Source organism: Ovis canadensis, chromosome 20, assembly GCF_042477335.2.
Source record: "Ovis canadensis isolate MfBH-ARS-UI-01 breed Bighorn chromosome 20, ARS-UI_OviCan_v2, whole genome shotgun sequence".
Lineage (NCBI taxonomy): Eukaryota > Metazoa > Chordata > Mammalia > Artiodactyla > Bovidae > Ovis > Ovis canadensis.
In genome coordinates, this window is record NC_091264.1 from 31,907,883 (window position 1) to 32,043,229 (window position 135,347).

A 135,347-nucleotide genomic window follows, 5' to 3' on the forward strand; every position below is an offset into this window, starting at 1 on the left:
CAGATACTCATAAAACCTCCTCCACAAGCCCTCTCTCACAACACATGTATGCCTCTATACACTAAAGGGTCCTGAGGGGGCAATCATGGGGTAGGTCAGTTCCTTGTGTTGGGTCATCCCACCTTAGCCTGGGCTGAGTGCAGTCCTCTGAAGCAGAGAGGGGAGGCTGGCAGGCAGGGAGAGGCAGGGAACCCTCATTTATCCACTTGCCTCCACTCCACCTTTTCCTACCTCACCTGTTCCTTCTTTGCCTGCCCATCTATAGAATGGGATCAGGACTCACATCATCCTCTTCAGTCTGTAGAATCCACCATCACAGGACTCGGAGGGCCCACCTGAGGTCACCCTGCTTAGTTCCTTAAGGCTCCCTCCCTCCTGGTTCAATTGCTTCTTCAATCTTGCCCTCCACCTGTCTCCTCCACCTTTATTCCAGATTGCCCCATCCCTCCCCCTCCTGCCATTGCCCCCATTGCCCTCTGAATACCTGATGCCCCATTTGCCACTTGGCAGAAGGAAGGCAGAAGCCTATTTGATATCCCCACAGTCCTGACACTCTGAAGTTGCGTGGATTGGAGGAAACAGTCAGCTGAGTCATTTGGCAGAAAAAGAGTGGCAATGTTCCTCCCCCTGTAGATCCCTCATGGCACACCATGACCTGTTGAAGATGGTTTCCCCACCTTCACTACCCCACGCTGCCTGGATGGCCAGACACAGGAGCCCTGGGCAATGAGTCCATCCCAAGTGAACTGAGACTCATGGAGTTCCTGCCCCATCCATAGGTATCCTAGGCACTTTCCTCCTCTCCACATCCCCCACCATACCCAGCCTGAGGAACTTCCTTCCATCTGTGACTGTCCAGGGTCCCTGGGAGGGCAGAGCCATGTGCTTATGAAAAGTGTAGAGGGAAAGAAGAGAGGAAAAGATCCATTCCTGTACTGGGTTGGCAGAGATCTCAAAAAGCCATCTCTTTTGGCCCCTGTCTACACAGAGGCACCTCACCCACTGGCAGACACCAAAGCATATATAAGTACACATGGATACAGATGTACACAAAGACACATAGACACACACACACACAGAAAGACACACAAAGACATAAACACACTCACACAGAAGGTACACACACAGACACACACATGCGCACCAGTGACATTTCCCTGGGTAACACTGGCTGGCTTTCCCAGCCCTCGCACTCCTCCTGATATCCAGCTTCTACCTATCCAAAGGTGACAAGAGCTGTGTTCCTTCCTGAGCTGACACAGAAAGGTGTGGGCAGAGGCTCTCTTGTCCACTGCCATCCAGACCCCCTGCCGCCCAGCATTCTCCTGCCTTCTCTTAGACTGTTTCCACTTCCCCACTCTCCTCACTTCCCCCCAGTTTAGCTCCCTCTCTCCCTCTGAGTGGTCACAGGGCTCCTTACCTCTAAAATCCACATCTGAGTCCATCGCCTGATGTCCACCCCATTGCTCACATCCTTGCTTCTCACCCCCCGTGGCCGTGACCATGGTTTGGGCTCAGCTCTGAGAATGGTGGCAGCCTCCTCACTCAGCACCATCCTCAAGGGGCTGTTGGGTAGCACCTCATTTTCAGATGATCACCTCTCCCACGGTCGATTAGGGCACCCTGTCATTGTGGGGTGGGTCTTCCCTGGGTCACCCTTTGGTCAGCAAGTCTCCCCTTTCAACGAGCCTCAGATGCACAGTTTCCCGGGCACGGCGCGGCATGGAAAATGTGTGGGTGTGGGGACCACAGATCGGATCCCCAAGCTGGGCCTTCTTGGCTCCGGTCTCCCTGCTCAAGCACCCATCCCAGTCTTGTGTCCTCCTCAGTTAGCAAGTCTTCCCCACGTTTGTCAGCATCTGTCTCTGGAAAACGCTTTCCCCACAGCCTATTCACACATCATTTTCCTCTCCTTTCCCCATCACATGTGTCCCCATTGCTGGCTTTCACATCTCCAGTCTACAGTTTGCATCTCTTTCCTCTTCAACGGCATCTGTGGACTTCTACCTGGGTTTTTACACAATGCTTCCCCCAGTGACCCCTGGAGCATCTACCCAGTGGGCCAGGGAAGGATGCCAGCCAGGAGAACGGGTCGCCTCTTCCATATCTGCAAGTGGGTCCTGGGTCCTAGCCCGCCTCCCTCACAATTCCTCCCCACTCCCCAGGTAGATGGCCCCCTCAGGGCAGGCCCTGCGGACACCCCTCCCTCCGGCTGGCGAATGCAGTGCCTAGCGGCCGCTCTTAAGGACGAAACCAACATGAGTGGGGGAGGGGAGCAGGCCGACATCCTGCCGGCCAACTACGTGGTCAAGGATCGCTGGAAGGTGGTGAGTGAGTGACCCGGCGAGGCAGAGGGAGGGGAGCGGGGAGGATGGAAGGGGAGGGCTTGGAGTCCCGTTAAAACAGGTGCCTGCGGCGGCCCTACCCTAAGAGGGAGGTGCCACTGAGCTCCTTTGCACAAGGCTTGCAGGTCGTTCTTTTGCCTACACTTGTGGACCATCGCTTTCTCCCGGTGCCCCCTCTCCAACCCCGCCGTCTCTCACCCCTTTCCCCGCTAGGTCATGTTGGTTGGGCCCAGCCTGAAACAACTCTTGGTTGGATGTCGGAGCGGGAGCTGCAGAGCTCAGGGAGGGGAAGAGGGCGGGGGTGGGGGAGGGGGCTCTTTCTCTGTTGGACCTTGGAGAAGGGCAGTGAGTGAGCCCCTCCTCTTCCGCAGAGGATAGAAAAGCCTGGGTTCGGGGAAAGAGGCCCTGCAGGCGGCTCCCACCGCATCCGCACTCCATCTTCTCCATCCACCCTCCTCCCCTCACGGCTTCCTGCGGCAGGTGCAACATGCCGAGACTCCATCTCCCAGCGTGCCTTGCTCCTCCAGCCCAGGACTTCAGGCTGCTCGGCCTGCTGGGAATTGTAGTCCGAGCCTCCTCAGGGCTTTGGGCCTCGGATGGGAGGGAGACGCGTGAGGGTCGAGGCAAAGGCTGTGCAGTGTATGCTGAATGGGACCTACTGTAGAAATACTGATTTGTTGTTGTTGTTGGTAACGCGGGAATCTTAGTTCCCCAACGAGGGATCGAACTTTGCCCTTCGGCAGTGGAAGCACAATCCTGACCACGGGACAGAGGGTGGGCGCTCAACTCACCAGAGGTGCAGGGTTGAAAGGAGAGTGGGGCTGCCCGATTGCCCTGCAGGTTACCATGGCAACAACGCCCGTGGGCTGGTTTGCCGGTGGCCCAGGGAGAAGGGCGAAAGCTGCAACGAGTTGTCAGAGGAGTCCCTGGGACTCGGAGCAGGGGGTGAGAAGGGAGCTAGGGAAGCCAGAGCACAAGGGGATGGGCTGTCTGTGTCCCAGACGGGGCTTCTTGAGAGGGAAAGGGAGGGGACAGAAATCAGGAGAGGAGGATCCAGGGCAGGAATCAAAGGAATGAGGGTCTGACAAAGTGAGGCGTCTTCCTCCAAGACCCCAGCCCCAGAAGGTCCTGCTCAGGGTAGTTTCTGGCAGATTGGGGGCAGGAGGACTTTTGCACTGAAGAGGTGAGAAGAAGAGGGTGTTCACCAGCATAATGAGTTTGGGTTAGAACTTTCCTGTGCTTTTTGAGGGAGGGGGTGGGAGATGAGTGGGGAAAGAAGTGGTGGAGGTCGGGTCTGAGCACAGGGAGCAAGCCCTTACTCTTTGCCAAAGTGAACTCTCTTTCCCCTCACTCCGACCCTGGACCCTGGAGAAATAGAGAGGGTGGGGTGCCAGATGCACCCCCTCAGCCAGTCTCCATGAGGGCCAGGAGTGAGGCACAGCTCAGGAACCAAGAACAAGCTGCCCAGATGGTCTATGCCACAAGAAAAGGAGGGTCCATGACACTAGGTGGAGTATTTAAAAATGACAGCTTTCTTCTTGAGGGGTGCCTCTCAGAATCAGAATAAACAACTATAATAACAATAAAAACTTAGCATTTATTTTGAGCACGTACTGTGGCCAGGCAATGTGTAAAGTCTCTTACATGCCTGACCTCAACAACCTATGGGATAGATACCATTATTATTCCCATTTCACAGGCATGGAAACTGAGACACAAAGATGAGCTAACTTGCCAGGTTCCCATGACTGGCTGGTGAAACCAGGTCTATCTGATTGCTGGTGCAACAGTCACAGAGCTATGTCATTCATTTCCCAAGAATTAGCCTCTCCAAGAATCAAGATCACAGAGCCAAGGGATAATTGTGACCTATTATAGTCCCACTCATTTTACAGAAGGAGAAAAGCAGAAACTCATCCTGGGTCACCCAGAGCTGGCCCAAGAAACCAGGTTTCCTTTTTCCTAAGTGAATGCTGGTCCTATTGTGTCCTATTGTATCGAGGTCCTTCAGCAGTGGAGGGGCTCCTGAAAAAATGTGGGAGGGAAGGAACAGGGTCTAGTTGTGAGAATGTTCCTGTTACTGGGAGTGGGCAAAGCTGTTCTGTGACTTTTGTGGGGCTTGGGCAGTCAGTTTTGCCTCCACTGGCCTCTTCAAAAATAAAAAAGTACTAAAAATTGCAATTGTGTGATTGCACTGCTATAATAAGGAATAAATTAATATTATATAACAAAAATTTTATCTAAAAGTTTATTTATTCCCCTTCTGACTTTAAAAGAAATTAGAACATTTTCATGGCCTTCTAAAAGTATTATTAGGGAACTAGCCTCTGTGCCCGGTGTACTCTCCTGCCCCCAGAGGTTCTGTAATGGGTGGGTAGGGGTGAGTAGGGAACTAAGAGAGGAGAAACACTGTTTGGAAGTGGAGGTGGTAGAGAAATACCCTTTGGTGTCCTGGGAAACTCGGGAGTAGATGTCAGAAATGTCTTGGTTGCCCGGAGCCCTCCTTACCATCTCTAGCAAGCATTTTGGAACCTGGCAAATCTGGGCTTGAATCTCAGCACTCATACTGTTAATGCCAGTATGGTCAACAGCTCCTACAAAATTGCAGTTAAGAGCATGGGTTCTGCATTAGATTGCATGTGCTAAGTCGCTTCAGTCGTGTCTGACTCTTAGCGATCCTATGGACCGTAGCCCGACAGGCTCCTCTGTTCATGGGATTCTCCAGGCAAGAATACTGGAGTGGGTTGCCATGTCCTCCTCCATGGGACCTTCCCGACCCAGGGATCAAACCCGGGTCTCTTGCATTGGCAAGCGAGTTATTTACCATTGCCTGGATTTAAATGAAACCTGGCTTTGCTACTTACTAGCAGTGCGAACTGGGGCAAGGGACTTAACTCTCAGCGCCTTAGTTTTCCTTTTGTGCAAAATGACAGCTCCTGTGAGTTGTTGAGAGCCTCTGGGGATGAGCTGAGATGAAATCTGTGAGTCAGGAGCAGACAGAACAGAAGGATGGTGGTTGTACCCTCTCCCTTGCCCTTTTCTCCATATTGCCACAAAGAAAACCATAAAGGAATCTAGAAGATACTAGACTCTCCCCTGAGTTTAACGTTACCCAGAAGACCTGCCATGGGTTCGCTTGAGCCGGCCTCTGTTTCCTCCTGTTCAAAATTCTTCTAGAAGCCTGACCTTACCTTTTATCTCAAGCAGAGAGGGACCCTGGTGTCTCCCTGTTCTTCCTCAACCCTCTTTCTTGGGCACAAGAACCCAACCAGCCTTCCACTTGTCTTCTCAATCTTCCGGGCATCCTCCTCTCTCTTTCTAGAGTGTTTACCACTGTGACCCGCTGGGAACTCCCAGTCCTCAGCTCTGCCCTGCCCCCTTTCCTCCGCCGTTCCCATGTTTCAACCACCATTAAACATTTATTGGGCATGTGAGTGCTGAGTAAATGCTACAGGGGGAGGGTTCGGAGATGCGGGAGGCTCAGAGTCAGGAAGCCCAGCTGCAGCTGTTGTGTTACAAGCCAGTTACAAGCCAACAGGACAGGAGTAAGGGCTCAGAAAGAGAGCAGGCTATTCATGATGGATGGACTTCCTTGGGAGGTGAGAATGGAACTGTACAGCTTTCTTTCTTTTTTCCTAGTGAGGCATTTTGTTTGCCTGGATGTGTTACAACCCTAGAAAAAGAATCTCAGGATATTCCCTCCTGTGGTTTTTTGTCTTGCTTCCTCACATTTCATGATGCCAGCTGGGGTTATCAGTACAATGAGACCACACTGATGGAGCGGGAACAGGTTATTCTGCCATTTTTCTAGATCTTTGAGTTGCTCCTCAAATCTGGGGCTGGTCCCCCTACACTTGTCTAACCTACCTATGACGTTCACAACAATTTTGCCAGCTCTGTGAGCACTGATGATTTCAAGCTCACCACTGTAACCATGCTTCACCATCACAGTTGGAAACTGGATGATGACTCTAGAGCATAGCCTGATAAGAACCTGGCATCTGCTTCTCTTTTTGTCATTGTTGATGCTCTTGAGAGCACCAGCCAGAACCTTCATGCACATCATTTTGGTGGCAAGGAAAGATGGCAGAAACATGTGCATCTTTCTTAAACCAAACAAGTCCCCACTTAGAACTCAGCACCTTCTCCCCTGTTCCCCCATCTTTGCCAGCAGCATCCTCACTCTCCAAGAGCCCTGGGCCCCTGACTTGAAATGACTTTTAATCCTGCCCTCTAACTCAGCTTTGCTCATCTCCCCTGGCCAATTCTTCCTCTCTCACAGTTCTCCCCTGTCTTTTCTCACTCCCTGCCTGGGGATGCTGGAGGAGGGGGGCCCAGAGGGTCAGAGATCCACTGCAGTGCTCCCTGGGAACACAGATTTTCTCCAAACTTCCATCCCCACCATGTTCCCTGGGAGAGGAGACTCACCCTGGTTTTGGGCATCTGACCTCGGGCCTCAGGAGTGACGTGGGCAGAGAACACCCTTTGCTGAGTACCCGCCCCTCCAGACACTCTCCTCGAGATGCTCTCTGCCCCTGGTGTCATCTTTCAGGAGACTGCCAACCCCAGAAAGGGCTGGCCTCCCTGGGGGACCCACCTGAAACTGCGAGGTTCTGGAAATTAGTTTTGCTTCTGGATGGCGGCTGCTCAGTCTAGGTGGGGGATGGGGAGAACATGGAATTTATGTCCTTTAAATGGCTCACAACAGCCCATTATCTCTTCAGAACCCTGCCTGGGTTTGTCTCCATTCTCTGTGGAGTCTCAGGTCTCATAACTTTCCCCCCTGCCCATGTGACGTGTGGCCCTGTGTGTGTGTGTTGAGGGGAGGAGTTGCTGAGCTGTCTGTCTCTGGCACTAGGGGAGGAGGGGGGAGCGCTGGTGGGTGGGGGATCCTCTCCTCCAAGGACACTGAAAGATGTGAGCCAGCAGTGGGTTGGGTGGAGAGCTACTCAGCCTGATCCCCGTGCCCCTTCTTCCCCTCTCCCCTGTCTCTGTAGCTCAAAAAGATCGGGGGCGGGGGCTTTGGTGAGATCTACGAGGCCATGGACCTGCTGACCAGGGAGAATGTGGCTCTCAAGGTGGAGTCGGCCCAGCAACCCAAGCAGGTCCTCAAGATGGAGGTGGCCGTGCTCAAAAAGCTGCAAGGTGTGGGTCCAGGGCAGGTGGGGAGGGGAGGGGTGATGGAGCCCAGGGCTGGTAGGTGATGGGTGAGGGGCTATGGGACCCGAGTCCAAGAACCACGATGGGCTTAAGGTGCAGGGGGAGGTGGGAGAAGTGGCCAGGGCCCAGGGCTGGGGGACCAGGAATCAAGAGCTCCTCAGGAGCCCACCTTAGGGCTGGAAGTAGGGAAGACGGAGTGGGAGTTGGGAGACCCCTGTCTGTGCCCCTCAGGGAAAGACCACGTGTGCAGGTTCATTGGCTGTGGCCGGAACGAGAAGTTCAACTACGTGGTGATGCAGCTCCAGGTGAGCCCCCACGGCCCAGCCTCCCTCTCTCTCCCCCAAGAGATCTGGTGGGGACGCCTGGGGTAGGATGGAGACTGTGGACTCCGGAGGAGCGGGGAGTGGGCACGAGCCTTAGCGGGGTGGCGAGGCTGGACAGAGTGTCACGGTGGCGGTGGACTGCTGGATGGGAGCTGAGCAGGGCCCCACCCTCACCGCAGGGCCGGAACCTGGCTGACCTGCGCCGCAGTCAGCCGCGGGGCACCTTCACGCTGAGCACCACGCTGCGGCTGGGCAAGCAGATCCTGGAGTCCATCGAGGCCATCCACTCTGTGGGCTTCCTGCACCGCGACATCAAGCCGGTGAGGGTGCTCCCCTCCTCTGAAGCGCCCCCCACCTTCTCCCCTTTCCTGGGCCCCCTGTTTCTTCTCCAGAGCAGGGGTTGGGGCGGGGACAGCTTCTTCTGCCTGTCTCCTCATCCTGCTCTCCATCTCCAGCACCGCCTCCTCGTCCCCACTGCCTCCCAGGAGCACCTCTGCCCACCCTTGGCCATGCCCATGGCATCCCCTCTCTTCTGTCCTCTTCCCTTTTCTCACCCCTGACCTGAATAGTCCTTGAACCTGGAAAAGTGAAGGGGTTGGGGAAACATGGAGGGATTGAGGAAGAGGACCTAGGGGCTAGGGTTTGGGAAGAGATTCCAAGTAGCTAATTTTGTGACATCTTGGATCTTGGTGCTGGGGAAAAACCTCTCATTTAAAGTGGTGAGGGACTTGCCTGGTGGTCCAGTGGCTAAGACTCTCCACTCTCAGTTCAGGGGGCCCTGGTTTGATCCCTGGGCAGGGAACTAGATTCCACACGCTGCAACTAAGGCCCAAATAAATAAATAACAAATTAAAAAAAAAAAAAAGTGAAAACAGGCCCAGAAAGGTTGGTTGAATGGCCCGAAGTCACACAGCAAGGACAATGCTGGCCGCCTGGTGCCACCAAGCAGGACGGCTGCACTGGGCCACATGGTCCTGCCGGGAGTTCTGGGGGTTCCAAGCCAGGCGGCCTCGGCTGGGCCACCTCCTGCTGTGTGGTCTGGGAGAAGCCCCCAGCTGGCCCTCAGTTTCCCCCTCTCTAACATGGGGCTGGTCACGCCTGCCCCTCAGACGAGGGTCGGTGGCTTGCTGCTCACGGTGATGTTTCCCTCTCATGTGAGTGTGAGGAGGGGTGGAGGGGCCCTCACCAGAGCTGTTTCTGGTGTCTCCTGAGGTGGGCCAGGTGGGCTTGGAGCCCACAGGTGGCCTCACAGCTGCTGTCTTCCCCCAGTCAAACTTTGCCATGGGCAGGCTGCCCTCCACCTACCGAAAGTGCTACATGTTGGATTTCGGGCTGGCCCGGCAGTACACCAACACCACGGGGGACGTCCGGCCTGTGAGTACCGCCGCTCACCGGAATCCTGGCGTCCTCATCTCAGCCCCTGATCTGGGGACCCTTCACCAGCCTTTCCTGAAGCTGCCTAGACAGGCCTGGCCTCAGTGTCACTCAGCACTGAATCCACATGCAGCCCGTTCCCTCTCCCCCGTGCTTCCGCGCCCTGTGGTCTGTCTGCCCACTCCGGTCAAGGGCAGACGAGCAGGGGCATCAAGCAGGGACAGGAGGCAGGTTTAAGACTGGGCTTGTGGGTCAGGTTGCTCTTGACCCACGTGATCCGGAGCGGGGATGGGGTTGGGGCCGAGGGGGAGGCTGGCAGGGCTAGAGTAGGCTGAGGAGGCTTGGTAAGCAGGGTTGAGATGTGGCCATGGTCAGGGACAGCGGGTGACATTCCTGGTGGTGTCCTCCCCTCTGCAGCCTCGGAATGTGGCCGGGTTTCGGGGGACTGTTCGCTATGCCTCGGTCAATGCCCACAAGAACCGGGTGAGTGGCTGGGCCGGGACTAGGGAAGGTAAGACGGTACAGGCACAGGTCAGGGGTGGGGTGTGCAGCTGTTGGGGTGGAGAGGAGCCCGAGGCAGGGGCTGGACACTGTCCCTCCAGAGACCCTGGAGGAGGGCTCCCCTGGTGTCTCCCCTTGACATCACCTTCTTCCTTACTTGGGGGATCCCCTCCTCTCTGTCCCCACCACGAATCTCTGGAGGATGAGAAAACTCACACAGAACTTTTGACTGAGGGATCCTGTGTGTTGGTGGGTCAGGAGTGGAGCCATGGTTTCAGGGAGACCCTAGCTCTGCCCACAGGCACCCTGACTGGGGTCCCTCAGTGAAGGGTCAGCCCCCACTCTCAGAGAAGAACCTGAGAGCTGTGGGTGACCCCGCTCCGCACCCCCACCCCCAGGAGATGGGCCGCCACGATGACCTGTGGTCCCTTTTCTACATGCTGGTGGAGTTTGCAGTGGGTCAGCTGCCTTGGAGGAAGATCAAGGACAAGGTAAGGCCAGTACAGCTGGGCCTGGGGGTGGCGAGGACAGGGAGGGCAGCTGGGGCTCCATCTGCCGGTGCCCTCCTGCCTCCAGGAGCAGGTAGGGATGATCAAGGAGAAGTATGAGCACCGGATGCTGCTGAAGCACATGCCCTCCGAGTTCCACCTCTTCCTGGACCACATCGCCAGCCTCGACTACTTCACGAAGCCTGATTACCAGGTGGGAGCCTGCCGCCTGCTCCTGCACCCCCTTCTCTGTGGGTGGCCGTCTCCAGCACCATCTATCCTGCTGAGGCCCCACGCCCCTGCCGGCTACGTCCCGAGCACCTCCCCTGCTCTTCCAACTGCAGGAAAGAAACTGTTCTCTGCTCTTATAAACAGCAGTCACAGTTCCGATTTATCAAGAGCTCACCCTGCTCTCAGCACTTTTCCTCACTTAATTCATTTAAGCTTTAAAACAAGCCTTTGGCGACATTGCGTGTTCTTCATGTTATTATTCCAGCACTTAATCATTAATGAAACCAAGTGCTTTCGAGGACTTTACATCGAAACTCTGTAGGAGACCAAGTGGGATGATTGTCCCCATTTCACAGATGAGGAAACTGAGGCCTGGTTGCCTGGTGAGGAGCAGGGCAGGGCTCAGGCACACTTGCCTCCAAGTCCAGGGCTCTTTCCAAGGTGCCCTCACCACACTCCTATGGGACCTGCTGACCCTGATCAAAGAATGGGGGGAACAGTGTTCTGCCAGGACCTGCCATCTGCCAGGCATGGCCACACCCCTCAGGAGCACGGATAGTGTCAGGACCATAGTGGGCCCACAGTAAAGGGTCCCGCTAGCAGAGAGAACTGTCTGGAGAAAGAGCTAAGTCAGAGCGGGAACGTCTGGGGGACTGCCACCTCCTCAACCCAGAGACCCGGTTGTTGGCAGAGATCCCTTACTCGGGTAGTCGGGAGACCATGCCCCTTAGTCCTAACTGAGCCTCATGGGGTCCCCCAGACCACAGCTTCCAGCACACCCTGTGCTGAGCCCTGTGGCTGGCTGCTAGAAATGTAGAGGCGGCAGGTAGGCCTGTGAACAGTTCAGACTGAGGCTGTGTGGGCGAGGGAATCAGGGAAGGCTTCAGATGGGAGAGAGCGGTGGGCTGGGCACTGCAGGCAGACAAAGCTTTCTGTGCAGAGGTATGACCCCAGGTGGTGGGTTTGGGAAACTGCTGCTGCTGCTGTGTCCGCGGAGCCAGTGGCGATGGCAGAGGAGGCTGGGGACAGGAATGAGCGGGACACATCTCCAAGGGCTCGTGTCCAGCCAGGGGGGAGCTGAAGTCCAGACGATAATTTGCATGCTGATTTGCATATCGTGTGCATGTTTTCATTTAAAATCAATGTGCCCTTCTCCTTCCAATGCCCCCTCTTGGCCCCTCCCTGTCCTGGAAGGCCTCTGTCTTCCCCTCTGCAACCCCAGCACCTGCCCCCCACCTCCTGGCTAGCCCCCGGGGTCACCGCTCTGTCCTCCCGCCACCCCCGCCCCCTGCAGTTGATCATGTCAGTGTTTGAGAACAGCATGAAGGAGCGGGGCATTGCCGAGAACGAGGCCTTTGACTGGGAGAAGGCGGGCAATGACGCCCTCCTGTCCACGAGCACCTCCACCCCGCCCCAGCAGAACACCCGGCAGACGGCAGCCATGTTTGGGTGAGTCTCAGGAGGGGCGATGGCCCTGTGGGGGGGCAAATGACCCCTGCCCCTAGGTGTCACCTGGGAAGCCAGCCCTCTCCTCCTCTTCCTACCGGGACACCACCTGGCTGTCTCTCCTGTTCTCGGTGCTCAGAAGCAGGGCTCTTGAATCCCAGGAAGTCCCACCACGTCTCCACCTTCAATCTGGGCCTGCAATGGACATCCTTATTTGGAGTTCTTGACCTTTCTGGGGAGCAGGGATCCCTGAGTGAAGTTCCCCTGGGGTCCACAGTTTGGTGATCACACATGGCCAGGTCTTGAGCTCCAGCTCTGAGCCCCTGTAGGGCTCAGAAAAGAAATTTAATAGCCCCTGACCTCAAAATGCTCTCAGTTGAGTTGAGGATGTTTGTAATCAATGAGTCGGCGAACTCAGATCCAAGTGAAAAGCACAGAGACTGAGTGGCCCAGGGAGGGGCCAGAGTGAGAAGGTCTCCCCCTGCCCCACCATCCCAGGAGTGAGCCAGGGGACCTGCTGGGGAGACTCGACAGGACTTGCCGGCACACGTGGTGCCAGTTTTGTGACGACGTTGCTCGAGGAACTCCAAAGTGATTCTTTCTTTGGACCCATTTCCTAATCTCTAGGGCTTCCCAGGTGGTGCTAGTGGTAAAGAAACTCGCCTGCCCGCGGGTTTTATCCCTGGGTCGGGAAGATCCCCTGGAGAAGGAAATGGCTCCCCACTCCTGTATTCTTGCCTGGAGAATCCCATGGACAGAGGAGCCTGGCGGGCTACAGTCCGTGGGGTCGTATGGAGTCAGACATGACTGACACAACTTAGCAGGCATGTACGCCTAGTCTCGAGGAATCAGGCCAGCAAACTGCAGTAGGGAGCTGGCAGGGCCACAAAGCAGCGAATCTCCTAAATAAACAGGTGGTGCTGTAGCCCGCCTCCAAGCCTCTGCCCACCAGAGCCACCTGAGGGTACCATGGTCCCAGCGGGTGTACGAACCAGAGATGGAGATGGGCCTATGGACGCCCCCAACCTGCCGGACCTCTCCTGTGCCCCCGCCCAAGGGTGGTGGGTGGTCTCCAGGGCTAGAGGAGAGGGCAGCCCCCCACCAGCCTTGCCCACGGCCCCCTCCTGGCCTCCACAGGGTGGTCAACGTGACGCCAGTGCCCGGTGACCTGCTCCGGGAGAACACCGAGGACGTGTTACAGGGCGAGCACCTGAGTGACCAGGAGAATGCACCCCCGATCCTGCCTGGTCGGCCCCCTGAGGGACTGGGTCCCAGCCCCCACCTTGTCCCCCACCCTGGGGGTCCCGAGGCTGAAGTCTGGGAGGAGACGGATGTCAACCGGAACAAACTCCGGATCAACATTGGAAAAGTAACTGCAGCCAGGGAGGGCGACATGGGTGGCCTTCTCCCCCTGCCCCCTTGCTCCCCACCCGTGGCTCCCTCTCCCCAGCCACCTGCCTGCTCGCCCTGCCTCCTTGGCCTGGCGCCCTCCCAGAATCACTGGCACCCAGTGCTTGGACCTCCCACTCCCTCCTTCGCCCCGAAAAAACCACGGCCCCACAGCCGCCCCATCAGCTCATGGGACTCCCCTGTCCTGCAGACCCCCGCTGTGGTGGAGGAGGAGCAGAGCCGTGGTGTGGGGGTCCCCAGCTCCCCGGTGCGGGCTCCCCCAGACTCACCGACAACCCCAGTCCGTTCTCTGCGCTACCGGAGGGTCAACAGCCCCGAGTCCGAGAGGCTGTCCACGGCCGATGGGCGGGTGGAGCTGCATGACAGGAGGTGAGTCTGGAGCCAGGGGTGTGGTCCGGGGCCCCTGGCACCCCCCATCAGCTTCCCACAGCTGGTCTGGAGGAAGGGTAATTTCCAGGCAGAGGTGGGGGACCCTGGAAGGGTTATGAGATTTACTCTTGGGATTGGGGACTTGGTTAGCAGTGACCAGCCCTGGAGAGGGGGTGGGGGTGTAGAGGGCCCAGCTTAGGCCACGAAGGGGTGTGGGGTCGGGGACAGGCATAGGAGGAGGAGAAGGCTGAGATGGTAGGTGGGCGTGCTTCCAGAACGTTTTTCCCTAGGGACTAATTACAGAGGAGCAGCTGGGGAAGCTTCCTCCAGCTCCAGGGGAGGGGCCTGGAGTAGATTCAGCGGGTGTTGGGGGTGTTTGAGGAGGAGACAGACCAAGCTTTGGGGATCAGGGCTTGGGAGTCTGAATGTCAGGGAGGGAGGAGGGACCTGGTTGATGTGAGGGAGTGTTGAGAGCCAAGGTGAGCCTTTAGGATGTGGGATGAGAGTGGCTGGTGGAGCTTGGTGGCCCAGGGACCAGGGGTGGATCCTCATCTGGTGGGTAAGACCACCTCGGGTGGAGAGACGACCCCACCTCCCTTGGTTTAGGGTGGGGCTTTACAGGGAGGCAGGGGCCTTCTCTACACCAGGAAAGGAGTCGCTGCCCGAGGCCCAGAATCCAGAGCCCCAAACTGGATTCTGCCTCAAACTGCACTCCACCTCCAGGACGGGCACAGCGCCCCTCTGGGGTGCTCGAGACAGGACAGCCGTGTGCCAGTCCCTCTGGTGACCCCAGGACAGGGGGACGCAGGCCCTGTCCAGAGGGAGCCGTCAGCTCTCACACACACACTCATATCCACAGACACTCACACTCTCACAGGTTGAATCCCCGGATAGAAGACCGCATTTTCCTCCCAGTCGCCCTGAGGGTTCAGGAAACAGGGAGGAGTGAGGAAGGGCAGTTTGGAAGGGAGTTGAGTGGAGGAGGGAGGTGGGAGATGCCCTGAGCAAAGACAGTCCTGGAGAGCACCTTGGTCTGACCCGGAGTGAACCCTTGTTTCAGGAGAGGAGAGGGTCAAGGGGAGATTTTCTGGAAGGGAAGGGCCAGGATCTCAAGCAGGGCAGAGGGTTGGGGGGCTCTGGGGCACGAGGGAGCAGGAGAGTGTATGAAGCAGATGGGATCAGGGTGTGCCCCGCCCTGCTTGCTTCAACCACCCCCAACCCCATCTTCAGCCTCTCTCTCCTTCATGTCCATCAAAACAAGCCATGCTCTTAAGTGACGTCAGCCACTTAAATGGGAGTATGAATGTAAGACCCGGTGACCTTCCTTTGTTTTTTTTTTAAGTTTATGAACAAATCGATAAAAATGCTGTGCAGATTAGTGTTGGCAGGACTCACATAGGCCAGGGTGGAAGGATGCTGAGAAAGGCCGACAGGAGGCTTTGATCTGTACCACTCCCCTCACAGGCTCGATGCTGGGAGGAGGATGGCAGTCAGCCCCCTGCCCACAGCCTGAGTGTGAGTGAGTTCTCTGCCGTTCTCAGCAGGGCACCCTGGAATGTGAGGGAGGACAGTTCTTCCTTGTGTAGCATTCCTGAGGAATATCCTCACCTTGGGGCCAGTAAACCCCAGTTGAGAACCTCAGCAAGCCACCTGAGATTCACAGCACAGGTTAAGATAACAACGAAAGAGATGTCCCCAGGTAGAATCAGTGTCCCAGAGGCAAAAGCCAGAGGGGACCCAGCCCCTGACTGGCAGAACTCATCACCTCCTGGGGCGGCAGACTCATAAACACACACGTGCTGTGACGTGAGGGGACACAGGCAGCCCTGGAAGGGCAAACTAGTCCCCCGCCAGGGCAAACTAGCCCCCCATCAATGCAGGAGGGAACAGCTCCCTATAGGAGGTGACACCAAGCTGGGGTGGACAGCCCAAGGTGGAAGGGCAGGCCGTGTGGGGAGAGTCGCATTTATAAAGGCACAGAGGTGTGAAAAATTTAGGAAAGAGCAGATGACTTTGAGATGGGTCTGGCTAGGGGAAATGGGAAACAGGGCCTCTGCCTGGCTGCCAGGGGCCTTGAATGCCAGACTAAGGCGTGCGGACTTTGTCCTGGGCTGGTGGCGGGGGGGGGGGGGGGGGGGGGGGGGGGGGCGGTCAAGGGAGTGTTTATTGGAGGTGGTGCAACCAGCCAGGTAGGCCTGAAGGGTGATGGTAGAAGAGGCCAGAAAACCATCAGCACACTCGAGGGCCAGGTGGATGTGTTTGTCTTGGGCACATCGGGCGCAAGCCTGGGTGGGGTGGAAGCCCTTGCTGGGCAAGCATCAAGTTATCTTTAGGAAGATCCAAATTTCTGGGAGGGCTCTGGAGGACAGTGTTCCTTGAGCCCAAGAATTTTACTTACTGCGTGTTTAGATTCCTGGAACATAGTAAGCATTCAAAAATGTGTGTTGAATGAATGCATGAGCTCTTTGCAAGGACTGAGGTTGGAGGGTGGCAACCCAGGAGGTGGCTGAGCCTGGCCCGGGGTGGGAGAAGGGCAGAGTCAGGAGGTCCCAGTCATAGGGCTCCACCTTGGGGTCCTTGGGGATCCAGAGAGGCCAGGCACTGAGCCCCACGTTGGGTGGCTTTGCAGGTCACGGATGGATCTGCCTGGCTCACCCTCGCGCCAAGCCTGCTCCTCGCAGCCGGCCCAGATGCTGTCAGTGGACACAGGCCACGCCGACCGGCAGGCCAGCGGCCGCATGGACGTGTCAGCCTCTGTGGAACAGGAGGCCCTGAGCAACGCCTTCCGCTCGGTGCCACTGGCCGAGGAGGAGGACTTCGACAGCAAGGAGTGGGTCATCATCGACAAGGAGACGGAGCTGAAGGACTTCCCCCCGGGGGCTGAGCCTAGCACGTCGGGCACCACGGACGAGGAGCCCGAGGAGCTGCGGCCGCTGCCCGAGGAGGCCGAGGAGCGGCGGCGGCCAGTGCCAGAGCCCGCAGTCCGGCCCCGGGGACGTGGCATGCACACACTGGCTGAGGAGGACCTGCGGCTGACACCCGCCCAGCCCCCGCTACCCCAGCTGAGCCAGGCTGATGGCCGGTCAGAGACATCACAGCCCCCCACACCTGGCAGCCCTTCCCACTCACCGCTGCACTCCGGACCCCGCCCCCGACGGAGAGAGTCGGATCCCACGGGCCCGCAGAGACAGGTAAGGCTGGGCTCGCACCCCACTCCCCACCCCTGATGCCCGCAGTCCTGGCGTGCAGCTGAGAATGCTCCCGTATGCTCCCTGGGGGCTGCCGGCTAGCACCCACTGTTTGCAGCCGTGATGAAGGGAGACAGGTTTAAGGGTCTGCAAGCATGACTGTGGGGGGCAGGGTTCTAAGTGGAGTGTCGCCTTCGGGGCAGCGTCAGCCAAGTGACAAAACAGGAGAAAGACCTCCCAGAGCATGGGGACAGGGTGTGCAAAGGCCCACAGGTGGCAGTCAGACACTGATCGGCTTGTTGCAGCAGACGAGGCTGCAAGCTGGGTCCCGGGGCCCCGTCTGGGAGGGCCTTGGCCTTGGGGCTGGATTCTGAAGGCTTGGTGAGCCGCTGAGGACAGAGGAGCCTGGCGGGCTGCAGTTCATGGGGTTGCAGAGTCGAACACCGTGGAAGCAACGTAGCACGGCATGGCATGGCAGGCTTTTAAGCAGGGGTGCGACAGGATGACACTGATACTTTTGAAGGGTCCCTCTGGCTGCTGTGTGGAAAATGGATCGAAGGGGCACAAACCTATCAGTAGGAAGGCCACAGGGCAGGCGCAAGGCCACAGGGCAGGTGCAAGGCCACAGGGCAGGCGCAAGGCCACAGGGCAGGCGCCAGCAGGAGAGCGCCTTGGTGGCGTGGAGCAGGGTGGGGACTCTGGATGTGGGGCAGAGTGGATGGAGCCTGGGGGTGTTGGGGAGAGGACCAAGGGAGTTGCTGCTGACACCGGCGTTCTGGGTGGGCAGTGGTACTGTCACTGAGTGGTTTCAAAAGGAGCATCAACTCAGATTTGGACACAATGACCTCATGGTACCTGGGGGATGTCCACTGTGGAGGAACTGGGGTCCAGGAAAGAGATCTCAGTGAGAGATATGGGTCTGGGGATCTCGTAGTCCGCAGGAGTGGGTGGCGTCACTCAAGAGGACTATGTGGAGTGGGGAGAGCCCAGGGTGGAGGCAGAGCTGGAAAACATTCACACCTTGAAAAAGAGTGAGATGAAGGGGCGAGGACACCTGGGGAGAGGGCTCCTGGAGTCGCGAAGGAGCTTGCTGAAGTGGGGCGAGGGCAGCTGGGGGTGTGCTGTGGTCAGAGCGGGCTCTGTGCTGAGGGTGAGCTCTGAGAGCCAGGATGTCGGACAGTGATGGGGAGGGAAGGAGCCAGGGCAGGAAGGACCCTAAACTGGGCACAGGGGCCGGCATGTTGGGAGCCCTGGGAGGACCTGGTCAGGTTGCCCTGGTGCCTTCTCGTGTGGGAGGCCTAAGGGACAGGACAGGATGGGCAGAGAGGGACCTAGTGGTGGCTGCATCATAAATGCTGGGGTGAGGGGCCACAGCACGTCTCATGGTATTCTAGTTATTATTATTTTTTTGCAAATACGGGGTGTCCGAACAGGCAGAAGGTCCCTGGCCTGCTCGGGTTTCTCTGTGTGGTGCAGAGACTGACCTCTGACCCAGGAAGTGGCTCCACCACTCACCCTGGGTGCTGACTGGGGTCCATGTCCCCTCAGAGGACTGGGGAGAGCCAAGGAAGTGATGCTGGAGGGCTCACGGCCCACGTGTGTTCCCCTCGACTGTCCCGTGTGGGGGCCTGCACGTGGAAGGCTCTGGGAGATGCCAGGTGCAGGGCCGGTTCCACTGAGTGCTCAGATCAGGAGGCCTGGGCAGGAGACCCCAGTGCCCTGCAGGAGGTGGTTCCAGACAGGATTGTCTTCAGGCCCCATCCCAGTGTGTAGAAGAGACAGTCTCTAACCTGAGATCCTGAGACTGTATGTCCTGGCCTTGTCGTGGGCACTGGAAAACTGGAGGCTCAAAAAATGAGGACCATGAGCCCCCACCCTGAGAGGTCCTAGCCAGCCTGAGTTGGAGGCTCAGCCAGGGCAGGGCTTGGGCAGCATGGCTATGTTGCTGACCCGGGCTCTGTTCCCATCAGAACCAGAACCAGGAGGTGGAGCAGGACCCGCCTGGGCTCCCTTGATCCTCTCTCATTCATTCATCGCCTCATCATTCCACACCTACTGCGCCTCTGTGTCAGAGACCAGAGGCATCAGAGATCAGGCACACAACAGGCTGGGCCCTCGGGAGGTGCAGAGTCTAGGAAGGGGGACAGATGGCGGTGGTGTGTGTGGGGTGGAGAGAAAGCCCAGAATTAAAGTCAGGAGGCTGAGTTTAGGACCTGGGCCCTTCCAGTCTCTTCCTGGTGACTGTAGGCCAGTGGGGTCTCAGAGTTGTGCAGCTGAGCCATCTGGGAGGTTTTTCTCACCTTCAGTTGCCCCCCTAGTCCTAGGAGTCAGCCTCACTTTGGGGAATTCCAGCCAAGGGGGTGAGATTTGGGGGAGCAGACACAGGCATGCTGTACGGTCAGTCTTGGGCTCAGGTCCTGCTGGTGGCAAGGATGGGCACTGCCCGTCTCAGCGAGCAATGGGGTCATGTGGGTCTGGATGGGGTGTTAGGTTGTGCGGGCCTTGGTTTCCCCACAATGCACAGAAGCGAGCTTGGGCAGAGTTCTACAGCTGCTATGTGCTTTTCTGGGTGTGTGGGTGTGTCCGTGTATCCGCGCACACACATGTGGGTGCACTTTCAGAGTGTCTGTAGAGCATGAGGTGTGCGGAGAACCCCGGACGTCTACAGTGTCCCAGCTGGCGGGGTAGTCGCCACAGTGATGGTTCTAATGAGAATAAACAGCAGCGCTGCTCCTGAGCTTCTGTATTCTTCCCACGTAGCCCTCACAGTGACACAGTGCAGAGGCCACCCCTGTTTACAGGGTGAGGAAACTGAGGCTCAGAGGAGCTAAATGTGTAGCCCAGGGTCACCAGCTGCTAAGGGGTAGAAGTGGGATTTGAATCCAGGCAGCTGGCTCCAGGGCTGTGCTCAGAGCCACAGTCTGAGGGCTGTGTGTTTAAGAGGATCAAGGACTTCCCTGGCGGTGGTTAGATGTGTTCACTGCCAAGGATGCAAGTTCGATCCCTGGTCAGGGAACTAAGATCCCACAAGCCATGCAGTGCAGATCAAAAAAAAAAAAAAAAAACCAACAAGGCTGAATCTGGGACTTCCCAGGTGGTCTAGTGGTTAAGACTCTGTGCTCCCACTTCAGGGGGCGCAGGTTCTGTCTCTGGTTGGGGAACTAAGAACCCACAAGCCACGTGACAAAAAAAGAGAGAGAGGAACAAACAGTCCAGAGACAGCAGATGGTTGGTACAGGGTCAAAAAGAGCCTTTGTGGTGTGTGGGTGTGTTTTGTGTTGCGTGTGCACACGTGTGTGCCTGCTGGCTGCGCCATGGCAGCAGGTGTGCCTGTGGGCATGTCGGTGTGTGTGGTGGTATCTCTGTGTGTGTCTGGGTGTGAGCACGTGGGGCAGGACATGTTTTGTCCGGCATTTCAGTGCAGGAGGGTGAAGCCTAGCCCTTCCTTCGCCAAGGGCAGGGGAAGAGGGAGGAGTGGACTGGCATTTTTTTTCCTTCTTTTGGTCTGGAAAGAGTCTTGAGCCTGGGTGAGGTCTCCACACCTGACTGCACATGGAATCACAGTTTGTGGAACTCCCTGCCGCATCCTGTAACATAACTAGATTAAGTGGCTCAGGGCAGGCAGGAAGTCCCTGTAGGGACCCCACCCTACAACCTTTGTGCAAGGAAGCCCCTCCGAGTCCCAGCTCTGTCTGCTCGGGGTCTGATGTATGAACTTCCTCCTAAAAGCAATCCTTAAAGACAGGAACACTTGCACGTCTGTCACCTACCCGCGAGGGGAGTAAAGACAAGGATAACGTGGAATCAGGCAGTCTTCGAGCATCTGTCGTTCTTTGGCATGCGGACCATGACACTTGAATTTTTTTTTTCTTACACACACCTTGATTTCTCCTCTCTGGAATTCACCGTGCAAATCAGAAGTGGCTGGGAAAGCTAGGCCAGAGGGGAGGGCAGTGGACAGAGTGTGGGATCTAGGGGAGGGATGTTTACCCTTCCTCACCAGTTGTCTCTGGCTGATAACCCAGCAGGTCAACATTTCCTGAGGACATGGACATTTGTTTGGCAGCCCCTAGAGCATTTCCCTGCCACGTGTGCAAGGGGCTGGGGGACAAAGATGAATCAGGCTCACAGGCAAGGGGGTAGGGTGAGGATGCAAAGGTGGAGACGGTGTTTACACTCAAGGGGCCACAGAGACATAACGGTGGACTCTTGTCTGCTTGGAATGGAGCCAGCCTGCCAGGAAGCTGGGGTGGCTTCACAGGTGTGACACTTCAGCTGGGCGCGGAGGATGGGGAGGTGGCCACAAGTGGTGCCTGGCCTGAAAGGGCCTTTGGCAGCTGACCAAACTCTGCCTGAGGTGCTGAACTGGAGCCCCCCACATGTGCTTTGAGAAGGGTGTGAGCAGTGGTGGGTGCCGCTGGCCCTCGGTATCACCACGTGGGCCGTGGACACCTAACCCTCTGTGCAGACAGGACTAGCTCAGAAGGATCCTAGACTTGGCCGTGAAGAAGCAGGAGGGGAAACCATGGCAAGTGTAGTGAGCATAAGGCGAGCCTACAGCAGATTCTCTCCCCCCTTTCCATGCCAGGCCCCTGGACCCCCCACTCAGTGGCCAGAGGGGCGCCCTCCTCCTCAGCCCTTTAGCCGCTGGCCCAGCAAGTCCTCACTGCGCCACCTAAAGCTCTGTAAACTGGCCTCAGTCCCAGGAAGAGCTTGGGGTCAGGATGGGCAAGGTTGGATGACAGCAAGTCGTCGTTTCTGTCCCCACATGCCTGGGACACGGAGCCCATTTTCTCTGTTCCCTCTGAGGGCATGAGAGCATGAGGGCATGGGTGGCCAGGTGAGGCGGCCAAGCCCTGCCACGTCTCTCAGCTTTAGACAGGGAAAAGCTGCCTGGGAGAAATGACTTCAACTGGCTCCTCCACCCCCCAGTCCTCTAAACTCTTTCTTCATTCTTGAGAGTGATAAACAGCTCACATGGCACAGCATTTACACCATGGCCCGCACTACTGTAAGGGCTTTGCATATTATAACACCTAATCCTCATAAGAAGAGTCTTAGGAAACCGTAGTTACCCCCATTGTACAGATGAGAAAGCTGAGGCATGAAGTAAAGTAACTTGCTTGAGGTCACCCAGGTATTAAGTGGGGGAGTTGGAATTCAAAGGTGTAGTCGGACTTAAGAGTCCTTCCCTTCTGCCACCTTGTCACTGAGACTCTGAGCATGGGGGCAGGGTTGTCATCACAGAGGGCACTTAGCTGGTGTTCTCTCGACCTCATGAAGGGCACAGAGTCCAGCTGGGGAGACAGATGGTGCACAGATGCCAATACAGTTTAGAGCGGTCTTTCTAGGGGGAGGGGGCAGGATTTCCCCAGCCCAGAGGGAACTCCAAGAGCTAAGCCAGGAAGGCTTCCTGAAGAAGGTGAGTGAGCAAGGTCTCTGGCAGGAGACCATGGTGTGAGGAGGCGGCGGGGAAGGGCGTTGGAGGCCGAGCCTAGGGGGTGAGGCAGAGCGGGAGGGTCCGCCCCTGCCCACCTGCCCGAGACCCAGCGCCGCAGGGGCTGTCAGCGGTGGGTGGCCCCCGAGACGGAGCTGTCGATCGAGTCTGTGCCTGACACCTCTTTCCCCTCCACTCTTTTGGTCTCTTTCAGTTGGAGGAGGACAGACTCTCGGGGCACTCCCTCCCGCGGTACAGCCCCCTGCGACGACTGGCGTCCTCCGTGTTCTCCTCCTCCACGCTGGAGACCGAGCATTACCCTCACCCTGGCGGCGGCGGCTCCTCCGGTTCCCTCATTCAGCGCAGCCGCTCGGCGGAGAGCAGCCCCGTGCGGGCGCCCCACCGGCGCCACGCGCCCCTGGCCGCCGGCAACCACAGACTCGTGCCCTCGGTGCTCCGCATCTCGCGGTCACAGCTGCAGCAGGTGTGGGCCCGTTTCACCCACAAGACCTAGGCTGGGCCCCCCCCCTCCTGGAGGGGGCAGGTGGGGGGGGGTGGGGAGCAGGCAGAGACCGTGGTTCCTTCCCAGGAGGCAATAATCACACACTCACACACCCCGACCCTCCCTGTCATGCAATACAGCCCCTATAACGTTGGCCCAAGGTACTGTAACCCCCCACCCCTCGCCCCTTCCATCGACTCCCTCTGCTTGGTGCCAGCCAAATGGTGCAGGGAGGGGTGGGGCTGTTGGTGCAGTTTCTGGGACAGGACAGGGGCCCTGGGCTGGAGCCACCAGTGGGTCCAGAGTCCAGTGGAAACCAAGGTGTCAGGGAGAGGCGTGCTGGGTCAGAGTCAGTCTGGGAGGGCGCGTGTTCTGTTTAATCTGTGATCTCTTGGCATGGCTGGGCATGGTCCACCCTTGGGGAGGGGGTGCCAGGAGATGGCCCCTTTTGGTGTGCTGTGTCTCTGTCTCCCTGGGCAGGGCAAAGTGTGTGGCCCTGTGTATGAGATAGGGGCCTGGCCAGCCAGCTTTGGGGTTTGGTGGGAAAGTGCCTCTATACTCAGTGACGTGGGAGGAAGTGGCCCTGTGACCCAGTGAGCCCTTCCCAGGCCACAGTCACGGAGGACAGTGCCCTGCCTTCCTGCATCTCAACCCAGGAGTCCTGGAGCTCAGCCCACTGTAGGCTGCTCCTCCCCCAGGGCATATGTTGCCTGGCCCAGCTCCTTAGGAGCTGGGGAGGGACGCACAGGGAGGGGTCTGGGTTCTGCCCCTCAAAGCGAGCTGGGGCCTCGGGTGATGGACCCTGCCTAGTAGCAGTGGCAGAGAGGGTGGTTGTTAAGGATGAGGTGAGACCCGTGAGCTCAGGACAAGTTCCAGACAGCAGCAGTCCCACCACTGCCCCTCTTAGAGGGTGACCCCTTCCAGTGGGTGCTCAGCCAAGCTTTTTGGTCCCCAGGGGTGCTGGTGAAGACAGAACACCTGGTAGGCTGATCAGAGGGGGATTGGGAGACGGGAGGGGGATCAGGATGCCAGATTGCTCTTTCTGCCTGTTTCTCAGCACCCGACCTGTCACTGCAGGGACCCCAAGGTCCTCTGTCTTCATTCCTGCTCATGTCATCCAGTACCTCTGTTCCCCTGGGGAATGAGGCAGTGGTGAAGATAGCTCCAGGAAGGGCAGGGCCAGTACAGGAAGGGGAGAGGAGGAGGCCTGAAGGCCCGCAAAGTGTTTATTGCAGCAAGGTTGTCTGTGTGTGTGTGCTTGTATGCTGGTACACTTACGAGCATGAGTGTGGTTTTGTATGGGAATGTCTGCATGTGGCAGGGTTGCCATGGATAGATGCTCAGGCTGTGCCCTGCACAATTCTATGGAGTGCCAGTTACATAGCCCCTGATGTGAATGGCACCCACTGAAGTTGCCCAGTGCTGCAGTTCTGTGTGGATGGGTGTGTATGAGTGTGAGTGTGTGTGTCTCTTAGGGGTCAGAAAGATGATTGTGTAATGCTTGGTAGTTTCCTATGTACCTACTATCATCCCAGCTCCTCTTTCTCCCTCCTTCTTCACTTGATGTCTGCTTCCCTCCCAACTTATCTCCCTTCATCTCCTGTCTCTGGTTCCAACTAGGGGTGCCACAGTCAGTGAACAGTGCCCTGAGCCAAACTGTTCTCATAGGTGGTTCACCCATGTGAGCCAAGCCCAACCCACCTCACTCCTTTCTCCAAAAGTATAGCTTAAGGGTAGCTGGGCCACGAGCACCCTCCCCGTTTGGGAATGGAAGCCAAAGTGGGACCCACCTCCATCCTGACTGCTCATTTTTGAACCTCCCCAGGTCCAAGACTCTGTTGCCCTCTGGGCTGTTTTGGGTGGCTCTGCACCCTGTGATGGCAGAAGGCAGAGGAGGGGTCAGGGTAGACCCTGGAAGAAAAGAGAGAAAAATCAAAGCACAAAGTTGGGAGGTGGGATGGCCAGTAGCCCCACTCCCCGCCTTCTGGCACTGCCCACCTCCCTCCCCTCTCTCCTCTGGGCGGGCAGGCGGGTGGCAAGTGGCAGGGGCTGAAATGAAAGGGAGTCTGTCCACCAGCCACTCCACAATCAGCAGCAGTGGGGGCAGGGCCCCCGCTGTCTGGGATGAGATGAAACCAAGCCCTCTGTTATCCGGCATTTCCTTTCAGAGGGTTCTACTACCTGACCCTGAGCACAGCTCCCACACCATGACCAGAGCCCTGCGGTACTCTAAGATCCCAAAGTGCCTTGTGACCTATCAAAGATGACGGCACTAGCTTCAGCCTCGATTTAGCATCAGACACGTATTGGGGCTTCCCTGGTGGCTCAGCTGGTAAAGAATCTGCCTGCAATGCAGGAGGCCTGGGTTCCATCCCTGGGTTGGGAAGATCCCCTGGCGAAGGGAAAGGCTACCCACTCCAGTATTCTGGCTTGGAGAATTCCATGGACAGTCCATGGGATCACAAAGAGTCGGACACAGCTGAGCAACTTTCACTTTCACTTCTTCAGTGTTTCCAAAGGTTTTGGAGGTGGGGAATCCTGTTTAGCATTCCCAAAGTAGCTGAGTTTTTCAAACACACACATCCCAGAAATGACTATTGTGGGAAAGAGTGTGTCCTTTAAAGATCACGACTCAAAAACATTTTGTCCTTTGCAGGACATCTTTTTATATGCCCTCCGTAGTGGAGGAGAAACTGTCTTATAAGCCATAAAGCTCTGAGCTAACCAGAAGTGGTCTTAAGACCAGGAAGTGGTCTTGGTATTATTACCTTTTGAGGGTAGCTCTGACTTTTAGAACATCTAAGGCTATTTGAAGCCACGTGTGCTGAAGCAAGTTCATGTGAAGCGCAGCAGATCCCTGTGTGGTTTGGAGTCCAGCTGCCTGTCTCTGGGTCCTGGGCTGGGTAGGGAAGTTGTGAGCCCAGAGTGTTGTCAAGCTTTTTTCTTTTAGGGTTTCCTAAGGAAGATGCCAGAGTGTTTCAAGAAAAGATACCCTGCCTGGGGCAAACGCATAGCCTCCCCAAGGTCAGCTTTGAAAAGGAGCAGCACTCTTTATTGCATTGGAAGAGGCTATTTTTGTACTTAAAAGTCACACCCTGCATGTAGTGGTGGCTTCCAAATATTAATTAATCTATTTTATTTAACAGTTACTGGCACACAGAGCTTATCATGTGCCAGGCAGTGATCTAAGCACTTTATAAAAATAACTCATTTAATCCTCATAATAGCCTAGGAAGTAGATCCCAGTATTATCTGCATTAAATGGATTAATCAGAATATATAATTTACAAAAGCATATTAAAAACCCCCGCCAATGCCGAATAACTGAGGACTTGTTTGATAGGAGTTTTAAAGTGTTTCAGTCTGTGTATTGGTCTGTTTATTATTTACTGTCCTTACTGGTTGGCCCTTCCTTGCTCTATTGAGGAAGAAGGAAGTTATCTATGAATCAGACTCTCCTTCCTTCTCCATCCCACCTGGGCATGGGATGGAGTTGGGGGTGGATGGGTGGTCACTCCAGAGTTCTGGGGTTGGTTGAAATGGCTGGACTCTGTCTCTCCAGAGACCCCCAACCTCTCAGTCCCATATGGCCCCAAGCATGCCCATAGCAGCTCTGGGGATTAGGTGGGTGGAGTAAGAGTTCCAGTGAGAAAGCAGGTGCTCAAAACCATGTCCTCAGTGGTATCGGTTGGGGTCCCTGGGGTCAGGCTCACAGGCAGGGCAGATACTGGCACCCATACCACTGACCGTGGAGATTTGAGATGCGTGTCACCAACTCATCTCAACTCATGTCAATAGGAGCCAAGCAGTGTCAGGGAGCGGGCACTTGTGGGGACTGTGGTAAACAAAGGGACCCCCACCATTCTCAGCTCAACCAACTGTTGCCAGTATCTTCCACCTTTAATGTGAAATCTTGCTATTTTTAAATATTGGCATCTAATTTTTTTAAAAAACAACTTTTTAAAGAAAAATCACTGTGTGAGCGAAACAAAATTGGTTTACAAGCAGAGACCCTGAACTCAGTTTGTAACCTCTCTGAGCAAACTCTCTGAGCCTGAGGATCCCCCTACTCCCATCTATCCAAAGCTGTAAGCACTCAAATGGGGACAGTGTTCTTCCCCAGGAACACAAACTGGGTGGGCTTCTTAAGAACAGGCAGCTCATGACCAGTGGGGATGTGTGGTGTGTGCTGTGTGTACATGTCAGTGAACTCATGGTGTGTATGCCTAAGTGTGTGTGTGGGCCAATGGGTTTGTTCATGTTAAGTGGGGTCCTCCTCAAAGGACCAGCATTTTTTCTCTGTAAGACAGGATCCTAGGTCAGTGAAAAATGCACTAGTATTCTCAGTAATGAATAGACACCCCCACCCACTTAAGGCAGCTTGGGTCACAGCAATAACCAGTCAACACTCACCACAACCTCTAGCATCCCAATCCCAGCCATCTCCTTTGCAATTCCAGCTGTGGAGAAAAAAGGAATGGCCCTGCCCAGCATAAGGAGGAATGGTGGAATCTCTGAGCCATGCTGGTACATTAACCCTTGCTCTCCCAGCCAGGAGGGGCAGGTCCCTTCAACCCCAGGAAAACCTGTGTTCCTCTTTGTAGGGAGTGCCAGGACCCTCCTTTGCTATTTCTCCTCTGCCCTGTTTAGGTCCCCTTTTCTGGGGAGGGGTGGTGCTGTCTGCCCAGGCAGTGGTTGGGAGGCCTGGGCCACTGGGTGAGCAGAGGAGCCGTGGCAGTGTGTCTATACTGGGTGATCAGAGGGGAGGACCCTGCGTAGGGAGGCTCTGGGGGTCACTAGCTATGGAAGCATAGAGAACGCGATATCCCCTGCTGTCGTCAGGTTGGTTTGGTACCTGAGGATGGAGGCATAGACCTCTAAGGAAAGCCTGAACACCACCCCACCCCACCCCCAAATTCCACTGGATTCCACCCCATAGGGCAGGAATCAGCCCACCCCCATGGGCAGTCCTTGGTGACAAGGAGCGTGGCAGATCACTCTCCTTAAGTTGGGGGGCACGTCCCCAAAGTTTGCATTATTCCTATTAGGGACAGAGGTGCCCCCAGGACTGGTGGGGTCAGCCTCTGAAAATTTTAAAGCATCCTTCTCCCTAAGGGAGAGGCTCCTAGACTGAGGACCACAACCCTCAAACATCCCCAATGGTTTCCCACACCACCCAGTGGGCTTCCCAGTTTAGGGAGCCCCTGGGCCTGAACTGCGACCCCAGCCCTCAAGTGAAGAGTTGAGAAGCCGTGGGGAGGAGGGGCAGTGAAGCCCAAAGGACTATGGAAACCTTCCGAGACCTCTGCTTCCACCTGGTTCCGCCGTGCGTCCCACCACCTACCCTCCCTTTTACCCGCATAGGCTGTGGGGGTGCGGGGTCTGGGGTTCACCTTGCCACGACTAACAGGCTCTCTCTCTCTGCTACACACACACACAGACACACAGACACAGACACACACACAGACACACACACAGACACACACACACACGTAGCTGCGCGCACACTTCATGCACTCTTCAGACAACAGACTAGCGGCCCGGCCCAGGAGAGCACGAGGATCGTGTTTCCGGGCCCCTCTGGCAGGTTTATCACTATATTGGGACCCTCATCCCCTACATTCCCTTCTGTCCCCGCCCCCGCGGCCGTTGCACCACGAATGTACGTTCCAGTCTTTTTAACTAGCTGCTACGCGGCGTGACCAGGCGACCGCCCGGCCTCCGAGCCCCCCAGCTCGAGCCACGCCGGTCACGTCGCCAGAGTACTCCTCCCGGGCGCCCCCGGGCGTCAGCCTCTGCTCCCCGCCCCGCCGAGCTGCCTGCTGCTAAAGTCCTCCCCGGGTTCTCGCCCCCCAGCCGCCCGCCGCCTCCCTCCCCGCCCCGCGCTAAGGTTGATTTGGCTCCCCTCTGCCGGCTCTGGGCCGCCGGGTCCCCGGCCCGGGGTGGGGCGGGGCGGGTGTGAAGGCTCGCCCCTCCGTGCTCCAGGGCAGGGTGCTGACTAGGGCTGGGAGAGGGAGCTGGCCAATTCCTGGGCTTCAAGAGCCCGGGTCGCCCACACCGGATTCCTGTTACCTCACCGCCTACAGGGCTGCGCCCTCCTGTCCCTGCCCCAAATAAATTGGCCTTGCAATTGGATGCCAAAGAGCCCAGAGTTGAGGGGGAGCCAAGCTTTGAGCCTAGGTCTCTCAGAGCCACCCAACACCCCCCTTTTGGCCCCAGCCCCAGCTTCTGTGTCTCCTGCCCCACCCAACTTACACCACAGAGGGCCCTGGGGGTCCCCAAACACGCCCCCACTTCCAGCTCTTCTCTGTCCCCATCCCCGCAAATAAAACTCAGGGACCAACATCTGCTTCCTTTGCACTTGCTCCGTCGACTCCTTCCCCACCCCCACCCCCAGCCACTTTGAGGGGCTTCGGTGGAAGAGGAGAGAGGTTCTGGGCCCTTGTGGCTATCAGTATTGAATGAGGAGAGGGCTGGCCCCTGCCCCGCTGGGAGGTTTGACTGGTGGGATGGGGGAAGCTCGGCCCGAGGGCCCAGCGCAGCCTTTTCCCTCCAGGGGCCCCCTTCCAGCGTTGGGAGGCAGGGATGGGAAGGGGGTTGGCGAGAGGTTCCTCCTGGAGGTCCCGAATCCAGCCTGTTTATTCCTGGGCCTCCCCATCCCATCATAACTCCCGCCCCCCATTTTGTACTGCAATAATACTGTATTATAAGCTTGCACTATTTCCCGACCCTGGCCAGCCATAAGCATGCACGAAAAACTTCAAAACCACACACACGCGAAGATGGGACGCCTTTTTTTTTTCTTTCTCTCTCCGGGGTGTGTCCTCAGTGTACAGAGTGGCGTCAGGGCCCCCACCCCCACCCCAGGGCCCAGGTAGAAGCGCATGCACTGAGCCCCTGCCCCTAGACTGCGAGTACTGTACAAATCCAACACTTGAAACCGGAACCCACACGAGCGGCGCCGCCGGCGTTGGGGGGAGGGGGTAGGACACGGACTCTGCACCCCGCGCACTCGGCCACACAGGGCGGGGGTGGGGGGCGCCCCGCCGTCAGGCGTCGCTGTGCAAGGGATCTTGTGCCTTTTAAAGTCCCTGTATGTTGATGCAGACAATCCGGAGAGCTTGTGTACTACCAAATTCTGATTAAAGACGCCTTCCAGGAACCTGCGCCTCGCCTGCTTTCTTTCCTCCTCCTCGTTTCTAACCCACCCACCCACGCACCCCCCAGTTCTGGGGTCGCAGGACTGCGCAGAGGCCAGGGGCTAGTCTTTTGCTGACTCGGAGTGGTGGATGGGGTGTGGCAAATTTCAGATCAATGGATCCAGCCCCACTCCTACCTTAGCCAGCAGCTAAGACAGGCCAAAGTAGGGAGAGGGAGGGAACCCTAGAAAGTTTCAACCTAGTTGGACTTGAGCAACACTTACTGCTGCGGCTGGCTAGCGGTCTCCTTTCATCCCGAGGAGGGCTTTGGGGGTGGACTCTGGTCTCTGGCCTGACTGGAAATGGCCAGCTTGCTGGAGGGGGGATGGGGAGATGAAAGGTAGTAATCAGTTCTCAGTGGATCAGACAATTATGGCCAAGTGCATGGTGGGGGTGGGAAGCCAGAATAGCAGAGAACCCTGTGAGGAGACCTCAGGGAGCCTTCCCCTGCTCCCTGTCCCCTGCCCTGATGGGGGATCTGAAGGAGCCCCGGCATGGGGGAGAATGGTCTGTTGCCGGGAATCAGTAAGAGACTGGATTGTGCAGAACCCAGGGAACTCAGGGGTAGAATGCCTGTTGAGGGAGAACTAGGTCAAGGAGAGGGTGGGACCAGAGAAGAGGGTGGCAGAGACTGTAGAGATTGCAGAGAGAGGGGGTTAAAGGGGAGGGGGCTCACCGTCTCACTGTCCCCCTGTCCCCCACCCCACCCCCACAGGCCTGCAGCCATAGCGCCCAAAGAGGAAGATACTAATATGTTTCCCCTTGGGGCCTAAAGCAAGTGTGGGGGCGAGAAAGGGCAAGCTACAGCTGCAGTTTTCACCCCCCAGGGCATTGAGAGGTCCTTGCCCTGGGGCAGCTGGGGTCAGGCACTGAGATCTGGGGTCAAGTGTATGAGGATCTGTAGAGACTTAGGGTAGCAGCTGTCTTCCCAGGTCATCTTACCCCTTTCACCCAGATGACTGCCATGGGCCAGGGTGCCGGATGTGGGTGGCACCCCTGGATGGAGGGTGAAGAGCAGAGGGAGGGCTCTTGGCCTGGCAGATGTGGTTTGAGTGTAGAGACCAGACAGATGGGGCAAAGACTGGGAAAGGCAGAGTCCAGCAGAGAAGGTACCATGCTGACCTCTCATCTCTGTCAGTCTAGGCAGTTTTGGCAATGGGAGTGGGGGTTCCTGTGGCCGGGGCTGGGAGGTATGTGCTGGGCAGCTGTTCTGGGGCTGGGGGGGCACTGCTGTGAGAGTCACAAAGCCCTCCCCACTGGGCAGTGAGGGTGGGGTGGGGGTGTCAAGAGCTCATAGTCCTCTTGTCCCCGGACAGCCCGCCTTGTTTGACCTTGGGACTGTGGACTGATGAGTCTGGGCTTTGGCCTGGGTCCAGGTCAGAGACTTGCTCAATGGGTGCTGTGTGCGGATGGGGGGTGTGGGGAGTAACCTGTCTCCAGTGTCAATAGCAGGGGAGTCAAGGCTGAAGAGAGCCTGGTTTTGCTGGCGGCAGGGTCAGTTTGGAGTCTGGTCCGTCTGCCTCTGTTCACTTTTCCGGCTGACTGGAGTAAACATGGACTTGGGCTGAGCTCTGAAGCTGACAAGGCCACATGCCTCTGCTTGGGGGCTCAGCGGATGTAGGGGGAGGGCTGAGGCTTTCATTCTCTCTGAGTGTCTCAGCCCCGAAGGCCTGCCTCCCCTCCTCCCACACCCTCAGCGCATCTGCCTTTGGCCAAACTCCATCCAAGTCACCAGGGAGCTGTGAAACAGATTTCTGGGCCTTATCTCTGACCTAGCAGAATCTGCGGAGTAGGACTTGGGGCTCCGTATTTTTAAAAAGCATCCTCAAATACCGCTGTGCAGGCTGGAGAACCATAGAAAGCAAATTGAAGTCATACCGTGTCCCTACCCTGAGAAGGGAGCAGGAAGGTGTGAGCTGCCCCGGACGCTGGCTTTCCCTCGCTGACACCCAGCACTGTCTCTTCCCTCTGAGGTAGAACAGGGGAGTGTTGCTGCTGTCCCCTCCCGTGGTGTCCTCAGGCCTGGAGGGCCAAGCGCACAGGGCTGTCCAGGGATCGCCGGCTGATTGAACAGGCACAGGATCACCTGGGTGAACGGGTGAATACTCACTGGACTTGGGCATCCAGGAGAGGCCAGAAAGGGTGAGGGAGGGCTTCCTGCTCTCTGAGGAGGAGGAGGGGTGCCTCCAGGCCTGGTGCTCCCCAAATTGGAGCCAGATGGAAAGGGGCTTTGAAACATAAAACCAAGCATGCCCAGGCCAGGGTGACCCTTAGGGTAAATCTGTGTCTTCTCTGAGGTTCACGGCTCTGCTGAAGGGCAGAAGGTCCTGAGTTTCGCCACCTGGGACGGTGAGAAGCCAAGGAGGCAGTGGAAAGAATTCTGAGTTCTGGGCTGGCCTGACTGGTGTGCCTTTGTTACTCAGGCCTATTGATGCCTCTCTCCAGGCCTCAGTTTCCTAGTCTGATATTGTCAGTGATGCCTGATTTCCAGTGGGGATCCCTCATCCCTCCCATGTAATGGAAGGGGAGGGCTTTGAGACGGAAAGGGAGAGGATTCCACCTATGAGCATCTAACGTGGGCACTGTGAGCAGAGGATCCATCCTTTGGATGAGGCTTTTCCAGAGAGATCCAAGAACTGGCCAGATGGCAGGGGCAAAGATCATTCTAACAGGGATGCCCAAAGAGTCAGAGATGGGCAGGAAAATAGGCTGAGATTCTGCTGAGAAAGAGTGGCTTGGTGGGGTTGAAGGATACCCCTGCTGAGTAGGATGTATCTGGTACTGGGTGGGTGGGTTTTGAGCCAGACAGGAGAAACACATAATCAGAACACACTCCGGAGTGTGCTGGGGTCCTGTCTGGTGTCTGACACTATCTTGTCTTGCATGAGGAAGGTTATGGCAGTTAAGGAGGAGAGAAGTCACAGCCTTGAGCGAATCTTGGCCTTGCAGATTCCTTCTCCTCCACCTGCCTATGGGCTGAGCACAGAGACCTCAGCTGGAGAGCCTGAGGTCTTTCCCTGCCTCCATAGGTATGGCAACCAGGAGTTTCTGGGATTGAGGAGGGAGGTAATGATCTTCAAACTAGGGTAAGCCAGAGCAGCAGGTAGGAGGTGAGGGTGGGATGGGGTTGGGAGGGAGCTAACGTTTATCAATCCACTGCTATAAGCCAGACCCACTGCTTATATGACCTTGTTTCTGGTCACAGCCTTTGTGGAGTATGCATTATCCCCATCTCACTTCCTAATCTAGAGACTGCACACTCCATGAAAACAAGAACCAGGTCTGTCTTGTTGATCCACAAATTTACAGCCTCTAACACAGTGGTCAAGACAATAGACATTCAAGGACTTTACGCATGCATGAATGAATGAAAAACCCTTAAGAGGCTCACCATTTATCAGGAGAGAGAACCATGTAAAGGCGTGCCTGTCAAATAGAGGGTGGAAGGTTCTGTGAAGGAAGGATGTGGGAAAACAAGGAGAGTGGTGAAATCTGCTTGGTGGGTGGACAAGAAGCTTTTGGGAAAATGAGCTGTTTGAGCTGGGTGCTGGAAGAAGAAGAGGAATTTGTCGTGTCAGTAGAGAGAAAGGGACGGACCCCTGGGCAGAGGAAGCTGTCTAGGGAAGGATCAGAAGTATGAGAAAACTGCATTTTGAGAACTGCTAGAACATAAGCAGGGGAGCAAAGTGAGGTTAGAGCCGAAGGTAGGAGCCAGATCATGGGCTGGGCTGGGGTGGGGTGAGGTAGGGAGGGGTGGGGAGGAGAGAGGATGCTCATATGCTGAGCCAAGGGTTGGGACTATCTCCAGAGGACTGTGGGGCCCACCACAGGTTTCTGCAGGTTTGAAACAGTGGGAAATGAGATCCGATTTAAGTTTCAGGAAGATCACTTGGGCAGCTGTAGGAAGAACGGATGGGCAATGTAGAATGGGAAAAAAAAAATCAGGCTCATGGCTGGGGAACCACCAGGCAGCACAGGGCTGTGCCCATGGGGATAGGACAGCAGACACAGATGTTCAAGAGGAATGCCTGGCAGGACTCCCTGAGTCTGGATGGCCCCTGAAGGTGTTGGAGCCCTTCCAGGGCTTTGGGTCTGCAAGGGCTGTGTTTCAGAAAACAGAAGCCCTGTGTGTTCAAAAGGCTAACAAAGTTCTGGATACCATCGGTACCATCCCCCCAGGAACAAAGCCATGTCAGCCCTGATGGGGCCTGGTGCTGTGTGGGTGCCCAGGGATGTGTGTGATTGACAAGAAGACATAGCAGCGGAGGCCCTGGTAAGACGCTCAGGTCTTTTGAGTCTGGAAGGAAGAGGGCTCAGGAGAGATGTGGTAAGAGTCTAGAAAGCTAAGGACATGCTATCGCATGGCCAAAACTTCCAAGGGACAAAAGTAATCAAGTGAAAAGGAACTGTCTTTCATAGGCTGGCTGTGACTTTCTGGAGAAGTGTGGACTCAAAATGCACCTACAGAGGGCTGGAAAATTCCTGGCTGACAGGCAGGTGGGAAGGAGGCTGGAGCTCCAGGGACCCAGCCTGCACTTCACGGGGTGGAGGATGGCCCAAACTTTGCCCTGACAGGTTCTGGTGGCCCCGCAGCCAACTCCCTGGCTACAGAGGAGCCGTACTCTATGAGGAGGCAGTGAAGGCAACCCAGACACTTGCTGCTCCTCTCTGGACCTGGTTTCCTCACCTGCAAAAGGAAGGGTTGATCTACATGGTGGCTATGATGGCTTGCAGTTGTCATTTTCTTCTGTTGACTGAACTACAGTTGGCTCTGGGTTTCAGGGTACACATGGGATACAGGAGAGGAGTAGGGGTAAAGGGGAGAGTGGGAGATGGAAAAGCCACCGGGATAAAGGCCTGGGACTTCCAGGGGACCTGGAGCATGGAAACAGTCATCAGAGATTTATTGAGCAGTTACTAGGTCCCAGGGACCAGCCTAAGCTCCGGGGATGGAACAATGAACAAAACAAGCCTCTGTGCCTGCTCTAGTGGAACTCCCACTCTGGCGAGCCTCCAAGACTGAGGGTGCAGCCAGGTCCAGGAGCAGGGCTGTGACCTCAGTGGGTCCCTGTGTGTGCCCCTTGCAGGTATTCTCTGTGGCACCCCCGTTTGAGGTGAATGGTCTCCCACGAGCTGTGCCCCTGAGCCTGCCCTACCAGGACTTCAAGAAGGATCTCTCCGATTACCGCGAAAGGGCTCGGCTGCTCAACAGGGTCCGGAGGGTAGGCTTCTCGCACATGCTACTCACACCTCCCCAGGTCCCACTGGCTCCTGCTCAGCCTCAAACAAATGGGAAGGAAGAAGAGGAGGAGGAGGAGGAGGAGGAGGAGGAGGAGGAGGAGGAGGAAGAGGAGGAAGAGGAGGAAGAGGAGGAAGAAGAAGAGGAGGAAGATGAAGAGGAGGAGGAGGAGGAGGAGGCAGTGGCCCTGGGGGAGGTTCTGGGGCCACACAGCGGCTCCAGCAGCGAGGGCAGTGAGAGGAGCACAGACCGGAGCCAGGAGGGTGCGCCTTCCACATTGCTGGCCGACGACCAGAAAGAGTCCAGGGGCCGGGCCTCGATGGCTGACGGGGACCTGGAGCCTGAGGAGGGCTCCAAAACGCTGGTGCTCGTCTCCCCTGGTGACATGAAGAAGTCGCCCGTCACTGCTGACCTGGCCCCTGACCCCGACCTGGGCACTCTGGCCGCCCTCACCCCACAGCAGGAGCGGCCCCAGCCCACTGGCAGCCAGCTGGATGTGTCGGAGCCAGGCACCCTGTCCTCCGTCCTCAAGTCCGAGCCCAAGCCCCCCGGGCCTGGGGCAGGTCAGGGGACGGGAGCGGTGGCCATGGGGGCAGGGGGAGTGGCAGTCACCTCCTCACCCTTCACCAAAGTCGAGAGGACCTTTGTGCACATTGCGGAGAAAACCCACCTCAATGTCATGTCTTCCGGTGGACAAGCCTCCCGGTCTGAGGAGCTCAGCTCTGGGGGCGAGCTGGGCCTGGAGGTGCCCTCTGATGGGAGGGTGGCGGAGGAAGGGGCCTCCGCACACTTGGAGAATGGCATTGCCCTGTCAGGGCTGGAGAGCTGTGTCCCGTCAGTACTCCCAGGGAGCAGCCCCTTGGTGGTGGCCACAGACTCACTGCCCAACGGCCCAGCCCTGGCTGATGGGCCCACTCCCGTGTCCCTGCTGGAGCCAGGCCCCGAAAAACTGGCCACCATCTCTCCTAGTCGCCACGCCGTGCCAGGCCCCCGCCCCAGGAGCCGAATCCCTGTCCTGCTGTCTGAGGAGGACACGGGCTCGGAGCCCTCCGGCTCACTGTCGGCCAAAGAGCGGTGGGGCAAGCGGGCCCGACCGCAGCAAGACCTGGCGCGGCTGGTGATGGAAAAGAAGCAGGGCCGCCTGCTACTGCGCCTGGCCTCTGGGGCCTCGTCTTCTTCCAGCGAGGAGCAACGCCGTGCCTCTGAGACTCTCTCAGGCACAGGCTCTGAGGAGGACACGCCTGCCTCCGAGCCTGCGGTGCCCAGGAAAGCCGGGCGGGCAGCTGCCACCAGGAGCCGGATCCCCCGCCCCATTAGCGTCCGCATGCCCACGCCTGCCACAGCCCAGCAGCCCCCCGACAGACCCCAAGGTGCGGCCCCAGCATCTGACACAGCCATCACCAGCAGGTGAGAAACCGCTGCCAGTCCCAGGGGGGTGGGTGGTGGTGGTGGGGTGGCAGAGGGTGACCACAGAAAGCTTCCTCCAGGGGAGGCTTTCCTGGAGGCAAGGGATACTGATAATTCAGCCACACCTCCCCAACCAAGTCTCTCTTCTGACTTGGGTCCCAGCCCTGGCACTGGGCTCAAGGAAGTGTCTGGAGGGATGTCAAGGAGGCAGGCTTGGGAAAGGTTGATGGGGGATAGTGGGGTCCACACACAGTCTCTGGTGTGCCACGGGGCATTTAAGGCTCAAAGATAAAGGCTAGAATAGTTGGGAGAAAACATGACCCATATTAATATAAGCACGCGTATATAATACAGCAGAATGTAAAGATGAAACAGAGACATCAGAGAAAGCATGCAGCAAGCTCTTTTGTTAGCAGCCCGGGTGGGGGGGTGGGGGCATGGGGTGAGGGAGGGTGGCCCTTAGAGGCCCCGTCCTGGAGGACGGGGCACCACGCCTCAGTTTGTCTGCCTCGGTTTGATTGTCTGTGCCAAGGTCTCATCCTCAGGCTCATCCACCTCTGAGGATGCACGACTCGGGCTCAGTGCCCAGGGAGATTCTGAAACTGTCTCTCTTTTGTTTCTTTGCCCTCCTTCCGCATCTTCCGCAGGCTCCAGCTGCAGAAGCCCCCAGGGACGGCCATTGCTGCTGACCTCCGTCCCAAACAGCCCTCCGGCCGAGGCCCGGGCCCCGGGCGAGCCCCCACCGGCACCAGGCCCCCAGCCCCGCGCAGTCCCGGCCTTCCCGCCTCCTCCGCGCACCATCCCAGCGCGTCCCCGCGGAGCCGGTCCTTGTCCCGAAAAGAGAGCCCCTCCCCTTCGCACCAGGCCCGGCCCGGGCCCGCCCCACCCCGGGGCGCCCCGCAGGCCCGGGCGCAGCCTGAAGGCACCCCCTCCCCTTTGGGGGGCCCCAAGAAAGGACCCAGAGGGAAAGTCCAGACTCAGCGCGCAGCAACCAAAGGCCTGGCGGGGGTTGCGGAGAGTCGGGCGGGGGCCAGATAATGATGCGCGCGGCTCTCTGCGGCCCCCCCACCCTCACCCCGGCCCCCCACCCGCAGCCGGCCACACTGAAACAGCTCCCAGCACAGCCTTAGGCGCCTGACGCGCGCCACCCGTGCACCCAGCTTCCCGCCTGCACCCGCGAGGACGCGCGCCAGCACACACAGCGACCACCCGTCAGCCCTGCCGATTGGGGCACCGGGCCCCGGGGGAGCGCCCACCTCCCCATCCTTCCCCTTCCCCGCCTCTCCTCCCGCTGCCCTTCAGGTGGGGCAGGCTCACCCTCCGCCCCGGGGAAGGCTCAGCGACTTTTCACCAAGGACTCCACTAATGGGGACCCCTGCTCACCCACCAGGCCTCTGCTGTTCCCCATGCCCCCCGAGGGAACTCTGCTTACACATCCTGCGGCGTCTTTTCCTCCTCCTGACCCTCTTCCAGCCAAAGCCCCCCCCTCCCACTGCCCCCCTTTTTGGAAAGGCAGCCTCAAATTCCAGAAATGGAGGCTCCAGCCTCCCACTAGGGGCTAATCCCACCATCCCTTGGGAGCTCAGGTGGTTGGAAAGCCTCTTCTCAGCTGCCAGACTGGAGTTGGAGAGGTGAGACCTAGGAGCCATTGGTCTACTCAGGTGTGAGGGGGCAGGTGTGACCTGCCCCAGAGTCAGCACTGTCCTTGACACCCCTGTGGGAAGCAGTGGGCAGGTGATGGGAGAAGGGTGCTCCCTCACATCCCTAGGGTACAACGACCCCCTTCCCCTAAGTTTGTGTGGAAACCATCAAGTGTGCAGGGGCTGCTTTCCTGGGCAAGAGTTTCCCAGTGGGAAGTTGCGGGGTTGGGGGAGGGGCGGGGCTTTAAAGAAAACGTTTCACCCCTTCCCGTGGTCCCCTGATCTAGTGCTAAGGACCCCTCACCATCAGGAATTCCTTCTTGCCATCTAACCTCAATCTTGCCTACTGCAGTTTCAGCCAACTTCTCTCTCTCCTGAAATCAGTGGGGGTGGAGAATGACTGGTTATCATCTTCTCTGCACTGGCCCTTTGGAGATTCAGGGACCCAGTTCTGGCTGCATCACCCTCTCTGTCCTCCTGGCGCTGAAGAGTGGGCTGGATCAGACCACCATCTCCCCTACGGGAGAGAGAGCAGAAATAGGCAGACAGACTGACAGACAGCTGGCCCCTGGACTCGAGGCAGAAAGGCCCTTCTCACTTCTGTATGTTTCTATGATGGGTCCAGCCCCAGTGCCCTCCACCTCTAGCTCACCCTTCAGCCTGTCCCCTCTTGTTCTAAGCCAGCCCATGCAGCTGAGCAGTCCCTGCAGAGGGTGAGGCCTGCGCTGCTCCATGAATGGATATGAGGCCTCCTCCTGGGTCTGGCTCCTGCATAGCTCATCCCCACTGATCATCAGCCTCAACTGCCTTCATCTGGGCCAAGGGGCTGCAGAGGGGATAGTCAACCTGCCCATTTGGGACAGGTCCCCTGCGCTCTTCCTCCATCCTCGGCACCCACAGCCTCTGTCCCCTGGCATGGTCCCTGTTCTTCCCTGGGTCACAGAGAGCAGGGCAAGACAACCTGGGGAAGAGGAATAAAGGCCCCAGCCTGCCCTAGTGGTCTGGCAGCATCCAGCCTCCATCCCTTAGAAGGATGCCCGTGAGGAAATCGGCCCTGAGAGAAGCCTGGTGGTGCCAGCTGAAGCCCCTGATGGAGAGTTGGCAGGCTTGGGCAGCTGCTTCTATGTTGAGGTGGTGGCTTCTCTGCAGACCAGCCCAGGGGAGGACTCCAGGGTGGATGGCCTTCAAGGTTCACCCTTCACTGACGCAGAAGCTCCCAGAACACTCAGGAAACCTCTACGGACAGAGCCCTCTTTGTCAACCCGAGACCCATCCCAAGGCCTCTACTGCCCTCTGGGTCCAGCAGAGGGGGTGGAGGAGGGGCCACTCCTTCCCACCTAGAGCTTCTTCGAATGACAATCAGCTCGTGCCAGGTGGGGACCAGGGCATGACCCCTGGTGCCCAGGTCCTGGGCCTGTTCCTTGCCACCAACCGAACTGTGAATGTAGGGCCCCCCAGCCTCACCCCTGCCCCAGGACCAACAACACCCTGGTTTGGTGTTGGGAGGAAAAAGGGGGCGGCCTGAGAGAGCCCCAAACCCATCCCACACTCTAGCTTCATCCAGCACTCGAGCTGGGCAGAGACACAAAACCCTGTCTGCCCTTGGGATTCCGGACCTCCCTAGGGCTCCCAACTGACCTCAGGCCTCTGCGTCATTGAATGTCACCGAGGTGGGGGAGGAGAGGAGGGGGCAAGTGTGTGGGGGAGCTAGGGTACTGACTCTGCCCCTCCCAGCCCCAGAAGGGTCTAGGGCAGAGGAAAACACCACCTTCCAGTGCCCCCATCTCCCACTGCAGTCTCCTCCCCCTTGGGCACCCATTCCTGCCCACCAAGCCCTCCCAGTCCTGAGCCCCTTCTCTATAAAAGAGTGTTACACCACCACCACACCCTCCAGCATTTCCCCATTGCCACTGCCTGTGTCACTGGCTCAGATGCAGGTCTGCTCACCCCAGAACATGCCTCCCCTCCCCAGCTGCACTGTGCACGAAGAGGGTGCAGGTGAGGAGCTGTGCCCCCAATATGTGGGCTGCCCCCTTCCCAGCTTCTCGCAGGGGCCTGGCTTGTGCAGTCTTCTCAGCTGGGGTGGGGTCAGGGGGAATCCGCCCTGGTGAGCATGGGGTGAGGGGCAGGGAGTTGCCCTTCCCCTCCCTGGGGAAGCCACTGAAGAATGTTTACATGCCAAACAGAATGTAACACCCTCCCCCACCCCTCCTAGTCACTGCATGGCCTCTGCCCACCTTGCACCTGTACATCCCCACCCCAGCACCCTGGAAGCCGCTGTCATGATTAGATCGGGTCTCGGAAGGGAAGTAGCCATCACACCATTAAAAAGCCTGTGGACCTTTCTTTCTGTTGGCCTGGACTCTTTTTACTTTGGGGGATAGTACAAAGCCCAGGCCTTGGGGCTGGGAGTAGGCAGCGGGGAGAGAGCAGGCTGGTGGGAATGTGAGGAGGGACTGTCCTGGAGGTTGGTTGTCTGCAGAAGAGGACATGGAAGCTCAGGCTGCATACAGGTAATTTGCGCAGAGTCACACGGGTGGAAGGGGATGGCCCTGCTGTCTCTGATAGCAAAGCTCGGGCTCTCTCTGCTCCCCTGGCTCCAAGAGACTTTTAAGTGTAGCTTTTGTAGAGAGGGAAGGGGGAATTTTCATTGCCCCCAAGTTTACAGACAAAAGAACAAGTGTTTGGAAAACCAGAAAGTACAGCAGCTTATAGACAAGGAAGAATAATGATCAGTATTCTAGCAAAATCTATGAAAATCACAAATGAACAGAGCCTCTGACCCAGCATCTCCACTCCTAGAAATGTATCTTTAAGGATATACCTGTAAACTCACCAAATTATATGTCCTAAGTAATTCATGGCAGCATCCTTTGAACTCCGCAAAGCCTCATCTACAATTCCAAAAGCCAGAAAGTTCTGAAAACTGGGAGACAGACATCCCATTAGCTCAGCATCAACTCATTTGATATACAAACCTGACAAGACCATTTATAGTCTTTATTAATTCCACTTACCATACATATTTGCAGTGAAGTATTAATGTGTTTGGTTATGGGATGCTGCCTTAGGTCCTATTGGGGTGTTTCCCAATATATGGACTATACACTGAGTTGCCTAACTCTAAATGTATTCTGAATTCTAAAAGATTTTCAATTGTTTGGATCAGAGACTGTAAACCTGTAAAAAGCAAGCGCTGAGAAACAATCTAAATGTCCATTTAATGGGGGCCTTTTAATAGAGCATGTGATGTTGTAGGGTGCTGTGAAGCTCTGCCATGAAGGAGGGGGCTTTTTGTATCTAGTAAAAGGACTGTGTGTGTAATGTCCACCTATTTAGATGAGTTAGAGGCCTCTGGTTGCTTTGGGAGGCCAGGGGGGTGGGGGGAGGGATGCTGCAGTGGAGTGTACTTGCTATACTTTCTGCATTTTGGACCCTAGGTTCAGTATGTGTGAATCTTTCACCTAGACAATACATAAACAACTTCTATCCCAGGGCAGACTCCCAGCACTGCCTGGGATCCGAGGGAAAAGGACGAAGGCTTTGATGTCCTGCTCTCCCTCTGAGAAGACCACCCCACCACAGCTCTGACATCCCAGAGCCTGTGTAACCATCTCCTGTTTCTTTCTTTTGACATGATGCAAGGGAGCTCTAGGGCCTGATTCACTAGCTTTCAGTGGGACCCCCACATGCTTTTACCTTCCTTCTTGTTCAAAAATGTCAAAAGCAGGTCATGTTTGTAATAAACAGGCAAGTGCTAAAAGCATGTAAAATAAAACACAAAAGGCTCCCATCCACAAACCTGACCATCTAGAGGCAATCCTTGTGAACCCGTTGGTGTGTACCATCTCAGACCTTTTAGGTTTATAATAATAGCACTCTTTCCATATGTATTTCTTATAAATAGAGGAGCATATTATACCTACTATTCTGAAAAGCGATTTTTACACCTAACATCTTAAAATACAGATCTTCCTTGTTTTTAGTATATTCATAGAGTTGTACAACCAGTCATCACAATCAAAGTTAGAATATTTCCATCAGCTCCAGAAAGAAACACCATACTTATCAGCAATCACTCCCATTTCTCCCCAACCCCTCAAGCCCGAGGCAACCACTAGTCTATTTTCTGTGTCTGTATCATTTGCCTATTTTGGACATTTCATATCATTGGAATTGCACCATATGTGGCTCTTTGTGACTGCCTTCCTTACCCAGCACGTTTCCAAGGTTGATCCATGTTTAGATCTTATCAGTACTTCATTCCTTTTTAAGGCTGAATGATATTCTGTTGTAGGGATAGACCACATTTTGTTTATCCATTCATCGACTGATAGACTTTGGGTTGCTTCTACCTTTTGGCTACTATGATTATTTCCTTAATACTTATTTATTTATGTCAGGTCTTAGTTGTAACACATAGGATCTTTAAGCTGTGGCATGTGAACCCTTAGTTGCATGTTGTGGGATCTTAGCTGTGGCATATGGAATCTAGTTTTCTGACCAGGGATCGAACTTGGACTCCCTTCTTTGGGAACATGGAGTCTTAGCCATTGGACCACCAGGGAAGTCCCTGATAAAGGGTTTTAAACAGATATTACCCTGTCGGATCTGTGTTTTAAAATGTTCATTACAGTGGGTGTGTCAGGGCGGGGGGTGGGAGGTGGGGTGGGGGTAGGAGGTGGGGCAGGTTTGAGAAGGGTGAGACTGGAGCCAGTGGGAGGGGCTTGTATCACTTGTTTTAACCCTCCTGCCAGACTACATGTTCACTGAGGGCAGGGACTGTGGCAGAGGCATCTTTCTACCTTACAAAATGCTGAGGTTGCATTAGAGACTCAACAGCTCTTGTTAATACTACTACCACCCGTCATCACCACCAAATCACTCCCAAGTCTACTAGCATCACCAGTAACACACACCATATCAACAATGTAGCTCTTTCCCCAGAGCTTTCTCAGGGAGTCCAGCCTAGGGCAGACTGGAACATCTCCAGCTCAGCAGCTTGGGTTGAAGACTGGGGCCAGAGTCAGGGGTCCAGGTCTTCTCTCTGCTGCTGAGTCAGTGGCTGGTGACCCCAGGCAGAGGTGTTCTCAGCCTCCCAAATTGTTCTCCTTATCTGTTCAAAGAGGGGGCTAGATTAAATGAGAGATTTTCAAAAAAAATTGTTTTTTCAGCTTAGGCCCTTGAGAAGCTTATTTGCTTAGAAATCTAGAGCCCTTGGAATACGATGTGACAATCTCCCAGCTTTGCCAACCTGGTAGAATCAGATCAGAACGAGTCTGACATTGCTGGCTTCTACTGTGCTTTCGTGGCAGGGGCCATGAATGAGAACTGAGGGGGAAGATCAGACAAATTCTGAGTCTTAGGCATTCACTGCAGGCAACTAGGTCAAGACCTTGGCAAACTCCTTCCTTCCCTACCACCACCCCCCATTCACCACAGGGTAATCTGGGAAGCTCCTGAAATAGAGTCAGAGGGCAGGCAGATGGGACTGTGTGTATGGGAAGAGCCCCTGAGTGAAAAAATGGAAGGGTAATGGGTCTGGGATCCCCAGGTCAGCCAGACTGGTGTGGTTTCAGGTGTGTTTCTGCCTGGGACATATGCTCCAGGTAGGAGTACAGGAAGGCCTCGTGTTCCCTTCCTGTGTACGGGAAGGGTTCTCAGCCGGAAGTACCCTTCACCTGGTTAGGACCTAGATCTCGGTCTTGAATACCGAGCTGCCGGCCAGGCTGTGGCTACAAATAGACACAGATGAACTAAGGCTTCATAGGACAAAGGGCATCCAGGGAGAGCTGGCACTGTGCTCCAGGGGACTTCTCCTTTTAGGGACCCTTGGAAGTGCTGCTGACCAAGGGGCTAGGGCCTCATCTCCCACACACCCAGCTACCCCCTGGCAGCTCAAGGTTACCCCACTTGGTCCTTGAGCACCAATATGTAAGTCACAGAGCCACAATGTCAGTGACTTCTGAGTGGATGGCAGCCCCTCCCCCCTTTTCCCCTCCTCTCCCAGGGAACTAAGCCAGACAGGCAGGGATCCCTGGAGACCTGGGAGGGCCCCATCCTGGGCCAGCCCCTGAGGGCTGGATTCTGACTGAAGGCTTTCTGCTCATCAGTCTGTCTCTCCCGCCTCCAGAGTCCAAGGGTTCAAGTGGTGGGTGGTTTGAGCTGTGCTGGGCACTATAGAGGGAGTCCACGCAGGAGAAGTTTGGTGGGTAAGCAGCATGGGATTCGAGGAGCTGCTAGAGAAGGTGGGCGGCTTTGGGCCCTTCCAGCTGCGGAATGTGGCCCTGCTGGCCCTGCCCCGGGTGCTGCTGCCCATGCACTTCCTCTTGCCCATCTTCCTGGCTGCCGTGCCAGCCCACCACTGTGCCCTGCCTGGGGCCCCGGACAACTTCAGCAACCAGGATGCATGGCTGGAGGCCCACCTGCCCCGGGAGCCTGACGGCAGGCTCAGCGCCTGCCTCCGCTTCACCCATCCGCAGGCCCTCCCCAACAGCACGTTGTGGGGAGAGGGGCAGGACCCTGGGGAGCAACCAGAGGGTGAGCCCTCCACAGTGTCCTGTCCTCAGGGCTGGGAGTACAACCACTCGGAATTCTCCTCCACCATTGCAACCGAGGTACCCGAGCTGGGAGGTTGGGGGACATGTGAGTGAATGGGTGTGCCATTGCCTTGGGTGATTACCATGTGGGCATTAGATACATTACTTTACCTTTGAGAGTCACCATTTACCAATCTGTAGATGGGGTCTATAACTTTAAAGCACTGAGCTTAGTTCCTGGCTTGTGGTAAAGGCCCTGTTTAAGAACTGCTATTACCACTTGGGAGGTGATTAGGGCAAGGGAGGAGTAAGTTGGCTCCAGGGAGCTGGGGCAGAGATTTGAGAAGGGTTTTTCTGTTCTAAGAGGTGGAAAAACAATAGAAGACTCCTTCTCTCCCTTCTTTTTTCCAGGCCCCAGGTCTAGGATTTATGTAATTCATCTGGAGGATGGAGGAGGAGGTGGGGGACAGTCTGTCTGGGAAGGAGCAGAACTCTTGTCATCATAGTCAAGGCCTTCCATGGGAAAAAACTGAGGTTGCAGGACTGGGGTGGGGGGCAAAGTTTTCTACCCACAAGCTGGAGGGAATAGTTGGGGACTTATTATCTTACATGGAGGTACCAGGATGGCACAGTTGACCTCAGAAAGCCCCAGGGTCTGGGAGAAGAGGGATTGGTACCAGCTGGAAGGGGCCTATGCCCATAGGAGGCCCCTCCCTGCCTGTTCCTGCAGTGGGACCTTGTGTGTGACCAGAAAGGCCTGAACAAAGCCACTTCCACCTTCTTCTTCGCCGGTGTGCTGGTGGGGGCCGTGGCCTACGGATACCTGTCTGACAGGTCGGGTGAGGTAGAGGGGGCCAATACGGAGTGGGGTGGGGAACCGTCTTCCACTAACTGTAGTATGGGACTTCCCGTCTACAGGGTGCTGACCCTGCGTGACCCCTGTGCAGGTTTGGGCGGCGCCGCCTGCTGCTGGTGGCCTACGTGAGCTCCCTGGTGCTGGGCCTGGCGTCTGCAGCCTCGGTCAGCTACCTCATGTTTGCCATCACTCGAACCCTCACTGGCATGGCTCTGGCTGGCTTCACCATCATTGTGATGCCACTGGGTAAGGCACGCAAAGAATGGGTAGGACCTACAGTCAAAGGTGAGACTGAGCCCATCTGGCCCTTGCTAACTGTCTTCCTGCCTCCAACCCCTGCCCTGGCCCAGAACTGGAGTGGCTGGACGTGAGACACCGGACCGTGGCAGGTGTCCTGAGCAGCACCTTCTGGACAGGGGGTGTGATGCTGTTGGGACTGATCGGCTACCTGATACGGGATTGGCGATGGCTCCTGCTGACTGTCACCCTGCCTTGTGCCCCAGGCATCCTTACCCTCTGGTGAGACTTGTGGGCAGCTGGGGAGTGGGAGACACAGAAGCCAGAGACAGAATGAATCACTTCCCAGGTGTCTCAGAGGTAAAGAATCCTCCTGCCAATGCAGGAGACGCGGGTTTGATCCCTGGGTCAGGAAGATTCCCTGGAGGAGGAAATGGCAACCCACTCCAGTATTCTTGCCTGGAGAATCCCATGTACAGAGGAGCCTGGTGGGCTACAGTCCATGGGGTTGCAAAGAGTCAGACACGGCCGAGCGACTGAACACACACGCATGGACGAGATTTGAAAGAGAAACTGAGATGAAGAGAAACAGTCAGTGACCAAGAAAGAGAAAGAGAGACAAACATCGGTATAAAGAGGATCGCATCGGGCATGTGAAGGAGAGACAGAGAGAACAAAATATAGATAGAGATGGAATGACAGAGGCAGAACTGCTGAGAGACAGTGAGAGACCAGGACTGAAAGGCAGATTCAGAGGCACAGACAGAGCGACAGGGGAGCTGGGGATGCAGAGACAGAGCAAAGCACAAACAGGCTGGTGCCCGGGACGAGTGGAGCTGGGGCAAAGCCAGCACAGGAGTCCAGACAGGAGGGTGAGAGGCTGGGTGAGGTGGCCACTTCACTGCCTCCCCCAAGTGAACTGGTTTTGGATGATCCCTCTGGGTATGTCTGTGTGTCTGTCTCTCTTTCATCCTCTGCCCTCCTGGTCACCTGTGGGAGAAGTGATAGCTAGTGCTGGGGGCTGAGGTTTTGGGAGTGAGACCAATTCATTTGAGCAGAGCAGGGAATCTCAGGCTGTGGGGTACGTAGGCCTCGGCAAAGAAGAGTGGGCAGAGGTGGCTATGAAATTGGGCCTTAACAGATGAACAGTTCATCAGATGAGGAGGGCTTGGGAAGGGAACATGTTCCAGGCTGAGGGTACTGTGTGGGGAAGAGCCTGGAGGCAGACAGGTGTGCCCAAGAGGGAGATGTGGCTTAGGGCGGCGACTCTGACTGAAGGGCCTCCTCCTGTCCCCCAGGTGGGTGCCTGAATCTGCCCGCTGGCTTCTGACCCAGGGCCGTGTGGAAGAGGCCCACAGGTACCTGCTCCACTGTGCCAGGCTCAATGGGCGGCCTGTGGGTGAGGACAGCCTGAGCCGGGAGGTGAGAGTGAATGCATGTTGTGCTTGTGTGCAAGTGCATGCTTGTGTGTGAGTGTGGGGGTCAGCAGGTTGTGTCAAGGGTCCCCTTCCTGGGGTCCACACTGTGCAAGAAAAGCTCCTGGACCCCAGTAGAACGTCCCAAACTCTTCAGGATGTCCTACTGGCCCTGGTGGGCCACACCCTTTGCTCAGGGCCCACCCTACTCAGCTCCCACCTGCATCCCCTCCCCCTCTACTGCAGCAGAGGATAGAGATCCAGGGAGAACAAGGTACCTTGCTCAGGCCTCACAGCCGACTCCAGCATCACAAACCCTCCTCCTCCCCCACCAGGCCCTGAACAAAGTGGCTGCCGCGGAGCGGACGGTCCGAAGACCCTCGTATTTAGACCTGTTCCGGACACCACGGCTGCGACACATCTCACTGTGCTGCATGGTGGTGTGGTGAGGAGGGAGCTTGACCTGGGCCAGGTGGGGTGGGGGAGGGGCGGGCTCCAGCTGGTGCTGAGTGTGCGAGGACACGGGACAAGTGAAACTGTAACTGCGGGTGGCGGGAGGGTCAGCTTCTGGAGGGACTGGACTCTGGAAGGTCAGGTTGGAGCCGGTGTCAGAGATACGTGGGGTCAAATGCAAGCTCTGCCGCTTCCTAGTGAGCCCTTGGACAGGTAGGTCACTTAGCACCCTGAGCCTCAGTGCCTCTGCTGTACGACAGGACGCTATTAGTTCCTATCTCACGGGGTTGTTGTGAAGATTAGGTAAGGGCGTTTGGGCCACCAGAAGGGATTATGGGGACTGGGAAGGTCATGGGCAGTGGGCTCCGAAGGTGGGGAGAGATGGTCCCTCTAAAAGGCCTAAGGCTCCTGAGAGGACAATGGGGCGCGAAGGAGGACCCCTGAGCGGCATCGCGACCTCCTCAGGTTCGGAGTGAACTTCTCTTACTACGGCGTGAGCCTGGATGTGTCGGGACTAGGCCTGAACGTATACCTGACGCAGCTGGTGTTCGGGGCCGTGGAGTTGCCCTCCAAGCTGCTGGTCTATCTGTCGGTGCGCCACGCGGGACGCCGCCTCACGATGGCGGGAACGCTGCTTGGCTCCGCGCTCGCCTTGGGCTTCAGGATACTGGTGTCCCCCGGTGAGCCCCGCCCATTCCCATAGGCCCCGCCCCCTGGCCGAAAACCCGCCCCATCCCATCCCGGAAGCCCTGACTCAAGGCCAGTTAAGTCCCGCCCTCACCCGAGACTGCACCTCCTATCCTGGGAGAACCTCGGTTATCCGGCAAGGCCGGCTCACTGCCTGAATCCCTTTCCCTTCAGAGATGAAGTCGTGGAGCACCGCCCTGGCGGTGATGGGGAAAGGTTTTTCTGAAGCTGCCTTCACCACTGCCTACCTGTTTACGTCGGAGTTGTACCCTACCGTGCTCAGGTGAGGGGTCCCAGGCAAGACACCTGGAGGGAGGGCTTGTTAGTCACATCTCTTACTAACATCCTAGACACGTACACCGTACCCCGGTCCCTGTCATCCATTCCTTACAGACCTAATCTGAGCCTTCTGCGTTTGTCTAAATCTGGGAAGAGGTGGGGCATTTAATCTTTACAGAGTGACCCTGAGCAAAGTCAGACAACTTCTCTGGGGCTCCTTTAAAAGAAAACAGTCGCAAAAGGCCCCATCTGTCCAACCCATCCCATCCTACTCACTACAGCCTAAGCAAAGCTGCCCTTGAGGGGTTGTCTCTGGACATAAGGCTCTTTCAGGTAGCTACTGACAGGTGGAGAGGAAATGGGCAGACAGCTGGGCCTGTTCAGAAAGCCCTCTGTCTTCTCTAGCACAGCAGTCTGTTCCAGCTGCTGACCTCTTCCTTTCACACCACCCTCTCCCCATCCTCTTTCTAATGACTTCTTTATTTCCTTCTGCAGTACCTGACTGGTACTATCAGAACAGGAGCCCATCCTCCTGTGGGTGCTGGCTCGAGGGCCCCTGGGCTTGGGGGTGGGTGGGAAGACCACCTGAAAGAAGCCCCAGTTTTCTTAGCTGTCTGGGGAGAAGGGGGCACCAGGGCCTGCCAGCCCAGAAGGGGAGCCCCGTGAGGCATGACTACAAGTAATTTCAAGTACCAGCCCTCTCCTCCGTCCTCTTTCTGAACAGACAGACGGGGATGGGGCTGACTGCACTGGTGGGCCGGCTAGGGGGGTCTTTGGCCCCACTGGCAGCCTTGCTGGACGGAGTATGGCTGTCATTGCCCAAGCTCGCTTATGGGGGGATCGCCCTGCTGGCTGCCTGCACTGCCCTCCTGCTACCAGAGACAAAGCAGGCACAGTTGCCAGAGACCATCCAAGATGTGGAGAGGAAGAGGTGTGTGCACAGGACTGTGTCTGTGTGAGCACGTGCATGTGGGTATGGGTGCCCAGGTCCCTGACATCTAAGATTCAGAGAGGGAGCCATGTCAGCACATGTGTATTCAGTCATGTGTGCAAGTGTGCATGGGAGCATGACCTGCAGTGTGTATAAAAGTGTCCATGAGTCCATACCTGTGTGTGTGTCCAGGAAGAAGAGGATGTGTACACACACTCAAGTATGCCTACATGTCAGGGATGTGTTAGGCATGTGTGGGAGTCACTTGTGGGAGTGCATGTGTTTGCATGTCAAGAGCTGGGGGGAGCCCCAGGCCAGCCCTCAGGGGCAGGCTGGGGTGGTTGGCTGAGAGGCTAAACCCCACCATTGCTCATGACTCCTTCCTCCCCAGTGCCCCATCCAGTCTTCAGGAGGAAGAGATGCCCATGAAGCAGGTCCAAGACTGAGTGGTATTGAGGCCAGGCCCTCTACAGAAGTTCTGCAGCAGGGGCTAAGAGAACAGAAGGGCAGGCCCTGGGACTGGGGCTGGGGGCAGCGAGCCCTCTGCCTGGGGCTGCAGTTGCTCTCTCTCTGTTCTCATCCAGTCTGACTATTTGGCCTCCAGTAAAACAGCAGCTTCCCAGAATGCAGTGGGCTGCTGGAGAAGTCTGGCACCCCTCTCATGGCTGGGAGGATTTTGTAAATAGAGGTGCCCCTGAAGCTGTGGGATAAGCCCTGGATGAAAAGCCACTGAGTCTGGCCCTGGTTCTGGTCCCAGCTTTGTCACTGACTTCTGGGTGACCTTGGGCTTGTGACTTTCCCTTTCTGGTCATCTCTCAAATGGATAATGAAGCCTCTTAGCAGACCTCACCACAGGATCTATCTCCTCTCATGCTCAAATGAGATGCTAAGGTGCTTCTTCTAGACATGGTGCTAAAGAAATAACTGTCCTATGATACTTCTGGTACCAGTAGGTCTGGTGGGCATGCTGTCCACTGTGTGGGGCTGGGGCTGCCTGGTGCCAGAGCCAGGGAGCCAGGAGAACAGAGCTCTTTGTTCGTGTGGCTGACTTTGCTACCTCCCAGGCACTCTGCAGGTTAATGCACCCCCTCACCCCTACACTCCCCACCCTGCAACCCACTGTCTAGGCCTCATGTCTAAAGAAGAATTGAAGGCATGGGAGCTAACATTTTATTGGAGAAGCAAAAATAAACACACATTTTATGAGTACCTTGAAGTTACAGAATTTGCTGGGTCAAGCGATTGGAAAGACCAAGAGGCTACCCTTCAAGTGAGGTGGCCTGTGTCCCTGACCAGATAGGAATGGGAGAGGGAGGAGCTGGCAGAGAAAGTCTAGACTCTGGTCTACCATGGAGCCTAGGCCCAGGCCACCAGAATCCCACCTTCTCCCACTCTCTTGGAACTAGAAAATTCTGTAGCTTCCACTGGACCATGGAGGGGTTGATGGAAGACCCGGGTTAGTGTGACCTTTCCTGTGAGTATTTCATTTAGATTTTATCTCCACGGGGTCATAGATGTAGCAGCCCACATCACCAATGTTCACACCTGAAGGAGAGAACCCCATTACCAAGGGCCCTGGGGCTAGGGGTTGCTGGGCTGAAGGCTGGAGGGAACTGGGAGGGGCCTGCAGTGTGTTTGACCACAGGGGAAATTGTCCACACAGACCCACATGCCATACTTCAGGCCCAGTGTCTGGGTTGGGGCTGCCCACCTTTGGGGCCAAACAGGTAGCCATAGCAGGGAATGTGGCAGTAGGGGGCGCCGTCATGCTGGGACACAGAGAAAAAGAGAGACGTCTGAGCTTGGCTCTTTTCCAGCCTCCCTCCCAGCCTAGTCACCCACCCTTGCCCTGCTCACCTCAGCGTGACTCCCAGCAGTCAGGGTCTTCCGGCACCGCTGGCACCTCAGACAGGGTCGGTGCCAATTTCTGCCCAAAGACATCACCGTCTCAGCTGGTGGAGGAGAGGTGGTAGTTCCAGGGACAGAGCAGGGAGGCCCACTTGCCTGGCACCACCTCCCTCCCCTAGCTTCTGTTGTCACTTACCAAAATAGACGGGTTCCTCACAGCCCGGGCACAACGAGGTCTCCCCAGTGAATGTCTTCATGTGGGGAGGGCCTTTAAGAGTAAGAGGCCCCCAGCTAGGGCTAAGGTGGGAGCCAAGCCTAATCAGGGCCCATCAGCCCTGACTTGTATATGGCACTGTCCTCTTCCAAAAGCCAGGCTCATCCCACAGCCTCCCACCCACATGGACATGAGCCTGCTTTTCTCAGGCAGAGCTGAGTCCCCTCTGACTCCATCTCCTGCCTCATCCCTGTCTGCAGGAGGGACCACCTGCTCCCTTCTCATCCTCCCAGGGCCTCAGGTGCCCACCAGCCCAACTCTGTCAGCAACCCAATCCTCAGGAAACCTGAGCTGATACAGGAGCTGGCCAGGGCAGGGGTGTCAGGTGTTGGGGAGCACAGTGTCACTGTCCACTCAGGGGATGAAGGAACAGGGAGGGAGAGAAATGAAAGAATGTGAGGGGCTGGCCCATCTCAGTGACCCTTCACACTAGGTTATTCCTTCCACGGCCCTGACCTGGGAGAGGCCTGAGTTCTAGGCCAGCTTTGCCTCTGATTAACTGTGTGACTGCACAAGTTCACTTGCCCTCTACAGACCATAGTTTCCTCACCTGTAAAGTGGGAGTGATAATGCCATCTGCCCAATTTACCTCTTACCCAGTAGCTGACATGAGGAAATATTAGAAAAGGAGCCACGGAGAAGACTTTGCCATGAACAAAGTTGTAGGCATGTGAAGCGGAGGACTAGGTGGAATACTGCCACCTGGCCCACCTCCCAATCTCACTTACTTTTCTTGCCCTGAGGGAGGCCAGTCCTGGGCCTGGGGGTGCTGAAGCTGCTGGGGCTAAGGCGAGTGATGCTGGCAGGTGTGGAAGTGGGAGGTTTGTAGAGGTAGGAGCCCACACCACCAATGTTCACCCCTGCAGAGAGAAGAGGGGAGGTAGGCTTGAGTCTCCAGCTCCCAGGCACACAGAGGGTTCTGCTATCCCCTGGCCCTTTCCAGACTGGTACTTACCTCTGGGTCCAAAGAGAGCCCCATAGCATGGTTTGTGGCAATACGGCCTTCCGTTGTGCTAGGTACAAGCAGAGGGAAGAGGACTGCTTAGGGCTCATCAGGGCCTCTCCTGTGCCCCACAGGCTTTTCCCCAAGACAGCTGCCAGGTGTGGCTGTCTACTGGCCTGGGCTGGAGGGAATGGGAGGAGTGAGGGGTGAGCTGGCATGCTAGAATTGCCACAGTGGCCAGGGAAAAAGGGAAAGAGCAGGTCAGGAAGCACAGCTGCTTCCCTCCCCTACCCCACAAAAGCCTCGGGATCTATCAGCACAATTCAGGCTCCCCACATCCTGGCTTGTATGGTGCCTATTGCGTAGGTGATCTTGGGAGTTGGCTACTGAAGCTGCCTTTGGTGGGCAGATGGGACTGAAACGGGGCGCGGGGGCTGGTATCTCAGGGATAGTGACAGATACAGAGCTGTGCGCGCTAGCCAGGCCTCACCTCTGCATGCCCTCCTGGGGACAGGACGCTGTGGCAGTGCTCACATTTCAGGCAGAATGGGTGCCAGTTCTTGCCCAGCGAGCTCACTTTCTCTGCTGTGGAGGACAAGGTGGAATCGGGCAGAGGGGAGCCAGGCCAAGCAGAAGGCGCCCTCCTTTCCCCTCTTGTTCCCGCCCACCCTGGCTCCTAGAGGCGAGGGGGAGTGTCTCCGGGAGGCCAGCTCCATTCCGCCCCGAGTGCCCAGCAACCCACAGGTGGAAGGAAGGTCCGGAACTAGTCGCCAGCTCCTTGCGTCCTCAGGGAACCCAGTAGCTCTCACTTGCCCCGTCTTCTCCCCTTTCTCCACCCAGGCCTCACCAAAGAAAACTGGTTGCTGACAACGTGGGCAGGTCCAGCTCATGGCTCCGCTCTGAGCTGCAGGTGCCGTACAGTGCAGAGGCGAGTCAGCCTTGGCTCAGTTCCCGCCCCCTCTGCTGGCCCCGCCCATGGCTTGGCCCCGAGCCTCTTAGGGCGGAATCTGCTGCTTCTTGGTTCCAATCGGCCGGCAGAAATTTAGACCCACTCCACCTGGGGAACGCAGGCGACTTTTACTTCCAACAACTGTCTCGGACCAGTGGACAGGAGAGAAGGCCCTGAGGCTAGACTGGGAGGGGACGGAGTAACGAGGACGCCTAGAAAGGTGGCAATAGTTTCTGGTTGGTAAAGAGGGGAAAACTGTTCACAGTGTAGACGCCAGGAAAACACTATTATTTCCCCGATGTGAGGAGTTAGGCATTCTTTGAAATGGTTTAATTTCGCCTCATTAGTAGCAGACGGTTAAGAACGGAATCCGGAGCTCATCTCTGTTGAGCAAATTACTCAACTTACTTTCCTTCAGGCAAATTACTTAACTTTCTTCTGCCTCCATTCTTTTTTTAAAAAATTGGAAGATAATTGCTTGACAATATTGTGTTGGTTGCTGCCATAAATCACCGTGAATCAGCCATCGGGTAGGTATACATATGCCCCCTCCCTCTTGAATCTCCCTCCCCAACCTCCCACCCCATCCCACACCTCTGAGCTATCACAGAGCACCGGATTTGAATTCCTGCCTCATAAAGCAAATTTCCACTGGCTGTCTAATTTTACACACAGTAATGTAAATGTTTCGATGCTACTCTTTCAATTTGTAAAAATATGGAAGGGTTCTCCAATTTGCGTGTCATCCTTGTGCAGGGACCATACTAATCTCTGTATCGTTCCAGTTTTAGTGTTTGTGCTGCCAAAGTGAGCACCTGCCTCCATTCTTATCTGTACAATGAGTAGTGAAATAGATTTCTTCCTCATAGGATTGTGGTGAGAATTACATAAGTTAATACGTGCAAAGTGCTCAAACAGCACCTGGCACCTAAATGCTATAAAGTGATAACTATCATTATGATAGATCCCATAATGAATTCAAAACTCTTAGTTTGGAAGCCCCAAAACGTGGTCAAAACATGGTTTGCTCAGAAAATTATAATGCTTATTAAATTTAAAAGTATAATTTCGAACAATTACATATTTCTATTTTAGTATTAAAAGTAGACCAGCAATGCTTCAAAGGACATTCCAAAGAAATATAAACCCACAAAATGAGAGTAAGTATTTGCAAACATATATCTGATAAGGATATTGTAATCAGAATAAAGGACTTTTATGACCTAACAGACTGGTTCCAAATAGGAAAAGGAGTACGCCAAGGCTGTATATTGTCACCCTGCTTATTTAACTTCTATGCAGAGTATATCATGAGAAACGCTGGGCTGGAAGAAGCACAAGCTGGAATCAAGATTGCCAGGAAAAATATCAATAACCTCAGATATGCAGATGACACCACCCTTATGGCAGAAAGTGAAGAGGAACTCAAAAGCCTCTTGATGAAAGTGAAAGAGGAGAGAGAAAAAGTTGGCTTAAAGCTCAACATTCAGAAAACGAAGATCATGGCATCTGGTCCCATCACTTCATGGGAAATAGATGGGGAAACAGTGGAAACAGTGTCAGACTTTATTTTGGGGGGCTCCAAAATCACTGCAGATGGTGATTGCAGCCATGAAATTAAAAGATGCTTTCTCCTTGGAAGAAAAGTTATGACCAACCTAGATAGTATATTCAAAAGCAGAGACATTACTTTGCTGACTAAGGTCCGTCTAGTCAAGGCTATGGTTTTTGCTGTGGTCATGTATGGATGTGAGAGTTGGATTGTGAAGAAGGCTGAGTGCTGAAGAATTGATGTTTTTGAACTGTGGTGTTGGAGAAGACTCTTGAGAGTCCCCTGGACTGCAAAGAGATCCAACCAGTCCATTCTAAAGGAGATCAGTCCTGGGTATTCTTTGGAAGGAATGATGCTAAAGCTGAAACTCCAGTACTTTGGCCACCTCATGAGAAGAGTTGACTCATTGGAAAAGACTCTGATGCTGGGAGGAATTGGGGGCAGGAGGAGAAGGGGATGACAGACGAGATGACTGGATGGCATCACCGACTCGATGGATGTGAGTTTGAATGAACTTTGGGAGTTGGTGATGGACAGGGAGGCCTGGCATGCTGCAATTCATGGGGTCACAAAGAGTCAGACATGACTGAGCGACTGAACTGAACTGATGACCTAATGATAAAAAGACAACCCAATTAAAAACTGGGAAAAGAATTTGAATAGACATTTTTCCAAAGAAGATATACAAAGGTTAACAACACATGAAATGACACTCTACATCGTTTGTCATTAGGGAAATGAAATCAGTACCACAAGGAGATATTATTTTATACCTACTAAATGGCTATCATTAAAAAAAATGAGTGTTAGTGAGGATGTGGCAAAATTGGAGTCCTCATACAATGTTGATGGGAATATAAAATGTAAAATAGGCAATTCTTCAAAAAGTTAAACTCAGAGTTACCATATGACCCAGCAATCGCAGCCCTAGGTGCCACTGACTACACAAACACAAAAAGCATCTGTCCACACAAAAACTTGAACATGAATATTCCTAGTACTATACTAACTGCTGTTCACAATAGCCAAAAGGTGGAAAAACCCAAAGTCCATCAACTGATGAATGGATAAACAAAACACACTCTATGACAGACTATCTGTGATAGACTATTCTTTGGCCATAGAAAAAAATGAAGCACTGATTCAAGCTACAACATGAGTGAACCATAAAAACACTGGTAAGAAGCTGGATGCATAACACCATGTATTGTATGATTTCATTTATATGAAACATCCAGAATAGGAAAATCCATAAAGACAGAAAACAGATTAGTTGTTCCCAGGGGTTTAGGGGAGGGACAGTTGGAAGTATCTACTAGTGAGGACCAGGTCTCCTTATGGGGAAATGAAAATGATCTGGCATTAGACAGTGGTGATATCTTGTGAATATACTAAAGATCATAGGTGTGTACCTTTAAAAGGGTGACACCTTTAAAAGGGTGACACCTTTAAAAGGGTGACATTTACGGTATGTGGATAATGTCTTAATAATAATGCCTGAAGGGGACTACTTAAAAAAAAAAAAACATTAGTTCGGCAAATGAGGGGCAGAAGAGAGATTACTTTGCACCAGGGCCCCAGCTGAGGAGACAGTCCCCTAATGAAATATCATTTAAAGTTTTGGGGAGTAAATGCTTCTGTTTTGTCAAGTCAGTTCAGAAAAGGCTGAAGGGGGCATGTGTGCTAAATCCATCACTGGGCTGCAACTGCCCTGTTGGGGGAAAAGTTCTATTTGTGTCTTAGGAGTTGGAGAATGTCTCTGAACTTCAGTCCCCTCATCTGGGCAATGGGGATATGACTGGTGTCTGAACTCTATTCCACACTCCTGTTTCCTCACTTGTCTCTGTGAGTATTTTCTGCTTCTAACAACACTTATTTTACCCTCCTTAGTGACTTCTACAGGTGGAAGGCTTACACATTGTAAAATAAACTTTTCTATGCTTTCTCATCGTTTCTTGTTTGGGGAATATTCAAGATCCTTAGTTTTGTAATTGTTTTCTGAAAGGATTCAATAAACTTGAAAAATTACGCTCCACTGATATTGTACTGTCATGTTTCTGCCTCTTTCATGTATTTCTTCTTCAAAAAGGCAGTTCGAGGTTCACTGCCTTTTGCACTCTCTGGCTTTCTGAAGAAAGTCCCACATTAGGAGTTTGGGAGGACTTCATTGTTTTATTCCTGGACATGTTGCCTCCTTCAGGAAGGCTAACTTCATCAGTCCAAGGATCTGTCCTCAGAATTTCCAGGGCACATCAAATAATCCTTTTTTAAGGTTCCCTACCTCTTCCTGCATTGGGTCACCTTGTGCCCATGCCTCAGGCTCCTGGTTGGGTTATCTTTACCCTGGCTTCCAGTATAGGGCTCCACACAGAGAAACAAGCATTGAACTGTGACTACCATGCTGTGTTCATACAACTTGCAAGGAGTCAGGGGGTAGGTCCTTTACTGCTCCCCATCTTCTGTGGCCTTCCTATATTGAATGGCCACAACAAATATAATATGCCTCATCTTTTCTATTTCAGTGCTTATGAAAGACTAGCAAAGTCTAGTCTTTCAAATATTTTCAAATATTCCTTTCCAAGTATTTGCCATCCATGTACAGGTACAGCAAATCACAGTATTCCACTCTTCTTCCTTGCCTGGCTTCCATTATTCTGACTCTAACCCAAGAGTCTTTGTAAAGAATATTAACAGGGCAAATTAACATCTCTTGTAAGAATGCATTTGCAGTTACTGACAGTGGTTGTTTTGAATACTTTATGTGACTAAAGCCTCTAAAATATTGTATCAAATACCACAAATAAGTCCAGTTGAGTCTAAGTATTACCTACTCAACTGAGAGGGTATAGTTTGTATCATCTAAGGGCAGGCCCCTCTTTTATCAAGATGACTATTCCCCTAATTGCCCCCTGCTTTTTCCTACACATTCCTGTCATAGTATCTGTAACGTTGTTTTACACTTGTTTACTTTTCTAACTTTCTTCAGTTGACAGGTTGAGACTTACTTATAAGTGTATCTATAGTACCAAGTTTAATGGGGGTATTCAGCAAATGATAGTTATTATTACTAGTACACTACTACTAGGCTTCAGCAATACTGAACCGTGAACTCCCTGATGTTCAAGCTGGTTTTAGAAAAAGCAGAGGAACCAGAGATCAAATTGCCAACATCTGCTGGATCGTGGAAAAAGCAAGAGAGTTCCAGAAAAACATCTATTTCTGCTTTATTGACTATGCCAAAGCCTTTGACTGTGTGGATCACAATAAACTGTGGAAAATTCTGAAAGAGATGAGAATACCAGACCACCTAACCTGCCTCTTGAGAAATCTGTATGCAGGTCAGGAAGCAACAGTTAGAACTGGACATGGAACAACAGACTGGTTCCAAATAGGAAAAGGAGTATGCCAAGGCTGTATATTGTCACCCTGCTTATTTAACTTCTATGCAGAGTACATCATGAGAAACGCTGGACTGGAAGAAACACCAGCTGGAATCAAGATTGCCAGGAGAAATATCAATAACCTCAGATATGCAGATGACACCACCCTTATGGCAGAAAGTGAAGAGGAGCTAAAAAGCCTCTTGATGAAAGTGAAAGAGGAGAGAGAAAAAGTTGGCTTAAAGCTCAACATTCAGAAAACGAAGATCATGGCATCTGGTTTCATCACTTTATGGGAAATAGATGGGGAAACAGTGGAAACAGTGTCAGACTTTATTTTGGGGGGCTCCAAAATCACTGCAGATGGTGATTGCAGTCATGAAATTAAAAGACGCTTACTCCTTGGAAGAAAAGTTATGACCAACCTAGATAGTATATTCAAAAGCAGAGACATTACTTTGCTGACTAAGGTCCGTCTAGTCAAGGCTATGGTTTTTGCTGTGGTCATGTATGGATGTGAGAGTTGGACTATGAAGAAGGCTGAGTGCTGAAGAATTGATGCTTTTGAACTGTGGTGTTAGAGAAGACTCTTGAGAGTCCCTTACTGCAAAGAGATCTAACCAGTCCATTCTGAAGGAGTTCAACCCTGGGATTTCTTTGGAAGGAATGATGCTGAAGCTGAAACTCCAGTACTTTGGCCACCTCATGAGAAGAGTTGACTCATTGGAAAAGACTCTGATGCTGGGAGGGATTGGGGGCAGGAGGAGAAGGGGATGACCGAGGATGAGATGGCTGGATGGCATCACTGACTCGATGGACATGAGTCTGAGTGCACTCCGGGAGATGGTGATGGACAGGGAGGCCTGGCGTGCTGTGATTCATGGGGTCGCAAAGAGTCAGACACGACTGAGCAACTGAACTGAACTATTAGGAGAGTGAAAAGGCTGGCTTAAAATTCAATGTTTAAAAAACAAAGATCATGGCATCTGGTCCCATCACTTCATGGCATAGATGAGGAAACAATGGAAACAGTGACAGACTTTCTTAGGCTCCAAAATCACTGCAGGCAGTGACTGCCGCCATGAAATTAAGACACTTGCTCCTTGGAAGAAAAGCTATGACCAACCTAGACAGCATATGAAAAAGCAGAGACATTACTTTGCCGACAAAGGTCCATACAGTCAAAGCTATGGCTTTTCCAGTAGTCATGTATAGATGTGAGAGTTGGACCACAAAGAAGGCTGAGTGCTGAAGAACTGATGCTTCTGAACTGTGGCACTGGATAAAACTCTTGAGAGTCCCTTCGACTGCAAGGCGCTCAAATCAGTCAATCCTAAAGGAAATCAATCTTGCATATTCATTGGAAGGACTGATGCTGAAGCTGAAACTCCAACACTTTGGCCACCTGATGGGAAGAGCCGACTGACTGGAAAAGACCTTGATGCTGGGAAAGACTGAAGGCAAGAGACGGGGAAGACAGAGGATGAGATGGTTGGATGGCATCACTGACTCAATGGAACATCAGTTTAAGCAAACTCCAGGAAACAGTGAAGGACAGGGAAGCCTGGCATGCTGCAGTCCATGGGATCAGAGTTGGACATCACTAAGCAACTGAACAACTACTCAGTCAGTCAGTTCAGTCACTCAGTTGTGTCCGACTCTTTGTGACCCCATGAATCACAGCACGCCAGGCCTCCCTGTCCATCACCAACTCCTGGAGTTTACTCAAACTCATGTCCGTCGAGTCAGTGATGCCATCCAGCCATCTCATCGTCTGTCATCCCCTTCTCCTCCTGCCCCCAATCCCTCCCAGCATCAGAGTCTTTTCCAATGAGTCAACTCTTCTCATGAGGTGGCCAAAGTACTGGAGTTTCAGCTTTAGCATCAGTCCTTCCAATGAACACCCAGGACTGATCTCCTTTAGAATGGACTGGTTGGATCTCCTTTCAGTCCAAGGGACTCTCAAGAGTCTTCTCCAACACCACAGTTCAAAAACATCAATTCTTCAGCGCTCAGCCTTCTTCACAGTCCAACTCTCACATCCATACGTGACCACTGGAAAAACCATAGCCTTGTCTAGACAGACCTCTGTTGGCAAAGTAATGTCTCTGCTTTTGAATATGTTATCTAGGTTGGTCATAACTTTCCTTCCAAGGAGTAAGCTACTATTAAAATCTCCCATTAACACTTCACATTGTATTGTTAGGTATATATATGTTTTATAATTGTTTTCTTGATTAATTGACCCTTTATCATTGTTGTTAGGTGAAAAAACAAGCTTTTCAACTCTAGGTGAGTGGTAAATGGAGATAATGACCTCCAGCACCTGGAGGACTGTCACAGGGGAGAGGTGTTACTACTACTGAGGTCCCTGAACAGAAGTCATAGGGGAGCAGATGTGGATTCAGTCCAAGAAAAGAACCTGCTAATACAGCCAAACATGGAGTGGCTGCTTCGGACAGTAGTGAGCTTCCTGTCTTTGGATGTTACAAGTAATGCTGGAGAACAAACCAACTGTTCATCAGTGTTGCAGAAAAAATCCAAGCATCATATACAGACATCTTTAAGGTTTCTTCACAATTCGATGATATATTGTGATTCCATTCCCCAAGAGGGTTTGAAATTTGTGCTAGCAAGGGAGCATTGCTAAAATAGTGGCAGCTAACACCTATGGAATGCCAATCACAGGTACTGTACTTGTTATTTCTGATCTAACAACAATGTGGTAATGGATTTCAATGTTACATTACCAATTGTACAGAAAAGGAAAGTGGCTTGGAGAGGTTAAGAAATGTGTTCAACATTATACATTAATAGACCTTCATGCATCTGACTCTTGAGTTCATATTTTCCTACCTGATGCTCCTAAGTATGGTTTCTGCTAAGCTATCCATGTGTTTCAGTCTGAAAGGATACTACACTTGTCTGCATAGCATCTCTGTACCTGAAGATAAGAGGGCCTATCCAGGTAACTAATGGGTTGAGATACAAGAGGCAGGGAAATGTCATTAAAACTTTTCCATGGCTTCTTAGCACCAAGATAAAGTATTGTCTTAATTAATGTATTTTTGGCAGTATTGGGTCTTCATTGCTGTGTGCAGGGCTTCTGTAGTTGTGGCACTGGGGATAATCTTCATTGTGGTGCACAGGCTTCTCATTGTGGTGGCTTCTCTTGTTGCATAGCACAGGCTATAGGCATGCTGGCTTCAGCAGTTGTGGTGCATGGGCTCAGGTGCCCTGCAGTATATGGGATCTTCCTAGACCAGGGATCAAACTTGTGTCCCCTGCACTGACAGCCAGATTCTCAACCACTGGCCCACCTGGGAAGTCCCTCAAGATAAAATTTTTAACTTGGTTCTAGGATTCTCCGCCTTTCCAGTCTTCTAAGCCATTTCTCCTGTTGCCTCAATTTCTGTAATTATACTAAACGAGCTTCTTAAATCTGCCAAGTTATTTCCTGCATTAGGGCCTTTGCAGATGCTACCTCTTTTCTGGGAACTTGCTTCTCCAATATCTTCACCTCACTAATTCCTGCCTAACCTCAGCTCTCCCCCTCACCTATTTAGTACCAGGCTATTGGCCCCAGGCACTCCCTCCTACAGCATCCTGTGCTGAGGGTAGAGGGAGTGCAACCTATGATAGCTATGTTTTCCCTTCCTGAGTGCTGAACCAAATGAGGAAAAAGAAGTCTGCCAACTTTCTGCCCACCTCTCCTGCCACAATCTAGGCTCTGTCTACCCCATTAGTCTGTGACCCTGTGAAGGCAGGACCCAGGACTATGTATGCTTCCAGTGTCTTGCTCAATTTCTGGCACATGGTGCTCAATAAATATTTTTTGGTGAATGAATGTTAAATGTTGCACACAAGTATCCCTCCAGTGTGAGTAGATGAGGACCAGTGGGAGATATCAGTGGACTGGTAGGGGTTGAAAGTTTTGTTATAACAAAAGCCCTGGAGCAAGAGGAGTTCAGCTGTCAAGAAATAAGAATCAGTAGTTGTTTCTTAATATACATAAGGATCAGCATGTACGATGCAAAATGGAATACAATTTAAACTGATCGTGATTATAACTAATAAAGTAAAAAGAGAACTGAAAATTTGCTTGGGCAGTAAATCAGTCCCTCTAATTACAGTCATTCACAAGAACTTACTAATTAAGTCAAATTAGCAGGTAGCACAATTATGCCATCATTAAATATATGGCAAAGGAGAGACTGCAGGAAAGTGTTATATAAACTATAAAGCACCTTACTGATATGTTATCATATGTCAGGTTAGTGCTGCAATGAGTTTTAATTACAACTATAAATCACTTATTTTATACTATTGTAGACTTTTTCAAGTACATGGTCATATGCTTGTTACTTTTAAGGCATTATCAAAATTTGTATCTACAATGACTCCTTTAAAAGGTTTCACTCAGTTCTGTATATTATCAAAAAATCAGTCTTATCTCTTTATCATTGTGTTTTTCAACCTTTATTACCCATAACCCTGTGCTTTCTCATTCCATGTTTTGAATATCCCCTCCAACTAGAAAGCTGTACTTTTTATAAATGAAAAGTGAAAACAAACAAAAAAACACACACAAAAATAGAAACATACACACAAAACTGAAATACTTTCTTGAAATACACTAATCCTCCCACTTGTAAATAATTGCTGCTGCATAATCAACATTTATGAAGCTTTCAAGAGTCTGTCCAATTTTTCCTTTGTTTCTCAGCATCAACTTGCCATCAGATGAACCTGTTGAGAGCACTCTGTATTAGCTACTTGTGGTTAGCTGCTTAGGGCAACTGAGAGAACTACATTTTGTGATTCAGTGGCATCAGTTGGACTAATTCAGAATCAAGACTGTCAGAAAGGACTTCTTGACCCTTTACCATGGCTGCCTTCAAACATATGCTTGTGGACTGTAACCCACCAGGCTCCTCTGCCCAAGGGAATTCCCAGGCAAGAATACTGGAGTACGTTGCCATAGCCTCCTCCAGGGGGTCTTCCCAATGAATGGAACTTATGTCTCCTGCATCTCCTGCATTGCAGGTGGATTCTTTACTGCTGGGCCACCAGGGAAGCCCAAAACATACACTTGTGAAGAAATCAATAACAGCTTTAAATGCTGGTTTTCCATGCAAAGATGGATTTGGCTTCTCAAGTATTACTTGGGAATGTGCATTTCATCTTAAAGTGTATATTTAAAAATGACCTCCAAATAATCGGCAGCATGAAAAATATATCCATATACTGGAAACAGAGGAGTAAAACTTGGTGGTCAGCTTACTTACAAATCTGATAGATGGTGACAGTGCTCCTTGGTGGAAACTATCTGCAACTTCCTCATCTTCTCACTAAGGTCTGGGGGTAATTTTTTTTTTTTAAATTTTATAATGTACAAGAATAGTCCTTTCAGGTCATGAGACTTTGTAATGAGACTAAAACAGTTTAATCTTACGAATTTCGACAAATGCAAATGCTTACCTTTTTATAGAGAAGTCTTTCAGTTCCTCTATGAAGTTCAAGTTCACAGAATCAGAAGCCAAGTTCTACCTTCTTCCCAACTCCAAAATGATTGGGTTCTTTCTCCTCTTCTCCTGAGCTTTTGGAACATGTAGAGCTATAAGGTCTTTATTTCTAATCTCGTATACCCCACAACTCACCACCAAAAAAAGGGCAGCAATTACTAGTATCTTAGTGGAGATAAAAACCTGAGCACCCATCTTTTGATAAAAAGCCACAAAGAAGGCGGCTAAACAAAGAAGGTACTAAATGAACATTTTATTTTCTACTTAGAAGCATTTCTTTTGGAGAATCTCATTTTCCTTAGTGCACATTAATTCAACTTAGTCTAGATTCCTCAGCAAGGTAGACCCTGCCTTCCCAGGGTGAGCTAATGACTGGGGCTTGGTCTGGATACTTCATCCACTTGGCCACAGTAATTGTTCAAAGATAGAAATGTAGCCCAATTCACATGAATCAACATCCTCCCTGAGAATTTTTTGGAGCTATAAGGAAAGATACACTCTCATTTCCTACATAGAAGCCTATAAAAACAATGGTAACTTGAGACTCCAGCGCTTAACTTGCCCCTTAGTGAAGAGAAAATAAGAAGTTAAGCAGAGGTGAGGAAATGGGGAACAAAGAGGCCCAATGACACCTTTGACATCCTGGATCTAACTCTGATTTGGTTTCCTAGTTACCAAACCACAAATTACCATCTATTCTTTTTTTCTTTTTCTTTTTTCTTAAGCGGTATGAGTTCAGTTTCTGTTACAACCAAAACAGTCCTAATTAAGGATTTGGACAGTTCTCCAAAGAAGATACACAAATGGCTGATAAGCACATAAAGAGATGCTTGACATCATTAATCATTAAATAAATGCAAATCAAAACAATAAGGATACCACTTCATACCCACTAGGATGGCTATAATTAAAAAAGTAAAACAGAAAGTAACAAATGTTGGAGGTCCAGTGGTTAAGAATCCTCCTGTCAATGCAAGGAACAAGGGTTTGATCCCTGGTCTGGGAAGATTCCATGTGCCATGAGGTAACTAAGCCCATGTGCCACAACTAATGAAGCCTGTGCGCCTTAGAGCCAATGCTCTGTAAAAGAGAAGCTACCGCAATGAGAAGCCCACACATCATGACTAGAGAGTAGCTCCCACTTGTCACAACTAGAGAAAGCCCATGCACAGCAACGAAGGTCCAGCATAGACAAAAATAAACAAATAGATTTTAAAAATTAAAAAATAAATATATATTTTTAAAAAGTGTTGGAAAGATGTGGAAAAAATTAAACCTCACATTTCTGGTAGGAATGTAAAGTGGTACAGCTGCTGTGGAAAACAGATTGACAGTTCCTCAAAAAGTAATATACTGTAATGTCACAGAAATGGCAGAGCAGAGAGCTCCAAGAATCAGTTCCTCCACTGAAGTTATCATCAAGCTGGCAAAAACTGACAGAATCATCATCTTGAGAACTTTGGAATCTAATAAAAATTTTACAATGGAGTCCAACCAGTGGTGTGCTTAATGAAAAAAGTAGCTGCAAAATTTCAGTAAAAAAGCATTGCAGCATTTTTGCTTACCTATCTAACATGTCTTATTCCACAGCTTGGAGGTGGCCATTGGGATAGCAGTCCACATTCCTGGTATAGCTTGCTACTACCAGGAGAAAGCAATATGGCAATATGCACCTTGTTCTCAAAAGACTGTAGCTGTGGATTTTGCCTTGTTTGGTGGTTCCCTGAAGGATCTGTGCTAAGGCTGACCCTGTTTTGCTTCCCTCAAGCTGGAGCAGCTTTCAAAACATTCACTGAAACCATTTAAAGACATATACTACCAGTGGCTGCCTAGATAAAGAAACAGTGAATGGAACAACCAGGAGACAAATCTAAAAGTTGAGAAGACTGATGAGGAAGACACAGGGAAATAAGAACTCTAGATAGCTACCAGGTATATGGGGAAATTCCGGATGAAAAATACATGCCCAGGGACAGATAAAGGTTCAGAAAAGACCTGAGAGGACCTGAGGCTTGCATGTTCAGCTAAACTTTGGGCTTCATGCAGCCAGAAAGTGAAGGTTAAGGCAGAGTTCTAGGAAAATTGGCTTAGCACTGAAGTACTTAGCACCCCTCCCCCAGGTCAGTGTCTGCAAAGACCAGGAGAGGTGGGGTTTTAGTCTGTTTTTATTCGATTTTCCACTCCAGGCATTTAAAGAAATCTCCATCAGGTCACTGACTGCTGTGATAATGGAACAGAGATTTAAGGACCACACACAAACATACAGTCTTAACAAAAACAGTTTGGAAAATTCAATAAACAAATGATGGCTACAGACTTCAATAACAGCAAACCCTGGGAAGGGGATTTGATTCCCAGGCTGACAAGTTATAATAGTCAAAATGTCCAGTTTTAAACTAAAAAATCACAAGGTATAAAAAGAATAAAGAAAATATGGTTCATTCATAGGAAAAAAAGAAATTTATAGAAACCATCACCAAGGAAGCCCAGACACTGTACTTACTAGGCAAATATTTTCAACCAACTGTCTTGGATATGCTCAAAGAGCTAAAGAAAATAATGGACAAAAAAAACCCCAGGAGAATGAACAAATATCAATATAAAGATATTAAAAAAAAACAAATAAAATTCTAGAACTGAAAAGTACAGTAGCTGACATGAAAAACTCACTCTGGGGATTCAACAGCTTTAGATTCAAGTTGGCAGGAGAGAAATGAGTAAACTGGAAGAGAGAACTACTGAAATTATGTGAGTATCAGAAAGAAAAGATGGTTAGGAAAAATAAACAGAGCCTAAAGGACGCATAGGACACCAACAAACAGACCAACATATGCATTATGGGAGTTACAGAAAGAGGAGAGAGTGAAAAGTGGCAAAAAATAACGGTTGAAAACTCCCCAAATTCATCAAAAGACATGAATTTACACATCCAAGAAGTAGAACAAACTCCAAACAGAGCAAACTCAAAGAGATCCAGACCAAGTCACTTTATAATCAAAGTGACAAAAGACAGAGAGTATATTGAAAGCAGCACAAGAGAAGTGACTCATCATGTACAAAGGATCTTCAATAAGATTAACAGCTGATTTATCACCAAAAGTCATGGAGGTCAGAAGACTGGGGTGGCATAAAATGCTAAAAGAAGAAACTCTCAACCAAGAATCCAACAAAACTATCCTTCACAACAAAGAGGAAATTAAAACCTTAAGCCTTCCTAGAGAGTGAAACCTGAGGGAGTTTATCACTATTAGACAATGCTAGACTACAAGAAATGCTAAAGGGAAGTCTTTAGGTTGAAATAAAAGGACAACAGACAGTAACTCAATAACTCAGAGCCATACAAAGGAGAAAGAAATCTGGGAAAGGTAACATAGTAAATATAAAAGCCAGTATTATTTGGTTTGTGACCACTCTCCTTGTTTTCTATATGATTTAAAAGACAAACACACAGGCTGATTCATGTCAATGTATGGAAAAACCACTATAATATTGTAAAGTAATTAGCCTCCAATTAAAATTAATTAATTTTAAAAAGAAAAACACACAAAACAATAATTATGAAACTAGTTAATCAACACATAATTTATCAAGATGTAATTTGTGACAAAACATAAGGAGAGAGATGGAGCTATATAGGAGCAAAATAAGAATTTTTTGTACAGTATTGAAGCTAAGTTGGTATCAATTCAAATGAGACTGTTATAAAATTTAAGATGTTAATTATAATCCCACTCAGTAGCCACTGAGGAAATCTAAAATATATATAGAAAAGGAAATAAAGAGAGGATCAAAACAATACATTGAAAATAAATTAAACAAAATTCAGTATTGAAGGAACTGAGGAACAAAAAAGATAGGAGATAAGACATAAGATAGAGGAAAATAAATAGCAAGATATCATAAGTACTTTCTTACCAATAATCACCTTAAATATAAAGAAATTAAACCCGTCAATTAAAAGACAAGAACTGGCAGATGGATGAAAAAAAAAATCCAACTATATGCTGTCTACAAGAGACTCACTTTAAACTCACTTTAGATCCTAACACACATATAAGTTGAAAGGATGGAAGAAGACACTCCATGCAAATAGTAACCAAAAGAGAGCTGAGGTAGCCATGTTAAAATTAAACTTTAAATAAAAAGTAGACTTTAAATTAAAAAATAAAAAATTGTTAAAGGGCAAAGAAAGTGATTATACATTGACAGAGTCAGCTCATTAAGATGATATAGAAACTATAAATGCATACATGTCAAACAGAAACCCAAAATATATGAATCAAATATTGACACAATTGAACAGAGAAACAGTTCTACAACAATAGTGGGAGATTGGGAGATTCCAATACTCCAATATTGAACAGAACATCTAGACAGAAGTTCACTAAGGAAATAGAGGACTTGAACAATACTAAATTAACTAGATCTTACAGATATACACAGAATATCCAAAAACAGCAGAATACACAATCTTCTCAAGCTCACATAAAACATTTTCCAGGATAGATTATATGTTAGGTCACAAAATAAGTCTCAGTACATTTAAAAAGATTAAAATTAACACAGAAATACAAAGGATCATAAGAGACTACTATCAGCAATTATATGCCAATAAAATGGACAACGTGGAAGAAATGGACAAATTCTTAGAAAAGTACAATTTTCCAAAACTGAACCAGGAAGAAAGAGAAAATCTTAACAGACCCATCACAAGCACGGAAATTGAAACTGTAATCAGAAATCTTCCAACAAACAAGAGCCCAGGTCCAGACCGCTTCACAGCTGAATTCTACCAAAAATTTCGAGAAGAGCTAACACCTATCCTACTGAAACTCTTCCAGAAAATTGCAGAGGAAGGTAAACTTCCAAACTCATTCTATGAGGCCACCATCACCCTAATACCAAAACCTGACAAAGATACTACAAAAAAGAAAACTACAGGCCAATATCACTGATGAACATAGATGCAAAAATCCTCAACAAAATTCTAGCAATCAGAATCCAACAACACATTAAAAAGATCATACACCATGACCAAGTGGGCTTTATCCCAGGGATGCAAGGATTCTTCAATATCCTCAAATCAATCAATGTAATTCACCACATTAACAAATTGAAAAATAAAAGACATATGATTATCTCAATAGATACAGAGAATGCCTTTGACAAAATTCAACATCCATTTATGATAAAAACTCTCCAGAAATCAGGAATAGAAGGAACATACCTCAACATAATAAAAGCTATATATGACAAACCTACAGCAAACATTATCCTCAATGGTGAAAAATTGAAAGCATTTCCCCTAAAGTCAGGAACAAGACAAGGGTGCCCACTTTCACCGCTACTATTCAACATAGTTCTGGAAGTTTTGGCCATAGCAATCAGAGCAGAAAAAGAAATAAAACAAATCCAAATTGGAAAGAAGAAGTAAAACTCTCACTGTTTGCAGATGACATGATCCTCTACATAGAAAACCCTAAAGACTCCACCAGAAAATTACTAGAGCTAATCAATGAATATAGTAAAGTTGCAGGATATAAAATCAACACACAGAAATCCCTTGCATTCCTATACACGAATAATGAGAAAGTAGAAAAAGAAATTAAGGAAACAATTCCATTCACCATTGCAACGAAAAGAATAAAATACTTAGGAATATATCTACCTAAAGAAACTAAAGACCTATATATAGGAAACTATAAAAGACTGATGAAAGAAATCAAAGAGGACACTAATAGATGGAGAAATATACCATGTTCATGGATCAGAAGAATCAATATAGTGAAAATGAGTATACTACCCAAAGCAATTTACAAATTCAATGCAATCCCTATCAAGCTACTAGCGATATTTTTCACAGAACTAGAACAAATAATTTCAAGATTTGTATGGAAATACAAAAAACCTCGAATAGCCAAAGCAATCTTGAGAAAGAAGAATGGAACTGGAGGAATCAACTTGCCTGACTTCAGGCTCTACTACAAAGCCACAGTCATCAAGACAGTATGGTACTGGCACAAAGACAGACATATAGATCAATGGAACAAAATAGAAAGCCCAGAGACAAATCCACACACATATGGACACCTTATCTTTGACAAAGGAGGCAAGAATATACAATGGAGTAAAGACAATCTCTTTAACAAGTGGTGCTGGGAAAACTGGTCAACCACTTGTAAAAGAATGAAACTAGATCACTTTCTAACACCGCACACAAAAATAAACTCAAAATGGATTAAAGATCTAAATGTAAGACCAGAAACTATAAAACTCCTAGAGGAGAACATAGGCAAAACACTCTCTGACATAAATCACAGCAGGATCCTCTATGATCCACCTCCCAGAATTCTGGAAATAAAAGCAAAAATAAACAAATGGGATCTAATTAAAATTAAAAGCTTCTGCACAACAAAAGAAACTATAAGCAAGGTGAAAAGACAGCCTTCTGAATGGGAGAAAATAAGCAAATGAAGCAACTGACAACTAATCTCAAAAATATACAAGCAACTTACGCAGCTCAATTCCAGAAAAATATATGACCCAATCAAAAAATGGGCCAAAGAACTAAATAGACATTTCTCCAAAGAAGACATACTGATGGCTAACAAACACATGAAAAGATGCTCAACATCACTCATTATTAGAAAAATGCAAATCAAAACCACAATGAGGTACCACTTCACACCAGTCAGAATGTCTGCGATCCAAAAATCTGCAAGCAAAAGAATAAATAAATAAATAAATAAACAAACAAACAAAAAAAGAAAAAAAGAAAAAAAATCTGCAAGCAATAAATGCTGGAGAGGGTGTGGAGAAAAGGGAACCCTCCTACACTGTTGGTGGGAATGCAAACTAGTACAGCCACTATGGATAACAGTTTGGAGATTCCTTAAAAAATTGCAAATAGAACTGCCTTATGACCCAGCAATCCCACTGCTGGGCATACACACCAAGGAAACCAGAATAGAAAGAGACACATGTACCCCAATGTTCATCGCAGCACTGTTTATAATAGCGAGGACATGGAAACAACCTAGATGTCCATCAGCAGATGAATGGATAAGAAAGCTGTGGTACATATACACAATGGAGTATTACTCAGCCGTCAAAAAGAATACATTTGAACCAGTTCTGATGAGATGGATGAAACTGGAGCCGATTATACAGAGTGAAGTAAGCCAGAAAGAAAAACACTAATACAGTATACTAACACATATATATGGAATTTAGAAAGACGGCAATGATGACCCTGTATGCAAGACAGCAAAAAAGACACAGATGTGTATAGCAGACTTTTGGACTCACAGGGAGAGGGAGAGGGTGGGATGATTTGGGAGAACGGCATTGAAACATGTATACTATCATGTAAGAATCGAATTGCCAGTCTATGTCCAATGCAGGATATAGCATGCTTGGGGCTGGTGCACGGGGATAACCCAGAGAGATGTTAGGGAGAGGGAGGTGGGAGGGGGGTTCATGTTTGGGAATGCATGTACACCCGTGGTGGATTCATGCCAATGTATGGCAAAACCAATACAGTATTGTAAAGTAAAATAAAATAAAAATAAAAATTAAAAAAAAAGATAAAGAAAAAAAAAGATTAAAATTATACAAAGTATCTTCTCCAACCACAATGGAATAAAGCTGAAAATCAGTAACAGGAGGAAAATTCACAAAATGTGGAAGTTAAACAGCACACTCTTAAAGAACCAACAGTTCAAAGGACTCACAAGAGAAATTATAAAGTACTTTGAGATGAGTGAAAATAAAAACACAACATATCAAAATGTATGAAGTACAGTGAAAACAGTGCTCAAAGGGAAACTATAGCTGTGAATATATTTTTTAAGTCTTTATTGAATTTGTTACAGTACTGCTTCTGGTTTATGTTTTGGGATTTCAGCCACAGGCATGTGGGATCTTAGCTCCCTAATGAGGGATCAAACCCACACCCACTGCACTGGAAGGTAAAGTCTTGAACTGCCACCTAAGTCCAGTATACATTTTTAAAAAGATTTCAAATCAACAACCTCACACTTACACCTTGAGGGACTAGGAAGAAAAGAGCCAATAAAACCAAGTGAAAAGACAGCTTACAGAATGGGAGAAAATATATTCAAATCATGTATCTGATAAAGGTCTAGTATCCAGAAAATAGTAAAAGTTCTTAGAATTCTACAATAAAAAGCAAATAATACTTTAAAATGGAAAAGAACTTTATTAGACATTTCTCCAAAAAAGATATATAAATGGCTAAAAAGCACGGAGAGATGATCAGTGTCATTAGTCATCGAGAAATACAAAGCAAAACCCCAATAAAATATTGGGATGGTTATAGTACATGAAAAAGGAATTTAACCATGCTATTTAACCGTGCTATGAATATGGAGGGACTTCCCAGGTGGCGCAGTGGAAAGAATCTGCCTGTCAATGCAGGAGCTAAAGGAGACACCGGTTTGACTCCTAGGTCAGGAAGATCCTGGAGGAGGAAATGGCAACCCACTCCAGTATTCTTGCGCTGGGATAATCCCATGGATGGAGGAGACTTGGGGGCTACAGACCATGGGGTCACAAAGAGTTGGACACGCCTGAGTGATTAAGCATGCTGCACACATGAATATGGAGAAACTGGATTGTTGGAAGGGATGTAAAATGATTCAGGTGCTGGGAAAACAGTTTGGTGGTTCCTATAAATGTTAAATATATAATAACATATGACCCAGCAATTCCACTTCTGGGCACATACTGAAAAAACTGAAAACAGGTGCTCGCTTCGGCAGCACATATACTAAAATTGGAACGATACAGAGAAGATTAGCATGGCCCCTGCGCAAGGATGACACGCAAATTCGTGAAGCGTTCCATATTTAAAAAAAAAAAAAAAACTGAAAACAGGTACTCAAAATAAGTACTTATGCATAAATGTTCATAACAGTAATATGCACAATAGCCAAAAGGTGGAAACAACCTAAATGTCTATCAACGGATGAATGTATCAATAACTTGTGGTATACATGGACAATGGAATATTGTTCAGCCATAAAAAAGTAATGGAACATTGATACATGGTATATCTATGAAGCTCAGAAACACTATTACAAGTGAAAGAAAACAGAAAAATCACTGATTGTGTGACTCCATGTATATGAAATATCCAGAATATGTAAATCCAGGAAGACAGAAAGAAAGGGAAGGTAGGAATGGGAACTAACTGTATAATGGTTTTATTCTGGGGTAGTGGAAATGTTTTAGAACTGGAAGAGGTTTTGGATGTACAACATTGGGAATGTACTAAATGCCACTGACTTGTTCACTTTAAAGTGGCTAACTTTATGTTATGTGAATTTCACCTCCATAAAACAAAAACAAAACCCACTTAAGATAGCAGTTACATTCAGGAAAGCAGTGACTGCCAAGAGTATATGAGAAAGGGTTCAGGGGTGCTGGTCACATTCCATTTTTTGATTTGGGTGTTGGTCACCCAAAGCATTACACAAAATGTTCACTTTGTGAAAAGTACTGAACTTAACACTTGTGGTGTGTGTGCTTTTGTTTTTTGTATGCACTTTATACTTTAATAAAAATTGTATTTTTTAAAAACAGTTGCCAGTACATATCCAAGAGAACTGAAAAACACATCCACACAAATACCTGTACACAAATGTTCACAGCCGCATAATAGCCAAAAAGTGGAAGTAATACAAATGTCTACCAACAAATGGACAAACAAAATGTGGCATATCTATACCGGGGGATATTATTCAACAGCAACCCACTCCAGTATTCTTGCCTGGAGAATGCCATGGACAGAGGAGACTGGCGGGCTGCAGTCCATGGTGTTGCAAAGTCAGACATGACTGAGCAGCTAACACTTACACTTACAAAATATTAATGAATTACTGATACCTAGCACAACATGGATGAACCTTGAAAATGTTAAGTGAAAGAAACCAAACACAAAAGGCCACATATTATGACTCTATTTATAATGAATTGTCCAGAATAGGTAAATTCATAAAGACACAAAGCAGACTGATGATTGCTGGTGGCTTTGGGGCAGGGGATAATTAGGAATGTCTGCTAATTGGGATGTGTTTTTAAGACAGTGATGGAAATATTCTGAAATTAGACAATGGGGGTTACTGCAAACCTTCAAGATACTAAAAACCACTGGACCGTACACTTTAAAATGATGACTCGTGTTATGTGAAATTTAATGTTACAGAAATATTTCGATTAAAAAGGTTTATTAATCAATAATTAATAATTATTACTCATTAATAACATGTGAACTCTAGCATATCAAATTTTAAAAGGGAAAATTTTTTTCCAAAAGGAAAAATATTATTCCAAAAAATGTTTGCTTTCCCTTGCCCATGCTCCAGATCAGCATATCTCAAAGGTGGACCCCCAGACATCACTGACAAAGGGAGGTCTAAGCAGCAAACTAGAGGCTGGTAGGTAGGTGAGTCACATTTTGGAATGAAAGCTGTGACCCATACCACTGATTGTCCCTGAGCAGAGGAATGTGGTAGCTGATGAAAAACAGATTTTGAGCTGGAGCAAAGGATAGAAAGTAGTGGTGACAAAGTGTTGGAAGCCCTGGCACCAGGCTGCTTTCCACTGGGTCATCCACAGGGTCATGCCTGAGGAATGAGTAGTCCTTAATGAATATAAGTTCAGCAAAAAGAGGCCCTGTGAGATTTTTTTTCACTCCTTACTTCTTTCTTCTTCTATTGATGGCTTTGGTTGTACATTATGAAGTTCTTTATATTTATAGTGTTATGAGTAGTTCTCAAAGTTATCCAAACTACAGATTTATTTGGGCAGGAGACCTCAAGGGCTCTAAAAGTACCAGGTTTACAAATCATAAACAAAACTAGGCTAACAGTTTTAAAGGTAAATCTGGAGTTGGAGCAGCTCAGATTTAAATAAATGTTAGAGTTTGAAGGACCTAAAAGTCAAGTTCTCATCCTGTGTTCCTGAGTCCAGTTTCAAAGCACAGAAGGGAATAAAAGAAGCACCTACAGGTGTTTTAGATGCACAGAGAATAAGGTGTTTCCTTGGTATTTTGAAATGCTTGCTTCTTTCTGTATACCAAAAGCTTCACTGTGTGTAGAAGGAAAGTAAGACTGAATGGAAACTGCTAATAGTTGTCTTGAAATCCAAAATCCCAGGATTTTTCAAACTATCCTCTGTGATCGTCTCCCCTTTCTTAAGACTCCTTTGTCTATTTATATCCCACTCCTCCAAGGACGGGCTTCCTTGGTGGCTCAGACAGCTTGCAATGTGGGAGACCTGAGTTCAATTCCTGGGTCAGGAAGGTCCCCTGGAGAAGGAAATGGCAACCCACTCCAGTATTCTTGCCTGGAAAATTCCAAGGATAGAGGAGCCTGGCGGGGTACAGTTCATGGGCCTCAAAGAGTCAGACACGACTGAGTGACTAACACTTTCCATTCCTCCAAAGACATACCCAATTTTTTTGTATGGACCAGTAAGGAAGGCTAAAACTGATATGGGAGATGTTCTATTAGCTAGGAACATTGGGCCAAGGGCCTAGAACGGATAAGAAGGTCTGTATCCTTCTTATAACATAAGTATCAGGGCATAAAATGAGACATGAGTATCTGTACTGTAACATAAGTATCAGGGCATAAAATGAGACATGAGTATCTGTACTGTAACATAAGTATCAGGGCATAAAATGAGACATAAATGAGGGCTTCCCTGCTGGCTCAGTGGAAAAGAAATCTGTCTGCCAATGTAGGAGACATGGGTTTGATCCCTAGTCTGGGAAGATTCCACATGTCATGGGGCATCTAAGCTTGTGCGCCACAACTACTGAAGCCCGCTCACGCTAGAGTCCGTGCTCCACAAGAGCAGACACCACAATAAGAAGCCCACACATAACTAAAAAGTAGCTTCAGCTTGACACAACTAGACAAAGCGTGCATGCAGCAATGAACACCCAGCACAGCCATAAATAAAAAGAAATCTCAAAATGAGAGATAGAAGTTAGGAGATAATTTGAGATGAGGAGTGGCAAGTTTAAAATATATGCTTTCTGTGCCTATCCTCATCTTGCTCCTCCTCTACTGGTACAAAGATACAAATAACATTTTGCTCACCCAACTCACCATTTCCTGGCAGCGAAAATAACAAGACCTTCTCCACAACCCATTCCTGCTCCAGCAATCATACGCACCTTCTGGAAGTCAGACCCTAGTGGTGATGCTGCCCACTGGCCCCAGGGGCACTCACTGTTCCTGTGGCTTCTGTCCCTGCCTCCCTTGAACAAAAATATCTTCTGCAGTCCTTCCTTCTAGAAATCTTTAGACTTCTGCAATTGCTCCTGAAAAAAAAGGAAGATAAGTGGGTTAGATTGGTAAATGTCATCATAATCATCCTTATGTAGGCAGGCTATGGAGGGTTGGATAGAACTTTAGCAGGGGCAAAGTATCGGAGAGAAGATGAAAGAAAACAGTACCTCAATATGGTCGATTTAATTTTTTTGCTATCTTCCACTACCATAATGTAACTCTCTTTTTTGATGGGTTGGGAGTAGGGGCGGCCCATGCTGTGCGGCACTCAGGATCCTAGTTCTCCAACCAGGAATTGGACCCATGCCCCTGGCAATGGAAGCACAGAGTCCTAACCACTGAACACCCAGGGAAGTCCCTCTGTCTCTATTTTTCCTCTGCTCATTTCCCTCGTTTACTACAAAACACTTTTCTTGCCTGATCCTTCATGAGTGGAAGGAACAAAAGCCTGTAAAGCTTTTAATCAATACATCTAGATATGTTATCTTGTGTCCCTTTGAATGCAACAAAGACTTTGTGGTATCTTTTGCATACCTGCAATAAAGTAAGCTTTGTGAAGACAGGTATCTTGATTTACATAATTTAATGTCTAAGTACCCATACAGCATGAATGGAAATGTATAACCCGCTCCACAGAGATAGGAACTACAGCTAGGGAACAGGAAGAGAAGAGTGGTATTCTTCAATGTTTATTGCCCCACCTTGATGGAAATAGAGGAATTTTGGAAGTCTTGAGGGAAAAGCACCAAGACCTATTTGTAATAATGGAAAACTGATGACTGTGAAGATAGGAATGCCCTGAGTGATAACTTTTTTTAAAATTAATTTTTTTAATACATAAAAGTATACAGAAGGGGAAACAAATCTGATCTACAATTCTCAGCACCAGGTAAGTCTCACTGACATAAAAATTCCCTGTGTACATATTTTATATGGGTATAAAATATTTGTATTTTATATAAAATACATTTTCATGGTCAGAATGTTCAAACAAAAAATATACAAAATCAAAAGTGAAAGCACCACTCCTTCATTTTCCAAAGGCAACTCTTTTGGTTGTCTCCTTCCAGGAATAAAATTGACAGCTTGATTTAGAATCTTGATGAAGTGACAATAGGATGCTGGGCTGTGAAAGGCTGAATTATTCCTTCGGCTAAATCAGAGGGATTTGGGGTTTAATTTACTTCAACATGCCTATAAAATCTGGCTGAAAGGAGAAAAGGAGCCATCTGAAAATCAGAGTCCCAAAGTCTTTTATTGTTAACTCTAAAGTCAATGCACTGCTCCCTTCCCATCCTGTTTTTCTTGTAGGAGCTTCAGGGGCAATGTCCCAATCCTCGCTTGGCACCAACCACTATTCTGGAATGCTGTTGAAATGATGGCAGCCTTGATATTCACTCACTGCTATAGACAATACCTTGTAGATAAAGATCCAGGACAGAAGCAAGAGGACAGTCAGCTTCTGAAGTATTAAGCACCCAGCAAATACAATCAGCAATTTACAGCTTTTACTCACTTATAAATTGCTAAGTATTCAGAGTTAATTTTTTAAAAAAATAGCTACTACTACCAAATTTAATTTTTCTACTGAATTTTTATCAAGCACTCTTAAATGTGCCAGGTAACTCTGTACTGTGAATACAATGATAAAAAACAGTAAGAAAAGACAGACTTTCTGCTCTCAAGAATTTAGTCTAGTTGGGGGAAGGAAGTGGGAAAGAGGCACATATTAATCAAAGAAACACATAAATATAAAAGTACAACCACAATAAGTGCTACAATGTAAATGCACATAGTCTTGCAAAGTGTTAAGGGTTGAGGGCAAATCTGGGTGATTTTTTTTCAAGGGTAGGTTTTCATTGTAAATTCAGGTGTTCGGCATATCAATGAATACTGTTATTATATAGGTAATCTTTGGTTAAAAATTACAGACATTATTGTAAAATTAAGCTCTAAAGAAAGAAGAAATGTGCTCACAATCTCAAATTATTTTTATTTGTCCATCTTCTCACAGAATTGTTAATGAAGAACTTGCTTAGGTTCTTTGTAGGTTAGAACAAAGGTAAGCTTTGTGGAAGTTAGAACCAGGGCTTGGGAATATGTATTTTTACAAAATCCCATCTTACTGTCTCCTCCTTGATCCCCTGCCATTTTTTTAAAAAAATAAAACACTTAATGCCCCTACTGGACACCTGTATTCTGTATGTCCAAACTCCCCAGTCCCACCTCCCCATTCTTCCTCAGTCTCTTAACCTGGCAGTCTGATAAATGGATATACGCTCTGACGTGTTTACTACCAAAACATTAGCTAACATGTTGACATTTTTCAGAGATGGAGTGGCATAGTGTAAAACAGGTATACTTAGCAGAGGGTTATTAAGAATATTATGTGCCCTGAAGCTAGCTGTGAAGAGAGAGGTTTACAAAGCAAAGGCCTCCATTCACAAAGCCAAGGGGAAGTTTTAGGGGGTTACTTACACAACCTAGGTAAAACTTGGTGTTCGCCAAAATCTGAAACCAACTGCTGATCATCTGTTCTCATAATTGAGGGAGTCAAATAAAAACTGTTTCTGATGTTTGCAGATATTTAAAAGTAATGTGACACCATAAGCCACATGTAAAGATTAGGGTCCACTCTTTGCATGTGCCCGTCTCCTAAGATGAAAATTTACTCAGTACTGTGATAGTACTGAATAAAAAGAAATAGGCCCTGACTCTAGGCGCTAGCAACTGGATTCAAGTTCTACCCTTCCTTTCAAATGGCTTCTCTAGATAAGCTCCAAAACCTTATCCCAGTGATCAAAGAGGAAGCTACCAATACTTTCCACCCAAACTACAGAATCCCAAAAACTCCCCTTCTGCTGGTTCAGGCAGGTATGAAGACCACCACTGCTTCAGCTCTTAAAGGTGGGCATTATTCTAGAAAAAGCCTAAGATTGGTAGGGGCCCTTTATCAAGAGTACAAGAGGAGCTTCTCAAAGCACTCCAGCCCCAGTTACTTAAATTAGTTCATGCATGCATGCTAAATCGCTTCAGTCATGTCCGACTCTTTGCCACCCCACGGATTATAGCCAAGGCTCCTCTGTCCATGGGATTCTCCAGGCAAGATTACTGGAGTGGGTTGCCATGCCCTTCTCCAGGGGAACTTCCTGACCCTAAGTTAGTTCTGCCCTGCCTAAATTTTGTCTTTTCCCTTCCCCATCCTTCTCAATTGGCCTGCTTCTAACCAGAGAGTAAGATTCTGACTCTGAGAAAGAGTTTAGCACTGGGATCTGTATGGCATTAACCCCTCTCCACGCTTACCCTAAACTTACCCATCTCTTCCCAATGGGAGGTGGAACTTACTAAGTGAACAGTCCTGAAAATCAGTAACAACTGGCCTTTCAAACTCTTATGTTCTCCAAATTCCTGTAAACAAACTCCTAGAATGGAGAGGGAACAGCAGTTCTTTGGAGAAACAAATCTGTCTCCGAAGCTTACCTGGGTTTATGTTTTGTTAAAGGGAAACTTCTGAATCTGCTTATGGTTTCCAGGCCAAAAAGATGCACTGAACTCAGGTTTCAGCCTAAAAAGCATGTGGAAGACAGTTCAGGATGGCTGACCCTGTACTCATCTGGTGTGAGATGGAGATAATGGTCCTCCATATTAAAGAAAAAAAATCCCTACGGCACAGTGTGGCAAAGTAACTTGTCTGAAACCACAGTAAGGCAAATGGCCCAGGATCAGCCAAAGACCTAACTACTCCAAATCTGTGCCCTTTCCACAAGACGAAGAAGGGAGGCCAGGACAACTTCTAAATTCCTAAATCAGTGAAGAAAAATAGCCTTCATAAACTTAACACAGGGATTCTGCAGCTCTGCACACAAAGAACAGATAAACAAGAATTCTTAGGAAAAAAGACCAGCAACTTTGCATTATTTTTGAGGCATGTGGGAAAATAAGACATCAACGCCTCTACTGAGCCAGGTTACAGTGTCAAGAGAAAATTGGGAGAGATATTAGAGAATCTAAGGACCAAGCTCCCTGTTGCCCAAGAGCACCCTCAGCAAGAACATGAGTATTTTGGGGAGCTCAGTTTCCAGAGGAGCACTGGGAGAGTCAACATAAAAGTATATACAAAGCTGCATAACAGAAAGATGCCAAAACCAGACCTCTGCTGCCTATTCACTACCCATCCAGGAAGCACTGGGGCAGACTATAATGGAACAAAAGTAGCCCTAACAACTGGGGAAAGAAGGTTGGGAGGGGGAGACAGACAACAGGGAAAAGGAAGTTCATTGTTCTAGCTTTCCTATGAAATTCAAATGTGTGTGGTTGCAAAACAAAAAATCCAGAAAGAAACATGAGATTAACACATTTATTCCAAGTAATTAACACAATAAAAATAAAGTTAAACTTGTCCAAGTCAACTCATAAATCTTTAATCTTTTGAACAAATGTACAACCCAAAGCATCACACTATGGAAGAAAAAATGGGAAAGGGAGAGGTAGAGGGAGGAATACATATAAGTGTGGAACAGAGGAGTACAATCCCAAAACAAGCTTCAGACCCTCTACCTCTTCAGAATAGAAAATGGCTGCTAAATAATTTTGCACAAAGTGTCAGTGGATCACAGTACAATGAACAAAGGCCGTTTCAAAACCAAAAGGGACCCAAAAAGCATATCTGCTCCTGGCACCAAGCCATGAATAAGCCTTACCGATTTGTTGTCTTCCAAAAGTGAGCCTGGTAGATTTTCTTCCATGTTTACTGAAGTCATTTTCAAATAGGTTTGTGGATTAGCAGGACCAACTCAAGCAAGGGCAACAGAATGAATGAAGTGTGGGGACTGACATGCCACAAGGAAGTAAACAGTAAACATAAGGGCTACTCACACTGCATTTCAAACAATGTTAAGGCAGGCCCATCCAAATGGAAAGCCTGAGATGAACAATCCTTCCTTCCTCAGTAGTTTTCCATTTCAGCAGGCTTTCTGGTCTTTCTCCCAGAGATCCATCAGCTGCCCAAGAAATTGGGTGGGAATACAACACAGCAATTGGAGAAGTCAGCTCTGTCTCCCTCCTCCCCCAGAAATGGCAGAGTCAAAGCCAAAATACAATCAAAGCACACTAGGTGGTGAGCCAGATAGACATTTGATTTTAATGACAAAGTTGGAGAAAATAAATTGGCAAAAAAAAAAATAATAATAATTAACAGAAAATACTTTTTTTTTTTTTTTACAGATATGTATAGAAATGATGATTGATTTGTCTGGTTTCTTAAGGAAAAAAGGAACGGAGGTAAATTTTTTAGCTTCCATGAACATTTACTCTAAGATGCTGACTGCATCTCTTAAGTGTAGGTTCCAGATGAGATCCAACTAGTCCTGGGTCACCTGGGCACCTGATTTCTAGAAGCCAACAGGATTCATCCACAAGTAGCTCTGAACATGCTTTCTCAGCTGTGAACACTGGATTCTGTGTGGTCCTGGAGGGCATCAACTGCAGCTTCTTGTGCAGCTATTTCCTGAGGGATCATACTGCCTCCGGCTACCTGTTCCCTTGTATGGGGCCCTGAAGCCACAGATTTTACCACATTGAAAGGGTTGTCACTATACTCATCTACTTGAGGAACTGCTACTTCCGTGATGGATGCATTCGGTATTTCTAGCTGCAGTGGTCCCATCTCCAAGGAACTACACTCAGGAGGGTCACCTGGCTCAGAGAGAGGAGAACATATCTTCTCTTTTTGAACTCCAGATGTCCGTGTGACAAAATCAACAAGGTCTGGAAGGCAAGGAGATGGCCCAAGGGCTAAAGGATTAATTGTTTCTGATTCCAATCTGAGTGAATCTTGTTTCTCTAATTTAGATGTTTCTTCTATTTCCTCAGGCATCATTCCTCCTGCTAACAGGTCCAGGGCCTGGTGTGTTCCCTCTAGATTCCCCAAGCCAAGACCAACATTTTCTACAGGAAGTCCAGTTTTTAAAACGTTAGGAGCGATCCTCCCAGTTCTGGGATTAGATGAGTTTTGTTCACCCTCTGCTCCAAAGTTCAGCACCAGGGTTTTGGGAGAATCTAAGGGAAACTCAGAAAAGGATGGTACTGGTTCAAAGCCGGTGAGAGTGGAGGGATTACCTCCTAGAGGCGACGCAGAATTTTCTTCACATACTTTCTGAGATAGGGCAACTGGGGATCTATGTGCTGGGTCTACCCGAGTATTGCAGAAATCAACACCTATATCTCCCAGGCTTCCCAGGGCAGCAAGCTCTTCTACTTTTAAATCTGTAACTTCAAAGTTTTCTAAGGCCTTGCTCTCTATTGTCACTGTTAGTTCTGGATGGACATCTCGAAGCTCCAGAGCTTCTGCTTTTGGTTTCTCTAGGCTCTCCCAGGTTTCTGGCTTCTTGTTCTCATCCCAAACAGTCAATTTATAGGTCATTTTACCCTGCAAGTCTTTTGATCTTTCTCTCTTCAGTTTGAGGCTTCTATACCTAGAAGTTCTAGAAGCTGATTCTGGTGCTGAATTTTCTAGCCACTCCTCACTACCAGTTGGGACTCCTTGCTTCTGTTCATGGTCTTTCAAGCACATATCTGATCTGTCTGGGGACTGAATAAGCAATCCTGGGGCAGAAATTTTCACATCTTGTGGGTTCTGGAGTAAAGACCTAGCTTCTGACGGAAATGAGTCTATTTTTGCCTTTGTGGAAGAGACAGCTTGCGTCTTCAATTCAGGTACTACTTTACCTTGAGTTTTACTTTCTATTATCAATTTCCTGGACTGTTTAGCCTTTTTGTCAGTCCTATGCGAGTTGGGCTGTTCTACTTCTTCCTCCCACATGCATCTGTTCCCACTGTTCAAATTAGAGTCCTCTACGCTATTGGGTCCAACACCGATATCTGTTCCCTCTCTCACTGTCCTTTCAGAGAGTTTCACTCCTCCTTCTTTTAGTTCAGTGCTTGTCTCTACTTCACTTTTCCCACAATCCTTAGATTGGTGGAGCTCCTGGCTTTGTTGCTTACTAGATTCCACAAGGTGGGTTTCTACCAACTTCTGAGATTTCATAGTATGACACTGTGTATCTGACAGCTCAGAGGCTGGCTCCACACCTGGTGGCCCAGGGTCTCCCAGGTCAAGTTCAATTTTCCTCACTGGAGCTACATCCTTATTAGCATCACTCTGGAAGGAACCAGAAGCCCACTTGGCCAAAGTCTCTGTCTTTGGGGTAATAGTTTCATAAGGCCTGTTTTGGCACAACCTTGTCAGAGGCTGCAGGAAGCCATAGCTGCTGCCTCTGTTTTTTGAATCTACACTTTCTACAGCTGACAGTCTTCCTAGGGACACCAGAGGTTTTGAAACAGGCTTTTCAGAGTTGCTGACCAAAGGAGCAGAGACCAAATTTCTACCTGAAGGCAACTCCTCTTGGGATACACTGCTGTTCAAAGTAGAAGTGGAAGAGGTATCTGAATTTTCAGCTCTATTTTCCCCGTTGGCCAATGGACCACCACTCAGCTTAGTCTCAGGGGCTCCTTTTCCACCACTACTGTAGAATATGTCATACAGATCCTTAGCATTGGCTGTGGCTAAGCATGAATTTCGCTTTTCCAATTTTTTGGCTTGTTCACTGAACACACTTGAGAGGGGAGGTGGAGGACGCACCAACACAGAGAATAGGGTCTGGTCCCGGTCACTCTCACTCACCCCAGGAGCCGTCTCATCAGAAGGAATGGCAGTAGGCTGCGCTGAGGCCATGATGGCTACCGGTAACACTGGGTTCAAAATGTTAGCACCCAGGAAGCCAGGGATGACAGTGTGAGATACAGCTGGGTTTGATTTCACTGGAGCCAAAACAGCATTTGCTTGGGCAGGAGAGGGGGCAGCTGGATGAGGTATAACTGGAGGTGGTGGAGGTGGCGGTGGAGGTGGAGGAGGTGGTAGCATTTGTTCAGGTATATGTGATGGCTCATTCTTTTCAGCCAGCACCATTTTTTCCTCTGGAGACCCTTTCAAAATCACCTCTTCCCCTCCAAATGCTTTAGAGATGATGTCGGGAGGCAAGAGGAGATCAGCTGAAGACTCTTTAACCACTGGCAGAGGCTTAGCAGTGGTTCCAGAAGACTTGATGGATAGAAAGGTGTTAAGCGGAGCTGGCTTGCTTACTGTGGCTGAACCTGATTTGCGGAGGACTGTGGATGGGATGGGCAGGTTGGGTCGGATCTTAGTCTGGGTTGAAGTTGTCACTACAGGCATCCAAGGACTAGTATGTGCAACAACAGTTTTCCCAGAGAGTTTGATTTTGATAGGCTTTGTCTTCCCAGGATCAGCTTTGCCATCCTCTTTGTCCTTACCACTTTCCACAATCTCTTCTTTGGGAATACTTGGGATCACTAAACTTTTTTCCTCCTCTTTTTCTGGCTTCTTCCAGCTGAATTTCCCGAAAGAGGAAGATATTGGTGGTTCTTTCTTTATTTCTTCTTTTAACTGGAGTTTGATGCTAGGCCTCTTTCTATTTTCAGCCTTTTCAGGGGAGTTTCCACCCTCAGAAAGCTGGTCCTCTAATTCCTCAGACACCCTGTCGTCCTCCTTTACTTCCTTCATAATCTTTGCCTGTTTTTCTTTCTTCTCTTCCTTCGGTCTCTCACTGAACTTGCGCTTCAGCTCACTCTGCCGCCGCCGTTCTGTCTCTAGAACCACGGCCAAGCCAGCCTGGCGGTCCAGATTCCGTCGCTCCTCATACAATGGGTTTTCAACCACGTATTTCTAGGGAAGAGAAAAGATAAAGGCTCAGTAACTGGGCAAAATATTTTAAGAGAGAAAATTTGGCCCTACCACTATTAGAACTCATTTAATGAAAATTCTGAGTCACCTTCCTCAAGGATAAATGGTCCTCTCAGGTTAGCATTTCTTACTAGGAATGAGAACTTCCTTGTGGTTATACAGAATTTGAAGTGTTAAGGACTTTTTCTTGCTCTGAGCTTGACAACATCAAAAGGATTACTGCAGAAAGTGGGAAAACTCCATAGGCTACTACAAAGACCAACCTTATATTTCTCATTGTGTTGATAACCCTTCACGTGTTGCTCTCCAGAAATTGGATCCCCCAAAAATTCCTCACAGAGCTGGCAGTAATATCCAGTGATGGGAATCAGAAACTCAGAGCCTGCAAGAAGTGGAACAAAGTCAAGAAAGTAAGTCATTTCTACCCAAGATGACAGCAACCAAAGGAAATCCCACTTCCCTTTTGCAGTGAAATGATTAACAGTATAAAGGACTTTACTCACTTTCAAGTCGGAAGGAGCATTTAGAATTCAATGGTATGTTTTTCCAACTTAAAGCCTGAACTCAGGACCTCTATCCCTTCTACATTTTGGGAACACTAACTGGTTAATCCCCTAACTGGTTAATTTAGGAGTTTTCTGTGCCAGACTCATTTCTGTTGCTGATTCTCCTCAAATTCCAACTAGCGCTAAGTATCTTAGGAGAGTTAAAAAGCCCAGCACCATTTGTATGAGAATCTCTCACGTTAGTATTAATTACTTAGGAATTTATCTTTTACAGATATCAAGGATGTAGGAGCACTGACTACTTACAAAAGTAAGAAACTGAGAAGTTTAAAGACAAAGACACTTTCTATTTCTCAACTTAGCCCCTAATAACAACTATTCAAAAATATTTCATAGTTCTTAGAGGAAAAGGCAGTCATTCTGCACCTCTTACTGTTCTTTTTCACCTGGATTTCAAATAAGGTTTTGGTGCATAAGTCAGTGGTAAAGAAAGTCATATTTTAGTCCATGTGCTGTCGAAGTGAGCACAAAGACAGTTTTATTTTTAGAGTGGTATGTGTGTGTTTAACATCTGTTAGATTGTTGGCCATACGGGTAGAGATTGTTCCTGTCTTATAGCTCTCTTTATTTCTTTAGGACCTAGTTGTGCACATGGAATGCAATCTTCCAGCTTTGCTAAAAGTAATGGTTATGTCTCACTCTATGCTGCTTCCTTGCACCTTAGTTCAGGGATACCTCTTCCCTGACTGAATGTAAAGAAACCACAAAAATGGCAGGGAGGAAACTTACCTTTTGCAGGAACAGTTATCTTGTCAGTGCGCTTTACAGCATCTTGCTTGGCTTCATTCTGGGTCTTTGAAGCCCAAGGTCTGTTGTAGGGATCCAGTGTCTATTTGCAAGAGGCAGAGGCGCTCACACACAGCACTAAAATCTCAATGACCCACTTTTCTTTTTCTCCCCAACAACCAGGGGGGACAGAAGCCCCCAGCTGCCCACCCCCACCCACTCTGCCAACTGTTTAAACGGAAATCACCTGTGGAAAAGGTAAACATATGTTAGAGCAAGTACTAGTAATGGATAAAATGAAACAAATAATCAGGTACTCAAGGAATTAAAAGAGGCAGCAGCCTCACTTACACTTGCCATGGTGTTTAGTTACAGGCAGGTCCCCTGGACTGAGCCCTGGGGATGGTGTCTCCTTTGTTGGTACCTCTTGGCTCTTCAGATTGGGGCTCCTGCCCATATGAGAATGTTTCATTTTCCAGCTTTGTAATACAGATGGGGGTATAGGAGTTTGAGGGGAAGGAGGGCAAGAATGGAAATAACAGAGGGCAAGATACCTACCTGTGTGTGCTTCTTATTGTGCATATGGGTGAAGAAGTCAAACATGGTCCCACAGATGGTGTTGCAGTCTTTGCACCAGTGATTGCCAGCATCATAATACTCATAGGCAGCAACAGGCTGATCAGACTGCTTAGCTGGCTGGGGGCTCTCAGCAGGCTTGGGGCTCTTAGTACGGGAATTCTCATTGTTTACCTTTGATTCCTAGAGGGGGAAAATACCTGTACTAAGAAGGAATTCAAGACAATCTAGATCTGTCTTCCCTCAGAAAAAGCAGGTAGCTACCACAATAACGGAAATAGGACTGTATGATCATATTTCCAGTGCCTAAAGCTGCACAAACTGGGAAAAACCCCATGAGAAATCTGTCTGCAAGACTCAAAGATAATTAATTTGACTCCAGTGTCATGTCATTATGAAGAATAAATCATAATGACAATATATTTACTTATATATCCGAAAATATCTAGAAGAATACTCAGGATTATGGAAACACTGGCTGCCTCTGGGGAGAGACGTAGAGAACAAGAGTGGATAGGAATCTTCTATAGTATCACCTTTGGTAGCTGTTAAATGTGTTACCTATACAACTAAATACATTAGTTAAGTTTATCAACCATGATGACAACTAGAAGGGAAGAGGAAATGGAAAAGGTAATTGACAGATTAAGCAAGTGAACAAAAAAATCAAACCAGATGATAGTGAATTCTCTCATCACAGACACATCCAGTACCGAAAACTAGAGAACAAGGCTGGCATAGATAAAAGGGATAGTAATCTATTTAGGATAACTTACAGGAAATCTGGGTAAAATGTTTCTAACTGCCTAAAATGTCACCATTAGAATTTAACATCTTTCAGTTAACATGAATCCTCTTTTAAAATATATCAACTCTCCAACATTAAGTGATCAATAATAAATAATATGAATTCACTTTTCAGCAAGCTGAGAACAAGGTATTCAGGAAATGAGAATTCTGGATAATACTGGGGACTGAGGCACATACAAAATATAATTCTAGAACACAGAGAAGGTGAGTATGAAGGAGGTTCATAGACACGATCAGGGAATGGAGCACCTGGAATATTGGCTGGTGGGGAAAGGAAGACTAAATGGAGAAAGGGAAACAACTGAGATTTCAACGATAACTTTTCCCTTTTACAGTCCTATTCAAGGGTCACTAAAGAGATCATATCCAGCAGGTAAGGGATGGGCATATGCATACACTGCTGGTGAGTGCTAACTGACACCACCTTTCCAGAAGATAATTGAGGAACACATATTACATACCTCAAAATTCTTTATACCTTTGACCAAGCAATTCTATTCCATAATATTTATCCTTAGGAAATTAGGTCAAACCACAGGTGATTTAACTGGTTAGATTTGTTATCCATACAACAATAAAAATAAGGTTGCTAAAATGACATTACAGAAGTCTATTTATTGACATGGAAAGATAGTCATGAAATACTACAAGAGCAGATACTTTCGGACTGTGGTGTTGGAGAAGACGCTTCAGAGTCTCCTGGACTGCAAGCAGATCAAGCCAGTCAATTCTCAAGGAAATCAACCCTAAATATTCATTGAAAGGACTGATGCTGAAGTTCCAATATTCTGGTCACGTAATGCAAAGAGTTGACTCACTGGAAAAAGCCCCGTTGCTGGGAAAGATTGAAGACAAAAGGAGAAGTGGGTGGCAGAGAATGAGATGGTTAGATAGCATCACCAACTCAATGGACATGAATGTGAGCAACTATCACCCACTCACTAACTCTGGGAGACAGTGGAAGACAAAAAAGCCTGGCATGCTGTAGTCCATGGGGTTGCAAAGAGTCAACGTGACTTAGCAACTGAACAACAACAAAATAACAAAATAGATTTGAATAGGACTTCCCTGGTGGTACAGTGGATAAGAATCTGCCTGCCAATGTAGGGAACACCAGTTCAATCTCTGGTCTGGGAAGATTCCACATGCTGTGGAGCAACTAAACCCATGCACTGAGCACTCCAGGATCCGTGAGCCACAACTGCTGAGCCTGTGTGCCCTGGAGACCATGCTCCACAAGAGAAGTCACCATCATGAGAAGCCCATGCATGACAATGAAGAGTAGCCCCCATTTGCCACAACTAGAGAAAACCTGTGCACAACAACAAAGAGCCAGTGCAACCAATTAAAAAAAAAAACACAAATCTATTAAAAGATGTATTTGAATAATCAATACAGACATGTGACTAGGCACAGAATGTCAAATGTCACTTTATCCAAAAGACTTTCCCTAACTACTCCATATTCCTTAGCCTGTTTTTGACTGAACCACCACCACCACCACCAACTACATAGTTCCCTTTTATACTTCCCATATCTAAACACTGTCTGGCACTTTTTTGGAGACCAAGAAGTATTTATTAAATGAATGAACAGAAGAAGGTAATTTGGAATAATACACACCAACTCATTAGTAACAACTGTGTCTAAGTGAATGGAACTGTGGAAATGTGCATGTGTTTATTTTTATGAAATGAGCTATTTAAGAGAAAGAAAATCAAACTAACCATGCATTTTAAAAAGAGACAAAGAAAGAAGAAAGATCAAAGACAGGTAGGAAACAGAGCTTGCAGAGAGAACATTCCTTATTGTTGAAATGAAAATCGAATTGCAACATATTCTTGTTAACTTCAGAGAATATTCTCTCACTCAAGTCAAGATGATAGTTTATCATGGGGTTGGTGCCTAAACGGAACCCCAAAGAATGTATAAGTCAACTACAAGCTCTTCTCCCATCAAAGGCCCTGAACTCAATGGTCCTGGTATAAAACAGTCCTACCTGGTTGAGAAAGAGAACTCTCCCAGGAAGACATAAAAAAATTAGAGCTTGGCTGACAGAGAATACAGAGTATCTTCTTCTCTAACCCCAATATTAACTGACCATTTACTATGTACTAGACATACTGGATGCCATGGGAAAACACAAAAATAAGTTATACTCTGTTATTCTCAAGAAGCTCTCATTTAGTGCAAGAGACAAGCATGAAATCAGGCATCAGTTTAATCATGCTTTCAGTAAGACAGAATGAAATACATTTTAAAAGAACAAAGTAATTTATTGTGGGAATGCTAAAAAAAGGTCTGACTCAATCACAGTGGAATTCAGGAATTCTTCACAGAGGAGGGGAGTATTCAAGTTGGGCCTTAGTGGATGAGTAGGGTTGGGAGAAAGATTATTCCAGGCTAAGAGGATTATTAATGATTTCCTGAGAGCTATCTATTTGCTATGTGGCAGGCACTGAGCTGTGTACTGGGGACTATATTGGGGAATGAGACAGATACGGTCCCTGATCCCCTGAACCTTAAAATCGAATTGGGGAACACATGGAATAATATAATTACAAGGCCATAAATGCTAAGAAGGAAAATGTAGGTATGAGAGTGTGTATGAGGCAAATTTAACAACCTGGGAAATCAAGAAAGGAAGTCAGGGAAATAATTTAAACTGCGATCTGAGGATGAATTTGAGTTAGAACACAGGATAAGAAAAGTAGTAATTAGTAGGAGGAGAGGACACAAAGACATTAAAGATGATGAAACATTTATGGAATGAAAATGCCAGTAATGAAATCACAGAGAGCAAAAGAAAAATAAGATTTGAAATGAGGCTGAAGAGGTAGGCAAAGTAGTATCATAATCACTGGCTGAATGTGGAGAAAAAATTAAGAGAGTAGCAGTATAAGCAAAAGTTGAAGGTGGCTTGAACTTGGATGGCAACAGAGATGATGAGATGAATGCAACTGAGATTTATTCTGGATGGAGAACTGGCAGACTCTGTGATCGCATAAAGCAGTTAGGAAGGGGGAGCACTAAGAATGCATTTCCAGTTGTTGGCATAAAAACTGTTGGGACAGTAATGTCATTCACTGAGACAGGTAATAAATAGCAGAGGAAGAAAGATTAGAGGGAGGCTGGGCACAATCTTAGTTTAATTTAGAATACATTGATTTTAAGGTGTTTGAGACAATCAAGTGGAAATAGTGAGTAGTCTGTTGGACACTCAGACTTGAACCTTATAAGAATCACCTGAGCTAGAATATAAAACTGAAAGTTGTCAATATGGTATTTCAGCATAGGACTGAATGAAATGACCTAAGGAAAAAGCAGAATTCTGGAGACCTGAGCTAGAACTGAGTCTTAAAGAACTAAAATATTCAAAGATCAGGAAATTAAGCAGAGCAGCTAACATACAAGAAGGAAAAGAAATGTGATGGGACCCAAAGGAAGAAAACAGTTTTTCAGAGACAGTGGTTCCTTGTATCAAATACTGATTTAAGAACTGAAATTTGAGGCTCTTCAACATGGTGGTGACCTTGTTGCTAAACATGAACCAAAACGGCATTTCAAGTTGTGAGAAGACTAGAAACTGGACTGAAGTGAGTTAAGGTATAAATGCTAGATCCAGAACATGGAGGGCCCAGAATTCTACTTTGGAGGCAATGGGGAACTGCTAAAATTCTGAAGGACAGTACCCTGATCTAAACTATGTTTTACAAAAATAACTAGCAAGAGTAAGAACAGATTGGAAAAGGAAGCTAAGAAAATGGTTAGTTAGAAGACTGCTTTAGGAGTCCATGGAAATAAAAAATACAATAGAAATGGAAAAGTTGAGTTGTTACCTTGCTATTGGAAGAGGAGTTTGAGGATGACGACACTTTTTCTGGGCTCTTGGATTTTTCTGCTTTCCCAGTCTTCTCTGTAGGCTCCCTACTGTCACTTGAAGACTTCTGAGATTTATCAGAAATGTTAATTCCCAAGATCTGAGCCACTTTGTCCAGTTCAGACTGCTTTTTTTCTGCCTCTTCTGCCTCTTGTCGAAGTTCTGCAATGTCCTTCATAATATTATCCTGAAGCCGACTCACCTCTACTAGGAGTGGATCTTTGTGACCATCCTTCTCCCTTCGTTTCTTACGCAGCATTTCCCCTGAGTAGTCAAATGTCAACAGAAAGAAACACAGGAAAGTTAACAAGTCATTTTTCAGTCATAAATACTAATTCTTAAGACTTTATGCTCACAAAATCTCTCTCCATGAAACATCTAAAAGCAGGTGAGACTTGCCCTCCACATGGGCCAGCTCCTATGAAAGTAAAGATTGAGTGATTACATTATCTCTTAGGTAGGGGTTATTAGCTAAAGATCTATGGACAGGTTTCAAAGAGAGACTCCATGTATCCCTAAAAGGGTATATACAAGTTTATGTGCATGTGTCCTCCAAAAAGGTTAATGTATGCTGTAACTGTAACTGTAATACATGAATTCTATAGCTGTCCTCTTCAGAGAACCAAATAATTATTCACATATTTGACTTTATCTGATTTAAGGACCCTTCACCAACACATCCACTGAGTTTTAGATTTTGCCTTAACTTCACCTGATGTTATTTATTTCAAACTTCATAGTCTCATGAATTAATCCTCACAGGATTAATAACTAAGCTTCTCATCCCTAAAAAGTCCAAAGCCAAACAAGAAATTACATCTTCTCCCACTCTCTGCTCTTCTGTTATCACCAAGCTGTAATATTTTATGTTCTTTCCTTAGTGTATATGTGAAATCCTAAAAGCACTGGTGAAGGTGTACTCAACAGAGACATAACGGAACATCTTTCTGTTGTGGGTGTACACATCTTTTTGTGTACACCCACAAATCAAAATATGATAGGGATACATCAAAAGGACAGAAGACATGTATAAACCTATGGCTGATTTGTGTTGATGTATGGCAGAAACCAATACAACACTGTAAAGCAATTATCATCCGATTAAAAATAACTTTAAAAAAAGGGACACAGGAGCCAACTTTAAAGGGGCTCTCATTGGCCAAATTTGGGGCAATTTGAGCATAAAGATAAATAATAATAGTAAAATATTATATAAATGGATAAATGGGGGAGGAGGAGTGGGTAGAAAGCTCCTCCTCATAGTAGCTGCTGCTGCTAAGTCGCTTCAGTCATGTCTGACTCTGTGCGACCTCATAGACGCCCACCAAGCTCCCCTGTCCCTGGGATTCTCCAGGCAAGAACACTGGAGTGGGTTGCCATTTCCTTCTCCAATGCAGGGAAGTGAAAAGTGAAAGTGAAGTCGCTCAGTCGTATCGACTCTTAGCAATCCCATGGGCTGTAGCCTACCAGGCTCCTCCACGCATGGGATTTTCCAGGCAAGAGTACTGGACTGGGGTGTAGAAAGCTAACCAATTAAGGTAAATGGAATGATGAAATTAGAAAATTACTGTGTAACAATCGATAACTGATTTGGACAAGAAATCATCAATGAATACTAAAACTAGTGGGCCAAAGTCTGAGGAGCACCTGAGTATTTACACAGTCTCAAAGTATTCCCCCCATAAGATACTTATTAATTGAAAAGGGTAAAATAGTAACCTTACAGTGGAGAAACTTGGCAGACATCATCTTAACCAAATGATCAAAGCTGACATCACCAGTATGGGACAAATCAACACCTGGTATGAACTTAGCATCATTTCTGTGATGTTCCTGTGCTAAAATGCACAACATGAATTTAATCATAAGGAAACATCAGACAAATCAAAATTAGAGGACATTCTACAAAACGTGATCTCCTCTCAAGATTTGGGAACTGTTACAGATTAAAGGAGACTAAAAGAACATGACAACTGAATGCAATGCATAATCTTTAATTTTCTTTTGCTTCAGGACATCATTGGAACAATTGAAAAAATATGAGTAAGATCTGTAGACTAGTATTTTACTGTTAATTTTCTAATTTGGTAAGTGTACTATGGTTATACAAGTGAATTCTTGTAGTCAGAAGACACACACTTGGGACCTTTCTGGCAGTCCAGGAGTTAGAACTCCCCACTTCCATTGCAGGAGACACAGTTGGGGAACTAAGACCCCAATCCCTGGTTGGGGGACTAAGACCCCACACGCTGCATAGGGCAGCCAAAAAATTTTTAAATATTTTAAAAAAGAAGAAGATACACATTTAAGTCTTTAGGACTAAAGGAGTACCGTTCTACAACTTACTCTTAAATAGTTCAGGAAAAATTACACCCACACCCACACCCACAATTGAGAGAGAAAAACAAATATAGCAAATATGGTAAAATGCTAATAAGCATGGAAAACACCTGGGAATTCTTTACACTACTAATGCAGCTTTTCTATAAGTCTAATTATATCAAAAATTTTTTGAAAGTGAAGCTTCAATGTCAATGAACCTGTTTGAGAGTCCCCAAAGCTCTTCATTTGGATCTCTTACTAAAGTTACAACAAAAGGGCAGACTAGGAGTGTCTGATACCTTGCTGTTTATGAAGCCGCTCCAACTCAGTTCTAAGATAGTACATCTTCTTCTGGCGAGCTTCACGGTCACTTTTCAGCTTTTCCCTCTCTTCAATAACCTGCAAAATAAAAAATGGTAGCAGACCCTTTAGCCTACAACATCCCCCCTTTTCCATTGTTCTTTTCCAGAAACCCTCACACTAGATAATATCTGAACGCAAGAATACAAACATCTGCACGCAGAGGCTCTGACTTTATAACGAAGATATTTCATTCCAATTCAAGTTCCAGAATAGAATTATCCTTTCCAGAACTCTATTGATTGGAAACTAGTATTTTTGTAGAAGCACTACACTATTAGATAGTAGTTCTGAGTCCAAAAGGAACCATCAAGAAGGGAACAAATATGTGTTGTGGATGAAGCGTTGTGTTAGTTTCGTTATACGTATCATCTTACTTAATCATGATATTATCTGTTTCATAGTAAGAAAACTGAGGTTGCAAAAGACTAAGTAACATACCAAAGATCATATAGTAAGATGATTTAAACTCCAGGTATATATGCCCTAAAGCCTCTGATCTTTCAACTATACTACTATCACCTAATAGGAAAAACAAATATGGCTTGTCCATAAGGAACTCAAGTGAAAACCCTGTGTACTGTTAGCCCTGACTTTAGTAATAGGTTCTTAAAGTTAAAGGAAAGGAAAAGCGCTAATCTTCAGAGTATCTCTGCAGTCTTAGGTTTTGTCGTATGGAAGTTCTTCTCCTCTTTCCCAAAAGACTTCAAAAACACAAAAAAATACAAAACACTCAAGTACAATGGAAAATTAAGAGGTGTTTTTTGTCTTCTCAAGGATTAGCTAAATTTCTTTTAAACTGGAAAAAAATCAGATTAGCCTTCCAATTTCACCTTTTCTATTTTTCTCCTCAGGTCTTATTTTATTAGCAAACCAAATTAACACATATTATAATTTTATGGTCCTTAGGTCACTGTGTTTAACAAAGTGAGTTGTTAGCTATCAAGTACCTTTAAAATCAACAGTATATATTAATTTTTCTATTCAAAATTCTATTCTGCATTTCTCATCTCTATGTAATTTTTACCTACTGCTTTAAAACACCTAAATTATTATATCTTTACCCCAGCCACTGCTTGCTTTCTATAGTCAAGGAACCCAATGAATGATGACAGTATAAAAACTACTTTAAAAAAGTGTCATAAAATATATTATTATTCCTGGACTCTAAGTTAAACCAGAACAAACAAAGCTTATTTCTTGGTTTAGTTACCAAGAAACAACTAGTCAATAGTTTTTAAACCCCATAATCACTACAGGAAAAAGATCCAAAACTCACTGGGATAAAACACAGATTTCTTGATTTCTATGGAAATCAGGAAAGGAACCCAATTTTGGTTCCTCACTCTCTGATGAGTCATACTGAAGACTTCAAGGCTCCCAGCTCTACCCATAGTGTCCTAAGGCTGGTAATTGAGATAAGAGAAATAAACTTAGGAAAAAGAAGTTTAGCAATCGCAGTGGGACCTAGGGCCAGACTTTAGGTCAAATGAGAAAACAATCAAAGAAAAAATTATGGTAGTAATAGCAGTCTCTAAAGATTGCCTTGGACCTTGCAAATTTTTAGCTCCCTCTAAAAGACAAATACAAGTTTACGTTAAAGTAGAAGATGCAGGCACAGGAGGCCCAAAGCTAACACTCACCTTCTGTTTCTGGGAAGCACGGTTCTTCTCATCAGAAATCTTCTCTGGATTATATCTTATGAGTGATGGGATGGACACATGGACAGGCACTTGGGAAGTAGGAAGTGAGCCCAGCACTGACTCCTCATGCTTGGGCTCATCAGGAGTCACAGTGGGGATCACACGGAGGTTGGGACGGCTACGGGTAGCTTGTTTGCTAACTGGCACTGTCCTGTGTGAGTCTGGCAGAGGGTGATTTGAAGGTTGGGAGGCAGGGTACATGGGCCACCTTGAGGCTGCATATGCCATGTAGTGCCTATAGGCATCAAAGGAAGCAGGGGGAATGGCAGGTCCCTGGTAGTTTGGAGGTATCCGAGCTGCAGCAAACTGAGAGGCCCTTGGCACATGGAACTGAGATAAAGAAGCAGGGTGTGGAAGTCTAACTGGGGCAGATGGGGCTGATGGCAACATGCACCTGACTGCAACAGATGACTGAAACCCACTGCCAACCACCTCAGGTCCTGCAATATGACCCATTGGATGGTCAGACTTTAAGAACGGGGGGCTGTTTTTTGTGAGCAAGTAAGGATCCACAGGGGAGACCTGCTGTGGATGGGACCCTTCTGGGGAGTGGGTATTGCTATGGTGCACCTCCCCGCTCTCCAGTCTGTGAGGATCTGCAGAGCGCCGATCAGCTGAGAATCGGCGGTCAACGGAGGAACAGCGGTCTGCAGAAAAGTGCCGGTCAGCAGAGGAACGGCGGTCAGCAGAGGAACCTGACGGCTTTTTGCCATGAAGTCGTTCCTGTGTGCGTGCAGCCAGTTTACTAATCTCGGCTACCCCAATATCCAGCCCTATGGTCTTGAGCAAGTCATGAATCTTGGCATATTCTGGATTGGTCTCTTCCATTGATTCTAGCTTTACAGTTGGAGCTGAAGAGGGTAGGGGGCTTGCCTTCTGCCTCATAACTTCACTTTCAGAGCTCCCAAGGGGCTTTGGTGGAGATTCTGCTTTTAAATCCTCTTCTTCATCCCCATAGAGAAACTTCTCTTCATCCTCAATGTCAGGAAAGCTAAGTCGCCTTTTTTCCTGCGTACCGGTAGAATCTGCTAACATGCTCAGAATGCAGGAGAAACCACTGCCATCCTGGCTAGCTCTCTCGTGAGGAAGCAAGAAGTCTGTGTGTCGCTCTGGTCCCTCAGCCTTCATATCCAATTTTTCCTTGTGGCACAGAAAACTTCCAAACTTCTCTCTGAGGGGACTGTTGTCTTTGGGTATCCCAGGGAGGGGGCCCCATTGGTAGAGGTTGCCCTGAGATTCCTTCAGGGTAGTCTCTACCATAGTTCCCTTGTTTTCAACCTCTGAGGCAAAAGCAGCAATAGCACCACTTAGTGGAAGAGATGAGTGTCCAGAGTAAAGAGGGTGATCCTGGCTGGAGCTGGTACTGCTGGGAAAACTTTCAAGCTGCAAAAATAAACATAACTAAATTAGCCTCTCCACATAGAATCTCAGAAAACTAGTAACTGAGATTAAAATAAATACTTTGTTGTTCTTGAATTAACAGGGCAAAGATACATGTGGATGAAAGGGAGGTCCTTAGCCAGGTTCAATATATGGTTTCCCATTTCTCCAGATGGTTCTGCTGTAGCAAACGGAAATAGAAAAGAAGGCAGATTGAATCTTAACTTTTGCCCATTTGTTATAGTCTTTAACAAGGAATTTGAATTCAAAAGGACTTTAAGAGATGCCCTAGCTTACTTACTTTCTCTTTTTATGAATCTTCAAAAGAAAAAAACATACAAGCACAGCTACTCTGACTGAAGTACAGTCAGGAAACTCTGATCCCTAACTGATCAGCCTTCCCTTACTTAGCTCCTAAGAGAACAAGTAAAAACAAGCGCTCATGCCTGACCATCTTTCCGTTAAAGTGAGGAAAAAATATCAAGGTCCAGAACGGTTAGGTGACTTGTCTAAAAATCACATAGCAAGTTGGTGATAGAGATGGATCCAGAATTAGAATTACCTGATTTCTGGTCTAGTGTCCTACCACTCATACATTTTTTCTTCTCTTTAAAGAGACATGAGGAAAATTCAATCAGCTCCTCCCTTTGCTTTTCAAGCTTCATTTCCAAGAAACCCATATTCAAAGATCCTACAGGACTGGCCAATTTAGAGGGAAAAAACCCTTTATATAATAAATACTCTCCAAAACGTCTGTCTAGAAAGCCTGTGTGCTTAGTCACTCAGTCATGTCTGACTCTTTGCAACCCTATGGACTATAGCCTGCCAGGCTCCTCGGTCCATGGGATTCTCCAGAATACTGGAGTGGGGTTTGCATTCCCTTCTCGAGGGTATCTTCATGACCCAGGGATTACACTCAGGTCTCCTGCATTGCAGACAGATTCTTCCATGGTCTGCGCCACCAGGAAAGCCCCTTAGGAAGCCTAATACATAACAATAGAAGCCCCCTATTACTGCATCATGAGGCCTACAATTTCCTTTGAGAGTCCTGAAAGGTACAGCTCATAAGCATAACAATGTTGCACCAACATATATTCCAAAGATACCTGAGGGACACAGCCCCCAGGAAAGTAAGCAGGCTTTAAAATATTGAGAGAAACAAGCAAGACACCCTAGAAGAAACGCAGCATAGACCTGCAAGGAAGGCTCCATGTCCACCTCAATCCGCTTTTTCAGAATTGACTTCTTGGGCATCACAGATACTTCCTCAGGCCGATGTAAAGAATATCCTGGCTCCGATGCTGTAAGGACACCTGACAATCCAGGGATGGGACAACCAGTGCCGCCACTATCAACTCCCACCAGCTCCTGACTCAAGCTCCTACTTCGTTCCTCCTCTTCCTCTCGTTTTCGCCGGGCGAGGTCCAGCTCTCGAAACTCAGGGTCTAAAAACCTAGGGCTTGGGCTCCGTCTACGCGGTCGATAGTTGCGAGTCCCTGATGTAAAACTCGGGTGATCACTTCCCATGTTGTGTATCTTCTCTGTGTCATCATAGCGGGGCCGTTTGGCCTCCCGGCTACTTTCCTCAGGTCGTATAGAGTAGGAGCCTTTGAGTTTGTCTCTATTCCGTTCTGTTCCCCGCAACAGCTCATCATGACAACTGATATGAGGGCTATAATCAGATCGATGCAGGAAAGTTTCTCTTGCTCGGTAGTCCTCATCAAGTTGTCCCAAGAAGGGACTGAGAGGTGCCTCCTCCCGGGAAATATATCGTTCAAGACCTCGAGAGCATTGGGAGCTTCGAGTGAAGACAGAATCATCAGTCAGGTCATCCCTGAGGAAAGAGACAAGCATCACTGAATATAATGGACTTGGAAAGAGCAAGACCAGACAAGGCTAAGAGACTGACATATGGCAAGGGGGCTGTAGAATGCTTAGAACAAAAGACAGTAATCATGAGGTCAGAACAAATCTATGTATATACATGCAACACTTCTCCCTTTTCCCAGAGCACAAGCAGCTGCAGCCTCTAACCAATGGACGAGACTGCTAATCTATCTGGACAGAATTCTTTCTTTAATTAGACTTTGGGGATGCAGAGTCTCATGCAAAGGTCTTGGAGATGTGAAAATACCACTACCAGACTACAAAGAGTCCTGGGTCACATAACTTCACACTAGCTCTTTGCTACTAAAACTGTGGTCTGAATAAGCAACATCAGTATTTCCCAGACACTTTTTTCAGAAATGCAGATTCTCAGGTACCACCCTGCATGCCAGGTACAGCCAAAAAATTTTTTAAGGTGTAAAACAAAAACTGTAAAAACAAAATTTGAGTTAGAGCAGGCCAACTTTACCTGTTTATATTGTTAAATTCTACAGAGTATTTCATTTGGGAAAAAAAAGTTTCACTGTGGGAAAAAAAATTTTTTTTAACCACTGATCTATCCAATTGGCATGATTTTCTTGTAAGTTTTAGAAGGGTCTGCAATTGCTTCGTTTCACTGGATCATATATTAAAAACCATAAAACTCCCTCACAGTCTGTTTTGTTATACTCTTTCCTGCCTTGCCTGAATATCCATAAGCATTTTGTTAATCTTGAGTCCAGAAAAAAAAGTATGTGACAGTTATCTCACTTTATATTTCTATTACAGTGAGATAGGTTTATTATAGAAACAAAAAGGTCTTAGACTTTTAAGGCATGAAGGTAAAAATACAGGATGGAACATCTGTCCTTTCAGCTCAGATCTCTATATCACACACAGTATCCTAATCTTCTGGGGCATTATGGTCACAGAGCTTCTGTTTTTGCCGTTTAGTTGCTAAGTCCTGTCCAATTCTTTGGGACTCCATGGACTACAGCCCTGTCAGACTCCTCTGTCCATGGAATTCTCCAGGCAAGAATACTGAAGTGGGTTGCTTTATCCTTCCCTGGGGGATCCGTCTGACCCAGGGATCAAATCTGCATCTACTGCATTGGCAGGTGGATTCTTTACCGCTGAGCCACTGGGTAAGCCCCAGGGAGCTTCTACTGCCCCCTAAAACTTTCTGATTTATATCACAGAAACAAAGATCCCCTAGCACTTTAAGCTTTTCTGGTGGCTCAGTGGTAAAGAATCCACCTGCAATGCAGGAGACTTGGGTTGGATCCCTAGGTAGAGGAGACTTGGGTTGGATTCCTAGGTTGGGAAGATCACCTGGAGAAGGAAATAGCAACCCTCTCCAGTGTTCCTGTCTGGGAAATCCCATGGCAGAGGAGACTGACAGGCTGCAGTCCATGGGGTCACAAAGAGTTGGACACAACTGAACAACTAAACAAGAACGAAGTACTTTAAGCATACAACTTAGAAAAACTTACACGTCACTCACATTTCAGAGTGAATTACTATCCACAGGATGGTAATTATTCCTGTCTTCTACAGTTTCTAGGAGCTATTTCTGTTTTTGTAAGTTTCGAAAAACGACTTGTTTTTTTTTTAATAATAGTTGTTTTCCTATTTCTGGGACAAAAGTTAGTAGAACATCAAAGAGCTGCTTTGTCTCATTCACTAGCACAGCCCCTTTTCAGTTTCAGACTGAGGTTACAGCTATAAGTAACTTTATGAAAGACTATAAAGGATAAATTTTATTACCTCTTCTATAAGAATGTCATCTATGGGAATCAAGGTTACTGTTACTCACCTCCTCCCCAAGAATTTAGGGAAAATTGTGGTCTCAATGTACTATGAAATAATAGGAAAGAATGAGAATGACCAAAGATGATCTCTGAAATCAAACATAAATAGAGTAAAATATTTTATTTTGCAGGTCTGCCAGCCATGAACACATCTTTTTTCAGGGAGGAATGTCCATGAGTTGAGTCACTCCACTGCCAAAACACCATCTATATACATAGTCTCTGATCACGTTAGCATAGGGGAAAATTACAGGCTGTATGGCTAGTAGGCAAGTTCATCCATTGCTCCTACATTCAGCTTTCTCCACCAAGAGACATACTAGCCTCAAATCTCATCCAACATTAAACATCCAGAAGCTAGAAATAATGAAATGGATCTCAGAAAGACTCAATCCAAACCTGCAGTCTCCTGCAAAAGGAGGCAAAAACAATAAAAGAAGGAATAGAAACAGTTAAAAGAATGCGCTAATGTGTAAATACAGGAAGAAATCAGGTTGCCTGTTAGAAGCTCATGTCCTCCTTCCCTAGTTTTCCCAAAGGATGAGAGAGAAACTGACTGCAATAAAAGTGAGTCCTAAAAAGAGTGCCAGCTCCTGTAGCTCAGAATAGTTCAGTGACAAACTCTCTCTGAAAGCTTTGGTCAAGTCCAACTCTTTTCTTAAAAAATTGACTGAATGATGTAGGTGATGGGTACCTGGAAGCTCACTGAACTATTCTACTTTTCCTGTGTTTACAAATTCCCTTAAGCAAGTTAAAAAAAACAACACGTGTTCACAAAAGTTTGTACACCAATATTCATAGCAGCATTATTCATAACAGCCAAAAAGCAGAAACAACTAAAATGGTATCCATCCACTCAACACTGGTAACAGATAAACAAAATACATACAATGAAATTATTATCAGCAATTTTAAAAAAATGAAGCAGTGTTACATGTAAAAACACAAATGAATCTTGAAAACATTATGTTACGTGAAAGAAGCCAGTCACAAAAGACCACACATTGTATGATACTATTTATATGAAATGGCCAGAATAAATACAGAAGAAGGTTAATGATAGGCTGGGGGGTGGGTAGATGAGACTAAGGATAAGGCAAAAAGAAAAATTCTAAAATTGATCACAGTGGTATATGTACAACTCTATGAATATACTAAAAATCACTGAACTGTACACTCCAAATGGGTGAATTGCATGGTATATGAATTATGGCTAAATAAAAAAGCTGCTAAAAAATGTATATGGTAAGAAAAAAAAGGTTCTCCAGAGCTCAAACTTCCCATTATTTTCCTGTGCTGATTCCTCAAAATGCCTGAAGAAAGCTGTGGCACTTCTGTCTTTTCCCTAAGGCAAGTAACAGGGAAAAAATCCTACTCCCTACATCAAGGCAAGGAGAAGTCAGGAGATGAGAATACCATGAATGGAATGTATAATGTGCAGAATACTCTGATAAACAAGGGAAATCAACCTCACATCTACACTTATTCAGAAGCTCAGTCTTCATACAACCTATTCACACTTCCTTTACAGGATAAGTTACAGTCCTGCACAGAGAACTGCCATGGTGAGGAGACTGACAACCCTGGCAATCTGGCCGTAACACAAACCTGGTATAAAATTTAACAGATCAAATACGGGAAGAGAAAGAATACAGGGTCTCAGGAAAAAATAAACACACACCTACATACAAATGATGGAAATGGCCTGTTTCATTAGCTAAAGACTGGACTCACAGTCAGGAAGACACTTTGTGAATGCCAACGTTCCTATGGCCTGGTTTTAGCAGACAGTAATTACTGACACAAAGCAGATTGAGCAAGAGTGCTGAGGGCAAAAAAGTCTAAAGAATGGCCTGGAACCTCCTTTTAGAACCTTATCTCACTTTCTCTAAAATAAATTTCTCTCTCTGAAACAGGATTCAAGAAAGAAAATTAATACCTCAAATACAGAGAGGAAATTTTTAATTTTTATAACTTATAAACAGACAATTGTTTACCTGAAGCACACATGCATAACAAAGTTTATGGAAAGGGGAGCTGACACCCTAGAACCAGCAAAAGGAAATGCTACTGACACCCTAGAACCAGCAAGAGGAAATGCTAAAGTCACACCAAAACCTAAGCTCCTAAGGAAGGAAGAGAATCACATCATGCACCACCTACTCGGACTGCCTACTCAATCATCTCCCAAAATAGAAGCAGCTAGAAGGGCATGGGCTGTTGCCTCAATTAAGTGATAGAGTCACATACCTTGAAGCTCTATCTTCAGAAGCTTCAGTGTTATATGACTGTCCTGCCTTGCTTCACTGCATTGAATAGCCACTGAAGCTTTGAAGTAAATATTACCAAAGGGCAGCACTGGTCCTCACACTTCCTGCCCAGCTGTCCCCCACCTGCCTGCCTATATTCTGTGTACTACTTCACGGAGAGTCACGGTTTAAAAGAACATTATATTGATTTACTGCTACTGCTAAACATTTGTGAAAACTCCCAATATACTTGGCAGAAACCACTAACAGACATGGTTCTCAGCTCTCAGAAAGAGTGCTTTCCCTGCACTCCCATTCTAGCTCTTTTACTTTTGCAAGGTGAAAAACACGTAATGCATTATTTACTTCCCATACATACCTAAGTTCCTAGTACCTGAGATCTATATTTAACACCCTGTGGAGTATATTTGACCTTCCTTAGCCCTCAGTGGTTGTAAAGTAATAACTGAAATTAAACATTTTTAAAGATCTCTAACTTTCTATTAATGCCTATAAATGTGTGTGTGCGTGCATATACAATTAACATGAATTTACCTAAACCTTTTCTGAATCTATATATATTTCAGCCTGGACAAGCTGAAAAATAACACCATTTAAAAAAAGATTTCTAAGGACTTCCCTGATAGTCCAGAGGTTAAAAATCTGCCAGTCAATACAAGGGACACAGGTCTGATCCCAGGTCTGGGAGATTCTGTATGCTGCGGGGCAACTAAGCCAGTGTACCCCAACTACTGAGTCCAAGCTCTAGAGCCTGTGCTGTGTAACAACAGAAGCCACTGCAGTGAGAAGCCCGTGGGTTGCAACTAGAGGAGTCCCTACTCAATGCAACTAGAGAAAGCTTGATTGCAGCAACGAAGACCCAGTGCAGCCATTAAGTAAGTAGATTTCCTAGATATCCTATTTTGTTCAGAACTTTCCTTTGCAGAAGGGACCCCACTAGTTCCACTATTTTAGAATCTGTATCATCTCAACTGTTTTTAATTTGGGGGACTGTTCATATTCCCTCAACTTCCTCCTTTCCAGTTGGGGCCAGGATGACCTTTTTTTTTTGGCCATGCCATGCTGCAGGATTGTAGCTCCCTGGCCAGGGATTGAACCCATGGCTCCTACAGTGGAAGCACAGAGTTTTAACCACTGGACCACTAGGGAAGTCTTAGATCTTTTAAAGTCTTTTTTTCTACATAATTGTTTCAGCAACAGAGTCTACCCCACTCTTTCCAATGTTATACTTTGTACTGGACATAGTGCATAAACTTCAGTGCTGGCACCACCCTTTCAAATACATCATTCGGAAAACAGCAACAATTCTACCTTCAAGTATTCATATGGCGTGCCGCTTCAGATGAAGCCTACCTGTCTGCATCCTCCAGATTTTCCACTGGAGACGCCAGTCGATCACTAAGCCACCTCCGTTCTGGTATGCCAACACAGAAGTGGTCATTGCCAACAGTGATCCGTAAGCTCTGTTCCAAAGAAGAGTCAGATCTCAGACCAGGAGAGCGTCTCTACAAGAGTAAAAGATATTAAGTCAACAGGGTCAACACATTCCTACACTCAAAACTGTTCTCCTTCCTAAAGCTATAGTCCTACAGGGTGAGAGATGATTATGGTAAGATACTACTCCAAAAATAAAGGACTTTAAAAAAATTATCAAGGACTTCACTGGTGGTCTAGTGGCCTGGGTTCCATTTCTGGTTGGGGACCTAGATCCCACATGACACAATTAAAGTATTCCCATGCTCCAGCTAAGACCTTGTGCAGCCAAATAAATAAACATATATTTACATTTTAAATTATCATTTTCTTAGGCATGGGGCCAGAGGAGTGAATTAAGTCTGCTACCAGAATCTTTACATTTCCACTAAAGGAGACAAGCCAAACACAGGTTAAGAAAAAAAAAAGTATTTCTGATGGCACTGTGAAGTGTTAAAAAGTCATTAAAACATGATAACATGAAAGATTGGGGAAAAGGAGCTACTTCAGATGAGATGGTTAGAAAAGGCATTCTGAGGTGATACCATTTAATCTGGAGCCTGAATGATGAGATATCAGTCTTGCAAAGAACAGATGGAAGATGTTTCAGGCAAAAAGAGCATGCTCTGTAATGAGCTTAGCATGTCTGGGGGAACAGAAAGGTGGCCAGCATGACTGCAGTGAAGTGACACAAAACAGGCAGAAGCCACAGTTAGGAAATCTGGATTTTTATTCTTAGTTTAACAAGCCACAGAAGGGGTTCAAGCAGGGGAATGACATTACTACATACTTCCTCTAGATGCTCACTCTGTTTACATCCTCATCTTCTTCAGGTCTTTATTAAGAAATCACCTTCCAGAAGGCCTTCTCTGGCTACCTTACCAAAAATTGTAACTCCTTTCTGTTTTTTCTCTTAGCACTTAATCATATTTAACATGCCAAGACATTTTACTTTTCATATTATCCAACTCCCCCTGTCAGAATATAAGCTCTACTAGGGCAGGGCTTTTGACTGGTTTGTTCATTATTATATTCCCAGTGCCCAGAACAGCATGGTAAGCGTTAATAAATATTTCTCAAATACATAAAATGGAGGTCTTTAAAAATCGTTTTGATTTCTAGGTATAGAAAAAACTGGATGGTAACAAAAGTGGAGTGTAATGGAGCCTAATGCAATAAACTAAGCAAGAGATAAAGTTTAGATAAGAATAATGGTAGGAAGACAACAGTTTGGAGGATGTATTTTGGAGGTAGAGCTGATAGTTTAGATAGATGAAGTTATCCTTACAGACTAGGAGAAGGAAGATGTTCACTGTTTCTGGCTGAGCAACGGGTGATGTCATTTACTGAGACAAAAGACTGGAGCAAATAGGTTGTGCATTGGAGAAGAAAGGGGAAGTTATGGAAACTCATTGTTTTTTGTTTTCCTTACTTTCTCTGTAGTGATTAACATTCAGACTATCATACTCAGCTAAGAAAATCTTAAAATGTTAATAAGCCAATTCACCTATGACCAGAGTACACAGATATTGTTAGAGATCCACTAAATAAAACAGAAACTTTGTCACTTTTTTTAAAGGATTGGTTAACTAATAATAAAAACAAATACCAAAACACCAGATCCTGCCCAGAGGCTCTACTAACGGAGAGATGCATGAAAAGTCAGTATTACCTCTAAACTAACCTTCTTAACCTCATGCTCTGTCCCTTCAGCTTGGAAACATAACAGTTAAATTCAGGGTATTGGGAACCAGGTAAAGAATTGAATCACACTCCACCACTTCTTACAGGCATCACCTTAAGTTTTTTAAACCTCTGTGAGTTCCTCAGCTGTTAGATAAGGAACCCACCCCGCCCTCCCCACCCCCCCGAAAGGACGTGAATGTTCACAGGGAAAGTGAAGGGCTGAGCATCATTCCTGCCACACAACTAGGTTAAGTGGAGGCAGCTATTACAACGACTGTAGATACCCACACTTCGATTTCGGAGAAGCAGCTCCAACAGAGTACTAACAGTTTACATTCTCTCGGTGTCTACCCTGGGAACTGTTTAAGCCACCCTAAGTCGCCACAAAGACATTTCAACCCTTTTCCAGATCCAGGGCGCAGCTCAGTTCTAGCGGAACACACACAAAACCATCCAACTCTAAGGACACCAACTACTGAAAAAGTACCAGGCACACGGCGTGGAGGAGCTTCCCCTCGCCCGGCAAACTTTTTCACACCTCACACAGAGGGAGAGAACCAGTCTATTCCCAGGGAACGCAGCACGGCGTCCCGAGCCGGCTCCCGGCCGCGTCCCGAATCCGTTATTGTGCAAATGAAGTTCCCTGGGCTGACCAGGAAACCCCTGGTTCGGGCGTCGCTGAGGGAGCCCATGGGGATGAAGGGCCTTCCATGTGGGGACCCCGGCCTGGAGGCCTCGGGTCGTCCGGGCGGCGGGCGTTTCTGAAAGCGGGAATTGCGGGCGAGGGGGCTGGAGCACAGAGTCCGGGTGGAGGGGTGGGATTACCCGGCCGCCGCTGTCGCCTGGATGGTCTCCGCGGCCGTCCCTGGCGAAGTCGGCGCGGGACTCCCCTCGGCTGCTCCCTCGGAAGCCGGCCGAGCCCGGCGGGAAGAGTCGTCTGCCCCGCGGCGGCGACGGGGAGCCGCGACGGGCCCGCGGCGGGGATGGGGAGCCGCGACGACCCCGCGGCGGGGACGGCGAGGCCCGGCGGCCGCGGGGCGGAGACGGGGAGCCGCGGCGACCCCGCGGAGGGGACGGAGAGGCCCGGCGGCCGCGGTGCCCTGAGGGAGAGCGGGGCCGGCGAGCCGGCGTCCGCGACGAGGAGGAGCAGGAGGTCGGAGGTGAGGTGCGGCGAGCGGGGCCTGAGGAGGAGCCGGAGCTGCGGCCGGTGCGCGGGTCGCCCCCGCCGCTCTCTTTAGGCCGGTGTGAAGACACGGAGGAGCGGGCGCCGCTGCGGTACATGGCTCTGGAAGCCGCGGCCACGGCGGCAGCGCCGACCTGGGGGCGCCCCGGACGCGGGCCCCCAGCGCGCCGCCGCAGCTGCAACCCGGGCCGCCACGGCCGCCGTGCGCCGCCCCCGCAGCCGGAGCAGCCCCCTCCCCTCAGCCCCGCGCCGCCCCTGGGGCCCGGTCGAGCGCGCCCCCGCGGCCGCGGCTGGCGGTTGGAGGGCGCGCGCACGGGCCCGACACACCCCCCCGCCCTCCGGGGCTCCCCGTTCCTCCACTCAGGGAGCGGCCAAGGGAGCCAGAAGTGGGGAGGAGCACGGAGGGCGGTGCGAGGCTGGGCGAGGGGTGGGGAGGAGAAGCGCGCGACCTGCGCTCCTCACGGACCGCCTCCAAGCCGGCAAGATGGCGGCCGCTGAGCCGCCCACTTCCCCTCCTCCGGCGAGCACGTGACCCCGAGCGCTCTGCCCGGGGTGGGCCGAGCGGAAGGGAAAGGATTAGCAGGAGCGGAGTGGGCTCTTCCGGGGAATGCTCGGGTCCTTGGGACGCTGGTGGCTTCGAGGGGGCGGGAGCATCTTTGCCTTTTCCCCTGCCCGCAACCCTGCTAATTTACGTGGTGACAAGAAATGGTTGTAAGCGATGGGAATATAAAAATCCTGCGAGGCGTTATGTGGGAGATTACGCACCTCGGCAAGAGCGACCGATGAAGTCCTGGCTCCCATAGAAGCCACACCACGGCCAACAGTTTACTTTGTAGTTTGCCTCTTTTGTAGAAGTTGAAATTGAGGATGGGGAAGTGCGGAATGGGGGCGATTCGGAAGCGAGAATCAAACCCAAAGCAGGCATCCGAGTAAAATTGCCGCTGTCTCAACCAAAACACTTATCGGGAACGTCGCTCACCGCTAGGGGTCCACATCGTGACAGCTAGGAGGCCTGGAGAGTTTTTGCAAGCGATTTGGAACCCTCCAGTCTGCGACCAGAATTTTCCTGGACACTTGGGTGCAGTGGTAGTCCCTGTATACTAAGTACAGGGACTCAGGGTCCTGCATACTAAGTACAAAGTTAAAAAAAAGAAAGAAAAACAGTGGTCAAAACATGAAAAAAAAGTGTTGACGCTAAATTGAATTCTTCAAAATAAAGTACTAATGGCTTGAAAGTTTTCCTCTATCAACTAGAAACACAAAGCCTGAAATTGGTATGAAAATCAGGTTTCTGTTTGCAAAGAGACAAGACAAAGAAAAAATTACTTACAAAAGATTTCCTTTTTTTTCTTTTTTTTGATAGAGCTGTGGGGCTTGTGGGATCTTAATTTCCTGACCAGGGATTGAACCCTGGCCTGGCAGTGAAAGGGCTAAGCCCTAACCACTGGACTGCCAGGGCATTCCCTAAGATTACCATTTTCTAGTTTATATTTTTCATATTAAATTTAGAGTCTATCCAATTTCACGTATTTATATAATGGCATTTGCTTACCTCATAGCTCAGTAAAATTAAAATAAATTTTTACTAATTGACTTCTCTCACACCCATCTTTCTTCACTCAACATTACTTGCTTGCTCCCTATAGGCATTTGAATTTCCAGTTGCTGACTTTGGATTTTGTGGCCTAAAATGGCCTTCATCATGTCAAGATTCTTAATATATTCTTCCATATTTATTAACACTTTTAATGATTTTGTTTCCCAGATTCAGTTTACATGGAATTTTTTATATGAACCCTTGCATAGTCCATTAAATTAAATCGGAGATTATTTTTCACAGATGGATAGCCTGTTTTTTTTGAAACATGAGTTGGGATTATCTGTATACTGGGAAGTCATCATGAGGGAATGCTGCTGCTGCTGCTGCTGCTAGGTCACATCAGTCTTGTCCGACTCTGTGCGACCCTGTAGATGGCAGCCCACCAGGTTCCCCGTTCCCTGGGATTCTCCAGGCAAGAATACTGGAGTGGGTTGCCATTTCCTTCTCCAATGCATGAAAGTGAAAAGTGAAAGTGAAGTCGCTCAGTAGTGTCCGACTCTTAGGGACCCCGTGGACTGCAGCCTACCAGGCTCCTCTGTCCATGGGATTTTCTAGGCAAGAGTACTGGAGTGGGTCACCAGTGCCTTCTCTGTATGAAGGAATGAGTTATCAGCTAATGAATGAACGCTGTCAAATGCGAGTTATCCACATCTCAATCCAGTTCTGTTGTTTTCTTTTAACTGTGTAATGTGACAGTAAAGAGCTTTCTTTAATGTGATTTCTCTGTGAAAACAAAAGTAAAAGAAGTAAAGTAAAGCAATCTGAGAAAGTGATGGCTCTTAAGCAGAAAATATGAGTTATGTACAAGGTTTCTGAGCAGTCTAAAAACATGTTTCATAACACGTGCGACAGAGACCTGCAATCAAAGATTTAGGTACACTAGCTCAGCAGGTAAAAGTCCTATCAGAGAAGGGTGACAGCCTCTGTAAGTGAGGCTGCCATGTAAAATGTCCTGGAAATTGGTGTTAGTCATCTGTGAATTGGGCTCCCCTGGTGGCTCAGACGGTAAAGCTTCTGCCTGCAACACGGGAGACCCAGGTTCGATTCCTGTGTTGGGAAGATCCCCTGGAGAAGGAAAGGGCAATCCACTCCAGCACTCTTGCCTGGAAAATCCCATGGACAAAGGAGCCTGATAGGCTACAGTCCATGGGGTCTCAAAGAGTCGGACACGACTGAGCGACTTCACTTTCACTTTCATCTGTGAATGGTAAAGAACCTGCCAATGCAGGAGATGCTGGAAACGCCAGTTTGATCCCTGAGTTGGGAATATCCCCTGGAGGAATAAATGGCAACCCACTCCAGTATATCCTTGCCCTACAGTTTGTTGGGTTGCAAACAGTCGGATGCAACTGGGTGACTGCGCGCTCATGCACCATATCTGAGGCTCCTCTCATGCTTAGCACCAAAAAAAGAATGCTTCCTTCCCCATTTCTAAAAGGGGAGTCTTGTGACTATTTCTAGTCACTACAGCTGTGAATGCAAGCACCTTGTATCGCCTCTGGGAAATCAGGAAAGAGGAGTTATAAAATGCTTTTTCTTTCCTTGCTGTGGAACTGAAGAAGCTACGTGGTCCAGACGGGACAGCCTGTCAGCCTGGGTCCTAAGTGACTATGTGGAGCAGAGTACCAATTAAAACTCTGCCAGAGGTGTACACTCAGTCTTTATTATTCTGTGTATGAATTTTGGTTACCCATTGCTTTTGGTGTGATCTAAGCAAATATGAAGAAAATGTGAATAGGTGTTTACAGCTCATTGGAGTCAATATCTGCTAAATCTGGGATAGGTACACTGTATCAACTTTTCCTCTTCAATCCTTCTCTAATACTGAATGATTATTTTTATCAGGGGAGCTGGCCCCCAGGTTATATAATTGGAAAACTCCCTTCCTTCGTCTTCACACCTGCCCTAAACATAATTCAACTCTCAACTTCATTCAAGCTAAAGGTTTGCCTCTCCTCTAGCTTTTTCCTGCTTCAGATGTGAGTCTTGCTGTGATAAAGGAAGGTGTGCCAAGTTTCTCCACATTCCTGGGCTTTACTCATCAGAGTTTACTCCTCCTGTCTTGCTGGCCAGCTGCTATTTCTGAACCCCTCCCCCAGGGTTTGGTATAAGAGAAGAGCTTAGGGGAAAGGGCCACAGCTTTTCCCAGTTGGGGCAGGATGCTGTTATCTTCAAAAGTTGGTTCTCTGTGGACTTGGAGGACTCACAAAAGTTGGCTCTTTCTCTCTTGTGTGTGTCACTGTTGTGGGCTTTTTTTAGCTCTCTTACTGGGACCTAGGCAATGCCTCTCCTCTGGTTAACTGCCTATGACTCCTCTCTCCCCGCCCCCAAGTTCATGGCCTTCTGCAGGTTCTGTAAAATATACTATCCTGAAGTTCCTTTCCTCTCAGAGCATCCTGCATGGGAAGGACCTTTTTAATGACTCCAAGTCATTTCCTTCTAGGTATACTTGTCCCACAGGACAACTCATGCATCTTTGCCCTATTGGCAAGGGCAGTGCAGCTCACTCTCCATGCAACCTACCTTACTCACCATCCCAGGAAAGCTGGTCAGCCAGCATTTTGCATATGGACTTCCTCAGGTGGGAGTTAGGACATGAGTCCCTGTGGACTTTCCAAATCCAGGAGATCTAAGCCAAACATTCTGCGAGGTGCTAGTGGAGGTCTCTATCTCAGTTGGCTCTGTGTGTGTGTGTGTGTGTGTGTTAGTCGCTCAGTCATGTCCAACTCTTTGTGACCCCATGGACCATGGCCTATTAGGCTCCTCTGTCCTTGGAATTCTCCAGGCAAGATTACTGGAGTGGGTAGCCATTCCCTTCTCCATGGGATCTTCCTGACCCAGGGGTCAAACCCAGGTCTCCCACATTACGGGCAGATTCTTCACGGTCTGAGTCACCAGGGAAGTCCCCACTTGGCTTTAGGCAAAGGGGAAAACCCCCTCTCCCTCCCCAGAATTGTGGGAGAGGAAATAGAGAGCTCACAGGGAACTCCGCAACACAATTCTCATTCCCTTGTATTGATTCAGTGTGGATAATTAGTAATAGTAATGCTGGCAGACTGGTTCACAATCTCATCCCATCTCCCTTTGAAGTGTATGGGAGAAGAGGTTGCCTGGCATCTGTTGTGTTGCTTTCTGCCTTTGAGACCTTTGCTGAAACTCCAGAGATGACAGGGAGCACCTAACTAACATCCTGTCACAACTCCTGTCTGTTGTCAATTCACGAAACTCTTATTAGGACTTCCCTGATGGTCCAGTGGTTAAGACTCTGCACTTCCAATGCAGGGGGTACAGTTTCGATCCCTGGTTGGGAAACTAAGATCCGCATGTTGCATGGCGTGGCTGGAAAAAAAAAAAGAGAGAGAGAGAGAAACTCTTACTAAACTCTTATTAGACAGATGAAAACAGCTTACAGCTTTTACACACACACACACACACACACACACACACACATCCTGTAGCAGACATATAGCAATGATAGATAGAACTTGAAAAGAGTAAAGAGGTCTAAGCTTTAAAACATCAACACCTCTGTGAATTTGCTAAAGCCACAGAGCCCATGGGCTCTGAAATAAGACTGGAAGCAAGGGTAGCAGTCAGAGATTTGTGCCTCCCGGGAGGTGGGGGACCTGGGATGGATTTTCAGCTTGAAGCCAAGGACACCCTTACCCCTACATGCAAGCTGAACAAAACCATTGTCAACCTTCTGCTTGGGGCTATAGCCTTATGAAAAACTGTATGCTGAGAGTGGGACAAAAATGTTGACTGTCTTTAGATGAGAACTGAGCCTAGGCATTCCCTGTGAGTGGAATGGCAATAGTGTGATACCCTACATATCAGTAATAATGAAACAGAGCAGGACCCTACGGTCTTTGCCCCTCATGTCCTCTGCCTGCTTTTTGTCTGTGGAAAGACTTAGGCAAAGAGTAAGTTTAATCAGAGAAATGAGAACATGTAGAAACAAAGGAAAACAGTAAAAAAAGACCAAATAATAATGATGTACTAATTGAGCATAGTTAAGGACCTTTAGTTCCTCCTCAAGGGCTATAGTGGAGAAGGCAATGGCACCCCACTCCAGTACTCTTGCCTGGAAAATCCCATGGATGGAGGAGCCTGCAGTCCATGCAGTCGCTAAGAGTCGGACACGACTGAAGTGACTTAGCAGCAGTAGCAGCACCAAGGGCTATGGATAATGCTCTGAGCCATATCTATATGGCTTATAGATGAGCTGTCTTATAGATATTAAAACAAAAACCACCACAATATTGTAAAGCAATTAGCCTCCAATTAAAATAAATTAATTAATTTTTAAAAAACGGCAGGTGGAAGAAGCTAACTGCATAATAATTAGGCTGTACCCATGACATAAGCTGCTACAATTCTAAGAATTGGCTTCAAGAAATGGGAACAAATGGACCCTGGAACTGAAGATTAACTGTACCTAAAATAACCAAGATCATGCTGGTAAGACCACCAATGACCAGTTCGAAGATGAGCTGACTGTGCTGACTGTGCTTTGGGTACGGAGCCCCCCTCCCTGACTATACAAGCTCTTACCCCCGGCTTGTGGGGGCGGGGAGGGGGCAGTTTGCCTTTGACAGATGTCTGCCCTTCCCCCACAGTTGCTGATGTCTGAAATAAAGCAAACCTTCCCTTCCACCAGCTTGGCCTGTTTATTGGTTTTTGAGCAGGGAGCAGCTAGACCCCACTTTTTGGTAATAATTGTAATTAGAAAGCATGATATTCTGTTAAACATGGTGGATTCAATTCATGCCTTTGTCACTATTAAGTCCCTAAACACCACTCAAGTGACTGTAAAGGATTTTCCTTTTTAAGATATAATCTCATATATGCAGTGTGGAAGTGTGAGAGATATTGCCCTGTGGGGTTGATTTTAGTCAATGGGAGACATATTCTTAGAAATGTAAACTGCTCGCTAACACACAAATAATACAATTTGAGCTTCAAATTTCATAAGATATAGTTTTGTGTTCTCTGTTTCTTTAGCCCTTTTTATTGTCTAAATGGCCATATGAAAAGGTGCTAAACAGTTATCAGAGAAGTGAGAAAAGATACAAAACAAATTTCTAAAATAATTAAAACTTAAAATAATTAAAATTAAAATTTAAGGGGCATATAGCCATGGGAGCTATCGTGCAGGGTCGGTGGGCATGTAAGTTACTATTGGCACTTTGAAACATTGGCAATAATTTTTTCTTTCTTTTTTTTTCCTGCCGTGCTGGGTCTTCATTGCTGCATGGCTCTTCTCTAGTGGGGAGTAGGGACGACGCTCTAGTTGCGCCGCATGTGTTTCTCATTGTGACGGCTTCTCTTGTTGCAGAGCATGGGCTCTGGGCTCTCAGGCTTCAGCAGCTGTGGCTCCTGGGCTCTAGACCACAGGCTCAATAGCTGCGGCCTGTGGGATCTGCAGCATGTGGGATCTTCCTGGATCAGGGATCAAACCTGTGTCTCCTGCATTGGCAGGTGGATTCTTTACCACTGAGCCACCAGGGAAGCCTGGCAATATTTTTTAAAGTTGAACATATACAATGTGATCCAGCATTTCCTAAGTATATACCCATAAGAAATATCCACATATGTGCATCAAAAAGATAAGAAAAAGTTCTGGAAATGAATTGTGGTGATAGCTGTAGAATATTGTGAGTGTACAAAAGGGGAAATATGTATGTTTTACCACAATAAAAATGACACACAAAAGTGTTCTCATGGCATTATTTATAGCAGTAAATATTTCAACTGTAGAATGAATACTGTAGAATTTCAACTGTAGTAGATTCATACAATGGAATACCATATACCGATGAAAAGACTATCACTAGATGCAACTATATGGATTTCACAGATACAGTATTGTACTAAAGAAAGCCACACACACAAAAATACAAATTATATGATTTTTTTTATACCAAGTTCAAAAAGTAAACAAAATACAGCGTTTGAAGTTCAGGTAGTGGTTACATGAGGGGAGTTTCTGGAATCCTTTTCTATTTCTTGATTTGGATGTATTCATTTTGTCGTAATTCATTATGCTATACACTTAGGATTTTTGCACTTTTCTGTATGTTAGGGAGAGGGATAGATTGGATGTTTGAGGTTGGTAGATGCAAACTGTTGTATTTAGAATGGATAAACAAGTCCTAATGTATAGCACAGGGAACTATATTCAATATTTTATGATAAACTATGATGGAAAAGAATATTAAATATATATATATATATATATATATATATATATATATATATAAACTGGAATCTCTGGAGTCCTTCTATCCTGACTCCTTCAGAGCTCGATTGTATGTTGATCCAACCCTCTTAACAGCTGGTCTTCCAAAATACAAATAAATTTTCCTAATACCATATTCTCCTTTGGTAGTATTTCAGCTAAGTATCGGAAAAATCCAGCCAGGTTCATTATTCTTGTGACACATAAGGCTGGAGAAAACAATGAAACTGTCCTGCCCTCCCTCCTCAAGTTTATATATAGGGAAAAGCACCCAGATGAAGCTCCTCTCTAGGAAATACTCTCCCAGAAAAACCTAGAAGGTACTGAAGTCTCAGATATTTTTAAAGTTACTAGCATTACAGGGGAGAAGGCAATGGTACCCCACTTCAGTACTCTTGCCTGGAAAATTCCATGGATGGAGGAGCCTGGTAGGCTGCAGTCCATGGGGTCGAGAAGAGTCTGACACAGCTGAGTGACTTCCCTTTCACGTTTCACTTTCATGCATTGGAGAAGGAAATGGCAACCCACTTCAGTGTTCTTGCCTGGAGAATCCCAGGGACGGGGGAATCTGGTGGGCTTCCGTCTATGGGGTTGCACAGAGTCAGACACGACTGAAGCGACTTAGCAGCAGCAGCAGCAGCAGCACTACAGGCAGAAGAAAGCTTTTCTATAGTATGATCTTTAGCAATAGCGGTCCAATAAAATTAAGTGAAATGGTAGATCAAATAGAAACTTGAAGACAAGAAGAAGAGCAGAAGCTGAAAAACAATTATTTTATGGTACTCCTATTACTATCCAAAATTTCTTAAGTTGGAAGGCCAAGTTTGATACAGAACTCTTGGAAATTTTTTTAAATGAGTGAAAGTAAAAGAACAAGCAGGAAAAAGTAAATTAAGTGGGAAACAGTTGTTCGAAACAGATCATAATCTTGACACAGCTAATACCCAGTTCTTGGAGGATGCTGGATACAGCGTGGAGGTTGATGAGTCACTTGTCCAGAAATTAAATAACTTGGAGCCAGAAGATAAGGGGGATGATCCAGACTACAATCCTGCTGACCTGAGAGTGACTTGACCAACTAGGAAACTATCCTCATCTTAAAGAGGTTTGACTGCAGCAGCATCTGCGTCTATGCTGAGGGTGTGTATTGATTTTCTTTGCTTTTTTTCATAAGAAAAAATAATTTTCGGGAAAAAAAATCTTCTGACAGCTTTTATCATTGAGCTTAATAAACTGACCTTAAAATTTCAACCAATCAGTAAAAATAATGAACTCCAGGTAATGATATGCAGGCTGAAATATTTAAGAGTGAAATGTGCTTATATCTGTCATTTCCTTCCAAGTGAACAAAAAATAAGATCCTTGAAATCAATAGCAGAGAGGATGAATAAACGGAAAATTGCATGATAAGGCAGATAAAGTAAAATCTTAACTGTAGAAATTAGGTGTTGAACATTTGGGTGTCACTGTACAATTCTTTAAACTTTTAAGTGTGAACATTTTCAGAATTAAGTAAAAGCCTCACCAGATTGTGAATCACTATACTGTACTTATATTGTACATCAACTATACTTCAGTAAATAATGAGTATAGAAACAATTCCTCCATCCAAAACTTCATTAGATGCAGATAAAGTGATTTATAGAGAAAAATGTATAGTTCTAAATATTTATATGACAAAAGAAAAGTTAAAAAAAATTGCTCAGCTAAGTTTCCAGTTCAAAAACTAAAGAAAAAAAACAAACACAATAACCTTGAAGAAAGAGAAAGAGTGGCAGTAATAAAAATGGAGGGAGAAAGCAATTGAATACAACAGAGATGGTAAAAAGACAAGAGACGTTTCTTTAATCATCTATGCTGCTAAGTCGCTTCAGTCGTGTCCGACTCTGTGCAACCCCATAGAAGGCAGCCCACCAGGCTCCCCTGTCCCTGGGATTCTCCAGGCAAGAACACCGGAGTGGGTTGCCATTTCCTTCTCCAATGCATGAAAATGAAAAGTAAAAGTGAAGTCACTCAGTCATGTCTGACTCTTTACAACCCCATGGGCTATAGCCTACCAGGCTCCTCCACCCTTGGGATTTTCCAGGCAAGAGTACTGGAGGGGTGCCATCGCCTTCTCCGTTAATCGTCTATTCAGTTCAGTTCAATCGCTCAGTCATGTCCAACTCTTTGCGACCCCATGAATCGTAGCACGTCAGGCCTCCCTGTCTATCACCAACTCCTGGAGTTCACTCAGACTCAGGTCCATCGAGCCAGTCATGCCATCCAGCCATCTCATCCTCTGTTGTCCCCTTCTCCTCCTGCCCCCAATCCCTCCCAGCATCAGAGTCTTTTCCAATGAGTCAACTCTTTGCATGAGGTGGCCAAAGTACTGGAGTTTCAGCTTTAGCATCATTCCTTCCAAAGAAATCCCAGGGCTAATCGTCTATACGCCAATACAAAATAACAAGTTAAAAATTTTTAAAAAGACAAAAGAAAGTTCTTTGAAATAAACTAATAAAACAAGCAAAACTAGCAGAATTGATTGATCAAGAGGAAAAAGAGAGAAGGCAAGAAAACAATCTTTAAAAAGAGGGATTAAAAAAAATGGAAAGAGTCGCTCAGTTCAGTTCAGTTGCTCAGTCGAGTCCAACTCCTTGCGACCCCATGGACTATATAGCCTGTCAGGTTTCTCTCCATCCATGGGATTTACTAGGCAAAAATACAGGAGTGGGTAGCCATTCCCTTCTCCAGGGGATCTCCCCCACCCAGGAATTGAACCCCAGTTTCCTGCTTTGCAAGCAGATTCTTTATTGTCTGAGCCACCAGGGAAGATGGATTAAGTTATAGCCTGGCTATCACTAACCCTTACAGTGCCTTTGTGATAATTAGGAAAAGGTTTCGCCTGCGGGGGGGCTTCTCTGATCGCTCAGTCGGTAAAGAATCCTCAGGGACCTGGGTTGGGAAGATCCCCTGGAGAAGGGAAAGGATACCCACTCCAGTATTCTGGCCCGGAGAACTCCATGGACTGTATAGTTCATGGGGTCGCAAAGAATCAGACACGACTGAGCAACTTTCATTTTGCCTGTGGGTGGCTGCAACCCTAACCTAGGGCTTGCCACTTGGAAAGCTGGATGCAGGCTGCTCCCACTCACTCTTTGTCCAGATAAGCTCCTGGAGAAAACCACCTACACAACCATATTGTCCGTACTGGATCAGTTTAAAAAGCTGTGAGACAATATGAAGAACTTTGTGCCAACTAATCTGACCATTTATACAAATGATTAGTTCCCATTAAAAATGCAATTTACCCAGTTATATCAAGGAGACATAGACAACCTGAATAAACCTATAACCATTAAAGAAATTAAAGCAGTAGTTACAAGATCTGCTTACAAAAAGAGTGAAACTTTCCCCCCCTATATTCTGCTGCTGCTGCTGCTGCTGCTGCGTCACTTCAGTTGTGTCCGACTCTGTGCGACCCCATAGACGGCAGCCCACCAGGCTCTCCCGTCCCTGGGATTCTCCAGGCAAGAACACTGGAGTGGGTTGCCATTTCCCTCTCCAGTGCATGAAAGTGAAAAGTGAAAGGGAAGTCGCTCAGTCCTGTCCAACTCTTGGCGACCCCATGGACTGCAGCCTACCAGGCTCCTCCGTCCATGGGATTTTCCAGGCAAGAGTACTGGAATGGGGTGCCATTGCCTTCTCCGCCCCTATATTCTAGCATAATTAAACATCATTGGAATCATCTCTTTGCTAAAATATAGATGTGATGCAGCTGTGAAACCATGTGGTTCTGGTGCTCTCTTTAAGAGTAAATCTGTAACAATCGTCCTGACCTCTTTTGTGATAACTCCTCTTTTTCTTTTCTGTTTCTTCATAGGTCAGTTTCAGTAACTTTTTTCCTTTGAAATATCCATTTCCTCTAGTTGTCACATTTGTTGCCATATAGTTGAACAAAGCTTTCAACCTCTTTTGTGTTTGTGAATGTATCTCTTTTCTTTTTCCTAACCATGATATTTTTGCTCTCTTTCTTTCCCCCTAACCAGATTTATGAGATATTCATGTATTTCACTGGTCTTTTCAAATAATTAACACTTGAACTTATTTTTTTCCTCTCTACTATGCTTTTTGTTTTCTAATTCATTATTTTTTTGTTATTGTCTTTATTGTTTCTCTCCACTTTGGGTCTATTTTGTCGTTCTTTTTCTAGTTTCATATAGTGGCAATGAATTTTTTTAAAAAAATCTTTCATAGTGAAATATTTAAGGCTATGCATTTCCTTCTGCAATAGGGAGTTCATGATCTAAGCCACAGTCAGCTCCCGGTCTTGTTTTCGCTGACTATATAGAGCTTCTCCATCTTTGGCTGCAAAGAATATAATCAATCTGATTTTGGTGTTGAGCATCCGGTGATGTCCATGTGTAGAGTCTTCTCTTGTGTTGTTGGAAGAGGGTGTTTGCTATGACCAGTGCATTCTCTTGGCAAAACTCTATTAGCCTTTGCCCTGCTTCATTCCGTACTCCAAGGCCAAATTTGCCTGTTACTCCAGGTGTTTCTTGACTTCCTACTTTTGCATTCCAGTCCCCTATATTGAAAAGGACATCTTTTTTGGGTATTAGTTCTAAAAGTTCTTGTAGGCCTTCATAGAACCATTCAACTTCAGCTTCTTCAGTGTTACTGGTTGGAGCATAGGCTTGGATTACTGTGGTATTGAATGGTTTGCCTTGGGCACGAACAGAGATCATTCTGTCATTTTTGAGATTGCATCCAAGTACTGCATTTCAGACTCTTTTGTTGACCGTGATGGCTACTCCATTTCTTCTAAGGGATTTCTGCCCACAGTAGTAGATATAATGGTCATCTGAGTTAAATTCACCCATTCCAGTCCATTTTGGTTCACTGATTCCTAGAATGTAGACGTTCACCCTTGCCATCTCTTGTTTGACCACTTCCAACTTGCCTTGATTCATGGACCTGACGTTCCAGGTTCCTATGCAATATTGCTCTTTACAGCATCGGACCTTGCTTCTATCACCAGTCACATCCACAACTGGGTATTGTTTTTGCTTTGGCTCCATCCCTTCATTCTTTCTGGAGTTATTTCTCCACTGATCTCCAGTAGCATATTGGGCACCTACCGACCTGGGGAGTTCCTCTTTCAGTATCCTATAATTTTGCCTTTTTATACTGTACATGGGGTTCTCAAGGCAAGAATACTGAAGTGGTTTCCCATTCCCTTCTCCAGTGAACCACATTCTGTCAGACAAGAGACAGGGATCAAGATCATCCCCAAGAAAAAGAAATGCAAAAAAGCAAAATGGCTGTCTGAGGAGGCCTTACAAATAGCTGTGAAAAGAAGAGAAGCGAAAAGCAAAGGAAAAAAGAAAAGATATAAGCATCTGAATGCAGAGTTCCAAAAAATAGCAAGGAGAGATAAGAAAGCCTTCCTCAGCGATCAATGCAAAGAAATGAAGGAAAACAACAGAATGGGAAAGACTAGAGATCTCTTCAAGAAAATTAGAGATACCAAGGGAACATTTCATGCAAAGATGGGCTTGATAAAGGACAGGAATGGTATGGACCTAACAGAAGCAGAAGATATTAAGAAGAGGTGGCAAGAATACACAGAGGAACTGTACAAAAAAGATCTTCACGACCCAGATAATCACGATGGTGTGATCACTCATTTAGAGCCAGACATCCTGGAATGTGAAGTCAAGTGGGCCTTAGAAAGCATCACTACGAACAAAGCTAGTGGAGGTGATGGAATCCCAGTTGAGCTATTTCAAATCCTGAAAGATGATGCTGTGAAAGTGCTGCACTCAATATGCCAGCACATTTGGAAAACTCAGCAGTGGTCACAGGACTGGAAAAGGTCAGTTTTCATTCCAATCCCAAAGAAGGGCAATGCCAAAGAATGCTCAAACTACCACACAATTGCACTCATCTCACATGCTAGTAAAATAATGTTCAAAATGCTCCAAGCCAGGCTTCAGCAATACGTGAACCGTGAACTTCCAGATGTTCAAGCTGGTTTTAGAAAAGGCAGAGGAACCAGAGATCAAATTGCCAACATCCACTGGATCATGGAAAAAGCAAGAGAGTTCCAGAAAAACATCTATTTCTGCTTTATTGACTGTGCCAAAGCCTTTGACTGTGTGGATCACAATCAACTGTGGAAAATTCTGAAAGAGATGGGAATACCAGACCACCTGACCTGCCTCTTGAGAAACCTATATGCAGGTCAGGAAGCAACAGTTAGAACTGGACATGGAACAACAGACTGGTTTCAAATAGGAAAAGGAGTACATCAAGGCTGTATATTGTCACCCTGCTTATTAACTTCTATGCAGAGTACATCATGAGAAACGCTGGACTGGAAGAAGCACAAGCTGCAATCAAGATTGCTGGGAGAAATATCAATAACCTCAGATATGCAGATGACACCACCCTTATGGCAGAAAGTGAAGAGGAATTCAAAAGCCTCTTGATGAAAGTGAAAGAGGAGAGTGAAAAAGTTGGCTTAAAGCTCAACATTCAGAAAACGAAGATCATGGCATCTGGTCCTATCACGTCATGGGAAATAGATGGGGAAACAGTGGAAACAGTGTCAGATTTTATTTTGAGGGGGATCCAAAGAGGTTAAAGCATCTGCCTACAAGGTGGGAGACCCGGGTTCAATCCCTGGGTCGGGAAGATCCCCTGGAGAAGGAAATGGCAACCCACTCCAGTATTCTTGCCTGGAGAATCCCATGGACAGAGGAGCCTGGAGGTTACAGTCCACCGGGTGGAAAAGAGCTGGACGGGACTAAGTGACTTCACTTTCACTTTTACTTTCAAAATCACTGTAGATGGTGATTGCAGCCATGAAATTAAAAGACACTTACTCCTTGGAAGGAAAGTTATGACCAACCTAGATAACATATTCAAAAGCAGAGACATTACCTTGCCAACAAAGGTCCATCTAGTCAAGGCTATGGTTTTTCCAGTGGTCATGTATGGATGTGAGAGTTGGACTGTGAAGAAAGCTGAGCGCTGAAGAATTGATGTTTTTGAACTGTGGTGTTGGAGAAGACTCTTGAGAGTCCTTTGGACTGCAAAGTGATCCAACCAGTCCATTCTAAAGGAGATCAGTCCTGGGTGTTCTTTGGAAGGACTGATGCTAAAGCTGAAACTCCAATACTTTGGCCACCTCATGTGAAGAGTTGACTCATTGGAAAAGACTCTGATGCTGGGAGGGATTGGGGGCAGGAGAAGAAGGGGACAACAGAGGATGAGATGGCTGGATGGCATCACCAACTTGATGGGCGTGAGTTTGGGTAAACTCCAAGCATTGGTGATGGACAGGGAGGCCTGGCGTGCTGTGATTCATGGAGTTGCAGAGTTGAACACGGCTGAGCGACTGAACTGATTTCCTCTGCTGTGTCCTATAGGATTTTATATATAATTTTTTTCATTGTTTTCTAGATTATCACTTTGTTTTTAAGAATTTTACAAATAAAATAATTATTAAATTAGAAAGAATCAAGGGCCTTAATTCTAAGTAGTTACAGTCTAGACATAATTGTATTTCAAAATGAAACAAATTAATCACTAATAATTTTAGCTCTTTCCTAAAATTATTAACTTGATTTATACATACACATACACACACACACAAACATTCTCTAGACCTGTCTTTTCTGTAACCCCTCAGAAACCATGATGTATTAAGAATAGCAACAGTAAACTAATTGTATACACCGGGGTAAACAGGCCTGAAGGATTTCACCCTTGCAATAACGAAGAGTTTTCCTATAGAAATTCCAATTTAAAGTGTTATTCTAAATAAATAAATAAAGTGTTATTCTGTGATTTAAATAAGTCTTGATTTAGGACTGTAAACCTGAGTTAATCTAGCTTATTTTTAGCACACTTGGTATCTATCCCAATAACAGACTAGCTGTTTAGCCTAATAACAGATAGGCGTTCCCTGAGGCTTCCTTCGTGGCTCAGCGGTAAAGGAAACTGCCTTGCAGATGCAGGAGACGCACGTTCCATCCCTAGGTCAGGAAAATCCCCTGGAGAAGGAAACAGCAGCCCACTCCAGTGTTCTTGCCTGGGAAATCCCACCGACAGAGGAGCCTTGTGCGCTACAGTCCATGGGGTCGCAAGAGAGTCAGACACGACTTAGTGACTAAACAACAATTTCCTGAGGCTAGCCGTGTTTCCTAATTAATCCTCATTTCAATTTTTATTTCCTCTTGATCCAAAGATGATTAAGGCACGTGCTGCTTTTCTTCTTGTTGTTGTTTTTTTTTCTTATTTTGTATTTCTTACACATTTTTATTTTGGAAAAAAGTGAAAATTGTACAAATTGTAGAGCTTTTCCTGTTTTTGAGTAATCTGAGAGTAAATTGCTGTTACCCACCGCTCCTGAATACTTTAGCAGATGTTTTCCAAAATAAGGACATTCTCTTACATAACTCCAATTCAAAACAAATTAGCATTGATACATAAATACCATTTAATTCTCAGGCTCCTTTCCCGAGTCTCTAGTTATCCCCCAAAGATCCAGATCTCAATTATACATCGTATTTTGTTGTCCTATCTCTTTAGTCTTATTCATCAAGAACAGTTCTTCACTCTTTGCTTGACATTCCTAACCTTGACATTTTAAAAGATTACAAGTCTGTTATTTCATATCCATCAATTTGGGTTTGCTGAAGTTTCCTCGTGACTGGGTTCAGATTATGCATCTTCGGTTGGAATGGTATAAAAGAGATGAAGCATTTCTCTCATTGCATCCTCTCAGGTGGTGCAAGATGTCAAACATTCCCTCCCAGTACTGATAATGTCTGCTTCTGTTGCTTGATTAAGATAGTGTCTACCAGGAATCTCCACTGTGAAGTTATTTTTTTTTTTAGTAATTAATAAGTATTTTGTGGAGAGGTATTTGAAATTGTAAATATCCTATTCCTCATTGTACATTCAATTCATTTACATCACTATAGACTTGTGGTTTCCTATTCTAGTCCATGAACAATAGTCTGTTACTATCATTATCTCCATTAAGCCATGAATGATTAAACAAAATGTAGTATACACATACAATAAAATGTTATTTGGCAATAAAAAGGAATGAAGTTTTGATACATGCCACAGCATGGATAAACTTTAAAAATATTATTTTATGAAATAACCCAGACACAAAAGGACATGTATTATATGATCCCATTTACTTTAAATGTCCAGAGTAGGCTGATCAATAGCAACATCAAGATTACTGATCATCAGAGACTGGGGAGAAGGCGAAACAGGGAGTGACTACTATTAGGGTTATGGCTTCTTTTTAGGGGGATGAGAGTCTCTGGAATTAGTGCTGGTGTTTGCACAACTCTGTGGATATACTAAAACCATTGAATTGTAAACTTCAAAATCGGTGAATTTTATGGTATGTGAATTATATTTTGATAAAGTTGTTATTTTGAAAAATAAAGTAAATCTGCCCTTTTTCACAGGAGATTGTAAGGAAAACTGCTTGTTTAAACTCTTACTGCTAAGCAGGAAAAAAAGTTCCTTTCCTCAAAATTTATACCCTCAATCTAGCCCTTTAATCTATAAAAAAGACACCTACAATTTGTTGGGAGAAAAATAAAGACCTCAGTAGAAAAATAAGCAAAATATATGAATGGGCAGTTCACAAAAGAGAAATATAATTGCCCCCAAAATGAATAAAACCACTAAAAGATGATCATCAACACACATTGGATTGTGGTTTTGCTTTCATTAAAAGAGACAAGCATTTTCAATACCAGATTCCTTCCTGTCTCTATACTCATTTTCTCCATAATTCCCTATAATTGGCTTCTACCTCTACACTTGACTGGAAATGCCCTTGGTCTCACTATGTCTCTCTCTATCTGAACACTATACACTATTACTCTCCCTAGAACTTTCCAAAGCTCTTGGCCTCTAGCCTTTCCTTCCTCAAGTGCTCCTCCCAAGCTTCCTCAAGTGTCATTCCTGCTGCCCTGGACCACTTCTTCGTCTCTTCACTAACTATCCCCTTCCTTTTTCTGCCCTCTATCTTCAGCCAACTGTAAGTGGACACTTCTATTGGGGCTGGTGGGTGGGTGAAGGCTGCTCAGGATCTGAGAATGTCCAATCTAAAGAATCTTCTATGAAGCAGACCCTACTTTTCACTACAGAAGCTGAAAATGCCAGATACTTGCTCTCCCAGCCCTCTCTGGAAGCTGAGTGCTGGCCTTGACCTAGGCTGGGTCAAACAGACACAGCTATTTTAGACTTTGACTCTGGAGTTATTGGTGAAAAGCGGCAGAGTCAATGGAACAGCGTTCCTGGCAGCAGCAGCTTCCTGTTTCTATGGCAACTGTGGCAACAGTGCCAAGCTCAGGTCCCTGCCTGATGGTGTCAACAGTGTGAGGTGTGACATCTAGCGGACAGTGGTGTCCTCACCAGACACCATTTATGGAGTGGTTTTGGCTGTGGTGATAGCTGTTTAGGCTCTGAGCCTGGTTTTCCAGCTTTCCCAGTGATTCTATGAGCTATTTTAGCTTAACTTAAAATCAGAGTCTATTTCCATTGCTTGCAACACAGAACTCTGACAAATATAGCTTTTTAGAAGGCTGTCCTCAGTTCTCTCTTTTTCTACCCCACCTAAAACCACACTTTTCTCTATATTTTCCGTTTCTATTGCATTATTAAAGAATCTGTGCGATTTAGCACATTATCATTTGCTGTACTTAAAATTTTCATTTTCATATGTTGTTTATGCATATTTATAAACCTTGTTGAGCCTTTAAATTAAGTCTCTCCAACCACATCATGAACCATGAGAACAATTAAAGGTGAGTAAGGCTGTAGCCTTACATATTTGTTGATGGGAATGGGACAAACTGAAGATAGAATGGTGAATGGCTGACAGGCCCAAAGTCCTTGAGTAGTTGAAAGGAAAAGAGATCTTTCTTTCTTTTTTTATTTTTTGGACCACACCATTTTTCTGTGGGATCTTAGTTCCCCGACCAGTGATTGAACCAGGGCCCTCAGCAATGAAAGCAAGGAGTCCCAACCACAGGACCACCAGGGAATTCCCAAAATGAGATCTAGTACTCAAGTCAAGGGTTTGATCCCTGGGTCGGGAAGATCCTCTGGAGAAGGAAATAGCAATCTACTCCAGTATTTTTCCCTGGGAAATCCCACGGACAAAGGAGCCTGGTGGGCTACAGTCCATGAGGTCGCAAAAGAGTTGGACATGACTTAGCAACTAAACAACAATAGCTCGAGTCAAGGAGTTGGCCTTGGGAGCAGAGGAGGGGGGCAAGCAGAGTGTATGGGTATAGATGCTGTCAGTGTAGGTGGTTGGTGGTTGGTGGTTGCCTTCATTTTCTCTGTAGATTAGGAAGCAGTGTCATCAGCAGAGAATGAGAAGGGGAGAAAGTGTAGGAGGTTGGAGAAGTCACAGGACTGTCATTCAGGATTGCAGTCTGGGGAATAAGGCAACCTCTCAAGAGGTTCACAGTATGGATAATTTTAAGAGACTCAGTTTCCAGATGCTCAATTTACAAATGTTCTCTTCCTAAAATTGATCTGTTTTCTTAACCTTGATGCTGAGAAAGACTGAGGGCAGAAGGAGAAGGGGGCAACAGAGGATGAGACGATTGGATGGCATCACTGACTCAATGGACTTGAGTTTGAGCAAACTCTGGGAGATAGTGAAGGACAGGGAAGCCTGGCGTGCTGCAGTCCATAGGGTTGCAAACAGTCAGACACAACTTAGTGACTGAACAACAACAATAAGATGCCACCTGCCCTTCTTTCTGCCACCTTCTGATGTCGGTGTCAGAAGCTTTCTCTATCTCTTTTATACTTTAATAAAACTTTATTACACAAAAGCTCTGAACAATCAAGCCTCGTCACTGGCCCCAGATTGAATTCTTCTCCCCTGGAGCCCAAGAATCCCGGTGTCTTTTGTGGTTCAGCGGCAACCTTTCATCTTGGGGGCTTGTCCAGGATTCTTTAGAACAAGGTAAGGATGCTTGGAACTCTAGTTCTTTGATCCCCTAGTGAACATGTTTTCTGCTGTACTTTACTAACTCTACAGTGTGCTTGTGTGAATGAATGACATGCCCTGTGAGAAGAAAGTGAAGGAGCCCTGCTTTGCAGTTCCACGGTGACCTCATATGGCTTATGGCAGAAACCCTGTCAGGGGTTTATACCAACCTGCCAATGGGCTTCCCTGGTGGCTCAGATGGTAAAGCGTCTGTCTATAATGCAGAAGACCTGGGTTCAATCCCTGGGTCAGGAAGGTCTCTTGGAGAAGGATATAGCAACCCACTCCAGTATTTTTGCTGGAAAACCCCATGGATGGAGGATACTGGTAGGCTACAGTCCATGGGGTCGCAAAGAGTCAGACACAACTGAGTGACTTCACTTTCTTTCTTTCTGCCTTTCCTCAACTGCCCTTCACCCATTTTACAGAATTCATACTTCTCACAGGCCCAAATCTCCCCATAGTTAGGCAGTGTGACGCAGTGATTATGACCTCCAACTCTGGAATCAGATTTCCTTGAATTCAATCTCAAATCTGCTACTTATCAACTGTGGTAGCCAGTCTCCAAGACAACTTGATTCCTGATATTCCTACCCTTGAGTTGTCCTGTATCTCAGTGATTCAGGTCTGGTCCATGTGACTAATGTATGACTACTGAGGCTAGGTCATAAAAGGGCATTGCGTCTTCTACCTTGTTCTTTTGAATGGTTTGCTCTTGGTGAAGCCAATGAGGCGATTATAAGGACACTCAAGCAACCCTAGGAGAGGTCCATGTGGAGAGAAACTGAGACCTCTGTCTAACAGGCAGCACCCACTCACCCACGACGTGAGTGAACTGCTCGGCAAACAGATTCCCTCATTCCAATAGAGCATTTAGCTACAAGAACCCCAGATAACGTCTGCCTGAAGTCGAATAAACGACTCCCTAGGCAGAATCTCCCACTCAAGCCATTCTTGAATTCCTGACTCACAGAAACTGTGAAAGATAATAAATATTTCTTGTTGTTTTAAGTCACTACATTTGAGGGTAGTTTTTTCCCTCTTTCTGGATTTTTTGTGGGGAGGGGGGTTGTTGTTGTTGTAGTTGTTGTTTTGGCGCACCTAGGGAGGGAACTGGCATTTAGTTTAACCACTCAACTGCAAGGACTAATTTTTACACAGCTGTAGATAACTGTTGCAGAAGGAAATGGCAACCCATTTGAGTATTCTTGCCTGGAGAATCCCATGGATGGAGGAGCTTGGCGGGCTACAGTCCACGGGGTGGCAAAGAGTCAGAGATAACTGAGCAACTTATCACAGATAACTGTAGGGCAGATTACTCAACCTCTTTGAGCCTCAGTTTCCTCATGTGTAAAATAAGAATGATAACACAATAGAACCTGATTCAGGATTGTTATGAGTGTTAAATGAGTTAATATTTGTAAACTGCTTAAAACAAAAATGTAAAATATATAGATTTCTGAAGTTAAACTATATATAGTCTGTTCAACACAGTACTAATACTGGAAGATCTACATCGTTCAATAAGGCAAGAAAAGGAAGTAAAAGGTATACAGACAGGAAAGGAAGAAATAAAACTCTTTCTATTTGCAGATGACCCAATATCTACATAGAAGATCTCAGGGAATCTACAAAAACCCCTAAAGCTAATAAATGAATTCCGTGGAGTTTTAAGATATAAGGTAACTGCACAAAATTCTGTTGCACTTCTATATTCTAGCAATGAACATATAGAAACAAAAATTTAAATATAACGCAAGTTGCAATCACTCAAAAAAGTAGGTATAAGTCTAACAGCTTTTTTGGGTGTTAGTTCTAAAAGGTCTTGTAGATCTTCATAGAACCATTCAACTTCAGCTTCTTCAGCGTTACTGGTTGGGGCATAGACTTGGATTACTGTGATTATGGTTTGCCTTGGGCACGAACAGAGATCATTCTGTCATTTTTGAGATTGCCTCCAAGTACTGCATTTCGGACTCTTTTGTTGACCATGATGGCTACTCCATTTCTTCCAAGGTATTCCTGCCCACAGTAGTAGATATAATGGTCATCCAGTTAAATTCACCCATTCCAGTCCATTTTAGTTCACTGATTCCTAGAATGTCGGCATTCACTCTTGCCATCTCCTGTTTGACCACTTCCAATTTGCCTTGATTCATGGACCTAACATTCCAGGTTCCTATGCAATATTGTTCTTTACAGCATCGGACCTTGCTTCTATCACCAGTCACATCCACATCTGGTATTTTTTTTGCTTTGGCTCCATCCCTTCAGTGTTTCTGGAGTTATTTCTCCACTGATCTCCAGTAGCATATTGGGCACCTACCGACCAAGTCTATGCCCCAACCAGTAATGCTAAAGAAGCTGAAGTTGAATGGTTCTATGAAGATCTACAAGACCTTTTAGACTAATACCCAAAAAAGATGTCCTTTTCATAATAGGGGACTGGAATGCAAAAGTAGGAAGTCAAGAAACACCTGGGGTAACAGGCAAATTTGGCCTTGGAATATGGAATGAAGCAGGGCAAAGGCTAATAGAGTTTTGCCAAGAGAATGCACTGGTCATAGCAAACACCCTCTTCCAACAACACAAGAGAAGACTCTACACATGGACATCACCAGATGCTCAACACCAAAATCAGATTGATTATATTCTTTGCAGCCAAAGATGGAGAAGCTCTATACAGTCAGCAAAAACAAGACTGGGAGCTGACTGTGGCTCAGATCATGAACTCCTTATTGCCAAACTCAGATTTAAATTGAAGAAAGTAGGGAAAACCACTAGACCATTCAGGTATGACCTAAGTCACATCCCTTATGATTATACAGTGGAAGTGAGAAATAGATTTAAGGGCCTAGATCTGATAGACAGAGTGCCTGATGAACTATGGACTGAGGTTCGTGACACTGTATAGGAGACAGGGATCAAGACCATCCCCATGGAAAAGAAATGCAAAAAAGCAAAATGGCTGTCTGGGGAGGCCTTACAAATAGCTGTGAAAAGAAGAGAAGAGAAAAGCTTCTCTTCTGAGAGAAAAGGAAAGATATAAGCATCTGAATGCAGAGTTCCAAAGAATAGCAAGAAGAGATAAGAAAGCCTTCCTCAGCGATCAATGCAAAGAAATGGAGGAAAACAACAGAATGGGAAAGACTAGAGATCTCTTCAAGAAAATTAGAGATACCAAGGGAACATTGCATGCAAAGATGGGCTTGATAAAGGACAGGAATGGTATGGACCTAACAGAAACAGAAGATATTAAGAAGAGGTGGCAAGAATACACAGAACTGTACAAAAAAGATCTTCACGACCCAGATAATCACGATGGTGTGATCACTCACCTAGAGCCAGACATCCTGGAATGTGAAGTCAAGTGGGCCTTAGAAAGCATCACTACGAACAAAGCTAGTGGAGGTGATGGAATCCCAGTTGAGCTATTTCAAATCCTGAAAGATGATGCTGTGAAAGTGCTGCACTCAATATGCCAGCACATTTGGAAAACTCAGCAGTGGTCACAGGACTGGAAAAGGTCAGTTTTCATTCCAATCCCAAAGAAAGGCAATGCCAAAGAATGTTCAAGCTACCACACAATTGCACTCATCTCACATGCTAGTAAAATAATGTTCAAAATGCTCCAAGCCAGGCTTCAGCAATACGTGAACCGTGAACTTCCAGATGTTCAAGCTGGTTTTAGAAAAGGCAGAGGAACCAGAGATCAAATTGCCAACATCCACTGGATCATGGAAAAAGCAAGAGAGTTCCAGAAAAACATCTATTTCTGCTTTATTGACTGTGCCAAAGCCTTTGACTGTGTGGATCACAATCAACTGTGGAAAATTCTGAAAGAGATGGGAATACCAGACCACCTGACCTGCCTCTTGAGAAACCTATATGCAGGTCAGGAAGCAACAGTTAGAACTGGACATGGAACAACAGACTGGTTTCAAATAGGAAAAGGAGTACGTCAAGGCTGTATATTGTCACCCTGCTTATTAACTTCTATGCAGAGTACATCATGAGAAACGCTGGACTGGAAGAAGCACAAGCTGCAATCAAGATTGCCGGGAGAAATATCAATAACCTCAGATATGCAGATGACACCACCCTTATGGCAGAAAGTGAAGAGGAACTGAAAAGCCTCTTGATGAAAGTGAAAGAGGAGAGTGAAAAAGTTGGCTTAAAGCTCAACATTCAGAAAACGAAGATCATGGCATCTGGTCCTATCACGTCATGGGAAATAGATGGGGAAACAGTGGGAACAATGTCAGACTTTATTTTGAGGGGCTCCAAAATCACTGTAGATGGTGACTGCAGCCATGAAATTAAAAGACTGTTACTCCTTGGAAGGAAAGTTATGACCAACCTAGATAACATATTCAAAAGCAGAGACATTACCTTGCCAACAAAGGTCCGTCTAGTCAAGGCTATGGTTTTTCCAGTGGTCATATATGGATGTGAGAGTTGGACTGTGAAGAAAGGTAAGCGCTAGAGAATTGATGCTTTTGAACTGTGGTGTTGAAGAAGACTCTTGAGAGTCCCTTGGACTGCAAAGTGATCCAACCAGTCCATTCTAAAGGAGATCAGTCCTGGGTGTTCTTTGGAAGGACTGATGCTAAAGCTGAGACTCCAATACTTTGGCCACCTCATGCGAAGAGTTGACTCATTGGAAAAGACTCTGATGCTGGGAGGGATTGGCGGCAGGAGGAGAAGAGGACGACAGAGGATAAGATGGCTGGATGGCATCACCGACTCAATGGATGTGAGTCTGAGTGAACTCCGGGAGTTGGTGATGGACAGGGAGGCCTGGCGTGCTGCAGTCCATGGGGTCACAAAGAGTTGGACACGACTGAGCGACTGAACTGAACTGAAGTCTAACATAACATGTACAGGACTTGTATGCTAAATACTCTAAAACACTGACGAAAGAGATCACAGAAGATCTAAATGAATGGAGAGATGTACTGTTTTCATGGGTTAGAAGACTTAACGTAGTAAAGATGTCAATTCTTCCCAAACTGGTATACAAGTTTAACATAATTCTCACCAAAAAGCAAATATTTTTTAATGTATACAAGAGTATTCTAAAACTCATATGGAAAGGCAAAGGGATTAGAATAGTTAAAATAATTTTGAAAAAGGAGAATAATTGGAAGGAATCAATCTACTTCAAGACATATTATATAGCCACGGTTATCAAGAATGTGTGGTATCAACAGGACAGTCTTTTTCTAAAGGCTTTCTTTTACTATATATTTATGTATAGGAGAAGAAAATGGCAACCCGCTCCAGTATTCTTGCCTGGAGAATTCCATGGACGTTGGGGCCTGGCGGGCTGCAGTTCATGAGGTTGCAAAGAATCAGACATGACTGAGCACATGCGCATGCACACGTGCAGACACACACACATACATACATGTATACACACATACGTACATACAGGTACATATGCATATGTTTTGGCCTTGCCAAGCAGCGTGCAGGACTTTAGTTCTCTGGCCAGGGACTGAGCCCACGTCGTCCTGTAGTGGAATCACAGAGTCTTAACCACTGGACCACCAGGGAAGTCCAGAAGGACAGTTTTTCAACAAACAATGCTGGAGCGACTGGATATACATAGGGAAAAAAGTAAAAATTGAATCTCAATATAAATCTCACACTTTAAACCAAAATTGACTCAAAATGTATCACAGATTTAAAGGTAGAATATGAAATTAATAAACTTCTAGAAGAAAGCACAGGAGAAAAATCTTTGGGTCCTAGGGCCTGGAGAAGAGTTGTTAAACTTGATACCAAAAACGTGCTCCACAAAGAAAAAAGATCGATAAATTGGAATTCATCAATTTAAAAACTTTTGCTCTGTGAAAAGCCATCAAGAGAATGAGAAAACAAGCTGGGAAGAAATATTTGCAAACCACATATCTTACAAAAAATACTACTATCTAAAATATATAACTAGCTGACTCATTTGAAAAGACCCCGATGCTGGGAAAGATTGAAGGCGGGAGGAGAAGGGGATGAGACGGTTGGATGGCATCACCGACTCAATGGACATGGGTTTGAGTAAACTCTGGGAGTTGGTGACGGACAGGGAGGCCTGGCATGCTGCAGTCCATGGGGCCAGAAAGAGTCGGACATGAGTGAGTAACTGAACTGAACTGAACTGTACAGTAAAAAAACAAATAACCCACTAGAAAGTGGGCAGAAAGCATGAGCAGCTATTTCACCAAAGAGGATATACAGGTGACAAGTATATCAGAAAAAATGTTCAACATCACTAGCCAACAAGGAAATGCAAATTAAGACTCTCATGAGAGGAGAGGGAAATCCCTGGTGGTTCAGTGGTTAGGACTCCACCCTTCCGCTGCAGGGGGCAAGGGGTTCCTTGTTTAGGGAACTAAGATCCTCCAAGCCACACAATGTGACCCCCCAAAAAAAAATTGGGCCTGTTAGAACAGCTAATTTTTTTAAAATGACAATTCCTAACACTAGTGATGATGCAGAAAAACTGCATTTCCAAATGTCTCATACATTGTTAATGAGAAAATAAAATGGTATAGTCACTCTGGAAAATAGTTTGGCAGTTATTCAAAAAAACAAAGCATGTATTTACCATATAAGACAGGCTTCCCAGGTAGTGCAGTGGTAAAGAATTCATCTAACAAAGCTGCAGACGCAGGAGACAGGGGTTTGGTCCCTGGGTCAGAAAGATCCCCTGGAGTAGGAAATGGCAACCCACTGAAGTATTCTTGCCTGGAAAATTCCATGGACAGAGGAGTCTATCAGGCTGCAATCCATGGGGTTGCAGAGTGGGATACGACTAGCGACTGAACACACACACACACGCGCACACACACACACACCCCATATAATACAGCAATCACACTCCTATATGCTTATCCCTCCCAAATTGCAATTTTCACCCACGTAAAACTGATGCATGACCGTTCATAGCAGCTTCATTTGTAATAGCCAAAAACTGAAAACAACTCAGATGTCCCCCTGTAGGTGAATGGTAAAACAAACCGTGGTACATCCATATCATGGAGTACTATTCAACATTAAAAAGGGACAAATGATACATAAAATAGCTTGGGTGGATCTCAAGGGCATTATGCTGAATGAAAAAGAAAACAATCTCAAAATGTCACATGACTTCATTTGTAAAACATTCTCAAAATGACAAAATTACAGAGGTAGAAAGTTAATTACCAGAAATTAAGGACAGCAATTGGGGGTGCAGTGACTATAAAGAGTATCAGGAGAGATATCTTTTTGATAAGTAAGTGGTTTTGTATCTTGGTTGCAAAGCTGGTTACACAAATCTACACTTGATAAAATGATATGAAACTTTACATGCATATAGTACCAACCTGTTTCCTGGTTTTGATATTGTACTATAGTTATGGAAAATGTAGCCGTGGGGGTGGGAGAACTGAATGAAGGATACAGGGGATTTCTCTGTATATCCTTTGCAACATCTTGTGAATCTATAATTATTTCAAAATAAAAAATGGAAAAAAAATCAACAGAAAAACATGATTTAATTCCCTAGTGTATAAAACTTTGTGGAACAAGAACAAAAGCATCCTGTTTACTCAGGGTTCTAGGTTGGACTTGCTGCCTCTTTCTGACTTATACAGTAGGTGCTATGTATC

General features: G+C 47.3%; 4 protein-coding genes, 2 non-coding genes and 1 pseudogene across 22 annotated transcripts; 4 read left to right on the forward strand and 3 right to left on the reverse strand.

Moving 5' to 3' along the window:
* The first annotated feature begins 2,219 nt into the window (after window positions 1–2,219).
* Window positions 2,220–40,604, forward strand: TTBK1 (tau tubulin kinase 1). The gene is made up of 14 exons (XM_069564533.1): window positions 2,220–2,327; window positions 7,343–7,490; window positions 7,737–7,810; window positions 8,008–8,148; window positions 9,098–9,202; window positions 9,620–9,685; window positions 10,102–10,194; window positions 10,280–10,405; window positions 11,717–11,871; window positions 13,006–13,237; window positions 13,469–13,647; window positions 16,277–16,838; window positions 35,061–36,619; window positions 37,267–40,604. The coding sequence occupies exons 1-14, from the start codon at window positions 2,220–2,222 to the stop codon at window positions 37,655–37,657; spliced, it is 3,939 nt and encodes a 1,312-aa protein (XP_069420634.1). The 3' UTR covers window positions 37,658–40,604.
* A 3,478-nt stretch (window positions 40,605–44,082) lies between these two features.
* Window positions 44,083–50,865, forward strand: SLC22A7 (solute carrier family 22 member 7). Of its 2 annotated transcripts, XM_069564535.1 has the most exons (10): window positions 44,083–44,876; window positions 45,529–45,632; window positions 45,746–45,900; window positions 46,005–46,173; window positions 47,190–47,313; window positions 47,642–47,751; window positions 48,225–48,439; window positions 48,621–48,729; window positions 49,450–49,656; window positions 50,048–50,865. In XM_069564535.1, the coding sequence occupies exons 1-10, from the start codon at window positions 44,481–44,483 to the stop codon at window positions 50,100–50,102; spliced, it is 1,644 nt and encodes a 547-aa protein (XP_069420636.1). In that variant the 5' UTR covers window positions 44,083–44,480; the 3' UTR covers window positions 50,103–50,865. The 2 variants fall into 2 exon arrangements, with proteins under 2 accessions (XP_069420636.1, XP_069420637.1); XM_069564536.1 differs by lacking the exon at window positions 49,450–49,656 and having other exon boundaries at window positions 44,378–44,876.
* On the reverse strand, window positions 50,813–64,212 carry CRIP3 (cysteine rich protein 3). 16 transcript variants are annotated; one of them, XR_011251475.1, is made up of 8 exons: window positions 53,464–53,701; window positions 53,212–53,306; window positions 52,734–52,791; window positions 52,507–52,638; window positions 51,701–51,772; window positions 51,514–51,583; window positions 51,368–51,425; window positions 50,813–51,201 (listed from the first exon to the last, which is right to left on the reverse strand). XR_011251475.1 is itself a non-coding variant. In XM_069564552.1 (8 exons), exons 5-8 carry the CDS (start codon window positions 51,759–51,761, stop codon window positions 51,140–51,142), a joined length of 276 nt encoding a protein of 91 aa, XP_069420653.1. In that variant the 5' UTR covers window positions 51,762–51,772; window positions 52,507–52,638; window positions 52,734–52,791; window positions 53,212–53,306; window positions 64,084–64,212; the 3' UTR covers window positions 50,813–51,139. The 16 variants fall into 16 exon arrangements, 15 of the variants coding, with proteins under 15 accessions (XP_069420653.1, XP_069420643.1, XP_069420645.1 ...); XM_069564552.1 differs by lacking the exon at window positions 53,464–53,701 and adding an exon at window positions 64,084–64,212 and having other exon boundaries at window positions 51,514–51,608; XM_069564542.1 differs by having other exon boundaries at window positions 51,514–51,608; window positions 53,569–53,701.
* On the reverse strand, window positions 54,382–54,485 carry LOC138426119 (U6 spliceosomal RNA). Its single transcript, XR_011251543.1, has one exon. It is a non-coding gene; the product is annotated as a U6 spliceosomal RNA (small nuclear RNA).
* Window positions 64,213–72,894: 8,682 nt separating the features above from the next.
* On the forward strand, window positions 72,895–73,001 carry LOC138426100 (U6 spliceosomal RNA). The gene has a single exon (XR_011251524.1). It is a non-coding gene; the product is annotated as a U6 spliceosomal RNA (small nuclear RNA).
* Window positions 73,002–80,846: 7,845 nt separating this feature from the next.
* ZNF318 (zinc finger protein 318) lies at window positions 80,847–108,975 on the reverse strand. The gene is made up of 10 exons (XM_069564534.1): window positions 107,463–108,975; window positions 104,832–104,983; window positions 98,726–99,365; window positions 96,092–97,534; window positions 94,388–94,487; window positions 91,726–92,030; window positions 87,059–87,259; window positions 86,504–86,603; window positions 85,472–85,590; window positions 80,847–85,190 (listed from the first exon to the last, which is right to left on the reverse strand). Exons 1-10 carry the CDS (start codon window positions 107,916–107,918, stop codon window positions 81,888–81,890), a joined length of 6,819 nt encoding a protein of 2,272 aa, XP_069420635.1. The 5' UTR covers window positions 107,919–108,975; the 3' UTR covers window positions 80,847–81,887.
* On the forward strand, window positions 108,703–116,735 carry LOC138425134 (RWD domain-containing protein 1 pseudogene; annotated as a pseudogene).
* Window positions 116,736–135,347: the final 18,612 nt, after the last annotated feature.

Coding starts and splice junctions, on each gene's coding strand:
- TTBK1 (XM_069564533.1), top strand. CDS start 2,220: ATGCAGTGCCTAGCGGCCGCTCTTAAGGACGAAACCAACATGAGTGGG. Junction 2,328..7,342: donor TCAAGGATCGCTGGAAGGTG/GTGAGTGAGTGA, acceptor CTGTCTCTGTAG/CTCAAAAAGATCGGGGGCGG. Junction 36,620..37,266: donor GACACAGCCATCACCAGCAG/GTGAGAAACCGC, acceptor CATCTTCCGCAG/GCTCCAGCTGCAGAAGCCCC.
- SLC22A7 (XM_069564535.1), top strand. CDS start 44,481: ATGGGATTCGAGGAGCTGCTAGAGAAGGTGGGCGGCTTTGGGCCCTTC. Junction 46,174..47,189: donor CCAGGCATCCTTACCCTCTG/GTGAGACTTGTG, acceptor CCTGTCCCCCAG/GTGGGTGCCTGAATCTGCCC. Junction 49,657..50,047: donor CAAGATGTGGAGAGGAAGAG/GTGTGTGCACAG, acceptor CTTCCTCCCCAG/TGCCCCATCCAGTCTTCAGG.
- CRIP3 (XM_069564537.1), bottom strand. CDS start 53,611: ATGAGCTGGACCTGCCCACGTTGTCAGCAACCAGTTTTCTTTGGTGAG. Junction 52,792..53,211: donor CCCCAGGAGGGCATGCAGAG/GTGAGGCCTGGC, acceptor GCTTGTACCTAG/CACAACGGAAGGCCGTATTG. Junction 51,202..51,367: donor CTACCTGTTTGGCCCCAAAG/GTGGGCAGCCCC, acceptor TCTCTCCTTCAG/GTGTGAACATTGGTGATGTG.
- ZNF318 (XM_069564534.1), bottom strand. CDS start 107,918: ATGTACCGCAGCGGCGCCCGCTCCTCCGTGTCTTCACACCGGCCTAAA. Junction 104,984..107,462: donor CAGGCGACAGCGGCGGCCGG/GTAATCCCACCC, acceptor TTACTCTTGTAG/AGACGCTCTCCTGGTCTGAG. Junction 99,366..104,831: donor AATCTGGAGGATGCAGACAG/GTAGGCTTCATC, acceptor CTCTTTCCTCAG/GGATGACCTGACTGATGATT.